General features: G+C 37.3%; 6 protein-coding genes and 1 pseudogene across 14 annotated transcripts; 1 reads left to right on the forward strand and 6 right to left on the reverse strand.

Annotated features, from left to right (window-relative positions):
* Nucleotides 1-919: 919 nt before the first annotated feature.
* Nucleotides 920-2,395, reverse strand: LOC116246797 (syntaxin-125-like). The gene has a single exon (XM_031618661.2). It carries the CDS (start codon nucleotides 2,059-2,061, stop codon nucleotides 1,117-1,119), a length of 945 nt encoding a protein of 314 aa, XP_031474521.1. The 5' UTR covers nucleotides 2,062-2,395; the 3' UTR covers nucleotides 920-1,116.
* A 12,694-nt stretch (nucleotides 2,396-15,089) lies between these two features.
* On the forward strand, nucleotides 15,090-32,491 carry LOC116246742 (uncharacterized). 8 transcript variants are annotated; one of them, XR_004170746.2, is made up of 11 exons: nucleotides 15,090-15,422; nucleotides 17,709-20,486; nucleotides 20,574-20,677; nucleotides 25,482-25,551; nucleotides 26,738-27,541; nucleotides 28,376-28,578; nucleotides 28,714-28,837; nucleotides 30,173-30,379; nucleotides 31,594-31,764; nucleotides 31,953-32,019; nucleotides 32,170-32,491. XR_004170746.2 is itself a non-coding variant. In XM_031618591.2 (10 exons), the coding sequence occupies exons 1-9, from the start codon at nucleotides 15,255-15,257 to the stop codon at nucleotides 31,735-31,737; spliced, it is 4,602 nt and encodes a 1,533-aa protein (XP_031474451.1). In that variant the 5' UTR covers nucleotides 15,090-15,254; the 3' UTR covers nucleotides 31,738-31,764; nucleotides 32,170-32,491. The 8 variants fall into 8 exon arrangements, 2 of the variants coding, with proteins under 2 accessions (XP_031474451.1, XP_049931815.1); XR_007572414.1 differs by adding an exon at nucleotides 16,617-16,697 and having other exon boundaries at nucleotides 15,287-15,422; nucleotides 31,594-32,019; XR_007572413.1 differs by adding an exon at nucleotides 16,617-16,692 and having other exon boundaries at nucleotides 15,287-15,422; nucleotides 31,594-32,019.
* A 7,858-nt stretch (nucleotides 32,492-40,349) lies between these two features.
* On the reverse strand, nucleotides 40,350-47,278 carry LOC116249333 (probable inositol transporter 2; annotated as a pseudogene).
* Nucleotides 47,279-54,946: 7,668 nt separating this feature from the next.
* Nucleotides 54,947-58,196, reverse strand: LOC116248710 (probable WRKY transcription factor 43). The gene is made up of 2 exons (XM_031621659.1): nucleotides 57,751-58,196; nucleotides 54,947-55,318 (listed from the first exon to the last, which is right to left on the reverse strand). Exons 1-2 carry the CDS (start codon nucleotides 58,143-58,145, stop codon nucleotides 55,141-55,143), a joined length of 573 nt encoding a protein of 190 aa, XP_031477519.1. The 5' UTR covers nucleotides 58,146-58,196; the 3' UTR covers nucleotides 54,947-55,140.
* Nucleotides 58,197-64,790: 6,594 nt separating this feature from the next.
* On the reverse strand, nucleotides 64,791-65,951 carry LOC116248613 (receptor-like protein 36). Its single transcript, XM_031621508.2, has one exon. It carries the CDS (start codon nucleotides 65,949-65,951, stop codon nucleotides 64,791-64,793), a length of 1,161 nt encoding a protein of 386 aa, XP_031477368.2.
* Nucleotides 65,952-66,894: 943 nt separating this feature from the next.
* LOC116247716 (uncharacterized) lies at nucleotides 66,895-81,967 on the reverse strand. Its single transcript, XM_031619985.2, has 10 exons — nucleotides 81,662-81,967; nucleotides 79,678-79,814; nucleotides 79,411-79,584; nucleotides 70,781-71,017; nucleotides 70,601-70,701; nucleotides 70,454-70,526; nucleotides 68,971-69,039; nucleotides 68,719-68,826; nucleotides 68,298-68,423; nucleotides 66,895-67,353 (listed from the first exon to the last, which is right to left on the reverse strand). The coding sequence occupies exons 1-10, from the start codon at nucleotides 81,933-81,935 to the stop codon at nucleotides 67,159-67,161; spliced, it is 1,494 nt and encodes a 497-aa protein (XP_031475845.1). The 5' UTR covers nucleotides 81,936-81,967; the 3' UTR covers nucleotides 66,895-67,158.
* Nucleotides 81,968-99,881: 17,914 nt separating this feature from the next.
* LOC116247715 (uncharacterized) lies at nucleotides 99,882-105,160 on the reverse strand. Of its 2 annotated transcripts, XM_031619984.2 has the most exons (3): nucleotides 104,905-105,044; nucleotides 103,675-103,720; nucleotides 99,882-101,502 (listed from the first exon to the last, which is right to left on the reverse strand). In XM_031619984.2, the coding sequence occupies exon 3, from the start codon at nucleotides 101,484-101,486 to the stop codon at nucleotides 99,948-99,950; it is 1,539 nt and encodes a 512-aa protein (XP_031475844.1). In that variant the 5' UTR covers nucleotides 101,487-101,502; nucleotides 103,675-103,720; nucleotides 104,905-105,044; the 3' UTR covers nucleotides 99,882-99,947. The 2 variants fall into 2 exon arrangements, with proteins under 2 accessions (XP_031475844.1, XP_031475843.1); XM_031619983.2 differs by lacking the exon at nucleotides 103,675-103,720 and having other exon boundaries at nucleotides 104,905-105,160.
* Nucleotides 105,161-144,179: the final 39,019 nt, after the last annotated feature.

Consider the following 144,179-nt stretch of genomic DNA (forward strand, 5'->3'; position numbering starts at 1 on the left):
GATATAATTCCCAATACACACTTTGACAACGTAGAGCCTCGTCGACAGCATAAAAAACGGACGTATATTAGTTATTCGATTTTATTAACTCAATTTTGGTTAGTGTCATGTTAAATTGGAAGTTACTTACTTCCCTGGGTTGTTCGACAATGAGGACAGCCCCTTCCTCCTTCTTAAATCTATTTTCAAAATTAGGATAGTTTTAAAGAATTTGTTACATTGTGTTTCATAAATCTGCATTGAAAATTAAGTTATATTCTCAAAATTGTTATTATAGTCATGTTACTATCCCATGTATCTAACCTAAAAATTGGTCCAATTCATTGCAATTTAAAAAAAAAAATCATGAATTTATACCATTTTTGGGGCAGATACATGGAAATGTTGCTGTTCCCAAACACCACCTAAGATAGCATTTGATTATAGCGGAGAAAAGGATAAGGTGCGGTTAAGATTGCAATAATCTCAAATCCAAGTTTATCAAATGCCCCCCTTAGTGATCACTTACAGAACAATGGGAGTTGTATATTTAATCTAAATTTGTGATGTATATAGGTTATTCTGAGCTAAATGGAAATCTTGAAGCTTAAAAGAAACCAGCCGCCTACCAGCTTAAGCCAATGTGCAGCCCTAAAAAGTAGGTTGAAGCCCCCAAATTAAGGCAGGTTGGGTGGAATTAGTGAAGGATCAGACTCTTTTCACAAAAACATTTAAAGAAAATTGAATTCATTTTCAGATACTAAAAAGTCAGGTTGGTATCATAATATTTTCAAAACATATAGGTCTTCCCATGAAAATTTCGCATAATTTACTTTGAAATGTGGGGAGATGGAAGGCGACTTCCCAACGACAACAACCAGTACGGGTTGACCTGCTTGGCTTTGAAAGACGAACCAATATACTATGTTTGGGAGGAAAGTGCTGGAAACAGTCATGGTGGAAGAAGAAGATGAAGAAATTTACATACTACACAAGAAAAAAATCACAAATCACAAGCACATAAACCAATCAATCCTCCAAAAAACAGAAAAAAATAACTCGTGATACCCAAAAAGGTGGAAAAGGAGAAACAGAGCAGCAGGGATTCAAGAACCCGCAATCGATCGTGGGCATGTCTCAATTCTTCTTGAGAAGGATGGGGAGAAGGATGATGAGGATGATGACGATGACGAGGAGTATGGCGATGCATGTCCACTTCCTGGTGCTCTTCTGGTAGACTCTGGCGGTCGTGAGGTGATCGGCGCCAGTGCGGACGAAGGAGCTCGCCCTGGCTACATGGCTCTCTATGTCGTTCAACTGCTCCCCCTGCGCCTCCACGAGCACCGCCATGTCCAGGAACACCTGGTGCAGCTCCAGCAGGTTCTTCTCGATGTCCCTAACGGCGTCCCGCCGCTCCTGAATCTCCGACATCGTGTCCATGATCTGCGCCCGCCCCTGCTCTTGGATCGCCCTCTGGAACATCGCCTCGCTCTCGCCGGTGGATATCAGCCGGTCGATGGCCTCCTCGTCGGCTTGATGCCCCGTCACCGTGAAGTACCTCCGCTCGATCGTCTCCTTGTACTCCCGGGACATGTCCCCCCTCATCTCCTGGAAGTCGTCCATGGTGTCCTTGAGCTTCTTCCGCAGCCCGTTGACGACCGACGTCCGGGTGCGGTCGGTGGAGCTGCCGGGGCCGCAGTCCGGCAGGCAGCGATTGGCGGCGTTCGCCCTGTCCAGCGCCTCCAATCGGATCTTGATGACCTTCGCCCTCTTCAGCGCCTCCGTCACGTCCGCCTCCATCTTCTTCCGGAGATCCTTCACCGCGTTCGCGCTGTAGGCCTTCTTGCTCTCCTCGTTCAGCTGCTGAAGCCGCCGGTGGACCTGCTCCACCGCCCGCAGCTCCTCCTTCACCCCCTCCACGTCTACGAAGAACTTGTCGAGGTTGACGGTGTCCTTTCCGGCGATGGGGGACATCTGCACCTCCCTCCCCTTCTTCGGGGGCGCCCTCCCCGACTCCAGATCCTCCCCTCGATCCCTGCCATTCGCCTGCCTTCTGAAGGAGCCTGTAAACAAGTCATTCATCTTTTCTGATCTCTTAATTCCCTTCTCCTCTTCCTACCCACAAAAAATTTCTCCTCTTCCTTTCCAATTCCAGTAACAGTGATGAAACAGAAAAACCAGAAGCAAATCTCTTCTCTTCCTCAGAAGGATTCTGCAGGAGAGAGAAAGAGATAGAGATGTTGTTGAATCGGAGGCGATACCCAGTTATTGAATTCCATTCACAGAAAGAGAGACAGATGATTGGATTCCTGGGTATGTCCAAATTTTGTTGACTTTGATTCAGCCAACCTTGTTTGAAGGGTTACGCTTCGCAAAACTCAGAGAAGAAACTTCCCGGCAGTAATCAGCAGCCACCAAGATTTCTTCCCATCTATTATTTTAGAAATTAGAAAAACTTTTCATTGGGAGCTTATCTTTTACTATAATTTCCCTTAGAGCTTTTATATTTTAGAATTTTCTGTTTCGAGGCCGCTTTAACAATTATTTTTATAAATCTCACAAGATTCCTCACAATCTGACCTATGAAATTAAACTTTTTTGAGTGTTATACTCAATATCTATAGCTATCAAGGGACTTTTACAAGTTAATAAAATCATACATAAGAAAGTTTGTTATTTAAAGATTCATTCTTTTTTTTTTTTCAATTGAGAACTAATTTTTGGTTCTCAAAAAAAAAAAAAAGAAAAAAAGAGGGAAGGGACTTTCCTTCTGGTTTACTTAACATTTTAAGCAAATGACAATAGTAAAATAGTCCCTTATTTGATAAATAAAAGTGTGGCTTCTATAAAAACTAGAGATATTAAACTACAATTTGAAATATGATAAAAAGGGTTAGCTCCTTTATATAAAATTTGTTTATTAATATTTGGCCTAGAATCGGTATAATTTATGGTTGGGTCTGGTTGCCCTATATCCAATTTAGATAGGGACGGAATTGACCAACGGCCGCTTACGTCATTTAAAGAAAAGTGAAACACGAAAACCAAATAAATCCAAGTCAGAATTCTCGAGTCCGGATCCAAAAACTCGATAAATCGTGACCTATTTACTAATTAATTGGACTTGATTTGGAACCAGACCCGTTTGAGACGTCACTGGACTACGCAATTGGCCATAGGCTAACAATCAGGGCCGTTGATTATCGAAATCCGACGGTCTGTATCAATGCACTGCGTCAAGAGGAAAAGCTGCGGTGTCTCCCTCGGGACCGAGTTACTTTAGGAAAATGAAATGAGAAAACGCGTTTTTCATTATTACGTTCCAAACGTGGCCCTTGTTTGCTTTGTCCGAGCGGCCTTCAGAGTTCAGACGTTCTAGATCTTGTTTGGGCGACAAACTCTAGGGTGTTTGATGAGGTTGGAATTTTAAAATGTTTAGAATTAAAATTCTGATTTTTTATGGAATGAGAATTGCGTTATCAAACAAAAAAAATTTGACTTTAAAAGTATAGGTTCATTTTTTCATCAAAATTCTGTAATTGTGATTTTATCTTGAGAGTGAAATTATTATTTTAGAATTTTTTTTTATCTCTCTTGAGAGTCATATCATAAAGGTTTAATTCAACAATTCTATAATTTTAATTCTTGTTTTGTCAAATACATAGTTTTTTAATTATGAAATCAAAATTTCAAACTATCAAATTCAAAAGGGAAATTAAAACAGAAATTTTCATGCTAATTCCACTTGAGATCTAATTTTGTTTCTAGAATTCAAGGTCATCAAACACTTCTTTGGAAAACAAGTTCTGCTAAGATTTTGGAAAATCACGATCTTAAAAGATCGCAGTGTCTTAGCATGCGGTATCAATGACTATGAAAAAAAAGAGAGGGAGAGAAGAAATTGCTGACCGGAACTTGTGTTCGTTGTGAACTTAGTCAGACAAGTTTCCTGATTTTGGTCGACTGAGATCTAGATTTTGACGAGAATTAGCGGTTGAGTTTTCTAGAGAGAGAGAGGAAAAGAGATGATGCCATTCACATCATGTGATAGGGGAACGCGTTTTAGTTGGAAATGTAAAAAGCGATGACGCCACATTTTTCTTTTGGAAGGGAAAAAGTAAAAAACAAAAAAGGAATATTTATCAAATGTAAAAATTAAGATAAAACTGTTATTAAACTATCAAATTCTAATCGGCTGACATGATGTGACGCAAAAAATTTTCTTTTTTATTAGATAAATTATGTATATTGTATCAATTAAATTATTTAACAAACTTTTTGGTCTGCTCTTATTTATGGCCAACTTCAGTTTTCATTTTCAATAATGAAAAATCTTGTCCCCGGACCTGATTTTTTAGCATAATTTTAACAAGGGTGTCGCTCTTTAATATTTTAGATACATACCTCACTATCTTAAAGAGGCACCCTTTTAAAATCGTCATAATTTGGTGAAGATTGCAAAAACTGTCAGAAAACGTGAAATGTACTTCTTTAAACATTGTCGTTTTGGTGGAAAATATTTTTTCAGTAGCCGCTTTTTTTTTTTTTTAAGTTTTGCTTAAGGTAAGGGCCATTCAGGCATATTGTTCATTAGCTAATAAGAGGCGAAAAACCATGGCCTGAAAGTCGTTTTGCCAAATATCCGGATATACGGGTCGTGCAATGTTACGTATTATTTTTATTTTTTATTAAATATATTTAAAATTTTAAATATCATGTTCTTGGTTCAATAAACACGATTTGATTATGTCCAGCGTTAACTGATTGTATAGAATTTATAGTAGCACAAAATGTCACACTATTATGATTGTATAACTATGTTTTATATAAAATTTAAATCAATACATCCCAAGTTTTGCGAACATAAACAATAAAACTTGTGTCACCTGTACAACAAGTAATAAAACAATTTTTATTCATTAAACTTACAATTCATATGATTTACCCAACAAAGTGTTACCAAGGATAGAAGACTCATGCTCTAGGACAGATGATTGATGAAAAATTTTCATGTAATATGGTTCTTCCTTCTCTTACTTCAAATCTAAAAATTCAAATGATGAGGTTAAGATGAATGGTTCTTATATTTATCTTCAGCATTACTCTATCAAGCTGTCTCCCATTGCAAAAAATTCCCCATTGTTGCCTCCTGTATGACTCTGGTTTGTGTCTCAGTTCTAGTGTGACTAATCATCCTCTTGGACGGGCTAATCGCTTCGGTAAGCTACTGCCATACCAACTAACTAATCCGACATGAGACGCTCCTCGGGCCAATGGAGGAGCTAGAAATCTTGGCTAAAGGGGTACGAATTCAAAAACTTTCATGCCTTAAAAGGGCACTAATATATATAAACAATCAAATACTTCAAGGTAGTAATTTGAAAATAAACATAATTTTGTGAGGCAAGCGTGGGCAACTGGCAACATTAGCTCAAATGTAGCTCCGACGAGATGCACCGAGCAGCAGCACCCGGAGAGGAAATTACCTCATGTAGATTCCTCCTTTAGTACTTGTGAGTATTGGGCTGACCTAGCCTGGCCGGATGCCTAGCCTTAGCTATTGTTCCCCTCCCAAGGGTAGGCTCTTAAAGCATCCGGCCATAGATTTTGCAATACATTTTCCATGTTTTAAGTTTTTTAACTTAGTTTTTTCTTTTGCAATTATAATGAAACCATAGAGAAGATGTTTAAACAAGCGATGATGAGGTGAATACTGCTGAAAATCATGGGAATGCCTAACAATAAGTTTTGATCCATGGTTTTTTTTTTTTATTCATTAAACATGGTAAGTTTTTTAGGATTATTATTTAAGACCCACGAAACATAGGTTAGAGGGGCAAGGTTCGAACTTTATTTTTTGTAAGAAGATTCTGAAATTTTATTTTCTGATTCTTAATCTCTGAAATTTTATTTGTGGCTATCAAATAGGTCTTGAAAGTTCCAAATATATTAAATTAATCACTTGCGAAAATTAGTCCTACATTTCAAGCATCACCAACAAAGAATGGGTGCACTCGAAAGATTTCCACACAACACAATTTGTTGAGTGTCTTATCAATCAATCTTTAATGCATTCTTCATGATGTTATATCATATGCTTTGCAACTTCAAACTGTGCAAATAATCTCTCAACCTTAGGGCTATATAAAAACAACAGAAAAATCCTTTATAGTGCCCTATGATTTTAATAGATGTACCGACCATCGTAATGCCTGCTTGATGTTTGTCTTCTGATAATGACACATCGCATATGTTATAGTTGTCTTTCTTTGCAGATTCTTTTTTGCTAATATATTTTAATTGAACAAACCGTGTTAAAAAGGTCTCTTTGCTTTTATTTTACTTTTTTTTTATTCCAATATGCATATTGTAGCTTATGTTAGAAAACATGGTACAATGTGCCACTGACCTCATGCACTCGCCTCCACATATATTGCTAACCCCATGCAATTTGTTTTTCCATCTTTCTTCTAGTCGTAGTATGTTCTTGAGTCAATTGGAAAGCTGTCTTCTTTTTACTTTCTTTTTCATTAGAATGTCAACAAATTTTGTCACTGCATACTATATTATGATGTTATGATGATTTCATGTTCCTGAAGATGCCACATAAGCATAACATGGAACATAGTTTGCTTATCGGTGGTAATTTCTCGCACCAATCAATATCATATGTTTGTGCAACTCATCAGTTGCATGCTATAGGTTCTTTTCTGGTTATATGTCATGTAGATCGTTATGAATGAGACGTGTAAATTTAATATTACTTTTGTGTAATTCACTCACTTAAAGTTGTTTTGGGATCCATCACAAGTAAGTACTGATATATATGAGATTTAGGACATTTACTTGCTGAATTGTAATTCTTCTAATGGCTTTATCTTGTAATTATATCTATAGAGATTCATTTAAATGATTATAATCACATGTAAGTATTCATATGAATGAAATTTTAGTCATTCATTTGATCAATTGTAGCTCATCTTATGAGTTTAACTTGTAATAAAATCGATAATGATTCATTTCAATTATTGCAATAGCAAGTAAATAGTGATGCAAATAAGATTTAAGTTTTCACTTGCTCAATTTACAAAAAAAAAAAAAAAATTAATAGTGATTCACTAGACCAAGAATATCATGTCATTCATGTTCAAGTAGAAACTTCTGGTTAGAACATATAAGGGATGAACTAAATATTGGCCGAACTCGACTGGCCGGGCTACACGGTACACCTATGCTGCATGGAGCAGGCTTCCTCAGCCAAGGCTGGCTGCGCTACGATGTGCAGCATTCTTCCATGGCCACCATGCAGAATCCCTCGAACACCTGTGCCGCTGATGTTGCTAGGATACCTTAGCCATGCTTGGTCGGCCTCGGAGACATGTATCCTCCTTGTGCCACCTTGACTTCAGCCATGGCTGGCCAGGCTACACCTTTTGACGCAGGGGGCCAGGCTGCCACAGTCAAGCTTGGCCAGCCTCGGAAACATGTATCCCCCCTCTGCCGCATTGAGTTTACACCTGTGCCGCCAGGGCTGGCTGCGTTTACACCTATGCTGCATGTTGCAGACTGCCTCAACCATGCTTAGCTGACCTCAGATACGAGTACCTATGTTGCAGCTATTAGTTCCCACTCTGTGAACCTGCAGATTAATTGTTCTAGTAAACCAATTTAAAGGCCTTGCTATTCAATTTGCAGTTACAGAACTAGCATTTTCTCAAACCTATTGTACCCAACCCAGGGATCTTCCTTAGCTATTCAGTTTCATTGACAAAGAATCCAATTGTCTCATTCATAAACACCATAAATGTGTAATGAGGACATGATGAAATCAAATTAATGCACAAATTTAGCTGAACTAGATAGACAGATGAAACCAATTTCAAAAGGAAAATAAACAAGTAAAATTTTATTAAGCTATCTTGGAAATAATTTGTGTAAAGATGCATTCATTTTCATCACTTCACTGTAGAGTTTAAAAAGGAAATAAGTACAACACCTGACACCTTGAAAATTTAGAGAACACCCAACTTTTCAATATGGCTTGTTTTTGGAGGGTGGAACTTACAACAATGAGAACTAGAAAATAGGGGAACTTTCTCAAGGAAAACGTCACATTTAGCTACTACCCACATTGAATCTCAAGAAACTCCACAATGAGATTTAGCTAGTGCCCAAATGGAAACCCCAAATGACATTTAAGAACGCCGAAATTGAAACCCTAAATATTTAACTAGCACCCAAATCAACACCCCATAATGGCGATTTAGCTAGCAGATAATGGATTCTTCAATCTTGCCCTAATGTTGATTTACAATCGTTAGGGTCCCCTGCCCAGTCAGCGTCAGCAAAACTCTCAACTTCCAGGTTGCCACTCTTCTAAATAGTATTCATTTTCAAGTGTTCTCTTCAAGTACCGCAAGATTTTTTTGAGCTGCTTCAAAATGAGGCTTCCTTGGCTGCTGCATAAATCTTCTCAATAAGTTTGTTGAGTGAAAGTTGTCTGGTCATGTTGCAGACAAGTAAATTAGTTTACCAATTAGTTTTGTTGGTCAAGGGTTCTCCTTAGTCAGATTTTAATCTCATATTGACTTCTATTGGTGTGTGAATGCTTCTGGTGTCTACTATACCTATTTCTTGTAGTAAGTCCAACATATAGTTTCTTTAGCAAATAAACACTCCATTGGTTGAGTGAGCCACTTTCATTTCGAGAAAGTAGTGCAGTCTCCCCAGGTCTTTTATATTGAAGTGTTTTGGTAGCATTTCCTTTGTCTTGTTAATATGCACTTCATGGTCTCCTGTCAATGCTATTATCTGCATACATTGTCATTATTATAATTTCATTTTTAGAAACATATACAAATATAGAGTGATCGACTTCACTAATCTTAAATCCTTCATCCATCAATCTGTTACTCAGTTTGGAATGCCAAGCTCTGGGAGACTGTTTTAGTGCATACATGGACCTTTTATTAGTTTGCAAACCATCGAGTGTTTTAACTTTATCTTTAAAGCTGGAGGCAGATCCATGAATATTTCATCATCTAAATCACCATTAAGAAATGTATTTTTCACATCTATTTGATGTAATTTCTACCTTTTTACTGTTACAATTGAAACTAACTTAGATAGCTCATTTTTGTAACTAGTGCGAAGGTTTCACGATAGTCTATTCTAGGTACTTGAGCGTATCTTTTTGCTATAAGTTTGGCTTTGGAGTTTTCTATCTCCTCTTGCTGTTATACTTTATCTTGTAGGTCCAATGATACCCTTACGTTTTTTTTTTTTATGATGTGGCTTTGACTAGTTCCCATGTATTATTCTTCTCTAATGCATTACTTCTTCCTTCATTGCTTTATACCATTCTTCACTTAATCCAGCATCACCGTAACTTTGTGGTTTTGTTTCTGCATATATCTTCAACAAAAAAAGATTGTTTTTGTCAAATACTCCTTGATATGTATAAAATTCATTCAAATATGTTGGTGTTCTTTGAACCCTTGCTGACCTTTTGAGCTAGGTGTGTTCTTGTGCATCTTTCCCTACAAGTTACCAATTCTTTCCCCCTCTTCATCAACTTGGACCCTATTGTCTTCCTAGCATATGTCATCTATCCCATTATTTACAATAGGAAGAGGAATGTTGAACTGCTCCCCATTGTTCAATACATCTGTTAGGCTGAGAGTAATATTGCTGATGCTCCACAAATCAAACATCTCTTGAGTAATGAAATCTTTTTTCTTTGGGGTCGAAGCATGTGTACCCTTTTTTCCATATTGATATCCCAAGAAAATACATTTGACTGCTCTAGCTTGGAGTTTATTTTTGAAGTGTTCTTGAATATGTACATAACATGTACATCCAAACACTTTAAAGTAACTCACACTAATGGGTTGTTTCTTAATAATTTCCAAGGGGCTTTTACTATCTAACCTCATACTAATGGTTTTATTCATAATCTGACATGCACATGTTACTGCTGCAGGCCAATATCTACACGGTGCATTCATTTGAAATATGATTGATCTGGCAATGTTCAAAATGTGTTTGTTTTTCCTTTCATTCACCCCATTATGTTGGGGTGTTCTAGGATATGTTGTTTGGTGTTTTATACCCTTCTGTCTCTTAAAGTCATCAAAGCTATTGTTCACATATTCTTTCACATTATTTGTCTTAAGGTATACATTAGATATTAGAATTCCTTGGATGATTTGAGTACATCACTCTTTTTATTTACCAAGTAAATCCAAGTACCTTCGGATCTGTCACCAACAAATGTTACAAAGTATTTATGACCTTTGTTTCCATCCACCAGGGCATTTCCCCACACATATGAGTGGATTAGGTGGAAACAATAACTGAAAACATGTTCAAAACTTGAAAAAGGAAGTCTAGATATTTTATCCTTAATGCAGGCCTCACAATTTTGAACATCATAGTTTACTTGTGGGAGCATATAGTTCTCAGAACTTTATTTAAGAGGTGTCCTATTCTATGGTGCCAAAGGACGGCATGTTTATTCTCATGTGATGTGACCAATGACTTTGGTCATGACATGGTGATTGTGAACAATTCGTTCTCTTTAGCTGCTTCACCAATCATCATCCGAATGTTGCTGTCTATGATTATCACCATTGCAAAAGATTACACAATAGTTTAAAAATTCCATTAAACTACTTACAAAAATCAAGTTGGCAAAGCATGCGGGAACAAACAGAACTTTCTGAAGCAAAAAATCATATGAAAGATAGACTAGTCTGCGTCCCATATCTGACACAAATGACCCATTAGCTACTTGAATGGAGAAATTCATGCTAGATTTAAAGTCTATCAATAATTCTTTATTATTCATCATGTGATTAGTGGCTTTGCTATCTAAAATCCATCTAACTGCATCATGATCAATATCTAAGAATTTAGTGAGAAGTAAAGTAGATTTACCTTTATCATCAGTTTTCAACTTGGTGTTGACGACCAGATTAGATTTGGTCACTTGCTTTAGAAGTTTGGCCAACTCTGTGATATCTTTGTCTCTGCTTTCCCTGTTATTCCTTTTCAATCCTCTAGGGGTTCAGTACATTCTTCCTTTGGTTGGCTTTTCGTGAAGGTTCTAGCACCTGTCATGGTGGTGACCTGGTTTTTTGCGCGTCTAGATTTGAGGTTAACAGTCAATGTTGTGCAAGCTCATCCCACTTGGCTTTCAACGAGCTGAGATAGAGATGAAACGGTTGGTCGCCCTTACTCAATTTGGTAATCTCTTGTTGAAGTTGATACACTCGAGCTAAGTTCTATCCCTCTTCATAGATTTCGGCCAAATAATCCCAAATCTCCTTCGCCGAGCCCAGGAATAGAAAGCCCTTTGCTATCAAAGGCTCCAACGAGTTCAAGAGCCAGAACATTACTATCCTGCCATTCTTCGTATGTTAGATCATCCTTAGAGGGAGCTTGAATCTTACTGTTTATATATCCAAGCATGTAGATTTCACCCAAATGACATAGTTTGCTATGTTGAGGGGTAATGTTGTGATCTTAAGTGTGGGATCTAACTCTTTCATGACGGTCTTAATTTTTTGCTTGCATATGTAGTGGCTGAAGGAATGCTTTCGCTCTTCAACATCGTAGCTGAGTTGAGATCGACAGGAGGAAGATTTTACACCGAACAATTGCTGATTTTCCTTCTTCATGGCTTTGATACCATGTTAGGTTTCAAACTTGTGAGAAGACGAGACGTAGACACTCCTACTCTAGGCTTTACATGAACACAACAAGGAAGAAGAAAGGTCGAGTGCGCAGCAAGATTTCAGACAGAGAAATAATTGTTCTATCTTGTCTTATTCAATTTATATTCTCGATAAAAAAAAATTCAGTTACTTCAAATTGGAATACAGCCGTATCGTATCTAGACCCTCCGGTATACTTTAATGCCCTTTTAACACTAGCAGAAAAAATAGTTCATGGAGAAAAGTCAACTCCTCCAGGACTGACCTTTTTTCCCACAAAGTTTAATTCCAAGAGGATTTTCCAAATGTGCCTCAAAGCATTTGTAGATGACAACACAGACCCAAACAATGTGTTCCATATAGCTTGGGTTGGAAGACCTCTAAGGTTGAATTGGCTCATCTTCTCTCAAGCTAGCAATTGTAGACATTTAACAAGTATGGGAACATAATGGGTCATTAGACAACCACGTTCACTTCATACATACAGACTGTGTGCTGTGAGAGGCTGAAGGGTTTCTCCATTCAAACCCCAATAGAGAAATCTACAACAAACTTTGGAATCAAACTTGGATCGATAGATGACCGGGTCAGCGAGTTGACTCAGCGACTCCGTCGGTTTAGGCCATAAACTTTGATAGTGTATTTTTCTATAATCTTATAGTGTAATCTACTGTCTCCCCACCTAACATAGAGCAACATGATATAATTGGTTATGATTTGACAACAACTAAACAATAAAAGATGTCATGAATCTAAAAACATTTAGCTTGTATTTATCTCTCTCTCTCTCTCTCTCTCTCTATATATATATATATATATATATATATATATATATATATATATATATATATATATATATATATATATATATATATATCATGTTTAGAAATTAATGGTGATAATACATTTACAAATTATTTGGCTACTATTCCTTTGATTAACTAATAAAAGCTTTCATGAAGGAAAAAAGCAAAAGATGGTTAAAAACCTAAGGATCAAAATTAATCTTTACACTTTAAAACACTTGTACAAAACTCAGGCAATTCCATCCGAGTCAGTGATCCATTGTGTCAGCCAATTCTTGGCCGAGTCGGCCGAGTTTTGGTGCTGTGCTGCTTGGGCCTTGACTTATGGCCCAATGACAGGACAAACCTGAGGCAACAGAGGTGATTCCGGAGTTGACTTGCTGAGTTAACCAACAATGATCGACAAATCCTCCAAAGAGCAACATTTTGGGTTGCAAGTGTTTTTTATTCTTGTTAAAAAAAGAACTTTTTAATTCTTGCAATTTTGTTCTGACAGGTTCCTTTTTACCTTCCCTCTTTCTTTTTCTTTGTTGGGTTCTGGAGCTTTTTCTTTTTTGGCCCTTAACCTTTACTTACAAAACAGATGGAGAACGATGGGATGGGAATGAAACACTAAAACGCCTAGGAACCAACTTATGTCAAGTGTCCATCTTAGAAATATGCTATGTTTGACTGCAACTTCTCAAAACAATCCAAAAAACAAAGACACTTCCAACTTGGTTAAAAAATTACCAGCCCCATTAAATACACCCAAAGTTCTGTTGTTACTATGTTATTATAGGATAAGCATTTACTCGCCCTGTCTATTGTGCATCATAGTTTGCACTCAAGAGCTAAGGTTCACTGCAAGGAAAAAATTGCATGCCTTTCGCGACTAAATATGTTTGAAGGAATGCTTCATTACTTTTTTTGCAAGCAAGAAAAACAAGGAACAGAGTTAACTCCACTTTGCCTACAAAACTTGTGTTCATAGTCACTTCCAGCCATTTAAACACGAACTAAGAGGATAAAGGCAGCAACGGAAGAGGCAGTAGCTCACAGTGCACAATAAAGATGGCAAGGTAGATGGTTTCTTGAGGGGGCGTGCTTGGAGCAATACATTGTTCTATGAATCTGCCTCAATCTGTATGACAGATTCATGAAACACTGGCACAATATTCTCATTTCTAGATGCCTCCTTAAATAACTAAATAAACAATGAGTCTCTGCATAGCAGCACCAGTCTTTGCCGGTGATGATAAAAAGAATGTCAAAACAATAGGCAACAAAGCTGAACTGTCTAGTATGCTGGGAGATTGATCACTTGCATCATCTATGGGAAGTCTAGCTTTTAAGAGCTATCACGGCATCAAGTGCACCTTTAGCTGTAAAAACAACAGGTTGTCGCTCTTCCGTTGTTGGTGTAGACAATTTTACAATAAGTAACTGCACATGCATGCAGTAATCTAGATAGGCATGTACAACGAGTTTAGTCAACTTGGGCAAGACTCAAACTCACATCTGTAAGCTCGATTTGAGCTCCACTCATTTAATAAGCGAGTCATACTCGAGCTTGCATCAAATCCATGTTATAAATGAGTCAGGTTCAAGTTATTCGAGCTCCAATCGTTTAACCCGACTCGGCTTGTTTAAACTTGACTTAGGCTCGTCTCTTCCTCATTTGTTAATTTTCAGGGGCATCTCAATACTTTTTTTTATGAATTTTAACACATTTTTATGGTTTTTGTCATTTTCATTATATATATATATATATGAATTAAGTGATATGAGCTTAAATTAGTCGAGCTGAAGGTCATGTTCAGTTTATTGAGACGAGGTAGAGCCGAACTCTAAGTTACTTGAGCTGACCTCGAGCTCAGCTTGCTCGTTGTACATTCCTAACTATGGATGATTGGTTTGAAAATTGTTGAATGTTTGCATAAACATGTAAATAGTGTGTCAAGAAACTACTCGCTTTAGCCACGGTTTTTACGGTCGCTAGCCACAGTTCCAACCGTGGTAGCCAACGACCATCATGCGCCTACATGGAGAGTGGATTTATAGTTTTGGTAGAATCTAATTTGGCTCTCATATAGATTTTTTTTTTTTTTTTGGGGCCTTCAGAGTTCGTTCTTCCACTTCCAAATCCAAGATAGACAAAGGAACACAATTAAGTGGCATTCTAATACAATATTATGCCCTTTTCCTTAAAACTAGGTGCCCTGAGCTCGCATCTGCCCAAATAGATCTAATGTTGGACCTGGATTCAAGTTTATCGGACCTTTCTTTCGTAAGGAAAAAACACAATTGGGTTTCACGCTTATTATTCATTACCTTTCTGTGGGCAGCTCCATAACCGTTGCCAGAACATGTATCCAAATCCAAACTTGGAATACTAGCACTCGATCTGGATCCTATGTAGACTTGGATCCAGAATTCAGGATGCATGTACCAAGTGAAATCCGATTCGAATTGCATTCGTACCTGCTTTTTCATCTGCACCAGCATTTGATCTGAATCGGACCTATCAAGGGATGTTCCCCGACTTCAAAGTATCCAGATCTAATTCGTTCAAATCCACACGCATCGGATCCACTTGCAGACAAGATCCACATGACCGCAAGCCCCCGCCCCCCTCCTTCGGTTGGCTCCCTCCCTCTTCCTCTCTCTCCGTCCTTCTCCCGTCTCTCACAGAGATCATAGATGAATCGAAGAGAATGGTTGATTTATTGGTGAAACTGTGAGGACATCTGTTTCTTCCGACGGATCGACGATGAAGTGCGACTCCGTGCAGTGCTTGTGGTCTCCTTCTCCGCCCAGCCACAACATCACGGCGACGGCTGTTTTGGAACGGAGCCGGTCTATATATACCGGCGGATCGGATGGCTCCATCATCTGGTGGAGGGTCTACTCCTCTCCTGCGAGTCCAGTTCCTAGGATGGTATGCTTCTGTTCTCTGCGCGTTCATCGTCATGGCTTGTTTTTTCGTTTCTCTTTGAATTTTGGCACCGGCTGTCGATTTCGGAGTCCAAATGTATGCTTGATTTGGTTCCTGGGTCACTCCATGTAGAATTTGAGAATTTTCGGATAATTATGCCCACCATCGTCACCGTGACTCGTTATTATGAGTTGGACTTTTGGGATGTGTATCTGTTCTGATAGTGTGCATGCAGGATAGCCCAATTCTCTAGGGAGGACTAAATGTTCTAAGTTAATTACTCATGCGTGGTTGTGAAAACTTCTATGTTTACAAATTTCATCCGCGTGCATTTCTGTGGAAGCGCCAAATGAACCAAATGAAGTGCTTATCCGGAGTGATAAAACTGGGCCAACAAACCAGTTCATATGTGCATCACAAAGAAAAAGCTTGCTTCCTGCACCTATGAAGTGCACCTTCATGCTTTAGAATCTGTATTCTGTAAGAAGGCATCAATTGGTTGGAATTGTGCTTACAGCCTTTGACACACACACTCTTTCACGCACATGCACACACACACACACACACACACAGAAACATGCGCATATACTCTTTCTCTCTCTAAGAAGTCTGTGATGGTTGAGGTTGTATTTCTAGGCTTAATGTTGTAATGTTAGGCTCTACTATACAGCATATCCATGTATCGGATCAGAGAACGGGCTTTGCTGTGGTGGACCTAAAATATCCAGTACAAGATACTTTAACATATATGACATTAAAGGATGTTCTGCACGCAACAATAAGTGTCCAATTTTGGTATTTTTTTTTAAAACTGAAATGTCCGTGCAGCATGTGTTGGTGTTTGTCTTGACAACTTGCCATAGGAATTAGGATTGCCTGTGTGTGAAAGTAAACCAAGTGACTATAAGAATCAGAATTTTCTGTTGTTAGGTGTGTAATTGTTCTGGTACATTTGGTCCCTTTATGTGTATATAGCGGATACACATATAAACAAAATATTTTGTTGTTTTTTATTTAGTATATTTGTGCCCTTATGTATATGCAAGGATTGCTTATGTATGCAAATTGAATGGTTGTGAAATTTTTGGTTCTTTGATTGTCATGCCTGCTTAATTTGGTCCATTTGTTGCCTCCTGGAACTAAAGTTGCACTTGCATGAAACTGATTATAAAAAAAAAAATTGGCTAATGGATGTAGGAAAATGAATGCGAAAAAACAGTGAGACGTATAGTGAAGAGAGAAGGATGGAAGCATGGATGGTCAAGCTAAATAAGTGAGGTTTATTCTTCTAATCTCTCTAGAAACTTTCAGGACCTTAGCTACTTGATATGATCCACAACTATCGTTTCAATTAGAGATTAACAAGAAATTGAACCTGAATTTTCAGATTTTTTGCAGCTATATCTGGAGATAACCAAGTCCCCAAGTGCAAAAAATAAAGCATGGAACTTGAAGATGGGGCTATGAGATATTTTTACTGAAAACAGCACTTTTCTAGTATAAGATGAGCTCATGATGGTGAATTTCCAAAACTAGTTTTCAAAAGGAACTTTTTATATCAGTTAAATTAAAATGTGCACCTTCGATATGTTCTTGCTGGAATTTTGTATATCAGAAATATACATTTTCAAATTGTGTATGGGAAACACAGAAGTTACATTTAATCTTCAGAAAGATAAAAGAGCACTGTGAATTATCAGAATTTTGTTTTTAATAACTGAACTACACTTCAAAGTCCAACATTTTTAGTTCCACATTGAATTCTCTTCAATTTTGAGCCGAACTCTGAGACATGATGATGAATCCAAATTCATAAGAAGTTAAAGATGGGATCTGTAGATCTTAAAATTTCAAATGGAAGAAGCCTAAATCTGCCATGATCTATGAGATCCAAAGTTACTGCCTTATCTTCAACAGCTTCTAATTTAAATGGATTTTTTTAATTATTATTGCTTGGGAATTTTCATCATTGTTGTTAATGTTTCACTGCTGCATTGCTGATTTCATAGGTCACATTAAAGGTTCAACCAGGAAATGAGGAAATGATTGTGGTTTTCATGTTGAGTAGAAGTGCAAATAGATTATGGACTGACAAATCATTAGTTTGCTGAAATTGGGTGAATATTTATTAGATGATGAAGGGCAATGTTAAATATTTTCTTTTTAAAGATTCTCCAGGAAAAATGCGGCTTCTTAAAGAAGATTGGCTTATGCAAATTTGTATTCTTTTTATTACAATTATTATATGCCTTCATGTCATCAGTCACCAACTAATTTGTTCTGTATCAGGATGTGAAACCCATGACAATGCTATGTGGTCACTCTGCAAGGATAGCTGATCTGGATATCTGTATTCCTATTGCAGACAATGCAAAGACTGATGGTGCATGTAAGAGAAAAACTATGTCAGCTGGTTCTGAAGCATTGATCAGTGTTTGTGTTGATGGAGTTTTATGCATTTGGAGTGGTGAGAGTGGACATTGCCGACGTAGAAGAAAATTACCCTCATGGACTGGAAGTCCGTTTGCCATGTCATCCTTGTACAAATCCAGACGGTATGTTTGCATTGGTTGCATGTCTGCTGAGACAATGCATTTATCAAGCTATCATTCAGTTGAGACTGATGAGGGAGGCATTGGACGTAGTACCAGTGAAGGGTTCACAGTGGAACGAGAAGTGAATTGTAGTCCTATTTTAAAGGGCACTGTTGTGATTATTGATGCATGTACTCTTAATATTATACATACTGTAATTCATGGATTTTTATCTATTGGCCCTGTGCAAGCAATGGTTGTGGCACCATCGGAAGAGAAAGAAAAACAGCTGGTAATTATGGCGGATGGGCTTGGAAGATTCCAATCACTTTCAGTACCATTGGATCATTGGACAGATCCAGAAGATGGAATAAGTGTTGACAATACTTCTTCCTCTGGCATGGAGCAGCATGCATTCCCAAAAATTGATAATGGGATAAATGGAGTATCTATTGCACCCCATGGAAAGGTTATTGCTTTAATTTTTAGTAGACAGTGCATGTTTAGGTCAACAACCAGTGGGCTCAATATTGGCGAAATATACTTGGGGTGCAGTTCCCTTTGTGATGAAGATTCTTCTAGTTTAGCATATCTCACTGGAGGGATGTTCTTCTCAGATGATAAGCCTGACTTTGATATAACAGTAGATGGGAAATTAGATGAAGGTTTTGCAGACAAGTTTGTGGTCTGGAACAATCGAGGTGCGGCAATGATGTATCACATATCATATTCCTTTCGAGCCTTCAATTTTGAGTGTTTATGTGAAGTACCTGCGGCTTCTTATCCAGCTGAACTAAGATTCCATGCTAGCTTCTGCCAACTGAATCAATATACAGTTCGTACTGCATCAATATGCTTTGATTTTGAGCAATCTTTGTTATGGACATCTCAAATAAGTATATGGTCTCCATGTCGACTGTCTGTAGATGAAACCTCCATTGCCTCTCATGCTAGCACTTTGGTCGGGGAAGGTGGTTTATGGGAGGATTGGTATCATAGCTCAGATGCATATGAAAAATATTTTGTTCGACACAGTGAAGATAGTGGTGGAATGCCAGAAGTAATGACCATCAATGATAATGAGATAAAGATTGAACAGCTAAGTGATTATACAAGAGTTATTCACATGAAGAAAGGAGAGATGGTTACATCTTCAATGGTACTCTCAGATGTCCCAATTGCACCATATGCTGTAGTTGATGGATTTTATAATGGGCAGATCAAAGTAACACTTTTTGACAACTACCTTAAGGAACTAAGATGTTCCAGTAGGTTTATAAAGTATGGAACCAACACGGATGTACCTCAAGCTCAAAGTACTCTTTTAGGCCATACAGGTGCTATACTTTGTCTGGCATTTCATCGTATGTCAACACCCACAGAACAAAATTTTGAGCAAGTGTTGATATCAGGTAGCATGGATTGTACAGTACGTTTATGGAATTTGGATACCGGCACTCCAATCTCAGTGTTTCACCATCATATAGGTCCTGTAAGGCAAATTATTCTTCCTCCATCTCGGACTTATCGCCCTTGGAGTGATTGCTTTATGTCTGTTGGAGATGATGGATGTGTTGCACTCATCTCCCTTGATACACTATGTGTGGAGAGAATGTTTCCTGGACATCCTGACTGTCCAAAGATGGTTGCATGGGATAGTGCTAGGGGCTACATTGCGAGCCTAATCATGAAGAATTCACTGCAATCTAAGCGACAGGAATTTTTGTACATCTGGGACGTTAAGACTGGTGCTAGAGAACGGATTATCAGGGGCCCTGCTTCACATGCAATGCTTGATAATTTCAGTAGGGGGGTTGGCGTAGGTTCCAATTGTAGGGATCATTTTGATAGTATGACCTCAGCATCTTCATTGTTTCTCAATATGATTGATGATAGAACTTTTTCTGTTAATCATAGGGACAGTGCTGCACCAGAAGAAAGTAGAGAACCTATCCTGTCGGAGTCCAATGGTTCTCTAGTACATGATTTTAGAGAAAAGTTGACCTTGTCAAAAATGCTAAGCACACTCAGCCAAGTCCCACTTGGAAATAAATGTACTCCTTCTGTTAAACACCCATTAATTCAACCAGTTCTTTGGGAAAATGAGAAACTAGTTAAGTCCTCATGTCCATGTCCTGGTGTTGCTGCTTTGGTATTTGATCTTCATAATCTTATGTCTCCTAGGCAAGGAAGTGGTATTATTAAAGAAAGTGACGACAAGCTGCCACTGAATGCTTGCAAAATTGAAGCAGAAAGCCAAAGCCAAGATGTTTATGCAGAAACTTCATCTGAAGTGAAAAACAGTTTGCCTCACATATTAGACAGATATGTCGGCACAGGGACTATGGAAAGATTCTTGCTTCGGTTCAGCATAGCCTTTCTTCATTTGTGGGGTATAGATGCACTGCTTGATCAGTCGCTGGTAGATGAAATGGACATTTACAGGCCAGAACAGTTTCTGGTAGCCCCTGGACTTTGTGGGGATAAGGGTTCACTGACTCTAGTCTTTCCTGGTCGACGGACAACTCTAGAGGTATATAATAGTCAGAATTGTTTCATTGAAGTTTTGCATGTTATTTGGTTCCTATTCTTTCCTCACTGTAGTTCTATGTGTTTTTAGTTTTGGAAGGCTTCCTCAGAGTTTGTTGCAATGAGATCTCTGATAATGGTCTCCCTTGCTCAGCGTATGTTGAGCTTATCTCATCCAACTTCAGATGCTAGCAGGTATTAGTTTTCTGCATCACATTGACATGCATTCTGGGTTATTGCTTCTTTCTTGGGTTTATCTGAAATATATGGAAAGAAACAATTGCAATAGTCTTTGGCATGTTTTCAATATTGTTGAGACAATGAATCTCAGAACCATTGTCATAGTCTTTGTTCTCAAGTTTTGCTGGCTAGGCTGCTCTCGGGTATTAATGGGGAAGTTTTATTTCTCAGAAAGGTTTTGGGAATTCAAAAATTAAAAAATACAAAAAATAATAGAAAAATGATTATAACTTGAGTTTTTGACTCATTTTCTTCCAAAATCATCAATCACAATTCAAAATAGTTAATAAATATTAAAAAGGACATAAAAAAATCTAAAACATATTATAAAACTTTTTCTGAAAAATGGGAAAAAACGTGAAAAAAGCAATAAGAATATGATATTTTCATTTTTGGTATTCAATCTTTTCATGTTTTTCTCATGTTCCTTGATTTCCCGTTATTTTACTCTTCTTTTTTTTTTACAAAAGAGAATGGTGACAGTGGACAGGACTGATGCATTTTATCTGCTTATGCCACAGCCTGTTTGGGCCAAATACTGATTTTTGGCTTTGAGGTCTATTATTTTCAGTTTTGGTCTATTGTTTGAAATTTGGAACAATGCACATTTATCCTTGCTAAAATCATAATGAAAAGGTATGCTATGTTTGAAAAGACACACCCACACATAATCGATATACATTTTTATGCTTTTCGGGGTGATGACGATGGGGTCGGTCCATGGATTTTCCTTCCTTTTGCCACATTTCCCTCAAAGAGTTGAAGGGAGATAGTGCATCAAGCTGTTCGCAAGGGCCAATTTGATTCTCTTCCCCAGGGATCCCATATGAGGTAACCCTAGGAGAGTCATGTTTCAATTAAATCAGTAAGCACATTCATGTTTTAATATCTTATTGATACTAAAAACATGATTTTGAAGATATATGCATATATTTTGTTTGAAAAGTTACAAGCATACATTTACATTTACCAATATACAGTTACACTTTGCATTTTGCTTAATTTTCAGTTTGCCAATTAAAGTTCTAAGTTCTGAGTCTAAGTCACATAGGTATAGGCATGGGGAAGTGGTATGGGTGCGAGGATTTTTGAACATTTGGTATGGGGGTACGGCAGAAAAAAATGTGCACAATTCTACAAAAAAATAAAATTAAAACAAAATTCGTACTATTTGGTTTAAAGTTTAAAACAGAACAATATTTATAGTTAAAAATATAAAATTTATATCTTACAAGTTACAAACCATATGCCTATAAACTAAGCACGAGGGCATTAGGGCAAACTGGCAGATTTTGAAGAAAGAACAAATTTTGAAGAAACAGCATATTAAATAGAAAATACGGCAGAGCCACAAAAGGCAGTTGCTAGACAGAAACATTGTTGACGCAGGGTAAAAATTGAACCCCAAAATCATCAAATACATGTAAAGCATAAATAAACAGAATAGGAAAAATACAGCAATGCAAAACCTAAATCATGAAGAAACGGCACTAGTAATAACAAAGGAAACACAAAAACAAAAAATAAAAAAGGAGAAACAACATACCAACAACAGAATCAAATGAAAAAAGGGAGAAACAGAACATGAAAAACAAAAAGGGGGAAACGCAAAAAACCCAAAAGACAGAGTCAAATGAAAAACAGAACAAGACAAACTTATGCTGCCGGGGATGCTGAAGACTTCTGCCATCCGTCGCTGGTCACCACTGGTCGTCGAAGCTCCCCACTACTGGCCATCTGCTTCCATGTACTGTTACGTTGATGCTAAAGAAGAAACCATGAGAGGCGCTGATGGAGGAAGTTGACGAAGGAAACAACTTGTGTAAGTTAAAAAGGTAAGGAAGTGTGGTTTGGATCGGTTCCAACCCGGAACTGATCGAAACATACCAAACCTCTACCGGCATACCTGTTTGCCGTACTGCCATCCTGGTATGCGTACGGGGGCATATTCCACATACCACAGTGGCTTAGTTCTTAGTGCACTTTGTGTCATCTCTCATTTCTTGCACATGAGATTTTAAGAAGCCCCATTTCAACCTGTCTTATCACTTGTTGCTTCTGTTTCCTAGTCTGCCAATTTCCTGTAAGAGTAACCATTAAACTAGTACAAATGGATAAGTCCTACGATTGGGTCTAGCCCAATGAAGCTTGACAATCCTATAAAAAACGAAAGCTATCAGAAAAATGGGAAATAAAAAAGAAATCAAGAAAAATAAATCAAGAAGAAAAAGAAAAGAATATTATGAAAACCATATACTAATCTACCTATAACCCATAAGAAATGTAATTTTGTGGCATTCTTTGAGCAAGAGGTACCCTTCTTGGTGGCAGGGTGAATCTTATAACCCATAGCTGATCAGATGTTAGTCAAGCCATTTTCAGCTAGCCTCTGGAATCATCCTTCGTGGATGGTGTGAGCTTGATCAAGTTGGCCCAATTAGCCAAAAAATGGGAAAAAATTTTCTTTTAATTTTAGGTTTCTATTTTTTGGGTCTTCAGTTGATTTCCTGGCCACCCAGTGATCAGGGGAATAAGCCATTTAGGTTGCTTTCAGGCATCCCCTGCATATTCATTTTGCAGTTAGGAGCTTGTTAGAGAATTGCCTGACTTATTTTTCTTCTTTTCTATATTTAAATTTTGTTGGCACTTTAGCCAATTTCTATTTTCTGCCTCTTAGCACATGGCCGAGCTGCGGTTGCTTGGCATGAGTGGCCTTGAGTCTGACCTGTCTCTCGGTTGGTTGCTAGCCACAAAACTGACTGGCATTTTTTACATTGTTTAGCTTGGCATTTTGTGCTGGACGCTGACCAGGAAATGTGCCAGTTGGTCACGAATATCAAGCTAGGAAACTGGCCGGAGACTTTCCCTTTTCTTTCTTCAAATTGGGGGTGCTCCAGCGGGTTTCCTGACCATACAGTGGCCAGAAAATGGCCTACTGCAGGAATTCTTTAATTTTTTGCTGAAAGTGATGAAGTGAGGCTCAACATTTAAGACATTCAACTGAAAACTCCGATTTTGTCATAGTTGGTTGCCAAAGAACTGTTCTATGAGAAAAGTTTAGCATTCTAAGGCCAGCTTTTGCCCTCCAGTCATCCAGAGAGGCCCTTACTGATTAATCCCCCTTTTTGAAGTATGTATTTATTTGTTAATGGTTGATAAAATTAGTAAGTTTACATGCTCTTTGTGCTCCAGTTTGATGCTTCTCGTGAAGTTCTTTTGCATTTTTTTATATGGTGTGTGCAATGGATTTAGCCCCTTTTGAGCTCTTGTGCTTGTATTTAAGCTTATGTGGTTATGTGGGGCTTATTGTATAAGCTTTGCGTTAAGATCTTTCTGGTTCTCATGATTGTATTTAAGCTGATAGTTGAGCTTTGTCACTTGGTTTTCATTGTTACACCTGAACCTTAAGTGATATACTTTGTTTGCTCAATTAGGTTTGATTACTGGCTAGTCAAAACATGATAGCCTAGATTCGTTTTCATCATGTGTGGTGCTTGCTTCCCTTTTTTTTTTTTAACCTAGATCATCCCATAATATTTGTATCCACATCGCATCATATATTGCTGTACCTTTCTTGGTAGGAGAAGTAGAATCACCGCAAAGTTTGATATTCCAGCTTGTTAGTTGGATCCATTTCATATCCCATTGTTGACTGAAAAAAATTATTTCATGCTTCTCATTTCCAATTCCATTTAGGGGCAAATATTCTGCCATTAATTCCAAAAAAGAGTTCATATTCCTGATTTTTCTCATATGGAATATAGGTCTTCTGACAGTCATCATGACATCAGGTTGTGAATTTTGAGAGGTCTCCATTTTCTCCTTGAAATTAGGAAATACTCGTTTACCTGAAGAAGAACAAGAAACATACAAGTGGTATAATTTTAATCTACTCCAATTTGAGTGTTCTTTTAACCTGAATTTGAAGTAAAATAGGCCTTTCTTTAGCTGTTCTTGGGAAAAAAACTTAGCCCATGTAAGGCAAATAATAGAAGGTTATTTTTTATTTCAAAATGTTTTGAAATTATGACCAAAAGAGTGGCTGCTAACTTGAACCAGTTTATTTCTTAAGAGAAGTCAATCCATGTGGACAGATAGAAGAAAATAGTGGTGAAAGAAGCAATTTTCCCCCTTTGTGCACATATCTGCTTTTCTTGTTTCAGTGAAGGTTAGGGATCTTTTCTTCCTTCAAATAAAACCTTTAACTTCAAATCCTAAAATTAAGGGTGTTCAAGATGAAGTGCAAAAGGTATTTCATGATATTCTTGGGAGACTCTAACTTTAGTAAAAAAATAAAACGTAGGAGGAGCTCGTATATCCTACTGCAATTTTTTCCATTATCATCTTGTTATAGAGCTCTAGCTGTGTAGAAGTGGACAAAGTGGAGCATGTCTAATATCTAGGTAATTTCATGTTTGTAATCTGCATGAGAACATGCTTTTGATAATGAAGAATGTAAATAAAAAAAGCTAGATGTTTGATGTGCATAAAAGCACAAGCTTACACATATTTCAGCTTGCATTACTGAGTCATGACCGTCAAACTTTTGAATTTTTATGCAATGATAGTAGGGATCTTATCTTCTAATATATTATTTTGATGTTTATGTGAACTCCTGGCTAAATAGGTTAACTATTTGATTGGCACATGTTCCTAAATTGGACCTACTAGTCTAGATTCCATTTTAATGTCAAATTGGGTCTTTCCTTTCTTGCATATTCTTTTACTTGACCAAAATTCCTTGTCTATTTATTTTCAGTGCTTTGGCAGCATTTTACACTCGTAATTTTGCAGAGAGAGTTCCAGATATAAAGCCACCTTTGCTTCAGGTTCCTAGTACCATCACATTGATGTCTGAATTAGGACTCTGCTGTTATGCTTTTCTTTGATCTTCTAGTATACATTATCTATAGTATCTCAAATTTCTAACATGGTTTTCACATTCATGGTAGTGCATGTTATTCTATGGATTCTGATAATTATTTACTCGCTTACGTTGGATTATTTTTGTCCTTCAAAATGTTAGGTTTTAATGTTCAAGCCAATGTACACAAACAAGCAAACTTTAGGTGGAAACAGGTGCAACATGCAACACCTGATTATATCAAACACAAGAAAAATTGAATCCATCTTCCATCCTGACATCCATGTATCATTTTGATGGCAATTGCATTATTATGTTTAACTGCTCATACTGAATGCCCTCTTCTCCTGTACTTTGTAGATTGTACTCAGTGTACTGGTTTATTAGACTATAGTTTATTAGCATGTTATGGTTGGAGTTGCACTGAATGTAGATGCAGTCAGATCTATTCTAATATGTCAGATTGGTCTTGTTATCCACTAAATGTGGCATTCATGATTAAGATAGGATTTGAATGTCTGGGTAATACCGTAAATTGTTTCATCAGATATTTGAGCACAAATGCCAGCCAGTTTTCATGGTAATACAGATGCCACACAAAGAAGATACAAGACAACAGTATTGGATAAACATCTGATGGAGGATCCTTTTCTAAAAATTAATTTAGATTCTTTAGAAAAATTGAAGTTTGGGACCACTTGCAGTCATAATTAGATTTATTTAAGCAAGGCTCAGGGCATTGTGTGTAGAGCTGGCGTACAGATTGTCTAGGTCTAATCAAGGATCACCGTTCTGAATTCTGATTTCGAAAGTAACTTCCAACTGTTATGGTGAAACCAGATTTTTTTTTTCTTTGGTTCAAATTTATAGCTTGTTTTCATTCCCTAGCCCAATCACTCTGGATAAAGCACTCTTTATGTCATTTTCTTTTCCCAAAACAAGTCAGTGACAGTATGTTGCTTTTCCATTATCTATTCCCCAGTGGGATCTTATTGGTGTAATATTTGTTTCAATTTCTTTCAACTGCATGGTAAAATGGTTAAGAAGCTGAATAATGTTGAATCTAGAAGTGCCATCTTAATTAAGCTTGCTACTGTAACTAGGGATTTTCCAATGTAACCTCAAGTTTTTAACTTGCAGTATGTGTACAGCTCTTGGCAAGTTTTTGGCAAGACCAATCTGAGCATGTACGCATGGCTGCCCGTTCTTTGTTTCATTGTGCTGCCTCACGGGCAATTCCAGTTCCACTTTGTGGTCAGAAAGCTTCTCTGAATTTGAGCGATATCAACTTTGTGCTTGACGAAGGTGAAGAATCAGGTACTAGTGTAGATGAAGCAACTTCAACTGTTGGCTTGAATATGGATGGAAGCTTGGCAACACAATATGATCAAACAGAGGATCCTTCAGTGCTTGCATGGCTTGAATCCTATGAACTCCATGGTTGGGTTTCTATAATTGGTGGTACAAACCAAGATGCAAGGGCGTCACACATTATAGTTGCTGCAGCACTAGCTGTCTGGTATCCTAGTCTAGTGAAATCAAGTCTTGCTGCATCAGTTGTTCATCAACTTGTGAAACTAGTGATGGTTGTAAGTGAAAAATATAGTGCAACTGCAGCAGAGCTCCTAGCAGAGGGAATGGATACTACATGGAAACCATGCATTGGTTCTGAACTATCTCGTTTGATTGGGGACTTATTTTTTCTGATTGAGTGCTTAAGTGGGACAGCTACTGCAACTGTGCAAAATCCAGTTGTAGCTGTAAATATTCGTGATACCTTAATTGGTATCCTTCTTCCAAGCTTAGCGATGGCTGACATCGTGAGTTTTCTTAGTGCAATTGAAGGCCAGACTTGGGCCACTTCCTCCGATTCACCTGTCCATGTCGTCTCACTTATGACTCTGATAAGAGTAGTTCGTGGTGCTCCAAAGCTCATGTCCCCACTGCTTGATAAGGTATGATTACTTAGTCCTTACAGGTCAGTTACGGACAGAAGACTGATGCTTATATGTTAATATCCACTGTTACTGTTAGTCATGTTTTCCATTCCATTACGTTTGGTATCTCCCTCTGATTTTTGTATCTAGATCAAAGAAAGATTGTCATATTTTTCTGATTTTAATTCCCAACCAATACCTAGCAGTACAGTAGATTATTCCAGATCTGTTTGGTGGACAAACCGGTCTCTGTAATCTGTTATCCTTAAATGTTTAAATCTGCTGTTTGATCATTTGATTACATCCAGAAGACATGGTCTGCATGAACTTCCAGAGTGTACAACATGAAAAAATGTTTATTTTGGGAGTTTCAAGTGTCTTCATTAAAATTTCTAACAAGAAAATCACTTGAAAATGGTTTTAAAGATGGAAAATTAAGCATGTCTATCCCGATTTGACTAGGTATTTGCAAGTAATGTGGAGGTTTCTCTAGAATATGATCCAAGGTGATGAAAATGGATACTTTGTGTGCATTAAAGCTACTCTCTCTCTCTCTCTGTGTGTGTGTGTGTAGTGTGGAGAAATTCTTGACATGTCAACAACTCCACATGTATTTTACCTGGATAAGAAGCGTTTTTTGATGAACTTAAGTTTATTAGGAACATAGTATTTGATCTGGGAACTGAGGGAATGCCGTTCCAACACAATGAGGTCATCATTGAATCCAGGTGTAACTGTTCGTGATGGTTCATTTTCCTGAATAGCAGGATTTTGTGGTTTAGATATTTATTTTATTAACTAGTATCTTTTTCCCTGTCCATTTAGCAGCACTGATGATTGTTAGGTATGCAGGTTGTGAATTTTATTCTGCTTACGATGGACCTTGGGAACTCTGTCATGCGGCAATCTTGCCTTCATAGCTCTATGGCAGCTCTTAAAGAAGTGGCACGTGTTTTTCCAATGGTTGCTCTGAATCAAGGAGCAACAAGGCTTGCAGTTGGAGATTTAATTGGAGATGTCCGTAAACTCACCATCGAAATATATGACTTGCAAAAGTATGTGACCTTGATTGCTTGCCTGTTCTTTTGACTTCTGTACAAGGGTTATGAAAAGTGTTGGTGATCATGGGTACATAAAGCTAGTAAGCAGTATCTTTTCTTGTTCTGACAGTTGGCAGCTTGTGTCTGCAGCGTTACAAAAATAAAGGTTCTGGATGCAAGTGGACCACCAGGACTTCCAAGTTTACTTGGCAGTGATTCAGACAAAACAATCACAGCAGGGATCTCTGTGCTGAGTTTTTCACCTGATGGTGAGGTAATTTGTCATATATTAGTTCACATGAGCACAACAAAGAAATCAATTGTTTTCTCCATATCCCGTTGTTGGCCTTCAGTGGTCCTTGGTTGATGTCCTGGCTACTCTCACGAACATTTGGACACCCTTGGTGATGTCTTTCAAGTTTGAACTGCTAGGTTCTCTATTTTCTAAATTTTAGTTTTCATTTTTCTTCTTCATATGGTGAACTTGTTTGGAAGTTCATCTTACTAACCTAAAAATGTAATCACATTGGGACATGATTCACAAAGAAGCTAACACGTAATGTAGGTTTACACTTCATACAAACCTGAGAAACAGGCTCTTAACACTTTCGAAGAGTAATCTCACTAATCACTTAAGTAACATGGAGTTACCGTGGATGTGGCTGGGCCACGGCAGTGGACAATTTGCTTTCTTTTTCATTGAATAATTGAGAGAATAACAGCTTGTCATTTGTTAATTATTGATTTTGTTGTTTGCAGGCAATTTTATCTCTTTTTATATATATCCTCACTGCACCTGCTCATGTTTTTTTCTTAATCAAAAGTGCCATGTCTACACCCTGCACTAGGGTGACATAACAATCATACGAAAATAAATCTGAAGGATAATATGCTAAATAACAAAGCAAAGGCATCACAAGCCTTGTTAGGCGACAAGGGTTCAACCCTTATATATGTACATAATTAGAAAGGGAGGAGCTAGCTGTTGGCCCTCTCAGATTCAGCCACTAAATTGCTGAACAAATAGAAAAACAGAGGAAGGAAAAAAAAAACAAGATACAGAAAACACACAAAAAAAAGATAGTACATGAGACAGTTGAGGTATATATATATATATATATATATATAATAACTTGATTACTTTAGGCTGTTAATGCATGTTGATTTATAAACCCAAATTTGTATGTGTGCATGTAATCATTTAATAAGGTCACCTTAAATTGTTTGAAATTGCATTTTCAGGTTAATTTTCAATAATTGATGCCTTTTCTGTCGTTAATTTAGTCCCATAAATTGATTCTGTTTTATGGATTCGAACAAGGGGTTTTCTGATCTTTTCTGCAAGATAAGGATGAATGCAGATTGAGGCAAGGACAGTAGCTGTTTGTGTCAATGTCACCCTTTCTCTAGAAAGTACAATAGTAACTGTCATTTTCCCCAAGGTTATTTTCTTTGGAAAACCTAAGGGTATAGCTCTTTAGGAATGGAGCATCTTTTTTGCTGACAGGTTGACTTGTAAGAAACAAACAGCTTTTGCTTTGAGATGTCCTGCATAAAATTGACTACTCAGAATTCTTGTCTTTGCTCATTGCTGAAAATTTTGCCGCAGGGATTGGTTGCTTTCTCTGAGCATGGACTGATGATTAGGTGGTGGTCCTTGGGAGCTGCATGGTGGGAGAAGCTAACTAGAAATACTGTTCCTGTACAATGTACAAAGCTCATTCTGATTCCTCCATGGGAGGCATTTTCTCCTAATTCTTCTCGGTCAAGCATAATGGCTAGCATTCATGGACTCTATAGCCCACGTCATCTACAGGTGGTTGCTCTATTTAAGCATGTTATTTATCTTCTGTTTATCAATGGCCTAGTTACTGTCAATCATTTCTGGAATCGGCACTTTTCTTTAATCTGAGCACTGACCATTATGATCTCCTAGATTCTTTCCAGCTCTCATGCTTGCCATGTCCTTTCAATTTTTGCAAGGTGAAAGTAGTTGCTAGTCTTTCACCGTACTTTCCTAGAGCACGTGTTTTGCATAGACTTGCTATGTCGTACTCATGTTGGCTTGTCCATGTAAAAAGGTCTGGTACTGGTTAGTGCTAACTTGCCATGGACATCTTTCCTCAAGCTTAGGCTGGCTTTTCTCTAATTTTTGCCTTCACTGATCATGGCGTTTTGATATATTCCCTTTTATTTTGCAAAAGAAGATCTGACTGGAACAATCTCCAAACTTTGTGTCTGTTTTTATTGTTATTGAAAGATGCTATTTTCTTTTGAAACAAAAAGGATTTCCCCCCAATCTTATCCGAGAAAAGAAATCTAACAAGGATATTTTTGTTTGCGTGGAGAAAATTTCCACACATCAGTGGGAAAAATTTTCCACTTCTTTCCTTTAAAATCTTGCTTCAAGTTTAGCCTTTCTTTTTTTTGGTTGTGTTAGCTGCTCGAACCAAGGAGGAATTAGTTGTCCTCTTGGAGTTGTTGATATTCATGGTTGTTTCTTGATTGATAGATTGGTTGGTCCTATGCAGTGATGCTTCCACTTGTATCATTTTGATCCAACAAGGATATTCAAGTTAGAGGAGGGAAAAAAGCACAAGTGACTTATCTGAGAGACTTGTGATGGGGCTGGCGATAATTTATTCTGCTTCCCATTCCTTGTCAAAATTTATCTGAACAAAGAAATCAGTCCATTTTATGTTTCAAAAGACATGTCTGGTAGGATCTAAAATTAAATTTCTCATCCCGACTACAGTAGTTGCATGGATTTACTCTCTGTTTCCGAGTTCAGCAATGGTGGATTGTACTTGTCAAACTAAAAACTTCTTTTTTAGTTTGGAGCATCATTGTTGATCGTAAGTACCATGTAGAAGATGAATAGGAATTACATTTTTGCTTTCACCAATGGTGGATTGTACTTGTCAAACTAAATCTTCTTTTTTGGGGTACAAAGAATTTGTTTTGCTAAAAATCATTTGTGTTAAATCAGACTTCTGACTTTGTTCAATGCCTTGGGTTTTCTCGCTACAGGACAAAACAAGGGGAGCTGCCGATGTTGACTGTTTAAAGGCTCTGGCTCAAAGTATTGATCTTTCTTATCGGCTGGAGTGGGAGGGTGATAGAAAAGTCGTACTCTTCCGGCATGGTCAATCATTAGGCTCTTTCCAGCTCTGACATGTTTCATGAATAAATCATTGAAAGGTCAAAATTTTTGTTTCACCCTCTGCTTCCATGTTATGTAAAGTCCTCTCTTTTCCATGCGATGTAAAGTTTAATGTGCATCTGGATTTTCTTTGGATACCAATACCATTGTATTGTCCCTCTTACTATAATGAAAATTCCAGCTTTGAAAGTCCTGAGGTATTGCACTTGGATTCTTTATGATGCAGGCTAACGTAAGTACCATTGTATTGTCCCTCTTACTGTAATGAACATTCCAGCTTTGAAAGTCCTGAGGTATTGGGCTTTGCTTTCACCAATGGTGGATTGTATTTGTCAAACTAAAATTTTTTTTGTGGGGTACAAAGATTTTTTTTTGCTAGAAATCATTTAAGTTTCAAATCAGACTTCTGATTTTGTTCAATGCCTTGGGTTTTCTCGTTGCAGGAGAAAACAAGGGGAGCTGCTGATGTTTACTGTTCAAAGGCTCTGGCTCAATGAATTGATGTTTTTTACTGGCTGGAGTGGGAAGGTGATAGAAAAGTCATGCTCTTCCGGCATGGTCAATCATTAAGCTCTTTCCAGCTCTGACATGTTTCACAAATAAATCATTAAAAGGTCAAAATTTTTGTTGCACCCTCTGCTTCCATGCTATGTAAAGTCCTCTCTTTTCCATGCTATGTAAAGTTTAATGTGCATCTGCATTTTCTTTGGATACCAATACCACTGTATTGTCCCTCTTACTATAATAAAAATTCCAGCTTTGAAAGTCCTGAGGTATTGCACATTCTTTATGATGCAGGCTAACGTTTACCTCAGGAATTTTTTTATCTTGAAATCAACTAGGCAGGTATATTCAAGATGACAAGAACATTACCAAGAGGAATGGGCTGTTACTTCCTCAAATAGGGAAATGGAGGAACTACTGCACGTACATACATATGTTTCTATTTCCCCCAGCTCTTTTGTGCCATCAGTATTGGTGAATATCCGTAATTCAATTCCTTTATTTCCCTATTCTCTGTTTCTTCATTCGCAAACTAGGTTCAGGTAGGTCTCTAGCAGAATGTGCCAAGGGACATGGTCACATGGATGTAGAGCTACGACACACGGATACGTGGGTTTAGCCCATGTACCCGTGTCTATACGCTGATACGGGAATTCAGATACGGGATACGAGGTGGATACGTTTTGGATCGGGTTTGGGTCAGACTCGGTCCGAACCAAAAAAAAAAAAACACGATTTTAAAAACACGGGGTGGATACGTTTTGCACCGACGAGCTCTCCTCTTCACCAGCGACGATTACCCAGCAGAGAAGTTCGGCAGCTATGGCGGGCGACGGTGACGATGTCCAGTGACCCACAGTGACATCCGGTGGTGTACGGTGGCAATCGGCGACAGACAGGTTTTTGTTTTTTGTTTTCTTTTCGATATTAAAAATTAGGGTTTCATTGATTTGGGTTTTTTTTTTTTCCATTTGGGGATGTTCTTTTTGAGTGTGTATGGCTGTGCTTGACATCGTTTTCGCATTTGCAAAAATTAATAGGATTTCACGCTAGTACTTCCCAGCAAAAGAGAAGTTCCATATCAGAAGAAGTTGAAAACATTAGTTTTGAGAACAGAGTAAAAGGTTTGTCTCTTTAGTCAAGGCTCTCCCAAGGAGAATCCCTCCAAAACGAAAGCAGAATAATGAGCAGTTTTTATTTGAGAGACAGTGAGATTGTAAGAGTGAACTATTAGTTTTATTTTAATGTTTTTTTTTTCATTTTATTATTTTTGAAAATATAAAATTTGCCGTATTCGTGTATCCAAAAAATTGAAAATTGCCATGTCTGCATTCCTGTACCCGTATCGTATCCGCACCTATATGACATAAACGTAGAGAAACTTCTTGGTTGCCATCAACTTGCTCTAACGACAATCCCTAGTCATGTGCATAAAGTTCCATCTGTTCTGCTTATATTCTCACACTGCACCACTAACATTGAGGATATGTGCAGGCAGCTGGTTACTGTCTCTGAACCAATTCGTTAGACTGGGTTCATCTGGAGAACCCATCGCTGCTTGCCAATGTTGTACATGCATCTCATGTGAGAGATCTGAACCATGTATTTGGGGAAAATGTGCTATTGGTAAGTGTGTATAGATTGGTTCTTGATCTGATAAGTCTAACCTCATGCTTTTCATATTTTATATATATATATATATATATATTTTTCTTGGTGCACTTTCTCTCTTTCTAGATCAGAACAGATTTCTCTTAGCAGCTAAACAGGAAAAGAAATGTTTTCTGGTAGTCAGACCTACATTCACTATAAAAAGGCCTTTCTCTCGTCAAAGTCAAGTCCAGTGAGTTTGAAGGGATGCATCCCTTTATTATCAGCAGTATTATCTGTTTCCGTTACAGAGAGGGATTTGAGTATAACAATATTATCAACATTTGGTGGTTGTTACGTTTGGTATATCCTTAACTTGAAACCATTCCAGCTGAACAGGCTTCTTGCGGTTGGGTGAAATCTCCTTTCTTCTCTGGGGACTTTTTTTTTTGTATCGAAAGGTGGCTGATTCATTGGAAACTAGAATTATTGTTCCATGAATTTGTTTCAATTTGTGGAGCAAATTCACGAGGCATTCACAAAGTGTTTCTACTGCTAAACTACCCCTTAGTGTTTGTAACCAAGCATAAGGTCTCATAAAAAGTTTTGTCGAGCTTGCAGACAAAGATGAGAAACGAATAGTGGTTCTTCGAACTGGCTTGTCATGACAAATGTATTCTTGAAGGTTGGAACTACAGGCTAAGAAAACTTTCAAGCATGGAATTCCAATTCAAGATCGTGTTTTTTTTGGGGAACAATGTTTATTATAGACATGAATTAGGAAACAACCACAATATTTAGTTTGGAAAGAACATTCAAGGAACATCACTTTTATGACACGAATGATGGTCGTAGAGGCCACAAGTAGAAACAGTTGAATGAACCATGAGTTAAAGCCCGATCCCTCTACAATTGTTTCTAACCTATAAAAGACTTGATTAGCTTGTTCTTGTCATTTGTCATTAGTGACTGTATTGTAGGTGTCTAGAACCAGATGCTTAGATTGGGTCTGTGTGTGTGTGTGTTTTAATTTACGACAGTAGCTGGCCTTTGATTCAGGCAAATGTTATTAACATTTGTATTCTATTCAACTCTAGCGTAGGCTGCTTGATATTTTTATTTTTGTATTGTTGTATTTTAAAACCTTTCATTAAACAATAAGGAGGAATGCATTATGTGGAATCCTTTGATCCAAATCTCACACCCTAAGTTCGACCCGATGCACTAAACAAAGTGTTTAAGTGCTCAAACCATGTTCTCAACTCTAGACAAGGTCAAAGTGAAACTATATTAAAAACAGGGTCTAGACAGTGTCTTTACTTCATCCGAACCCCGTACAACCTGTGCGAGGTTTGTGGGCATTTAGGGTCCAGACCAAGCGCTGCTTGGGCTGCGCTAAGATGGGTTAACTCCATTATGGTATGGTGTAGGTCCACACTTGGCGTACTCAAAACTTAAATTTGGACCAGAACACCTTAGCACTGTCAAACCCAAGGTTAGAACAACTATAGGCATACAGTGCGAAACAGGTGCATGTGTGACTCGAACTTCTTCTTTGGGGTCCTTCGACATGAATATGCAAATGAAAAAATTTACCTTGAAATGTCAATATGAAAATAAGCATTTTTTATGGACTATGTGGACAATTGCCCACACAGTACCCACACTTGCCTTTGTTCCTGGTTCGAACTACTCTGCCAAGTATAGAACTATGTCGTCAACTAGTCAACACATATACACAAATGAAAAAAAATTACCCACAAGTATCAATATGAAAACAAGCATTTTTTGTGGGTCTTTGCACGCAATTGCCCAAACAGTTTCTACACCTGCCTTGGCCCCTTTTTCAGACTACTTTATTAAGTTCAGAACTATGTCATAATCCGACCCAACACAAATATGCAAATGAAAAAAAAATGATCCTGAAGTATCAACATGAAAATAAGCATTTTTTGAGGGTTCGTGTAGGCAATTGCCCACACATGCCCACTCCTACTCTACCGCTGGTTCAAACTACTCTGTAAGTCCAAAACTATGCTGTGAAACCACTCCAACATGAATGTGCAAATGAAAAAATAATTACCCTGAAGTATCAATATGAAAATAAGCATTTTTTGTGGGTTTATGTGGACAATTACCAACACGTGCCCACACCTACCTCTGCCCCTAGTTCAGACTACTCTGCTAAATCGAGAGCTGTGTCGTGAAACCAATCTAACACCTTGTCAAACAAAGCATGGTTAATTCAAGGACGAATTGACCCACCATAGCACCAGCCACTAGTTTGATCACCTGCTGACCAAGATTTAACCTATTTGGCTGGTTCTACTAATCTTCACTTATCTTTAACATAAACTAAAACACAATAGTACTGTACTTAATTTAAACAGATGCAACAATAGTAGACAAGAGGCTCTATTCTAGCTGGCACCTACCTAGGCAATAACTGAAAACAAGAGATCCAAGCAATATCTATTGGCCAACTCCAGAGGCACAGCCAGCAGTTTTGGCTGAGCGGCACTAATTTAAACAATTTTAGACCCTTCGAATCACGAATGAATTGTAAGATGATCGACGAAAACCATACAATATAAATAAGTAAATGATTGAGGGACACCAATACATAAATAAGCACAAAGATGTAGCCAACTAATGTGTAAGAAAATAGATTGTTTAAATAAGCACATAGATGTAGGCAACTAATGTGTAAGAAAATAGATGGTTTAGGACTGCATTGGCGAATGCCACACATGCTCACATGTGCCTGCACCTCGGTCAACTAGCCTGTAGTGCGCTAGTGGTTCCTACGCGTCATTACCCAACTATTATTCAACCTAAACAAGCCAATTGACCCAACTATTATTCAACCTAAACAAGCCAAATACCCTAATGTATAACGCATAACATGACCAGCCTAACAAAGCAAGTAAAAAAATCAGCAAGGCTGGCCAGTGGCTACACATGGCCAGCCAGCAAAATACACTTTAAAACCAAAGAAAGCAAACACCCTATGGCAGCCGGTAGTTTCTATGCATTCAATTTGCAATACACCTAAAGTAAATCAACTAACTAAATGATCTGATTAAATACCACAACCAACGCCTATGCAACACAAGCGGTAAAAGCATAACAAAGGAAACAGACAACTCTGGCCGGTGGCTACCTATGACCAGCCGATATGGTTGTCACCTATGGGCCGATGCACTTACTCTAGTCTATACTTGAACCAAACATGCAGCTATTATATGAGCAAAAACAGAAATAAACATGCAAAGCCTTCACTAAATTCTGTATGAAATCTGAAATAAACCTACCTAAGGGCAGTGCAAACCTAAATAATCCAAACATTGGGGACAAGGAGAAAGAATACACTAACCAAGCAGTTCCAATGGAGTTTTCAAGGGCAAGAAAAAAGCAATCTCCTTTGGCAATTTGCTTCACAAATCTTGAGTTTGCTTCATTAATATAGGAAGAGGAGGCAGAAATACTAGATGAGAATAGGGGAAAATTAAGAATGGTAGAGGTAAACAGCAACTATTCCGATTACCTGAATAAAGGGGAGCAGGAAGGATTAGGAAGAGTTTAAAGATTTGGGGAGATCAAGACCAAAATGTGGGTGGTTGTTGGGTGTTTAAGCAACACGTTAGGGTTTAAAAATTTGAAAAAAATCCAAAAAAACATCTGAATGAATCAGGCTTATGGAAGATGAACTATAGATTGCATATGCTGAAAACAGAATTGAAGGAGAGGAAGAAATGCAGGAACGGCTGAGGCAAGGAGAAGTAACTGCGGCATAAATCTAATCTTCATATATATTAAAACATAATTACATTGAAACCAAAAATACACTAAATAATAAAATAAAATAACAAGGCTGACATTAATGAGGCCCCCAACTAATAATAAGACATCATGTGTTTTTATGTTTGGATATGGATATAGATCCAGATCAAAATGACCTCAAATCTTAACACCCTCCCTCAAGTTGTGCATGGTCTTTGATCATGTACAACTTGTTCTTCAATAACCAAATTGCTGACCTGTCAATCCTTTTGAAAATAAATCTACAACTTGATATTCTATTTTTACATGTCATGGTTCTATCTCTTTTAGTTTTACCTTCTGCCAAACAAAATGTTGATCTATCTCAATATGTTTTGTTCTACCATGTTAAACAAGATTAAAGACAATATTAATTGCACTCTAATTTTCACAAAATAGCATGGACCATAAAACATTTTCTCCTAGATCACCCAGTAGATTGTGCACCCACGTGACCTCAGCAATGTATGCTGCCATGGATCTATATTTAGCCTCTGTGTTGAAACAGTCGCTGTCTTTTGTTTTCGACTACTTCACAAAATAAGGTCTTTTCCAATGAATGTACAATAACCAAAAACTGGTTTTCTCTTATCTAGATCACTAGCCCAATTTGTGTCTACATTTATAATATGTTGAAGATCTTGACCAACATATTATTCTTTTGATAAACAAGTCTATCCACTATGGTGCCTTTTAAGTATTGCAGAATGCGTTTCATAGCCTCCATATGACCTTCGCTTAGAGAATGCATAAATTGAGATACTTAATTAACTTGATAAACAATATCAGGTCTAGTAAAGGTCATGTATTGTAATTACATACCAAACTCTGATATCCAATAGGGTCAGTATAAAGTCTTCCATCCTCAATGCTTAATCTTGGATGCAATATACTTGAAGTATTAACTGGCATACAGTAAGACATTTTTGCCTTTTCTAATAAATCCAGTGTATGTTTATGTTGTCTAAATGTTAGCTCTCATTTTTCTTGTTAACTTCTACACCTAGAAAATATCTTAGTTCTCTTAAGATTTTGATTTTGAAGGCCTGCATTAAATATCATTTTACTTCACAGACATGTTCCTCTGAACTTTTAGTCAACAGAATGCCATCCACATAAATAAGAAGAATAGTAATATTATTTTTTGATAAACAAAAAGAGAATGATCAAGAGGGCACCACTGAAAACCGTATCTGTTGATTTATAGAGAAAAACTGTTAAACCGAGAATGAGAAGCTTGTTTCATGACATACAAGGACTTTTCGAGTTTGCACACCCATGTGGTAGGATCCCTCCCAACATTTCTAGAAAACTGTTCCATATAAACCTTCATCTTTAAATCACATTGTAAGAAGACATTTTTGACATCCATACTGCGATTGCATCACCAGTCAACTGCTATAAATATAACAATGTAAATGGTACACATCTTCACTACAGGACTAAAAGTCTCATCATAATCCTCTCCATACTGTTATGTGAATCCTTGAGCCACAAGTCGAGCTTTGCATCTATACTTCGATTAGATTTATATTTTATAAACGCACTTTGAGCCAACCACATTCTTCTCTTTGGGTTGTAGAACCACTTCTCATGTATTACACTCATGGAGAGCTTCCATGTTTTAATTCATGCTTTTGTCCAATGTCGGGATTGAACAGCCTCATTAAGAAAGTAGACTCACTTTGTTTTGAAAAATGAGACATGAACGACTGAAATTCGAATGAAAAATTATCATATCTCACCTGTCGCTGAGTATGATGCTTGAGGTGAGCTTATCTATGGACTAAAATATTAGGAACCTCCTCGTTGCTCTTAAACTTACATCTCTATGTCTCCTGGTGTATGTATGTCCAATAAAACATTGGATGGGGGACACCTCTATACTCGTTTGAGAACTACCTTCTTGCTTACTAGCATCAGAGGTATGACAGGTTTCTCTATGCCCTTCACTAGCATTGATAAAAAGACCAGAGCTCTACCATAGATCATATACTTCCTTCTCATCAGTAGTCGATCCACAAGGTTCAAGATTCTGCTCAGCAAAAAGAACATTTTTGGATGTCCTGATGCATTTTGTGATTGGATCATAACATCTGTACCCCTTGTACTTATCTGTATATCTAAAAACTTGCGCATAGCTTCCTTATCAACCAAAAACATGTAACTCATCATAAGAGGGATGTTGCCCAAGGAAGACATAATATGATGACTTGTGTCTCAAAAGTGTGATGGAAAGATGATTTATAATGTGAACTGAAGTATGAAAAGTTTCTGTCTAAAGATCAATTAGCACTTTTTACAACATGCTTATGTTTTCTCTTTGTGACTCTATTTTGTTTGGAGTATATGGGTAAAAACTTTATTGACTTATACTATCCGTAGAAAAGTATAAAAATCATTTGATGTATACTTTCATCCACCATCACATTGCAAATGCACAAAATTACAAGAAAACTTGGTTCTAACCATAGAATAAAAGGCTTGAAAAATTGGAAGAACTTCATGCTTATGCTTCAAGAAATATATTCAAGTATATCAAGAATAGGAATCAATAAAATTATGTAATAATGACTTCCATATAGAGAAGAAATGGGAAGACCCCAAAATATCAAAACACATGATTTCAAATGGTTTGGAAACCCTTTTATTAATCACATAAAAATGAAGTACATGCTTCTTATAAAATTCACAATTGGAACACCTTTTATTTTCGAAAAAAGAAGGACAAACTAAATTTTGAAGATGATCGCTCACAAGTTTCACAATGAAACCCTCACTACAATGACCCAAACAATCACGTCAAACTAGTTTATTACAATAAGAAACTCAAGAGCCTCAACTGAACAAGAATGACTAAACGATGACTAAGAGGATGAAGACAATGATGCATACTATATAGATGTTCCCAATTGAAGGACAAGAGCAAAGGGTGTCTCCTTGAAGGTATACATGTTTCCTCGTCTTTCCTTCTCGTTCCTTAACATAAACAAAGGACATGTAAATTCAACAGAAGAATTCATATCGTCTACAAGTTTATGAACAAAAAAAATGTTGTTTAATGTTGGGAGCAAAAGAACATTAGGCAAACAAAGTGTAGATTTAGACATAGGAATACATGCATTTCCAATATGAGTGATGAAGTGATGAGCCCAATTTCTTGAAACTATACTACCTTTTTTAAAATAAAGAGATAAGTAAGATCATTTACCTTCATTGCTTATAACATGTGTAGCAACTTCAAAATCAATATACAACTCTCCTTGGACATTCTGTTTGGCTATTATTTTAAGGGTTGACCAACAATCTTCCTTCACATGCCCCCTTTCATTACATGGAAAACAAGTGGGCACTCTTCTTGCATTGCCTGCATTATAGGTACCTAGAATTGTGGGTGTGGAGAGAATGCCACGTCCTCCCTATCCAAAACGTCATCGGCCTCTCCCACCCGGATGCTCTCCATTACCATGTCCATATCTTGTGGAGGTCTCTATAGCAAGCACTGAATGTGAATTCTCAATGAAAGCATTGTTCCTTGCCCTTTGTTTGTATTTTCATGTTAAAGAAGTTTTGCTTGAAGGTCTTCAAAACTAGGTAGCTGAAGAAGAAACTGTAGAGCAGTAGTAAGCATGTCAAAGTCAAACCCTAAACCATTGATGATTTTTTGCACTATTTCTTTGTCTAAAATTACACTGCTAATAACAACCAACTAATTAGTAATTCCTTTTATGTGGCCTACGTATTCCATCACAGTCATGGAACCTTTCTTTAGATTCTAGAACTCATTCTTCAATAATAAAATTCGCACCTATGAGATCTGTGAATAAGTTTGAGTCAGGTGTCTATAGATCTGTTGTTGTGTAATTATCTGAGCGAGTATCCAACACCTTTTGGAAAAACGTGGATGTGATATAAGCAACACAATTGATCATGTTTTCTCCAAGCTTTATATTTTGGATTTTTTATGTTTTTGGAAGTTGTGACACACTTCCCATCCTTTGTTTTTTGCATAAGAAAACATGGTGGTACAAGAGTAAAACCATCAAAATGCTCATCAAGATCTTGGTTTCGTATAAAAGGGAGCATTTGTCTCTTTCATGTCAAGAAATTAGTATGAGTAAGTTTTCAGTAACAAGTTGCTTGATGAAGCTGGATGGTGGTTTGGAACTCGTAGAAAAGTCCACAATGAAAATGAGAAGAAGAGAAGCACGAAGTCAAGGATAAAAGCAAAACACACGATATGCATGAGCAAAAAAGAATAGAAGAATGAGAAGGCTCTCAATCAATTAGTAGTAATATAGGTAAAAAATGTTGCTTCGTTTCCTTTTTTTGGGGAAAAGGCTCAATGGAGCAGATGAGTAGAGTTCTGCCCAATGTTAGAAGAGCAGACGAGCAAAGTTCTGTCCATTGTCTAAAAATCAAAACCAGAATGCTTGTTGTTTTGATTTTTTTGATCTGCATGAAGTCAAAAATAAAAAATCCAGAACTGCTTAGCTTTTTCATTTTTTTTTGTTTTATATGTTACATATGGCAATTGATTTTGAGCAATGCTCATCATTAAAATACAACACTAGAAGATGACGTCCTTAGGGAGAGCAATAGAAGGTGACATTAATATGAAGTAATTTAGACAACATAGAAGATGACGTCCTTAGAGAGAGTAATAGAGAATGTTGTGCAAAAATATAAGAGACTAAGAAACCATACAAGAGTAGAAGAAAAACATTCAACAATATGACATTGAACAGATAGATACAGCAAAGGATAAATAGAGAACATCAAAATATGAATATGACGGCATAGAATGACAAAATTACAAACAACATAAATATAGTAGATAGTAGAGTAATAGGGTTTGGAAGAAGAAGAAACCTATAAGAGGAAAGGAGAATCAGCAATAGAAATCACTTCGTTGAATGGAGAGACATATTAGACTTCTTTGTGCTACCTTAGGTAAAGTCTCACAACCTAGTGCTTTGAGACCATGAAAGAATCAAGCATATGAAAGATGAACCACAAATTGCATATACTGAAAACATAGTTGAAGGAGAGGAAGAAGTACTGGAATGACTGAGGTAGAAATAAGTAGCCGCCACCTAATCCTAATCTTCATCTATATAAAACATAATTACTTTAGAACAAAAAATACAATAAATAATAAAACAAAATAGCAAGACTGCCATTAACAAGGCCATCTTTGCATCTGAATACAAATCCAGATCCAAACGACCTCACTTCTTACCACTGCCCAACATTCCTTCTTGTATAGAAACCTGATTCTCGATGCTTGAGACCAAAACCTCTTTTTTTGTTTAAAATTTTGAAGAAATCACCCCACTTTGGGGCCTCTCTTGGGTAAGTAAATACAATTTATCACCATATTTTAATTTAAACATGGGCATTGGATTTTTCTTAGACAAACTATGAACCAAAAATAATTTTGGATGTAATTTTCTCTAGAATTCATTTCGAATATCCTTAAGCTTCAATTTTACCCAAAACTATTAAAAAAATGGTGCTCCATTTAAGCAAGCAAAACAACTGAAACATGACCTATAGTCAGCCTGGGTTGGTCTGGTAGACAACTAGTCTCCAGTTTGTGTCTTAAAAACATCATTCTCTTGTGCTGTAAAAATGGCAGTCACTAGTATTCAGTTAAAGAGTACTGAGAGTGACACCAAAAATATTAAAAGTAGGTCTGATCCCTTGGTGAGAAGGGGAAAGGTAGGGGCTTAAACTCTTGTAAGGTGGTAGGATGAAATACTTCTCATGCTCATTCTATAACTATAAAGCACACAGTTACCATCTAAGAATATGCTTTATTCATATTTTACCACATTCTCATGCTAATAAGTGCATATACACATTCTCTTACATACGAGCAATATGCCATTTCTAATTAGTTGTGCAGTATCCTCATGGTGTAGCCTTTTAGCTTATGTGGTATAAGAGGACTAGGAAATTCTATGACACAAAATGGATGGTTATCCATAGTGTGATAAATTTTTTTCTAAGAATTATTATCACATTTTAATATTATAGGATCCTTGATCATTGGGAGATAGAAAAGAAGAAATTAGTATTTTGTCTAACATTTGCAGTACTTTCATATGAAGTAAATCAAATAGCTTTCAAAGATATTGCAGTTTCAGTGAGTTTCTAGTCATTGATTGGTCACTGTTTCTCTTTTCTCTATTAACCAACTCCTTTTGCCAAAATGAGAAAGGGTACTGAACAAAGTATTTTGGTGAGTCATAACCGTGTTCATGATGACACAATGAATTTAGCATATTTCTATATTCCCATACTTTTAACTAATACAAATTAATAAATGAATCAGGTTATAGTGATGCACACTACATTTGTATTAAGGAATAAAAAGGAATTATAAATGACATAAATGTTTGTCTATGCCTTTGATGGATGTTTCTAGAATGTAGAATGATTTCCAATAAAAGCAATGTTACTTGCACATGCACTTGTAGTATGAGCAAAGTTGCACGTTCTTGGTTATGTATGATCATGTCATCTACATCTATATATTCTTGGAATAAATTGTCTTGTTGTCTGTGCTACTTTCAGCATGCATTGGTTTTAGATGTAAATGGAAAGACTCTAGAGCTCTCTTACTTACTTCAGCCTTTGTGAGTGCAATAGAGATGAACTATGGTGATATTTAGTAACCATTGAACCTTATGTTTAATAAGTTATCTCTATTTTATATTGTTCCTCATGTATTGTTGTTTTTTTTTTTATGTAGTAAGACCAATGAATATTAAATCATGCAAGTTGATTGTCAATATCTATTGCATATTCCTTCATTTTTAGTTGTATGCAGGAATGCATTTTAACATGATTTCACATATATCATACCTTTGTAATTTAATACTTTGAATGTTAAACAACTTCTGGTCAAAATGCATACTCAATGTTCATCTTTGGGTCATTCTTTCAACAACCATTGACTGTTCGAGCCATGATGAAGTTGAAATTTTTTTAGATTATTTCATGGTTACATGTAACAAAGTCTTCAGGTGGAATTGGAGGAACTAGGAGAATACGGAGAAGGTAAGCTCTCACACACGACCTATATATGACAAGCTAAAACGACAAGTGTATTAATTGCATACCGGATGGTTTTGCTTTTACCATGAAGTGAATTTCTGTTGTACTGCTTGGATAGATTCAATCAATCTATTTGATTTGCAATGGTGTCAAGACTCATCATATGTTCTCTCTGATTTAATTTCCTCCTCTTGATCAAATTGCCACTTTAGTGACAACCATCACTTTATCAAGATAACCTAAATTTATTTACCTACCAATAGAACATACATTCTACAGTTAAAATACAACACCAGAGTTCACTTTTCATGTGCCCTTATTGATCTATATGTACAACATGATAAATTAACAGACCTCCGCTCTAACATCTTCTCCACCTCTTCAATTGGCTGCACTTTGATATCTGGAACACAAATCAGCACAAATATCAAAGCAATGACAAATAAACCCAAAGAGCGTAAAAGTTCATGCAGTTCCGATTGCTTGTGTCCATGACAAGAATGAGTATGCTACAATGAGATTAGAGACCCAATTTGCAGTAGCTGCAATTCCTCCGCAGATGCCTTGGAATCTCAATGCGTATATCTCTAAATCGACAATCCATGGAATAGTTCCCATCCCAGGGGAAAAGAAAATGATGTATGAAGCTAATCCAACTAGTGCCAACCATCCATACTTGCACACCCTCTTGTGTACCGTAGCCTCTTCTCTCCATGACACAAGTCTTTCACTGTGGCATTTGAAACTGAACATGCTCCAAGAAGTAGCAAAAAAAAAAAACAGATGAAGCCTTCTAAGTGGGAAGTTTACCTTGTTGATGTTAGCCGCACAGAAGCCACATTTTTCTTTCAAGCATTTCATGCAATCCCAACTAGGATCTGCATCGTAAGCTGTGCAAACATAGCTAGAAAGGAGTTTTGTTGCAACATTACTTACGTTTGGCGAATGAGTAGTAGCTTCATGAAAACAGCGGTCAGAACTCCAAGGGAGAGTATGACTCCCGATAAACTTATGATTAATAGCTTCTTCCTTCCTGTTCTATCAACAAAATAGAGGCTGACACTGAAGCCAAATGCGTTCAGTCCAGACGTAATGAGCGGCAACATAAGTGCTAGTTGATTTGATGCAAATCCTGCCAATTGGACAATTGTTGGACTATAATACATGACTGTGTTTACCCTACAAACTGCTGGAATATGTGAAGGACAACTCCAGCAATCAGTTCACGCCTTACTGTCTTGGTCTTTATGAGCTTCATGCAGCCATCTTTTCTGACATTTCTTTTTGTTTCCTTTCTTCATCAACTAATGTTGCCAAAGAACCGATCTCTGCTTGTACTTCACTGAAGGAGTATATCTTATCAGAATTGCTATTGATTCCTCCACTCTTCCCTGCATCGATTCAAAGCCAGATATTTGCAAGAGTGAGCTACCATTCACACGATGGGATAGATCTCTGCTATGCACATTAAGACTTCTATTGCAGTGGTAGATCAAGACCAAGAATTTGTGGCTTTAACTATATGTTTTTCTTGTTATTTTACTAAATGCTTCATTTTCTTTTGATTTTTCTTAATATTTTGGATTGTTTAATTACTGTAGTACCAATTGGTAGCCCAATACTTGGCATCTTTGACTGTAATAGATAAACCACTTCATTTTCGCAATCTCTAGTACTTTGGATTGTTCAAATGCTGTAACAAATTTTTCAAACTGGACATGAGGCCTTAAAATGATGGCTCAAACTGGACACCAAGAAGGCCTGCCACAGAGACAGGGAGAGAGAGGAGATGAGACACACACCTTTCTGTAGAGCCAACGGGGTGACTCGAGGAGAAGCAGCATCAAGACAAACTGAAGCAAAGCAGGAGCCGCAGCAACTCCAAGCATCCAACGCCATGTTCCTGGTGACTGTCAGGAATTTCCTTTCTTGTAAAAACAACTAATATTGATTCTGAATGCCTTAACAGTGACTCTAGAAGCGTTTTTTGAGTGTGTAAACTCGAGAATTTGTACTGAAAACCCAGACTATTACAGAAACTCAATTTTCCGTTTCCTCGGGCTAATTAACCGTAGAATTAGATAAAGGGGATAGGCCAAAAGATCGACGCATCCAGATTTGTTACCTTGGTGAAGGCTAAATTAATGAGATACGATAAGAACTGGCCTCCTGTGATCAAGAAGCCATTTGTGCGGACAAGTGCTCCTCGAATTCTTGTTGGGGATGCCTTCGAGATGTAAAAGGAGGAGGAGGGGCTTGATCACTTATCCTACCCCAAACATCTGGGGGGGAGGGGGTGTCGGTCATGGATGCCATTCTAACTCCGAGCCCCACGAAGACCCTGCCAATGATGAGGAGAGCAGGGTTTGGTGCAAACGCCATAACCACAGCTCCAACGAAGAAGAGGAAGTCCGCAACCAAGATCGTTGTTCGACGCCCAAATCGATCGTTTGCCCGTCCTCCAACTGCCACCCCGATTATGGCACCAGCAGCTGCCATGCTAAGTTGCTAACTATGCTTTCCTGCATTTTGTGTGTGTGTGTGTGTGTGTGAATTCAAATGAATAAAAGACTTCGTTGTTCGATTGTTGGGCCATCAATTAGACGAATGGTAATCATATGAATAACAATAGCCATTTTATGTTTTATTATTATACGAAAAGATAGGTAATTGAAATATCATTACACAATAAAAGATCAACAACATTAATAACTAGTCTTCCAACACTTACGTCTTCTGTCACACCTATCACATGAAAATCTTTCTTTATCCTGTAGTAAAGTCTACACTAGAATGATGTATGTAATTAAATATGTCTTGTTAAAATATTTATAATGTTTATAAATATGAAAACTGATTTAGATTTACAAATTATTAATTTTCATCCCCGATATACAATTGAATAGGTAAATTTTACCTGCACGTCACAATCCTAGAAAACCCATGTACTTTTCACCATAGATAGACATCTATTGTATAAGCACATTTCACTCTCTCTTATATTTCATACGGAGCATATAAAGAAGAAAGGTTACACTACTTGAACCAAGAAGAAGAGTACTTTTTCATATTCAGCAACAAACAAATAATCACCTACAAAACTGTATTCTTGTCCACCGATCTGAAGTCGTCTCGGATGTAAAGGAGCTTGACCGAAATGACACCTGCCAGCAACAATATTAAAATTTATTAAAGGAAAATTCTCTCTCTCTCTCTCTTTTCGTATATATATATATATATATGGCTGCTGTTGGATTTTTAGAGATCATTTGGTAATAGTGGATTAGTTTAGATTCATGGAATGCTAATAACAGAACCTTCTACAAATCTGCTCTAATCTGTAGAATAGGCTTACAAAATAATAATACACTCTTTTCATTACGAAATAGCCCCTTTCTTTCTAATTTCATGGTCCATCACTTTTTTTTGTTAGCATGGGATAATTGACGAAACTTACATATGGGAAAAGGGAAAAGAATATAAATCAGTCGGGAATAAAAGATGAAAAATTTTGGCCCAGATTAGGAACACAGTCCTCCTTGGTTATATATTTTTAAAATTTTTTATAGAAAAAAAAAATCCCCAGCTTTCTCCTTACTGCCAAATAAGAACCTCACTTTTAACATCACTGGTCGTGGAAAATGTGATTTTGTAGTTATTAATTTTGTTTTTTAAAAGCTTGTTTATCTTTCCACAAGAAGAAGAGTTGTTTGGATGGTGATATAAGTTTTATTCAAACAAATTAAAGTTAATTGACGCGTCAGTTTTTTTGTCTTTAGTAAGACATAATACTTCACACCTCTTTCGCACGATCCACAACCCTGGGCAGAAGAAGAATTTTTTGTTTAGGGGGGTGAAATTAATCGACCAAAAGCAAAGAAAGAAAACAAATGCAGTTTAAAAAATTGATTTGTCAAATGCATGTAGGATTTCTTTTATAAGAATTTAGGGCGGATTAATTTAAAGTGAGAATTTGGATAATGTGCATCTGATTAGGATCTGACGTGGCTCATTTGAAATTGTAAAGATGATATTTCTGCCATTTCTAACAAATGGAAAAAGTTAACCATTTCAAAAGATAAATTTTCTGATGTTTGGTGAATGAATACTTAGATATAAATTCCAACTTGAAAAGAAATAGAATAAAAAACTTAACTAGAATTGTTAGGGGCAGAATAAATTTATTTCTTAATCACGAATTGAAACATTTTTTATTTGGAACATTTCAAATTGAATGTATGTTCCATGGTCCAGGAGGTTCATAAATTTTCTTCTCAGTGGAAATTTATAAAGGCCAAATGAATGACATCGTTGGAGTTGAATAATGAGCCTTATATATATATATAAGGTCTAATTAATCTATGCTGGATGAATCCACGACACATATGAATCCATGTGTAAGATAACTTTATGCATGCCTAGTAAATGGCATGAGCGAGCTGCTTGTAATGAAATTACATAGTTGTTGGCGTTTGACACATGTTTCAAGCAAGGTTTGTATTGAAATTATTCGCGAAATCCCTTAATAGGGCCAAAACTCTTATGTTTCAGCTTGCATATTGGCACCCTCATTTTGAAATATAGAAAATTGGTACATCAAAGACTCAAAATGGAGATTGACTGCCTACCAGCACCCCCATGCAACCAGCACCCCCATGCAGCATAGGGAGTTGGCACATCGGGGTGATAAACGGATGCAAAGGCAACAGACGTTTCTCAAGTATCGATTGCTAGAGAGTCTTTTTTCATTCATCACGTTAAGCTCATCCACAAAGGTATGGGCTAATACATTATAATCAAACATTAAACTCTTTAAAACATTTTACGTTGAAAGGCACTAATATACAACAATATGTAAATTAGCAATTTTTTGTATGTACCTCTGCCGTCAGTGAAGGTTAATTTTCCAAGGGTAGTGTGTGTTGTTGCGTCAAAGAGTGAAAGCTGCGGCGGAATACTCCTCTTTGAGAGAATCTTCTACAGCACGGCTAAAGCCGTTGGCATAGCTCTGTAGTGATTATCCCACAACCATTGCTTGTATAGCTATAAAAGTGTGAGTTTCTTAGTTCTTATTTAGGGAGCACAAAAGCTTTCCTTTCATTAGGACGAGGGCAAGTTGGTAAAGAGATAAAGGGAAGACGGTGATACGAGCTTGTGTCTTCTTTTAGAAGTAAGGTTCTTCTTTGTCTCTAAAAGCCTAAAAAGTAATTAAGTTGGTCAATCTGTAAATACATTAAGCGCCTGTGCAGTTTTTGTCAAGCTAATGGTCAGTTGAGTGGAAAGTTCTCCTAATTACTTAAACAAGCCGGCATGCAAATACTTAAGGAGCAAAAAGCTATTGTGGAAGAAAAGGACCCACTGAAGCATGAGGTCGTTAATGGAAAAAGTAGTACACAAATGATGAGGTTTAGAAGGGATGACTTGATAAGTGGGGCATGGTGGTGTTCTATGAAAAAAGATTTAAAAAAAAAAAAAAAAAACGTTCCTTTTCCTAGGATCCAAAGCAACATCGGTACCTTGGAAATGCACTCATACTATAGGTTAATGACTGAATATTTGTGTCTCGATTTGCAAAATACCTTGACTCTAACCAGCAACCTGCCTACTAGCCGGAGACTCCATTGGCATGCCAACACCGCTCAGGTTTAGGCTAGAGCTGACGGTCATTGGTGTGTTGCACAATGCTGTAGAAGTGGTGTAGCCATTCTTTATTTTAAATGGGCATCTTTAAATATTTATCTTTATAAAGTGTCCTACCAAATATGAGTATTTTTAAACAAATGCCCCTCCAAACATGGCTCGGCCACTGTGTTGGCATCCAAAGCTCTGGTGCAATCTCTAGGCACCACATTAACATCATTGAAGGTTTTCACTGGAGCTACTTGTGCGTCAGTGTTGTTCCATTCTCCTGTTGTGTGCATGCAAACACCTGCCTTGATCAGGTATCAGGTAGCAGTGCACCAGTGAGTCTCACCTATAATTATCATGTTCAGATTGGCTTGACTTAAAATTCAACTTTTCTATACAATTTGTGTTCCATATTAGTTAAAGACTTAGTTTCCCAGATTCATATTATTCATATTAAAATTCATAAGTCTGTTGGAGTTATTGATTATTAGATTGATTCTGGCTTGTATTTTCATTTTCATCCATTTGCATCCTTTGTCGTGAATCTTTGAAGAACCAAATGGGCCAGTCATCAACTTTTGATGGAAAAGTAGCTAAGGACATGGGGTAGACACATGAATCATTCATTACCCACTTCTTTTTGCCTCCTTTTGTCTTTTCCTTTCGAACTTTTTTCGCAATTCCACTCCCCTTGTTGGATTTGGCCCGAGAAAATTGGTTCCATCCAACTTTGTTTGTTTTCTTTTGTTGGCCAACTCCTCTATATGGTCCTTGTTACCTCTCAGTCTCTTTGGTTGGACCATCTGGGTTTGGTAATGTTATTATCATGTTTTTATTCTCTCTCTATGAACAACTTTTCAATGAGACGTTAAAAATTCCAATCCATGCAACATACCAAACACGAAGAGGACAATCCCATCACCACCACCTCTCTTGTTAAAATAATCCCTCGACCTCTATCCCCCTCCCTCACCCTGGAAAACCAACGCATGTCATCTTGATACCTTATTTATGTTGGAACCGTAGCACCACAACACTTCAGCAGCTTCGGCTGTCGTCTCAGCATGTCACAAGCGAAAGCTCTAAGGTCTGCACACGAATGCCAAGAAGCAGCAGCGGCAGCTGAAAGAAAAGAAGAAGAAGAGGCAAAAAGCCAAGGCAAAGATTAACCAGTTTGCTTCTTATGGTGATTCCATCGGATGAAACCCTACATTGAGTAGTGCTGGGTTTAAATAACCAGCCCTCATAGGTTTTCCGCATGCCCAACTTGCGGTTACAGCCAGTGAAGGATTTTCGGAGAAACAGGTAATGTAAATATCAAATTTATTAAAAAAATCTTTTATTTGAGAAGTTTTCCGCATGCCCAACTCACGGTAACAACCAGTGAAGGATTTTCGGAGAAACAGGTAATGTAAATATCAAATTTATTAAAAAAATCTTTTATTTGAGAAATGTTTGCAAGTCAAGCTTGTATCTGCGAGTAGGAGTGCGAGTAGGAGCCCTCGCAGACGAGATAAAGGAATAGGGCTCATGGCAGCAGCGGAGCTCCATGTAGGCTGCATGCCAGCAACAAAATTTTTATTTATTTTTACATACTTTTATATAGATTTCTTATAATTATTTACTTCTTTATATATGTTGTGCCCCTTTAAAAATGAGAATTTTATAACAGTACCTCATAACAAAAAAATTCTGGCTCCGCTATTGGCTCATGGCCTCTAGCATGGAGGAATCCTTATGTCCTCCGCCTTGTCTTCTCGGCCGGCATCAGCGGCCTCCTCTTCGGCTACAACATGGGTATCTTTGTGTCTGATCTATCAAAGAATGCATACATGCATACACACACGAACTCTCTTTCTTCATTTACCATTATTTCAAATTAAAGATGTGGCTGCTCTCTGTTGCAAATTGGTTTTCATGAATAGAATTAATTTGAGGTAATTGTGAGCTTAATTGAGCATTCTGTAGCTGCTTCTCTCTAAAATCTCCTCCTGACTCAGTGCACCAACACTATCCTCTTGAGGATCACCTTTAGGCTTTATTTTTGAGTAATAGAGGTAAACTAGTAATTGAATTGAGATCATTGCTCTTGAACGTTAAAAAAATATGGTTGGCTAATGTGTTATAACGTGCACACCCTCTATGCATGCATAGGAGTGTGCAATGACTAAGATGCCCTCATTAAAGTGAAAAAGGTGGACTCTAATGATAAAATGAGAATTATGAAAATATTAAGACTAAAATGTAGATAGCTTTATCAAAATTTTCTAAAATTTCACTACCTCTGCCTTTTTGTTTTTGGTGGTGCATATTTGTTGCGTGCACACTTCTTTTCCTTGGTGCATATTTGTTGGTGATGTTAGACATCAGGTAAGGATAACAGAAACTTGGGGGTTATAAGAGGAAAGTGAATACTGTAAAAAACAAAGGGAACGAGACTTTGCGGCTCAACTAACAAGTTAGTACGATTTGGTTGTTCTGGAAGGACCATAGAGTCCTAAAAGTCCGAGGGCATAGCAAAAAAGAGTTTCCTCTGTGTTGTTAAAAAAGAGTAGTATACCCCAAAGAGGCGTTTGATGCCCTGAAAATATACTGTTCACTTGAAAATATAATTCAAATTTTAAAAATATTTCCAGCATAACAAACGCTGGATTTTTTTTTTTGGACCGTTACGGTCGATTCCGGAAACATAGGGCTTCCCCTCGTCTCGCCTCACATAGCTTCCCAGAGATCTCGTAAGGCAGCCACTGCTGCGCCCTTTTCGCACCCTCCCTTCCCTTCCTCGTGCGGTGGAGCGTCTTGCATAGGGCTTCACACACACCATCAGCTATGCCTGGTTCTGCTCCCTTTCCATCGTCATCCTCGTTCCTGCCAAGATCTAGACGATGGGCCTTCATTCCTTTTATTTATTTTTGAAGTTTTGTTTCAGCTATGTCTCTCTCGTTTCCATTGCACATACAGTAGTGGAGATATTCGTCTGTGTTTGTAGGGGGGAATTTGGTATGGTTTGTTGAAGTGATTCCATCTCGTTTGCTTGTTCAAACCCAAGATGAACCTTTCTTGCCTTTCATTACGGCCAAATCACTGATATTTCTTCCCTTCATGCTTAAGCATGAGCGCCATACTTCTTTTGCGGCCTGTGGGCTTTCAGTTAATTTACGAGTTAATTTAAGTGAAGCAAAACATCGTCATACTGGATTGGCTGACTGATGAAAGTCCGACCATCAGTTTTAATTCTTGTGGGTGCTAATCCTTTGGTCTTCAAACAATGGATGTACGACATTCTAATTGATTAGTATCTTACTTTTCATACAAGTCTTGAAGTAGATCTAGACCCCTAAGAACAAAGCGAAGGAGATATGGGCTTCGACCTTTTTGGATATCTCTCTTCCTTTTTCCCACATACAAACGGTCACGTTCCAGCTGAAATTGCTGAATTATATTTTCCAAAACTTTTATAAGGAGCCAAACAGTGTTTTTGAAATCTTTAAAAGCAGAATCAAAATTTTAAAAAATTATAAGAAAATACTTTTTTTTTTTAAATAATCTCGTGAGCACCATGGCCAGCACCGAAGCACGTCACAACGACAGCATGGAACTGCTGTGCGACGCAGCTCACATAGCCAGCACCGAAGCTGTTGCTGCTTTGATAAACGGCGACACCTTCACTAGAAGCTATCTTTGCTGTTGCTGCAAATATATTTGGAAAGTGGAGTCCACCAAAAAAAGCCAGAAATTTTGGATTGAATCGTGGCTCTATAACAATCACTATAATATGTACGTTCCATCCAACATAATAAACGGTTAAAAAAAAAGTTTAAAAAAAAAGGTGATAGATATTTTCATCAATATAACATTAGTTTATACATTTTTGTTTTTATTTTACTCTCAGTCTGCACATGACTATATGGGTGGATGACTTTACATAGGATCTATATATGAATCTGTGTGGGCAACTGCCCATACATGGCCAGATGTCATTTACGAAGCTCTGTCTTTTTCCATGAGAAACATTCAACCCCCACCCAACAACAATTTTGAAAAAAGAAAAAATTTATAATTTTGAAATTTTTTTAATTTCGTTAATGGTAAAAAAATATTAAAATATCTTTTAAACTTTTGATTTTCCTCCAAATTCAATTTCATCTGGGCTTCAAGATTTTGGTACGAGTCTAGATCAGATTGAGAAATTAATTTTCATCAAATGGGTGGGCATCATTTCCTAATAAAGAACCAATTTCTTCAGTTTATGGTTCCCTATATATTAGCATACTTAATCCCCACCGCCTTCCTTTTTGATCCAGTACTTAGTGCGAGTTCGACAACTTTACGAAGGATAAAAATCAGCAATACCAGCCAACAGTTAGTGAGTCGTAGATAACATTTAGTGACGCACAGACCACTAAATATTTGTTGTTTTCTAGTGTTTGTGGTAAAAATATATATGTTTTTTTTAAAAAAATTTACTGGAGTATTTGACCGCACTAAAGAATAACTTAATTAAGCTGAAAGAAGGAACGAAAATGTGTGAAATTAATGAAGTAACCCCTTGAGGGGGAGCACAAAAGAGTCATATCTTTTGTGATATATATATATATATATATATATATATATATATGCCACAAAAGCACATGCACATGAACAACCAAGCATTTAAAGTTTTTACATGCAACGCAACTCACGTGAAGTTAGGAGAGTTGCAATAACAGATACCAAACCAAACAACAAGGGGATCCTCCATGCATTTTGGGTTTCTTACATAACTTTTCCTCGAGCATCAAAGTCAGAACAGAAGTTGCAGTGGTTTAGAACCTGGAAAGAAACTGCATCTGCTTAAGGAGAGGGGTGAGGCTCTCCATGAGCTTCTCGCAAGGGTGGTTGTGTATTCCCTCATACGTCGTCACCACTATGCTCGTGTCCTTGGAGAGACGCTGCACCTGTTTCTTCACGTTGCAGGTGTGGTGGGTGCACCTGTAATAGCTCCTGCTCTCTCGCCCATCAACCAAGGGAAGAGATGACCCATCAGTGGCTACTTTTCTTTTATATATATATATATATATAAAGAGAGAGAGAGAGAGAGAGAGAGAGAGACATGGAGTGTCCAAGTAAAAACTAAAACAAGAACACAAAATGCAGATTAAATAACGACGCAGACTAAATAATAATGCTAAGATTTTTGAATGCTTTTAGAAGAACTGATTTGGCTGCTTAAAAGACGACGCAGATTAAATAATAATGCTAAATGAAGCATAATAAATTTCATATCTCCTAATTAAATTTATGTATTTCCGAACAGATATAGATTAAACTTTCTTTGCTTCGGTTTTGATACGTTATATATGATCACAAGTAGAGTACGGTGGCATCAGTTGTGCATTACACAAACTTTTCTTCTTTCCTAAGTTTGTTGCTTTCTCCCAATGCTTTCTCCCAACTGTTACAGGATGTCCATCCTTCCAACCAAATAAGTCACTAAAGTTGCATTAGCCACAGATTATGTGCTACTAACATATCTTGGCACAAGATAGTCATCCAACTCACTTATAAGGGCAATACGATCATTACACAGGTAGAACCACAAATTTTTTATTACAAAAGCTGTACTATAGTTTCCAAATTTTAACATAAGATGAAATATAAAATTTTCAAACTTTTTATATAAGTTAGACTAAAACTTTTAAAAATTACATATAAAATTTTGAATTTCTGAAAATATGAGGGAAGCCATGGTTCCTATGCCTCCACCCATCGATCCTCAACCATTAACCATGATGATGAGTGAGTCTGATTACCCAAGACAACCATAATCAATATTATATGTATATGTATATATATATGTATATATATAATTTCACTTAATTAAAATAATTATAAGTAGCAGTTTCTACCAATGCTTTTGATGAAAAGGGGACTGTGAAAGTGAAGAATATATATATATATATATATATATATATATATATATATATATATATATATATGATACACCCATATATGCTTTCGCTCTTGTGAAGCACGATGAAGTTTGTGAAGTCTTCCGTCATTTCTACTTGGTCTGAACTTCCTATTAATTGTTGCCTACAATAAAACATGTTGCAGCAATTGATAAAGCAATCCCTTTGTTCAGAGCACTGATAATATCTCTCAAGGCTCACAACGAAAGACGAAGCTGCATACATCTTAACATCAGAGGGACTGTCAATGATTTACAGAAGTCATGAAAGTATTATCCTCGTGAGAATGTACAATTTAAAGATTCCATATACTAATGATGTACAAGATTATAATACATATCTAATTCAATGGTTCAGATTTGGTTAACATTTTAATCTCTGAGCCTGGATTGTATTCTGATCATTCTTTGGTGTAGTCGATAGCTGAATTGGATTTGTTTCATACCTGAACTTCTGGATTATATCTGAGTTGGAGTTGGATATGGAAGGATATGGATGCAGATCCACAGAAACAAATCCCAAATCCACTCTCATGGACTGATGGACTCTACTTCGAATAAGTGTCTGAGGGGCAGTCATCTTTCCATATGATGCACGGGTTTACCCACTAGATAGATCTGGTGATCAACCCCGTCTATATACATGTGTGTATGTGGAAAAATGAATGGTAAATCTGGCTTTTAGAGTTATTAATCATCTAACCAGAGCCATAACATCCATCATACTTAACATCCATCACACATACACACACACACACACACACACACACACACACACATATATATATATATTTATTTATTTTATGTCCGATGTTACTTAATGGCTATAACTTAAAAATTTTGATACCGAAATCATCATGAACTATTGCTAATTAAAAAGCACCACGAACTGTAACATAAATGTTGCAAGTACTTATGTGGTAGGGGTTTTTAACGACAGAATTTAAAGTTTTAGTTGTCCAGCAATATCCAGCATCCGGCAAATTTGAACACCGCATATGTATATGTATCTTTAATCGTTTTAACGATTTTAGACCGTGCGGATGCAGTCATGGCCATTACCATCTTTCCAAACTTTGAAATGTATTCTTCGCTAAGTTCGTCTAATTAACGTGCAGGACCAGGCGATAACAGATCTTATAACCTATATATATTACAGTTTGCAAATCACAGAATTTTGAACTCTCACAAATCCATTTAGACATGCCTAAATTTGCCGATCATCTAAATATAGATCTATATTTAGTCTTCTACCACGATAATCACATCTACATGGTCAGAATTTAGGATCAGACACACTAGAAAGATGACTTGTTATGTTCCACGTACTCCTTTTTCAACCATGTATAAGATGGCGTTAGTTCATGATTCCATGAGCCGCAACGTTACCGATTACATTTATTAATGCAGAAAATACGACGTAGCAAATTATAACATATGATGCGATGTTGTTCAAGTTACGTACCTTGGATATGAGCTATTCTTTACAGTCTTCTGCCCATATTTTCTCCACCGGTAGCCATCATCCAGTATATCATTCGCACTCTTCGTTTGGAAAGCGAACCTTGGCTTACATGCCTTCCTCATCCTCCTGCTGCTGCTGCTGCCACCGCTGCCCTTATTGCCACCTTTCCCACCCTTATTCATGTCTTCACAAAAGTTGTTGGTGGTGGCGTCCAAATGCCCCTGAAACGTAGCTCCATTATCCTCCACAGTCACCGGATCGAGCCCAAGATGGCCGGCGAACAAGGAATTCCAGTCCGTAATCCCACTCCCGACATCGTCGGCATGTTGGTCGTAGAAGAGATCAAGCGGAGTCGGCAACGGGAAGCTGAATCCTTGTGGCGTCGCCGGCGGCATCAGTGACGGTGGCAGTGGCGGCAGAAGCGGCGACGGCGGTGGTAGCGACTCCATGGGTACTTGGAAGAAGTTGGATACAGGATGGGATGGAGGAATTTATATTGTGTCAAAAGAAAGAAGAAGGATAGAGAGGAGGAAAGGAAGAGAGGGATTAGGGTGAACGTACTCAACTGCACTTCAACAACTTCTGTTCAACTGCCCCGCTGAAATGTGAAGCACTTTAAGCAAAAATCTTCCCACTTTCGTCTGTTTTACTCATCACAGTTTCCCAATAAATTACTGTCTTTGGTTTCTTCTGTGGGAATGGATAGAACTGGTAACGTTTATGGAGAGCAAGTAAAGTATTTAATGAAAAGCCTGCATTCTTCCCCTTCGTGGAAGTTCACTCCCTTTTGCTTTTTACTAAGATGTAAGAAGTGAAGTTTTTACGTCAAACCAAGTTACCAACAGGAAAAAGCTTTCCGTAATAGTCCCCACTTTATCCGTCATTTTTTGACTTTCCTGTTCCTACTATCGGTTTTCTAAGTTGATGGCTCTCAATATCTGTGAGATTTGAATCGGATTATTTGATTGAACCGTGAATCAGATATATATAAAAAATAACCAATTAAGAAATTGAATCAGGTTCATATTTAAGAAATGACATCTTATCGGGCTCGAATTCAAATATACATAAATATCCAATCATATTCAAATTTTGATTGGGATTGGATTTAGCTTTAAATAACTATCTACATCCAATACTCTTACATTTTGAAAATTGGTTGGATTGGACCAAAATTAGGATTCTAATTCAGATATGAATGTAAAAATTAGATTCATATTGTGAAATCAGAGATATGACTTTTTTTTTGTTCAAATTGGAATGCGACTATACGGACATTCGAAAAAGCAGATAAGTTTAAGACTATGTAGTCTGATACATTGACATCCCTACCTTTTTTAAATAATTAACTAACACAAATTCATCTTTTTGATTAGGGACTGCTGAAATATTGACTAATAATAACTGCTAAACACCATTAACTTTAATATAAGGATATGATTTTGTTTAAAAAAAAAAAAGAAAAGAAGAAAAAGGCCACTAGCTAGCAAAAGGATGGTTCCTGGATAGCAGAGCAGGAAGAAATTAACTAACCATGCAAATATGTTTTTCATGCTAAAAAACATAAGAATCAACTTAAGGAACATGTTTTATTAATGTAATAGAATTCTATTAGAAGTTAAAGTTGAACAATCCAGAATTTTTTGGCATACAAAATTCTTCCATACTTGAGAAATGGAATTTTTAAATCAGCGCACAAGTTTTTTTAGCTTGAACCTGTGGGGCGTGCGATACATATGCTATCTACCAGAGTTTATTTTATGAAAATATATGAACCAAGATACTTGATCACAAGTTTTTTTTTGTTTTATTATTATAAGAACTAAGATAATCTCTTGCCACGCAGTATCTATCTGTGATCGGCGTGGTAAATGCTGGTAATGCTTCCATATCTGCTTGCTCACAGCTTCAGTGTGTTGATTCATGTGTATGATCATTATGTATCAGCCCATATTGCCCTATTTTCCCATTTTTTTAATTCTTAAAAATAATTTAAATTGACTGATAAAATAAAAATTATATAAACATGTATGGACCGTGCATCATATCGCAAAAGGACTTTCGCAATAGAACTGGTGGAAGTGAACAGAAGATATGGTTGTACCAAACATTAGAAAGGAAGAAAATGCCACTGATAAACCTAAATTGAATAAGATAAATTTGGGAAAGCAATATGGTGCTTAACAAGAAAGAAAATGTTTGCCAAATAAAAAAAAAAAAAAAGTTTAGCAATGTATATGGAGAATATAATTGTACGATCACTTGGTAAGCAGAAATTTCTTTGGGTGAGCAGAAGCCACCCCAACAAGGGTGAAGCCTTCATCCTTTCCAATAGCTTTTTATGATTGTTTAATTCGAGACTTGAATGGACCTGTGGTACACCCATCAACTAAAATATTACATTGTCATCATTTGCAATCCAAAAAAATCGCACCCATGAGAATGAAATTAACGACTGAGCTCTCTCCAGCCCCTCAATGGTTGAGCGAAAAAAAAAAAAAATCTGGAGGACAAATTTTCATATCTGAAAGGTACTCGCGTATATAAGAGTAAATATATTAAGATATTAATGTCAAAAGTAAATGAAAATTGAGGGCTGGTGTGGGCAACTGCCCACACCAGCCTACATGTAGTTCCACCACTACAGTCCCCAACGAAACCATAAATGCTATGCCCCTTGAAGGGGTAAGTAGCTATTTTATAATTGAAGATCATATTCAAGCCAATCAAATTTTCATTGAACTGAGCATACACACAATTGAGATCTTCATATACAAAAGTTAAGAAAATGCTCAGTCCATTCACCCAGAAACTTCTACGATATTTGATCTACCCATCAACAAAAAAATGCGCTTTAATTCATTGATTCTTAGGCATGCAGTCCAGTACTATGTGAAACATGTCCGAAAAATATATTGGTTTTAGTTTGGCAGATGGGCATTAAGCTGAAGATAGCATAATTCAGGCACCATTTTGTAATATAGTTCATAAAGCATGCGTCGTTTTGTAAAAACAATTGGCAGAGAACGGAGGCCACTCATCCCACCTGAATCGACGGTTGACGATTCGAGGAATCTATCCTGTCAGAGTCTATCGATCACCCACCTTGACTCTCTGTTGCTTTTTTAATTCTAGTTCCCTTGAAAAGCAAAAGGTGCATTTAACCGTTTTATCTAATCTCACGTCATTTTTTCTTGCTGCTTAATTAGTTGCAAGTACTTTGGGTATCAGATCGGATTCAGAATTTATCGGTGTTAAGACCCGATTGTAGATTTTACGAGCTAGATCTAATACAGAAAGATCTAGAAACAGACAGGAATTCAATACGAATGAAATTTTATACTTCACAAAACGCTTTTAACAACTTTATAATATCAAATCCAGTAATCGAACATATGATTTGGATAAGCATTCATCGCTGGCAGTCAAATCTTGTTTAGGACTCAGGTTAGATGTTTAATTAATGATTAAGCGTGAACTCAGTTACTTCGAAGAGGATCTGACCATTTGCGACCTGCTTCTAGGGATACACAAGAGCCGAGCCAACTTGGTCTCGACTCGAACTCACCTGTGTAAGCTTGACTTGAGCTCTGACTCATTTATTAAATGTTGAGCTCGAAGGTTGAAACTTGAGTTAATACATTAGTGAGGTTGAAGTTATGTGAACTGGATTCATTTAAACTGGGCTCATGTCTTCCTTGTTTGTTAATCTTCAGGAGTGTGTCGATAATTTTTTATGAGTTTTAATCATAGTCATAAATAACGTTTCAGAGTTTTAAACGGTGAGGTTTTTCGTGGTATAATATGATAAACTTGAAAAAAAAAGAAAAAAAAGGTAAATTTTTAAAAAAATAAAAAAACTAAAAATAAAGAAAAAATAAAATAAGTGAGAAACTAATAACACAAACATCAAAAGATAAGTAGATTTGCAACAAATAAAAAATGAAAAATAAAAAAAATGTTTGGCATTAAAAAAATAAAAAATATGAAAAAACACAAAAAAAATGTGACAAAAATTGGTAAAAATGTTTTTAATGTTTTTTTTTAAAAAAACCCGTTTTTTTAAGTTTTAAACACCAGTTTAGTTTATCACGTTTTTTCACTTTTTTTTTTTGAGAAAAACGTGATTTTTATGATTATAGTTTCAATACCTTTTTATGGATTTCATTTTCATGTAAAAAAAGAAATATACGAATCAAGTGACAGGAACTTAAACAAGTCGAGCCTGAGCTTAGACTCGTTTTACTAAGTTGAGCATGAGCTCGCTTCACAAAGCTCAACTCAAACTTGAATCTATCTCGAGCCAAGCAATATGTGATTCAAACCGAGCTCCTGCTGCTGTACATTCCTACCTTCTTGGTAGGCACCAACCAATGGACGGCTTGATCCATGGGCTGCTATTGGGAAAACGAGAAAGGAAAACGGTTTTCTTAAACAAGAAGAAAAAAATCAGACAGATCCGAATGCGGAGAGGATGCAAACTCGAGTGTGAATTGGATGATCAACAAGAGTCACTAATTTTATTGCTTGAGTAACAACACTAAACACAGACGTCATTGGTCAGCTGGAATTAAACGCTTATGGCCAGGATTGCTACACTTGACTAATTGGATATGAATATTATTCTTTTTGTTTTTGTCGTCAGATTTGAATGTATAAATGCAAAACCAAGTTTGATTTTTTTTTTTTTCGTATAATAGTAATTGGGGTATCCATAGCAGTATGTTCGTGTTGATGCGTTGTGGAGGAAAATCTGATCTATATCGAGTTCAAGGTTGAGAATACAAAGAGTGATTGATAAGAAACAACAATGTGTTCTTGGAATACATTGTCAAAGAATGCCATGTTTTTAGTTTAAAATTATTATGTGAGTATGGACATCATTTTTAGACGAACGTAATATTCTTGAAACATATTTTCTAGAACTATGTTTTCTAAGAGCAGATTAATGTTTTAAACGCCTTCTAACCAGTGGGGGAAATTATAGAAGGGGCACTCTTCACAGATTGTCATACAAAAAATGGCACTCATCAACATATAACAAATATTTAAGTATATTAATTTGAAAATAAAGAAACCTTGAGGGGCTGGTGTGGCCCATATGTAGCACCGTCTTCTAACATAATTTTTTCATTCAAACTAGCTAGAATGTATTTTGTTAGGGGAGAGAGAGAGGGAGAGAGAGAGAGAGAGAGATAGATGAAAAGAACTTTATTAAACGAAAGCACATCCAAGAGATGGATGAGAGGACACCAGAAAAATAATAAAGAAAAGGTACATAAATGAAAGTAAAAGTCACAGTGTCAATTTGCAATGGGCCTTAAGAACTGCCAAAATCTCCTAATCAAGAATATGCAACAGACCATAAAAACCATAGGTAATGCCACATAATAAAACATCATATTCCGGGTAGTCCGTGTTTGCCATTTGGCTCTTCTTGGTTATATGGGCCATACTCATGCATGAATTTCTTGTGCTAACATGATTAATGATTAAAATACCCTTATTTCACACTAAAAAAACTTTTTGTAAAATAAAAAAAGAAAATGAGAAAAATAAAAAGAATATAAAGGATATTTCTTTTAACAAATTACCAAAATATCGTTCATTCCTTTACTGTGTACCGTGTGCATGGCGCATGAAATTTTTTCTCCTCTGGCCAAGACCATTGCAGCAGAAGAGGAGTTGCGTGTCAAGGTCGATCACTCAAGTGCGGAAGATCTTAAGCCAAGCATTGAATAAATGAGAGCGTAAGAGGTTGAGAAAACTGCTACGAACCAGATGAACCGCAGCTAGGAGATGATATTTCTGCCGCAGAAACTGAGCACAAGCACTACCCACGGAGTATACAATATGCCATCGTTTGAGAACTAGGCCAATGCCTTGCAGGCATAAGTCTGGGACTGCAAGGCCACCCATATTATAGGGAAGACAAATTGAATGCCATGCAACACGATGTCTTTTTAAAAGAATCAGTTAGCGGATCGTTCCAAAAGAAATGAGCTAGATAGACATTGATGGTATTGACGACTTTGACAGGCATGAGAACAAGCAGTTGCGGAGCACTGATTCACAGGTTTTATAGGATACTTATATGTGTAACAAAGTAAATATTAAACGATGTTAATGTAAAAATAAAAAGAAAATATGGACAGTTGCCTATATCTGAAAACAAGGGACATAAAATGCATGTGAATAATGGACAAAACATGTTTGATGAGGGTGAGACGACCAGCCATGGTGAGATTAAGACGTCCCTTGGCCTTGTCTATATAAGTTCTCCAGTCAGCAGACGTAATGGGTCGAAGCTTGAACCTGTTTGGAAATGGAACAGGTTGAACCCATTTCTCTTATGCGTATAAGAAAATTAGATTTTGACAGCGGCCAAACTTACAACCCTAACTACCTTCTCTTGAATCGCATCTCCAAGAGATAACGTGTCTGCCAAAGGTTAAACATTTGTTAAAAAGTAGGAGCATCAATGATGGTTTATAGCATAGTAGCGTTTCATGGTACTTTCAACAACAAAGTATGATTTTTTTAACAATTAATTTTTGTTTTTTAACCATTTAGCAACTATCTGGCCATCAGCAGACTTAATCCTTCTCTACATGTTGGTGTATTTAAGAGCTGGAATCCTCTAGCCATTTGTTAACCTCTTTATGCTTTAATGGGCTGCATGTATTTGAGGTAGATGGTCGGAAAAATCTATGTTTTGTATGATATATAGAGTCACACAGCTCATTCATGAGAGGCGTTAAATCTATCATGATGATGAATGGTTGAAAAGAAAAACAATCATGCATCAGTTAGTACTTTTTTTTCTTTATTTTTCTTCAACTATCCATCATAATATAGATCAAACGGCTTTTTAAGAGTGAGTTTAATGATGCTAAATGACTAGAGCAACCATATATATATATATATATACTTTATTAATACTATTACAAATTGTGATGACAAAGAAAAAGACAGACAAGATACTCAGCTTTGATCAAGCCACAATATATATCCCTTTTTCTTCTTATGTTGTTTTTGCTTCAATCCTTACTGTTGTATCTACTGCACTGATACCGAGTCCTTTGACCCCCTCGACACAGGGACAGCCCTGAGGGGCACCTCAAACAGTTGCTGGCCAGGCTTCCCTTCATCCTCAATGCTTCTTTTCGAACAAGTGACTTGGGCACATCACCAACCAAGTAATTGTCATTCAAAAACAACCTTCTCCAAGACCTTCCCACCATGGCTCCATACCGTTCCGGGATCCTCCCCCTTAGCCTGTTGTGGCTCAGGTCGATTTCCCTCAGCCCACCGATCGTTACCAGCATCGCCGGCAGATGGCTTCCGATGTGGTTCCAACTAGTATTGATCGACTCCAATGTGGTTGCTCTGCCTGTGAAATTGTACACCTGTAGCCCGGCGAGCGCGTTGCCGGAGACATCTATGCGCCGGATGCTCGGCAGCTCGAGCAACCAATTAGCCACTTGACCACCAAAATGGTTCCGGCTGAGGTCTAAGATCTCCAGACGAGGCAAGCTCAGCGTTTTTGGCAAGTGGCCGGACAGCAGGTTATGGTGAAGCGACAGTTGTCGCAGATTCGCCGGTAGCTGCGGCACGCTGCCGCGAAACTGGTTTTGGCTGAGGTCTAAGGACGACAACTGCCATAGGCCTGATAGGTTTGGAATTTCGCCGTGAAACTTGTTCTTCGACAGGCCCAAGCGGGATAGGCGCCTGAGCCCGGCCAGGCCCGCCGGGATGGTGCCCACAAGGACGTTGTTCGAGACATCAAGCGATTCAAGATTGTGCAGATTTAGGATCCCTCCGGGAAGCTCGCCGGTGAAGAAGTTTGCCGAGAGCGCGAGCACGTTGAGTTTCCTAAGCTGCACGATGCTGTCCGGGATCGGCCCCCGTAAGTTGTTGTTGCTTAAGCTCAACACGACGAGGTCGGTCAGGTTTCCGATGGACGGCGGCAGCAAACCATCGTATCCGGCGGGGTCGAGATTCAAAGCGGTGACGCGACTCCGTGAATTATCGTCGGAAATTCGACACAGGATGCCTTGGAAGAAGCCTTCCATGTTCTCACAGGGGTCGTGTTTGAAGTTCCATGTGGAGAGGAATGAGGATGGACGGATGGTGCTTGGATCGATTGATTGTTTTAGGATGGAGAGCTCATTGGTGTCGCTCTCTAAGGTTTTGGGCATCACCAGATCTGGTAAAAACAGCAGACTAAGGAAGATGGAAGAGAGAAGTAAGGAGTTTGAGAGTAGAGACATCTTCTAATTCTTTCCACTGGATCGTTCATAGATGAATGGAACTTCGTTCTTTTCTCACTTTGGAGAAGTTCAGACTACGACTATTTATCCAGCACAATTCCTTCTTCACCTACTCATATTTAAAGTCTTGGTGTGATGAGTCCAGCTTTGAAGTTCACAACAGAAGAGAACTCTTTAGATTGTTTATTGGTATCACGAAGAAAGAATGGGGGTTGCTTTGTATCAAGGTAGGAAAGGTGTGTTAGTTCCAAACAAAGATGGTGAACGAATACTCTCTATTATCATAACAAATTCTGGTGAGTACATGGATTGACACAGTGCCTGAAGTACCGACCTTTCCAAAACAAAACTTTCACCCACAGAAAAGCTCGGCCTCAATATTAGAGGTTGTTTTTTGTGATTTACCGTCAAAGTTAGCAGCCTTTCTGAAAAATTATTTATCGTCAAAATTTACAATTTCAGCTTCCTCAAATATTTGGTCAGTTTATGTAGTGATCCACCTTTTACAGCACGAAAACTAACTGCCTACCAAGCTCCAACATTGCACCAACCCCTGAAAGACATTTTATGTACTCCTTGAATGCAATAATAAAGGCTTGTGGTTCTTAACTTCAACGATCGATGTGAGTCGTTATCAGAAAAGTAAAACTATTTTGCAAAGACCGGCGGTAGATTTGCTAAGTTGCGCAGACAATTTGAAAAAAAAAAAAACCTGGATGTTATTTTATTAACATGCCCTCGACTAGAAGAAAAAGGACTGGATTCGTAATCGTGTGGTGCAGTAGAACGAAGACGACATATTGTACTGTGACTCGGTTAAAAGTGACCCGATCTCATTTCCTCACCACGTCAATATAGTAACATTGGAAACTTAATGGAACTTTCAATTATCATAGAAGAAGCTTTACGTTAACTTTGAAGGGTCCAACAAGTACTGGAAGTTTTTTTTTCTTTTTTTCCGACCTTTTGTGGTACGATGGAAAATTTTATACTGACATCAATTTTGACCCCAACGAGGACATGGTAGCTGGAACTGGCTGGCCAGTGAAAGGCTAGTCATCAATTCAAATACAATAAAGTGATTAACGTTGATAAGCTTAAAAACACATAGGCTCAGCATTTAATGACATGCTTCTCAGAACAAAGGCCTCTTTCCTTTCAACATGCCCATTAAATGATCAAATACTTGGCTGCCACTATCACGTAGACCAGAATGCATATACTCATTAGTTATCCACAGTCTGATGCCCGCAATTTGAGAAGCAGTATCCATGGCCAATTTGAAGTTCACATACATGTCTTCATAATAAACAGCAGCAGCAACTGGCACCTGCAAAACGCAGACCACATTCGATTTTTTTTACCAATTTTTAAAAGCTCTTTCTGCCGAAACAAGTAGATGTTTCACTGAACGGGTACACCCTGCATCATTACATATAGTGGATCGGAAGACTGTTCTCCCAGTTAAGAACTTACAGATAACAAATACATATAGTGCATCGGAAGACTGTTCTCCCAGTTAAGAACTTACAGATAACAAACATTCGACGAAGAAAGGAGGATCCTTGCAGAATGCTTGGTCTGCTAGTAAAGTTCAGGGGTGAACCCAGGTGCAGCCACTTCTTGCAAAAGGCAAAAGCTATGTTGCAAGGGTGTGCAGACACCAGTGCCAAGTATTCTCACAAAAACAAAGACATGGTCATACACACTCAAACACACACATGCATGTGAACACACACACACTCATGCATATATATATATATATATAATATAAAGAGAGAGAGAGAGAGCAACAAGAAGATTTTAAGCAAATAAACAGATATATTCATTGTTTATACTCGTAAAATATAGATTATTATACAAAAAACCAAAATATACTAAAAAAATACACAAATTTAGACAGCGGTGTTTAAGCTATGTCCCATACCCACACCTGTATCCAGGCGTGAGGGTACGAGTATGGAGCTTTCTCAGGAGCGTCTGTGTGACAGAGGATAAAAGCCTAAAGCCCCATCTGCACTCTGCTCCTCCACAGAACCTTAGTTACAGGAAATAAAAGGGCATAACCACCAGATGTCCAAAAAACAAGTGTATGTCTCAGAATCTTAAAGAACGAGTGCTAAAAGGGCATAACCACCAGATGTCCAAAAAACAAGTGTATGTCTCAGAATCTTAAAGAACGAGTGCTAATTTGTAGGTAATCCAAAATTTGTTAAGCTATTAATTTAGGTTAAGCGATAGCATGAGCGTCCTCAAAGTTGGGGAGCAGCAGACCTTATTATTTTTCAATGTGTCTATGTCATACAATGAAGGCCAATCCTCCTTCTCAGCAAGCAAATGAGCAGCTTCTTTTAGAGGACGCAATGCATGAATTTCATCGAACATCCACGGAAATATCATCTGAAAAGATAATGGAAAAGAAAAATACATCAAGGCTGAACAAGATCCATAAAGATAGTCAACAGGGCTTCCAATGATGCTAGAGGGTCAGTTTTGGAGAATGATCAATATCACGGTATTCCCATAGTAATTAGTTAAACCTATTTTCAATTGCTTTTATTTTTTTGTGTTTCAAAGGGCTCAACAATATATTCAAGGGACAATGTATTTCAAAAATAAAGCCTGATGAACATCATTGTGAGAAAATCAGTTTTATAGTAGTTTAAGTGCCTCCTTGACTGTATCTTACACATACCTCTCCAGTGAACAGTATGGGCCGCTTTTCTCTTGCTGACAGTACCGCATTGAATCTGGCCTCAAACTCATCCCTCACCCTTTGAGCAGACCATCGTGATGAAGCTCCCTATGAAAGTGATATATTAGTTACTTAAAGAATGCCCTAGGAGACACAACATTTAGCTGCTTTAACCGTTAGATTATTGCCTCACAAAAAACCAATATCAATTACAGTTACGTGTACAACCAAAGCAAGGAATAGAAATCTTACTTGGCAATATATAGCCTCATGCAGTATAGCATACAGTGGGTTTCTATCAAAACTCATCCAGTCTTCGAACTGTAGAAGAAGCATTCCCAGCTTAACAAAATTAGGGCACTCATGAACAGTACGATGGATAATGGTGTCATGCAATTACCTTATTCTAATTCATAAATGAGAAAAAAGAAGAAGAAAAAACTATCCTCTCAAGAAGAAATGAGAACAATTATAGCAACAATAACCTAGAAAATGTCAATTCTCATCGGACAATGCTTCCAAAAAAAGTGCCATAATAAAGTGCATTTTCACTTTCACATCTTTGCTTAAACATGGTTGGAAAAATGAGTCAACTGGTTGCATGGTGGATAAAGCCAGCTTGGTGAATTTCGAGTTAAAGAAAATGGTAAAACTCAGTTTACAGTTAATACAAAAATCATCCAATTCTTTTCTGGAAAACTCGACCTACTTAGTCAGATCATCCTTGAATTCAGTCAAGTCACAGTACAAGAGAACATTAAAAAAAAAACTTGTAAAAAATTAAATTGCAACCTTGAATGCCAAATCTCTCTCTCTCTCTCTCTCCCTCCCTCTCTCTCTCTCTATATATATATATATATACCCCCCCCCCCCCCCCCCAACCCCATCCCATTTCCTTCTGTCGGAGGGTGGTGGAGAAGGGACTGCATGAGTTGCTGTTGCTGTGAGATACAATAAAACATGGTTGATTAGAACCCATTCCTTGAGTCTGGTTTCATTCTCCATAAGATTCTAGGGTTCTCATCTCAGCCCCTGGGGACTGATGCATCAATGGAGGAGAGTATGCAGAGGCATACATCATCAATTTAAACTTTAAAGAGCTGAGGTTCAAGCAGGGACCGATCTACGGCTGCGTCCTTCTGCTCCTCCTCAGTGGTAAAATCATGCATCTAAGTACTTGGCCCAGTTTTGTTAAACATGGAAAAATCTTTGCTCGACCAAGTAGTTGAATTGAGTCAACTGGTTGACAAGTTTGGGTGGCCTAACCCAGGTCTGAGTTTTGAAAACCCAACCACGATGGCAGTTTGTCTGATCCTGTAAATAGATGCAATAGGTGAACTTAAGGATATTAGAAAAATAAACTGAACAACAGTAACGAAGTAGACTAAAATTACTGGGGAAGCTTAATTAAATCTAAACTTTTCACAAGTTCACATTGTTCTAGAAAGCAGCCCATCTTGAAATTGGTAATAGAAATTTGTCATTTCTTTTCAGAAAATCTACTTATGGTGGTTTTAGATCTACCTAGCAAAGATACTCCATTGGCATGGACACTTACATACTACAGAATTTTTAAACAAATGATAGCGCTTTGTTTTCCTTTAGGCCATGTTGATCTGACAGAGTTGCAGATATGTTTATTTCTTCTAAAGGCAAGTGAAAGTGCAAATGCAGTTACAGGATTGACAAAGGGGAAAGCAGAGCAAAGTACAATAGTGGATTTTGAATTCCTTACCGCCTTCAGGAAGAAGTAACTGATGCGCTTTGGAGCCCCTTTCAGTAGAGCAGGATCCCAAACCCTCTCAAACCTGTAAAACGACTGGATCAATCTAAAACCAGTAACTGTTTTCTGGAAACAGCCAGTAAAGCACTTATATCTCACATGTAATGCAAGCGTTCAAAACCAGTACTAGAACCTAATGCTGAAAGACCAAGGCTTTGCAGTCCTCTAGCAGTTAATAACCCCCCAGATGGAAGAGGAACCTATGAAGATAAAACAAACATTCCTTAGAACTTTTGGGTACCCTAAAAAGGCTAGTATGCAGAAAGGAGGAATTCTTACCGCACCACCTTCAGATTCTTCCAAATAAATAACTACTTCACGGACAATGTCAATATCTTCAGGAAATCTCTGGTAATATTTCTCATTTTGATGGATTATCTGTTCAAAGCAGGCTCTGTAGACAGTATCTGCAGTGCAGCCTCTACCAATTGGAGGAAGCCCACCAGTTAAAAGGACTGATTTCAAGCCTTCTGGAGCAAAACTCAGATATGTAACAGCACAGAAGCCACCAAAACTCTATAACCCTCATGATCAAAGACAAGATATAAGTTTCTAATCAAGCTTGCAACAACTGATTATTAAACTACAACTTAATTGTACATGAGCGTATACGTACTTGACAAATAGAAGCATCCACACAATCATTCAGAGCAACAGCAGAAAAATTTTGGAAAACCAAGCAGTGTACTTTTTCTCACTGCAGACATTAGTTCAAGGATGAACATGTAGAATAAACTAAAAGTTCTTTCCCAACAGTTACTTTAGTCTAGTACAAACATCTGCAGGTGCCACCTCCTCAAGCTTATAGACAATATTCCGTAGTTCTCAGTCATGTCTGAAGACTTGTTAGCTTGTGTGGAGAAAATCACATTTTAATTTTCATCCGACAAAATGCATATGACAAATGGAATCATTGATAAAAACAATCAGAGTAACAACATAAAAGTTTTTAAGACCTTTGGTGCATTTGTTCCGTCGCATGCATGAGTGCAAGGATGGACATACAGGATAACCTCTAACTTCTTTTCTCTCCATGGTGGGAACATTAGTTCAATCCATAGTCACAAATAACGTCTCGGAGTTTTAAACGGCAAGGTTTTTCTCGGGTATAATTGTTAGCGTATGGGGATCGGGTCTGTTCAGACCCGATCCATTCTCCTTATATCCACACGCCTAAAGTTACTAGGCGGTGGCTCTCTTGTAATTTTTTATCTTTTTATGTACAAATCTGTTGTACCCTATTAGGGTTATTCTTTTATTAAAAGATTAAGGAACGCAGGGCTAAGCTAAGCCGGCTGCTCCCTTTCCTCCATCGTCTTCTTTCATCCTCTCTTCTCAACATATCTGTTTTGCATACGGAGAGACAAGTACTTTGTGAAGATTCTTACATGGTATCAGAGCCAGGTTGCATCGTCCTCCGGTGAGTGATTTCAGTTTGATGTGATTAGCCCTAATCTGCCCTAAATTCTTTCTTTTCTGGCGTGATCATCCCTTTTTTCAGTTTCTGCCCTAAATCTTGCGTGATTTGCCCTAATTGATTTGCCCTAATCGTTGTGCCCTAATCTTCTCATCGTTTTGCCCTAATTTTTGTCGTTGCCCTAAATCAATTATGGATCAGCCGACCCCCTCTCTTCTATCTTCCAGCTTTCTCTCCCAACTTATTTCACAAAAGCTGAATCATAGTAACTATTTGACTTGGAAACGTCAAATAGTCCCTTTTATCAAAAGTCATAGACTCTACGGGCATATCGATGGGACCACTCCAGCACCTCCTATGTATATTGACCGTGAAGTGAAGAAAACCGTAGTGGGAGATCAAGCTGCTGGGGCTGCGGCTATGAGTGAAATCAGATTTGAATATGAAACCATTACTGAAAATAATCCTGAGTATGAAGCTTGGCTGGCTCACGACCAGTCTCTTGTTGCCTATATTACTTCTACTTTGTCAAAGGAAGTATTAGGAGGTATTGATGATGATTTAACAGCCCTAGAGTTGTGGTCTACCCTTGCCACCACGTATTCTCAAGTATCCGAAGCACGTTTTCTGCAGTTAAGAAGGCAATTTCAGGACATCAAGCGTGGGACGCGTACTGTTTTGGAATATTTGAATGAAATTAAAAATGTAAGTGATCAACTTGCTGCCATTGGACATCCCGTCAGCGACAAGGACAAAGTGCAACAAGCCTTGAGTGGATTGGGAACAGATTTTGATATTTTTTGCACAGCCTTGGAAGTCCTACCTATTCTTCCATCTTTCGAAGATCTCAAGGCTAAGTTATTTCAACACGAAGCTAGTCGTGTTCAGCGACAGAATTTGATTCCTTCCAACAGTCACAATGTACTGATCACAGGGACACATGCATTGCAAGGGAATCGCACTCGTACTTGGATTCCTCAGGCAGGAATGGGAAGAGGGATTCTCCCAACACCACAGGGCATGAATACTACATCTGCCACATCTAGAAGGGTTCCGACTTGTTTCTATTGCAACAAGAGGGGGCATGTAAAGTCAGAATGTTGGCACAACCCGCAGAACAAAAATAATCAGATTAGACGTGAGAACAAGGCAGCAGCAGGGTCAGCTTCATCATCATCTGGATCTAATGTTTCAGCAGACGTACAACAACTCCTCATGACAGCCCTGTCTAAGCTTCATTTGAAACAAAACGAGCGAGGAGAATGGTATGTGGACTCTGGAGCAGCAGCCCATGTTACTGGTGATGCAGGTAATCTCTCTAGTGCTCTCTCTTATTTAGATAAAGGCTCAGTTGTCACGGGAGATGGTTCCCATCACACAATATCACACATTGGAAATGTACAAATTTCTATGGGCTCTTCTTCGATTCCATTAAAGAATGTTCTTGTTGTTCCAAGTGTCAAGAAAAATATTATTTCAGTGTCCAAGCTTATTGATGATATTCAATCCTCTGTTGAATTCACACCCTCTTCTGTTTATGTCAAGGATGCTCGAACCAAGAAGACATTCGCTGAGGGCACTCGCAAAGGAGATATGTATGTCCTTGAAGGAGCTCCACAGATGTCAAAATCTCACCCTTCCGATTCATGTTTTCCGAGTCATAGTGAAGTCAATGTCACAGAGTATAATAAACCATCCATTTGGCATGGTCGGTTAGCTCATTGTAGTCAATCTTTTGTTCGAAGTCTTGTTGCAGACGGGCTCTTAGATAAGTCTAGTCTGAGTTCTGTCAGTGAGTCCAGCATGTGCTCGAGTTGTCATATCTGTAAGAGCCATGCCCTTCCTTTTCAATTAATAAATAAAAGAGCTCCAAAGGTTTTTGACACCATATATTCTGATGTTTGGGGGCCTGCTCCAGTTCCTTCTTCTTCTGGGAGTAGATACTATGTCATTTTTGTTGACTCATATTCCCGATATACTTGGATCCATTTCATGAAACACAAATCAGAAGTTTTTCGCCTATTCACTCAATTTCATGCCTTAGTTCAAAATAAATATTCCAGTAATATTGTGCATTTTCAATGTGATGGTGGTGGTGAATTTATTTCTAATGAATTTACTGAGTACTTACTAGATAATGGGATCACTAGACAAATTTCATGTCCGCATACACCTCAGCAAAACGGAATTGCTGAAAGGAAACATAGGCATATTGTTGAAAGTGCACTTAGCATGATGCATGAAACAGACTTACCTATGACATTGTGGACCGAGGCTTTCCATACGACTGTACATGTTATAAATCGATTGCCATTGGCTTTGCTTGATGGAAAATCACCATTTTTTCTTTTACACCAAGAGCAGCCACGTTATGAGGAGTTGCGTGTTTTTGGATGTGTGTGCTATGTGCATGTTGATGTTTCCTTGCGAAACAAATTTCAAGATCGTGCTGTTTTATGTAGATTTATAGGGTATGTTGAAAATTACAAGGGTTATAGGTGTTACAATCCTAAAACTGGGCGTGTACATATTTCACGGCATGTTGTATTTGATGAGAACAGGTTACAGGATCCCAAGGCTACTTCTGTGACACTCAAGGACAAAAATGAAGTTTATGATACTTGGCTTCATGCTGAAATCTTAAGACAAGGGGCAGCAATGTTGACTGAGCACAATGAGCAAGTTGTTAATGAGCCCGAGACATCTGTAAGTAGTTCCTTGAGCAGCACTACTTCCTTGGACAGCATGCCTTCATCTTCTCAGCCCAGTGAGCCACCTATGCATAATCGGTTCTCAGGCCTGGTGTATTCTAGGCGATCAGTTCCTACTGCAGTTCCACGCCAATCACAACGCGTGCGACATCCTATTGATAGATGGGTGAGCTATAACAGTTTTTCTTTGGATTTTCAGCTGTTTATGACAGAAGTCAGCAAAAAGGTGGAACCAACATCTTATCACAATGCGAGTAAGGAAAAATGTTGGGTTGAAGCTATGAATGAGGAAATGGCAGCTTTGCATGAATGTCAGACTTGGCAGATTGTCCCTCGTCCAGCTGATAAGAATGTTGTGGGATCCAAATGGGTTTATAAACTGAAATATAAACCAGATGGTAGCATTGATCGGTATAAAGCACGACTTGTGGCGCGCGGTTTCACTCAGCAATATGGGGAAGATTATGATGAAACATTCAGTCCAGTCATCAAGATGGGAACAATCCGTGTCATTATTTCTCTTGCAGTCTCGTATGGATGGCCTCTCTATCAGTTAGATGTCAAAAATGCTTTTCTTCATGGAATTCTTAAGGAAGAGGTATACATGGAGCAACCTCCCGGCTACACTACTCATGATTCTCAAAAATGGGTTTGCAAATTACACAAGTCTCTATATGGGTTGAAGCAAGCTTCTAGGTCATGGTTTGATCGTTTTTCTCATCACATACAACAAATTGGTTTTCTCCGAAGCTCTCTCGATCACTCTTTGTTTATCTATCGCACTGGAGAAGCTATCACCTGGTTACTTATCTATGTTGATGATATTGTTATAACTGGGAATTCTTCTTCACATATATCTTATGTTAAATGTATGTTGAAGCAAGAGTTCAAGATGAAGGATCTGGGAGAATTACGATATTTTTTGAGTGTCGAACTTGACAGGACAAATGATAGTTTGACTCTTACACAGCACAAGTATACCCTTGATGTTTTGGATAGGGCAGGTATGACTAATTGCAAACCCATCACTACCCCCAGTGTTCTGAATACTAAATTGACTGCATCTGATGGAACTGCTGCATATTCCAATCCCACATTCTATCGCAGCATTGTTGGTATGTTACAATACCTTACCTTTACTCGCCCAGACATAGTATATGCTGTAAATCAGATTTCTCAGTTCATGCATGCACCCACTGAAGGACATATGGATGCTGCTAAGCGGATCCTACGGTATCTCAAAGTTACTCTTGGAGATGGACTAGTCTACACCAAATGTTCCAATGTTTCTCTTGGACATAGCATATATACATATACTGATGCCGACTGGGCAGGCGATCCCGATGACCGACGATCAGTTTCAGGTTTCTGTCTCTTTCTTGATTCTAATCTCATTTGTTGGAGCAGTAAGAAGCAGCGTGCTGTTGCACGATCTAGCATTGAGGCAGAATATAGAGCAATGGCTGCAGGGACGGCTGAAGCGTCATGGTTACGTCATTTACTTGGAGAGCTCAATCTTCCTATTGTTCGGTCATCATTACTATGTGACAATCAAAGTGCGATAAAAATTGCTTTCAATCCCATTTTGCATAATCGCACCAAACATATAGAGATTGATCAACATTTCATTCGACAGAAGGTTGAAGAAGCCGAGATCTTGCCTACTTATATATCTACCAATGAACAGATAGCTGATCTTTTTACCAAAGGTCTCACAGGGCAGCATTTTTGGGATTTGAAGAACAAGTTGTGCATGATCAAATCTCATGCACAACTTGAGGGGAGCTGTTAGCGTATGGGGATCGGGTCTGTTCAGACCCGATCCATTCTCCTTATATCCACACGCCTAAAGTTACTAGGCGGTGGCTCTCTATGTACAAATCTGTTGTACCCTATTAGGGTTATTCTTTTATTAAAAGATTAAGGAACGCAGGGCTAAGCTAAGCCGGCTGCTCCCTTTCCTCCATCGTCTTCTTTCATCCTCTCTTCTCAACATATCTGTTTTGCATACGGAGAGACAAGTACTTTGTGAAGATTCTTACAATAATATGGTGAACTTGAAAAAAATAGGAAAAAAAGGAAAAAAAATACAGTAAACTTTTAAAAGTTCCATAGTCACAAAAAACGCGTTTTTTTTAATAAAGCACAATAAATTAACTAGCTGTTTAAAACTTAAAAAAAAATGTGTTTTTTGGAAAAAATGTTAAAGACGAAAAAACATGCTTTTAACCCGTTTTTTTCAGTTTTTTCAGTTTTTTTTAATGTCAAACAGTTTTTTTTTTCATTTTTTTATTTTTTATTTGTTGCAAATCTACTTATCTTCTGATGTTTGTGTTATTAGTTTCTTACTTATTTTATTTTCTCCTCATTTTTAGTTTTTTAAAAGTTACTTCAATCTAATACTGACCTTGTAGATATTGGTCTCCTGAAGCTCATAGGTGAATCAAAATTTCATTTTTAACAAATGTCATTTAATAATGTTTCTTGCAATTTATGCTAAATTACTAAAAAACTAGGTTCATCAACCTATGATACCCATTAAAACAGATTTCAGCACCTCATACAGGAGCAAGGATATAAGTGCTTCTTCCTTTGCTTCCTTACAAGATTTTCTGGTATCAGAACCATAGCACGAAAGGCAAAATTTCTTGAGCTGAGATCAGAACACTCATCTTCACTGCTTCATTCCTTTGCATTTTCCTTTCCTTGTTTTTCTTCTCTTTTTTTTTTTTTGGTTGACCAAATCATTTATTTTACCTTAACTCATTTTATCTTTGATCCTCTTCCCTGATATTCCCTAGTTCCCTTTCCTTTCTGCTTTTATAGAACTTATTGTTGCAAGTTCATCTCACTCACAGATGTACATGATATGTATGATCAGCACTTCTTTTGGCAAAACGTTCTGAAAGAGAAAGCATCATAATATTCACAAACTTAATTACTTACAATGCTATCATGGCAACATTGTTATATTTTTGTTACATTCACACTTTTGCGATACTATCATGGTAATGTTGTTATATTTTTGTAACACATACATTTTAAATATGTTTTCTTTCTTTCTTCATTACTTTCAGATTCCAAGAACATTACGACTTTAGTTTACATGGCAGTTAAACATATTCCTTTCTTATTCTATTAAAATGTTTACTTTTTAACATTTAATTTTCTAATGATTTTCCACAAGAACTTCTATTTGTGAATCAAATTGCTTATTTTCTCTTGTTACTGACAATCCATGTTATTAGAGCAGAGGAAAGCATACAACTTCCATGTTTTTCTCAAATGTTTCTTAAAATATATCTTCGGTGGCTGAGCAGTCAGTCAACTAGAGCAAAAGTCAGTAGGCCCAGTTTTACAGATTTCTAAATCTCAACTGTGTTTCTGTAATTTAAGCTTTGTTTGCAACTCCACATAGTGCTTTCTCTGCCTAACGTGCTTTCTATTCAATTAATTGTGCTCTTTGGCTTTTTTTCTCCCCATTCTGCCTTGCCTAAAAGAGAAAGTTCATGAGGGAAAGAAGGGTCCAGCATCAAACCTAACTTGTCTAACTGCCCTCTCTCTTCTCTTCCACCTGCAGCCTCTCACCCTGCCCTTGCCCATGAGTGCGAGGAACTACTATTGATCAGGTATGTCCAAGCAAAACCCTTTTTCCCTCTCTACCTCTGTTGATGTGGTCTATTGGCTGCTAGTTTTCATCTCCAATAATACTCAGTTTCTTTTTTTCATGTTATATGCAACCATTGCACGGACTTTCATGGCATTACATATTGCAATTGCTAAAATTAATGAACTACTGATAAACTGTTCAAAATTTTATACTCAGTCGCCACTTTGAACAGGCAGGGCAAAGAATTCACCCTCATTTCCTACTTCCATTCAGTAGCTTTAGCTAAACAATCAAATACTAAACAAAAGTTTGGGAATAATTTTCTTAATAAATCAAACACGAAAATTTTCTGAAAACAACTAAAGATTGCTGTATGCATATAAAGCATAATAAAACTTACAAATTACGTTTCAGTGTTTTAGACGGCAAGGTTTTTCTTAGGTATAATACAGTGAACTTGAAAAAAAGGGAAAAATATGGTAAATTTACAAAAATTTTAAAAACCAAAACTGAGGGAAAAATAAAATAAATGAGAAACGAATAACATAAACATAAAAAATTGAGTAGATTTACAACAAATAAAAAATAGAAAATGAAAAAAATGCAAAAAATGTGTTTTTTCGTTTTTAACGTTTTTTTTAAACAAATGCATTTTTTTAGTTTTAAACTGAAATTTTATTTATCGCATTTTTTTGGCGTTTTTTGTGACATTGATATAAAGTTTTGCTTTTGGTCATGTTTCTTACTTAGGATTTAGGATTTTTTTTTTAAAAATTTTTAAATTTCCTGTTCATGTTAATTTTTTTTTTTTTCATTTTATCATTTCAAGAATTGAGCAATTCACCATACCCCCGTACCCACAATTTTCAAAAATGATGTACCCAAACCTGTACTGCCATACCCGAGCCTGTATCTTACCCGAACCCATGCGACATAACTGTGGGAAAAGTGGAAGCATTTTCAAAAAACTTGGGTGAGAGGACACAGCCATGCGTGTGTCTCTATATGTGTATACTGCATCCATGCCCAGTCATGTCGACAGCTCTACAGTGCCTTTTTAGGCATGTATGTGACACAGCAAGAAAATAATTAATGACAAAGTTAATCTGCATAAATCAGAAGCAAACATGTTTTCGACCACTGGAATTAAAATGCACGTGAGGTATCACACCTGGCCCAGTACTGTCCAAGGTTCAGCATTTGGTACAAGATGCACACGAACAAATTCAGCATCTCTTACTATATTGTCTGCACGAAAATGTTGTAAGAAGTCCGCTTTCTGGGAAGCAGACTTTATTTGAGATAACGAAGACACTGTAAGTGGAGTTGATAAGCCTGTTCCTCGCTGTGAGAGAAGAATAGTTTCATTAAACATTAACTCACAAAATCATTCTCAGAACAGTATATAAGGTAAGGACGGAAGGTTTTGTCATCATGCCTGATCAAGCAATATGACACGGTATTCTTCACAAGCTTTCTTCAGCCAACCACTAGCTTCAGTTGGCCGTGGACATTCAAAGCCCGGTCCACCTTGAAGATATAATAAATGTGGCAGCGGTTGCTCTTCTTTACCAACTTCAGGAACGATTTTTATCAGATGGAAGGTCAATCAACTTGAAATATGGCGATGGAAGCAAGCAAGTATTTTAAGATGTGCATTTGTGCACAGTGAACACACATACGTGACACCACAATGGTTCCTAATTAACCCCACCAGGTCAAGTAACTTGGAATGTTCTTAGTCAAAAGTTAAAATGCAAATATTTCACGCTTCATGTCAAGGCACATAAATCATGGAAGAGAAGAAAATCAACTTTTTGAAGTTTGGTTTTTATCTGAACCTGCAAAATTTGCTTAGCACTGTAGCATACAAAATAGTTCAGTAGCTTTTTCACTGTGAGTGGGCTGGGGAGGACCCCTTCCATTAATTAGAGCAAGATAAAGAATGAAAGAACAAAAAATTACCCTACAAATCGAGGTGAAACCAAAAAAGAACAAATCAGAAATATACACTTCTTGACATAGGGCAGGCAAATAGCAAGTGATCATGATCTTCGGCCGCTTTGCACATCCTGCTTGTAATGCAAGAGAAACTCCTAATTGTTGCAACCGCTTTTCTGTTAAAAGTCTCCCAAAACTCCCAATAAAAGAGAAGCAATTAGCTTTGGAACGCATCTGGGAATCCAGATGTTCTTACACCAGCTAATCGACCCTTTAACTCTAATCACTTGCCAAACCTGAGCTCTGGAAGAGATCGCACACCCAGTCCCATTCCACACCAAAACATCCAAGTATCCAACTCAATGTTAGATACACCCTCAGAGCATCCAATACTATTGAGTTGTCAAACTGTAAAGTATTGTCGTTACAGGATCTGTTCAGAGCTTGCTCAATTGAAAGGCCTCTATCATTTTCCATCTAACAATAACTTTCAGTATCGATTTGATCAATTAGACTAACATCTCTCCAAGGGTCAACCCAAAATTTAGCAAGAGACCCATCTCTAATTGACCAACAGATCTTGAAACTAATTTTTTTCCAGGCCCTTATTATGCTTTTCCTGGTAGGGGACATATTCTTCTTTATTCTTTATTTCCACATGCTACATGACTAGATATTTCTGGCTACAGAAACTCGCTCATTGATTAGTTTCAGTTAAAACATTGCAGACTAGGAAACAAAGACAAGCCTTGTAACCTCAGTAATTTTTTGTAAACCCACCCCTCCTAAAAATAGTTCAGTAGTTACTCATAGCCACAATGACAGGAAATTCATCACCGTCGTGTTACAATCTGGTGAGGCGATAGTGTGCCAAATCTCCAATTTGGGCAGCAGGAGAGAAAAAAAAACAAAAACAAAAGACTAGAGTTGCCTCTATAAGCAGCATTTATGCATTAACTCAAGAGGGTACTTCTACGTTATGAGATCCCGGAACAACCAAGATCACAAGCGACGCATTTCATCCCCCTCTTATCCTGACCAGCTTCAGGACGAAGAAGAAGTCAAGTTCAGTGACGAATGCCGAAAAGGGTACCTACTAAATCGATGATGGAACTAATTTACGGACGAAAATAAACCCCAAAGTTAGTAAACGAATGAACCAATGAATTAGTAATGGTCCATGCAGTATAAGTAATAAACAAAAAGACCAAGCAGAACAATCCACCAGATACGTCCTGTAGGGAGATTGATACCTGCGACATTCACGCGACTACGACAAACAGAAGTACGACCATTTCGTGGTGATGGTCAGTTGATCACCCCTTAAAAAAAGATCGACAGTGCTACGAGTCCCAGAAGGATTAAATCCAAATGCCAATCAAATTATCAAAATTAACAAGCTCAGAAAAGTAATTTCAGTACACATCACCGGGAGGAAGGGGAATAATCGACTCCATTAGGAGCTACGAGGAGATAGGTACCTGCAACCACCTCTCGGGCGAAGACGAATATCCTGGTAGAGCTATCCGAGGAGGTGTAATCGAAAGGGACGGAGAACCAATGGTCACGAAGGCGAAGGTCGGGCACAGAATACCACCTTCCATGAGTATGCTCGCCCTTGTCGCTCATACTCGCAACGTTTCTGCCGCCAAGGGAGGAAATGGCTGTGGAAGGTCTTCGTATGAGGAGGCGAGAAGCGGGAGAATAAGCGAGACGATGAAGACGGACGGCCACGCCCAAGATCAGTACTGCCATCGCAATGTATACCCTGGTGATACGTATACTCGGCTAGTCCCCCTACTGTTTTGATTCTATCGCCGTCTTTTTGGAAAAATAAAAAATATATATTACAAGAAATTTATACAACAAATGATCTCTCAAATTTTTAAAAGCCAACCAAATATCATTTAATTTACAATTACTCATTTTAATCAAAATTATTTTCTTTTGCTTTATTAAGATAATTTTGATTAAGCGCCTAAATTTGACAGATTACTCTTTACTTTAATGGTTTATGTTTTCAGAAAAGTTGTTACCTTAAAATGATTCTATTCTCTATTTGCCTTTTTTGTTGATGTACTTCGAAAAAAAAAAATTAACTTGGAACTCATGTGACATTTTTTGAGACAGGGAGCCGTTGGAATTATTTGTAGCTGAATCTTTTATTAAAAAGGTGGATCTCCCGCTTTCGAGTAAGAACCGATGAGGATCTGTTGAAAGAATGAAACTTCTTGTTTATGAAGACTAGTTTGGTTTGAAATGGAAGACCCCATTATAATAAACTTATTTTCACTTTGTAGTTTATTTTTCTATTATTTAATCCTTTTCCTCAACCGATGTACTTTTTTCTCAGTAATTCATCCGGCCGTATTCTAGTATTATACATATGAAATTAAGTGTCCTATAAATTTTTTTACTTTTACCCAATGCCATGTTCTTCTATTATTGCGATCTTCTTGCTGTTTTAGTATTATATGCACTTGAGTTTTACTTAATTATATGTTTTTTTCCTTCATTTACAATTTTAAGATTTTTTTCGTATTTCATCGAATAGCATCAAAAATTTCCTGAAATTATTGTTCTACGCCATCAAATAGGTATACGACTAGCACCTGAAACAATGTTCCCATTCCACTTTGAAAAGACGTTTTATGGTCTTGAATTTTCATTTAAAACTAAAATTCTACGAATAAAACTTCACATTGAATTAGAATTGGAATGAAAATTACACTTCAAGTTTCTTTTTGTGTTTTGATAGTTTGAAAATAACATGTTTGATAAGATATGAATTAAAATTTTAGAATAATTAAATTAAAGCCATAAAGAGAGATGAAAACATTTTAAATTTTTAGAATCATAATTCTACCCCTTAAGGTTGAAACCTAAATTCCTAATTTCAGAATTTTGATTGAAGAATGAACCCATAATTCCATAATCAAAATTCTTTGTTTGGTAACAGCATTCTCATTTCATCAAAAATAAGAATTTTAATTTTAGAATTCCACAATTTCAACCTCACTAAGCATCTCTTTATATGGAATTTTTATTTCAAAAATAGTATTCCATCAGACAGGCCTTTTTGTATTCTTGTTTCATATATAGTAATACTCTCTTCCTTATCGTATTACAAGTATTATTTATTTATAATTCGAGTTAAAAAGCAAACAAGTTATGTTAAGCCAACGTGGTATTTCATTTTGAGGTTTGGTCCAATAAAGTTTACAAATGTGCATCCGGCAACAGTTAATTTTTTTAGAAAGTTGGAGGTACGGCTGCACAACGAGCCAGCAAGTTTGAGCTTGACTCGAACTCACTCTTTAAAACAAGACTCGTTTATAAACAAGTTGAGCTCAAGTTCAAATGTATGCTTGAAATGTTAAATTCTAATGAGAAAATAATTAAATAAATAGCAACTAAACGAGTTTAAAATAAAAGACATGCTTAACACAAACGAGTTAAATGAGTTGAGTTTGAATTTGACGTTGTATCATCGAGTCAAGTTCTGGCTTTGCTCTATCAAACTTGACTCGAGTTTGAATCGAGTTCAAGCTAGAGTTTTCTGAGCCAAGTCAAACATGAGCTGACTCAACTTGAGCTCGGCTCGACTCATGCGCAAGCCCTAGTTAGAGGCATGTTTCATCCTTTCTCTGTATTAGTTTGTCATAGAACATGCTCCAAAGTGCCATTTTTGCTTTTCAAAATGAAGGTATCATAGCTGTAAATAAAGTTCCCAAATGGCTGTTGATTGGCGTTTTTTAGTAGCACCTCCTTCATTTTAGATAACTTTTTAAAGACATGAGCATTTTTTCTTATTCTAATATTTTTTTTGACAAACAGCATTTTTTTTTTTAAAAAAAAAAGTAAGCTGGGGGTAAGTTTGGCTCTATTTATCATTGAAGTATAAACCAAGGCCTGATTTTGCTAAACCAAGGCCTGATTTTGCATCCCGAGCCCACCTTTTTCAGATGTGTACCCAAAAGCCCGTCGGTTAGTACCCGGTCCAATGCCTACGAGGTCCGTTCTAGATTCAGGACATCTATAGGTACAGATCTTAACATGTTGCTTCGGCTTATAATTAAATTCAGTTGATACGAGAAGTTGGTCCATCATAGAGTTAATAAAAGGCCAGGACTCTCTATAGAACTTGTGTCCATCCTCCAATCCTCTTTCTGTCGAAGCGTAGAAACGTCTCCTGTTTGTAGAAACCATCCACTGGAGTCATTGATCAAAATTTATGAATGAATCTATCAACATCAAATTGGATTCATCGATACTTAGGTGGCTACCACATTCCCAAATTGGTCTAGGCTTACTTGGTTCAGTCAGTTGACGCAACTGCAGAACTGAACTTTCCAGGCGTGAATGAGAATTTTCTATTCTCAATCTGCATTTCTCATCTTCCATATATATTCCATATGTACTACCATGATCCAGCGGATCACAACCCCTCTCCTACCTGTTTTGGTTTCAACCTAAAAAAAGGCTAAGAATCGAAACAACCAATCACTTTAATAACCCTATTTGTAAGCCCTTGAAGACCTCTCACAATGTTTAATACAGAAATAAATTTTTGATGTGTTACACTTAATCTAATCTGTTTAATGGGATGTGATCAAAACACAAAACAAGTACCAACATCCAGCTCCCAAAACCCAAAAAAAAAAAGCACAAATATTATATGGATCTAATGGATCAATATCATTTGTTAATGTACTCCCATATTATTCCCTTGGTTGAAGAAGATTTGAGTCCATGACCCTGAAGGATAAGCTTCATCATGAACCGCTTTTTTCAACCATTTTCCCTCATTACTTGACTGTTTGTATCATTGTCATCATCAGCAGGCTGTTGTAATCATCATCGGCATGCTTTTTTCAAACACTAAATGCAAGCACTGCTTCATCCTCTCGCCCAAAGTAGAGGCTTCCATGTGACTTTAACTTAAAACATGTAGAACAAGTGGGTGCCATCTTATTATCATGTTATGTTTTGTCACCACTTAAGTGAGAAAGCTAGCTTATATCAATTTTATGCGAACCAAAACAGCTACAATTAGTGTACTCCTAGGCTATTAGTCTCTAAAAAAACAAGAGAAAACTAGAAAACTCAAGAAACTTCAATATTCAATGGAGCTGCTGGAAAAGAATTTGCTGAACAAGATTTTACACATGCCAACCTGACCATGATTCAATATAGATAATAAGATGTAATTCAAATATTACAAGACAACTATAAAAATGCAAATCCAAATATGACAAGAAACAAATACAGTGGATCACAAGTCAATTATGAAGATCCAAAACCATTTTGGAGCATCACTCTCTTTGACATCTGACCTAAAATAAAAATGTCTTAGATGGTTTCATTTGTGCCCTTCTAAGAAAGTTGGAATTTGTTTGGTAATAAAATATGTTATTCCTTCAATGGTTTCAAGAGTTAATTGGAGTTATCTTATATTGTTAAGGAAGTGAAATAACACCTCTTAGGCAATGAAATTTGTTCCCAGACCACCACAATTAGTTCCATGCTCTCCTATAATCATTTGCTAATCAGCTTCGGTTGAGAATTTTATAAATTAACTGGTTGGTTTTTCTATTAAGAATTCTAGATGAAAATTGAATGGGTTTTAAATATTTAGCCATCCGGCAACATTTGGTGGTTCATTGATTTCAATTCCTCATGATTCTAGGTAGTGCCCTTGTTAATTGCAAAAATGGGAATTCTAATAACTTGACACTTCAATCCACCGATTGGAAACTTTTCATGCAGGTTAATCACATCTATAACAAGGTCCGTGTCTTCATTATCTTTAGAGGAAATTGAAATCACCAATCTCTATAAAGCTTGAGTAAGTAGGTGGAGTATTTCATCCTACAGAAGAGAGCCGAAATTCTCATCAAACCCATCGTCCTCATAAAGTAAGGAACTTGCTTTAGATGCCTTAGGATGTCACCTTGTTGTACTTCAACTTGCATGTTAATGGTCTGTCATTTACAACATAACAAACTGGATGCCCCATAAAATAGGTTGATGGTCTACCAAACCTTATCTCAACCATTGCATGAACTCATTCAAAGACAATAAGAAAGAAATTTCAGTAATTTGGGGACACAAGAAAATTAGTGTTCAGGCACAGATGCAAAAGGATGGTGAGGGTGGTTATCATCAAATTTCTGATTGTGGAGCATTCGTTAATAAGTCTGAGATGCTGGCATCAAAATCTGACTTAATCAAAACTAGGAGAAAAATTTTAGGGAGGAATGAATCAACCTATGAAAATTCAAAGGGGGATGTTCGTCTATCAAGGATAAAGGGAAAGGGAAAGAAACAAATTTTGGCAAACATTACAAAGTGAAATCGTTTGTTTGTAAGGAATCTTGTTCGAAAGGAATTTTGATCAAGGAATAAAAAGATCTTGTTACTCCAATCCATGGTCCTATACCTGGTTCGAAAAATGCAGAAAGAAAAAACTTCATACCGATTCCCTTCATTGGTTCCTTGAAGAAGGTAGAACAATTCCCAAATCCTCCTCCACCTGGTTTTTCTAAAGTTTTGGAAAATGCATGCCCATCTGAGAAAACAATGGACTGTGATGAAAGTCATCATGGGAGACTCAATAAATGTCTCGGAGGTAATGACCCCTTCTTGCTAGTGTTGTTTATGAATTTTATATCGTCGAATATTCGTGGACTTGTTAGAATGAGATCCCAAAAAGAATTAAGTCATTACTTTCAGAATTACCATACTAGGATTTGCATTTTTGTAGATTCAATGTTGAATCTACAAAACTTTGAGAAGTGGTCTAGAAGGCATTCTAAATATGCATTTTGTCCATTTTTTGACAAAGAGGTATGACACACATAATTCTTTGTTGGGATCCTAGAGAGATAAGAGTTTCAAATATTATTTTTGATAGATTTTGGATTTCAGTTGAATGTTCTTCTTGCAGCTTTAATTTTGATTTTGTGTTGTTTGGTGTATATCTTAGTACTAATCATGTGGGAGAACTTTGTCATTTTGGCAAATGTCCAAGTTATATGGGAAAGAAGTTCCTTGTATTGTAATGGGAGATTTTAAGTGTATGTGGGACTGGTCTTATTCCTCACCTTGTTTCCTGTAGGGAATGCTTATATATATAATTGTAATCTATATGCTTTAGGAGATAGGAAGCAGGTTGTGACATGGTCAAACGATAGCCTAGATAAGGCTTTAGTATGCTGCTGACTATATTGGATTCTTGTTAATCAGCAATGGAGAGATCTGCAATTGTGTTCATTGAACATGAACACCCTAAATAGAAACGTTTCTAACCACAGACTTTGTTGACATCTTTGAATTGTATTCATGATAAACCTTTTGGTAGAGGATATTCCCAATTCTTCAGTGCTGGTTGTTTGATAGATGAATATGAATAAATTGTAAAAGAAAGTTGGCAGAATCGAACTTATGGTTGTGCGATGATCAAGTTGTTACAAAAGTTAGAAGCAACTCATAAGAGCCTCTCTATGTGAAATTTTCGATGTTATGAAAATCTTTCACAAAGAGTTAACATCTTGCATAATAAATTATCCTAGATTCAATTTGATAAAGATGGTGGAAAAAGATATGATACAGGGTTGGAATAGATGTTGAGAAAAATGCTAAACTAGACATTAAGTGAGGAAGAGCTCTTCTGGAAACAAAAGTGCAGAACCAAATGGCTGCTTGACAGAGATAAAAATACAACATTTTGTCATGGTATTGTAAAAAGCAGTCAAAGTAAAACAAAGATGACAGATTTGAAGGCTTGGGAAGTGTTCACACAACATGTAAAACATATTTTCAAGAGTTCTTCATGGGCAATATGGGTAGATCTAAGAAGTTATGTAACCTGGAGGGGCCAGTGGTGAATAGGATTGAGAATCAAGGATTATTAGCACCAATTTAGTGAAGAAGTGAAGACTATCATCTTCAGCATGAAAAATGGGAAGGCCCCTGGGCCTGATGGTTTTATTGTGAAAATTTTCAAGAACTTATGGAATAATGTCCGCGAGGACGTATCTGTAGTTGTTAAGCTTTTTTTAATGACAGACAAATTGGTAAAGAAGGTCAATAGATCACATCTTCTTGTAATTCCCAAAGCAACAGATGTTGTGCATATTAAAAATCATAGACCTATTGTCTTGTGTAATGTCATTTACAAAGCCATTGCTAAGGTAATAGTGTTATGCATAAAGAATATTATTGCTAAAATTGTTGGTATCGACCAACAAAACACACAATCCAAGAATGACTGATTGTGGTGCATGAGATGGTTAGCGATCTAGAAAACTGTAAAAGCCCATCTTTTCTATTAAAATTGGACATAGCAAAAGCTTATGATAAAGTAAGATGGTGTTTTCTAAAGTTAGCATTGGAAATTCTAGGATTTAATGAATTTTGGATATATTGCATTATGGTTTGTCTATCCTCTGCATCATTTGCTATGGTATTAAATGGAAGAGAATGATCTTTTTTTTTAGAGCAGTTGTGGATTGAGACAGAGGGATCCAATGTCCCCATATATTTTCATTATCATAATTGAAGTTCTTGCTAGAAGTCTCCACTAGGAGCAAAATATGAAGCATATCAAATTGCCAAAATCTTTAAGCACTAAGGTCAATTCTCCTGGAATGTTTTCTCCTGGAATATTTTATAAAGATGATATCATGCTCGTCTGCAATGCTGATATGTCATCTATAATATACATAAGAGATGTGCTAAGTGAATTTGGTGAGAAATCAGGCCTATGGGTTAATCTTACAAAGTCACACATTATTCCTTTCCATGTTCCCTATGATATTTGTAACTCTATTGTGGTTTTGCTTGGGTAGGAGTGTGCCCAATTTCCCATTTCATATCTTGGACGGCCGCTTTTCTCGGCAATATCAAGATTTCTTACTATAAACCCTTGGTTCTAAAGATGGAATAGAAGCTTACTGGCTGGAAGAGCAGAGTTTTATCATATGCTGGTCATGTCTGCCTTGTAAGGCATGTGAATTTTCACATAATTAGATATCGGATGATGTTGCTTTGTCAATAATTTAAAAAAAAATTAAAATTTGCACAAAAAGCTTGTCGAATTAAAAAAAAAATCAAATTTTGAGTTTTGGCTCCAAACTCTCTATAAATACACCCCAAATCTCTATAAATACACTCTAAATCACTCTCAATTTCTCTCCTCTTCTCCTCTGTTCTTTTTTTCTTCTTCTTCAACGTTGGGTGCAAGCTTCTTTTTCAACCTCCATTATTCAAGGAAGCAAAAGCTCTGAGCACTAGGAGATCTCTTGGGGAACATCCTCAAAATCTTTGAGGCTCATTTGAGACACTTTAGGGTCATCCAGGGAAGAAGATTCATCTTCTCAAGTGTTATAATTCGATGTATATAGTCATCTTTCCATATTTTTCTTTTCTTTCCCCTTCGTCATCTTCTCAAGGCCATGCAATAGAGAACTAAAAATCTTCCCTCGGAGTCAAAATCTACCCTTGAGTGAACTGGAATGCAAAAAGCAAGGTGAAACAAAATTTCATTTTTCATTCTAAGATCGGAATATGTTTCTTTTTTTTTCTCTTTGCTCATCGAATGTGTGCATTGTTTATATTTGAAATGATTTTCATGCATAGTTGATTGATTTTCTAATTAATATGTGAATGAGCGGTAAGAGCGAGTGTTGGGTTCAGATTTTTTTGTTATTATGTTAATTTTTTAGGTCATGATTTGTCTAACCTGAAAAACCCTTAACATTCTTACGTTTAGTATTTCTCTTAATCACCTAATTATGGATCCAAAAGAGAACTTTATTACGTTATTAACTTTTTATTTCATGTATACTTGATTTTCTCCTATGCCCAATGGTGTGAGAAATAGGTTTCCTTATAATAGATGAAATAATTATTGTTTTTCATGCTTATATAAAAAGTATTTTGAATCTTGTTTTCAGAAGAATTTCAAAAGAAAAAACTATCTTCAATGATGCCTTCGAAATATAGCCTAGGTTAATATATATATATATATATTTATCTCTCTCTCTCTCTCTCTTTGATTTAAAACATTTTTTTATAAACTTTCATATATATATATATATATATATATAATAATTTCCTCCCCCTGTTTCTTTTTTCCTCTTCCAATCATCCAAATATCTCTTTTTTAAGACCTAAATTTTTTTAATTTTGATTTATAGATTTTATTAAGAACCGAATGTTAGTAATGACCAAATGTTGGGAACCATACTTGATGGTCAACAACAGCATCCCACTTTCCAAAACCTTTTCTTTTTTTTCACAAGAATATTTATAACAAAATGATAAAAGGTTACACATAAGTATAAGAAATCTAGATGTATGTGATGGTAAAAATACTTTTAAATGAATGTTATGGTCGGGATGAATGATTTATTTTCAAGAATACATAATCAATGCATTCATGTATTAGCAATCACTTTGGAATTTATGAATGTTCACAAATGTTTCCGTAGAGAATTTAGGTTAGATGAGATGGAGTTCTAGCTACATAGTCGCCGAATAAGTGCAATATCTAAAAACTACTTAAGGTTTTAAGAAACAGTAATTGATTTCAAAAGAAATATTTCAAAATATCTACATCAGTTTTCAAAGTTTTTTTCGCAATGATTTATTGATTCAAAAGTCTCCCAAACCACAATGGACTATTCTCTCAAATGATATTTCAAAAATTTTTTTGTGCAAAAATTTTTGAAATATCAATCTTCAAAACTATTTCGAAGCATCATACCCCATTTAGGATGAAGAAGATATTTAAGTAAAAATGAAATGCATCAAACATAAAGATAGCCCTTAGATTAGTTACTCCCGGAGTGCTGGGAATGACCAATTTTGTACCAATGGGCGAGTCCCTTTCTCTCTTTTTTCAAAATAGAACTTTATTTTCTGAAGCACTCAAAAACCAAAATAAATTTTGAGATGCAAATAGTTTGCCATAACGGTTCATCATGTTGTCTTGCTTATATGTGAAAATGCACTGAGTAAACAAAGAAGCAAGGAAATTCTCTATTGGAGGTCCTTGACATAGTGAAAATGTTTGGGTATTCAAAAGAATAAAAGGACTAAAAATAAAAAAAAACATTAAAGATAAAAGGTGACAACAAGTACAACTTCCGTCATGGAAAAGACAAATTAAAAGTATGTTTTAACTCATTAACCCAATAAATTGCATGGTAAATTCATCTAGGCAAAGGCATGCTTGCCTAAACATCATCTAAATGGATTATTAGTAGCACTAGGCATAAGTCTGGTGATGGCGCGCCAAGCCTGCCCTTTTCATTAGCAAAACTCCTGCCCACTATTAGTTATTGGGTTGGTCTGGTCCATCCACAACCCAAACCCAGGTTATTATAAGTCATGGCTTGGCCCAGCGGCTGTCACTAGAGTCAACTAGAGTGCCTTCTCTTGGTGGACCCAACCATAGAGAGTGTTTATCTGCTGCGACATACAATATGCAAACACACACACACACATATACACACACACATCAGTGGGAGGAAGGGACGGAGGGAAATTTTGTAGAAAAAGAAAGAGAAAAACAGCTACCAAAGCAGCCCTTTCCCTCTTTACTTGGATATAACTGTTGTAGTGCCATGGCACCCCAAAAGAGAGTGATTTCGGAAAAAGGGGGAAATTAGAGCGGTTGTAGGACCAACTCTTGTCCCTCTTTGTAAGCCATGTTAGGCACAGTTCTGCAGCCCCCCAAGGGAGAGAGGGAGTAAGTGAGAGCCAGCAGCCAAGGGTTTCAAGAGAGAAGATCTTAGCAATTGCATCGGGTTTCAAAACAAAGAAAGAGAAACATTTAAGAAAAAAGAAAGAATGGGGCTGCTAGATCGGTTCCAATCCCTCTCTGTAAAGAAAGAGGGAGTACTTTGGCCCGTTCAGTGTCAATGCTAGATAGTTTACGAATGGTGATTAAGAGAAGGAGTGCGAAGCTGGTTATATACATTGCAAAGTGTATGAATTTTTCGTGTGTCATTTTATTCATGACAAAAAAATGCCTATGACTAATACAAAAAGAAAATTTTTGTAGGGACAAAAAGGAAGATTTTGGATTCGATAAAGGTAAAATTTGTCAGTCCGTAGATGAATATTGTTATGTCCAATATATCCCTCTAAGTGGCAAAAAAATGTCTTCATTTTTTTGTCCCGCTTATAGTGTTGTCTCATATTTCTGTCATTGTCTCTTACTTTTGTTGTTATCTCATACTATATTATCTCATACTCCTATCGTTATCTCATACCCCTCCCTGTCATTATCTTAGACATTGCAGGTATGAGATAATGACAGATGCTACAGGTATGAGATAATGATTGAGGTATGAGATAACAACATGAATATGATAATAACATGGGTATGAGACATTATGAGTTCATGATAATGACAAGGGGCATTATATAATGAGTATGAGATAACAACATAGATATGACAACGATATGAGTCTGAGATAATGACATGGATATAATAATAGTAGGTAAGAGATAATAACATGGGTATGAAGTAATGACAGAGGTACCAGATAATGATGGAGGTATGAGACAATGACATGATTAAAAATATTCATTGTGCACATGTAATGTTTGGGCAATAGAGTAAATATGCATATTGGTAGTAAGGTCCACATTCAAGGTATGCTTGTTGGGTACACAGAGCGGCATACAGAACTTCATCAACAAATAAGAGGAAAAAAATAAGGCTATATATAACATAGAGGGATTGGGCCACACTATGTTAAAGAGGGGATCACTTCCAAGCTGAGCCAGAAGTAGTAAATTTGGGCCCATGGGTTGCATTGGTGACTTGGGCATGGGTCGATGCCCACCCTCAATAAGAATGAGTTGGCATATTATGATGGTCTCCCTCTTTCCCTCTCTCTCCCTCTCTCTCTCTCTCTCTCATATGTATAGACAAAAAATAACATAATGCAAAGGAAGCTCCCTTGATCTTGTTGCATACGATTAGCCAGCCTTGCAACGGCAAAAGGATTCAATGTCCCCCCATGTTATAGTTCCCTACAGTCTGAACCCTGTGCCGCGTTAGGTTATTCTCTTTTCTTTTAAATTTGGGGTGGCAGAGAGAAAAAACTGCGGTTGTAAGGTCCTAGTTTATGACTGGGTAGCCATATGATGAGTATAGGTATGCTCAATAGGAGAAGGAGTTGAGCAAGCATCCTCTGTAGAGAGAACATGGTCTATCAAATGAAGTATGTGTTGGTTCATGACAAGAAGGAGAACAAAAAGTCTCGGTGGAAATGCTAGGTGGGGTTGACGCTGGTAATGGGAGGAATATAGGAATGGTTAAGTCTGGGATAGGACTGGCTGGGGCTTAAGAAGCATTAAATGTGCAAAAATCTTTCCTACTAAACTCTACATGACAACTATTGAACATCCAAAGAAGATTCTTGCACAGTGACATGAGGAACAATAGAAGCCAATTCATTGACTTGAATACTCCCTTTCTCTCATCTATGTCCCATGAGTACTCCCTTTCTCTCAGCTTCATGACATTAAACCCACTATGTTCAATCCAGAATCCCACCGCTCACCAAGGAGACATTATAGTAGAAGAATTTAATGCACTTTTATGGAGCCACACTTGGACTCTTTTTCCCCCATCTACAGCTTATAATGTCATTGGAAACAAATGGGTCTTTTGAATAAAGCGCAAGACAGATAGGTCCATTGAACATTGTAAGGTGTGTCCAGTGGGTAAGGGCTTCATATAAGAGGCTAGCATTGACTACTTTGACACCATCAATCCTATTGTCAAACCTACCATAGTTTGTGTTATGCTTATCGTTGCTCTCTCTTTCTGATGTCATATACATCAACTTGATGTGCATAATATTTCATTCAAGAAGATGAAGATGTTTACATGAATCAACCTCAAGCTTTTGTAGATCCTCAACATCTATATTATGTCTGCAAAATTACTAAACCTTATACAATCTAAAACAAGCTCCTCAGATATGGTATCGACATTTGAGTTCATGTTTATTATCCTTGGGTCTCACGACTTCTTGGCTTGATACTTCTTTCTTTACGTGTTATTGCAAGCAACATGTTATTTTCATTCTCATCTGGATGACATTTTGATCATGGATAGCTCTAAGGCTCATATCCAGAATCTTATTCAGCATCTTGGTTGGGAATTTTTTCTTAAAGATCTTGGTTCTCTGCATTACTTCTCTGCCATTGAAGTAGACTTTACCAATAAAGGCATTCATGGAAACCAAAAACAATATGTATATGATCTTGTATAACGTTTTCCATAGCAACGTCAAATGGGTTCCCGTGCCCCTAGCTACGGATATCTTGTTATCTGAACATAACGGGAAACTGCTCTCTAATCCTACTATGTGCTGGCAGGTGGTTAGTGACTTGCAGTATTTGACACTTAATCAACTTAAATTGGCTTATATATAGCTAATAAGGCGTGTCAATTTATGCAGTGTCCAATTGCTCATTGGACGAACTACTTAATTAGACAACTGTTAACCACAATCCATGTTATATCAAAGGTAATATGGAATATGGGTTTTCATATCTACTTCATTCCACATTATAGACTACACTGATGTTGATTGGACAGACAATCCTAATGACTGAAAGCCAACAGGTGACTTTGATAATTTTTTGGGAAATTCTCTCATCACTTGGTCTACCAAGAAACAAACTACTATTTCCTTCTCCAACACTGGAGTATAATACAGGTCATTGTTGCTGCCACAATGGAGAACATCTCACCCATACATTTTTTGGAAGAAGTACACCTTCATCATTGTCACCTATCTCAACTTCCATGTGACAATGTTAGTGCGACATATCTTGCTACCAACCCTTTTTAGCACCAATAGACCAAACATATTGAAATTGATATCCATTTTCTTTTGCAATCAAGTACAAAATTGGTGCCTTTCAGTTCATCACATTTGCTATGAAGATCAACTGACAGATATAATGACTAAAGCTCTTCCTTGAGCTTAATTTTTGGTCTTTGCCAAACTCAACTACTTATCCAGGCCATTGGGTTTGAGGGTAGATGTAAAATAACGATGAATCTACAGAATCAGCAAGACTAGCAAGTCCATATCATGCTCAATTGAGTATTTAGGCAAGTTCAACAAATTAACATCTCAACACAATAAATTAGGGGTATCAGAGATAAACTGTGTAAACAAATCCAATGTAACAAACAAAAGTTTATCACTCCTAACCAGGAAACTGTAGCCATTGATTTACCTTGAGAAATTATTTAGTGGCACTCCTATCTCGTGTTAATCGTTAAGAGATAAAGAAAAGATCATGGATGCAAACCTTTGTTGAACTAGGTTAAAATTTCTTCGTCTTTGTGTGTGTATAATCACGCCAAATTTTTCCAAAAAGAATGCCCTCTTTTATTAAAAACACAAAACCCAATTTTTGGATCTAAATTGGTCCAAATCCAAATTAGAACAAAAAACCCAAGTTCAAATCCAAATCAAGCATTTGAGACCCATTTGTCCTTTCTTTTTTATAAAGAACCTCCTTTTAGAGGGTAATTTTGGTCTTTTTGGTAAACAAGACCCATTTGCCCCTCATTTTTTACAAAAAACCTCCTTTTAGAGGGCAATTTTAGTCTTTTTGGGTGGACAAGACCAATTTGCCCTTCTTTTTGACAAAAAAATCTCCTTTTAGAGGGTGATTTTAGTCTTTTTGGGTGGATAAGACCAATTTACCATTTCTTTTGACAAAAAGTCTCATTTTAGAGGGTGATTTTAGTCTTTTTCGGTAGACAAGACCAATTTGCCCTTTCTTTTGACAAAAAATCTCCTTTTATAGGGTGATTTTAGTCTTTTTGGGTAGATAAAACCAATTTGCCATTTCTTTTGACAAAAAGTCTCCTGTGATTTAGTTTTTTTGGGTGGACAAGACCCATTTGCCCCTCCTTTTTGACAAAAAACCTCCTTTTAGAGTAATTTTAGTCTTTTTGGGTGGACAAGACCAATTTGCCCTTCCTTTTGACAACAAAAACTCATTTTAGAGGGTGATTTTAGTCTTTTGGGTGGACAAGACCAATTTACCATTTCTTTTGACAAAAATCTCCTTTTAGAAGGTCATTTTAGTCTTTTTAGGTCAAAAAATTTAAATTTAGGATTTTGGCTCTAAAATCCTCTATAAATACCCCCCACTTCCCCCTCTTGGGTAAGATTGGCCATTGGGAGAAACCCTAGTGTATTTTCACTTGAAGACTTATAGTTTCTCTTGAGATCTCTCTCTCTCCCTCTTTTTCTTTCCACTCCTCTCCAACTTGGAGCAAGCCACAACCCTCTTGGAGGCATCATCTTGGAGCTTCACTCAAGGGGATCTTCAATATAGGGTGTTTATTTTTCCAAAAGTTATTCTCACTAGAGGTATGTAATCAATATCTCATTTCTTTTTTTCTTCATTTTTCTTTCTTCTTCATCTCCCCATGGCCAAAGGAGATAACACTCAATCTCTTCTTAAAGACAAGAGGCTATGCTCAAGTGCACCGGGAGCATGGAAAGATGAGATAATCATTTATTTCATAGTTATATTATGTCCTCCTTCCTAGTTGAATCTTTCTCTTCCTATCGTCCTCTCTCTCTCTCTCTCTCCTTCATTGAATATTGTCCATGTATCACCCATGCATAGTTGTTTGGTTTTCTGTCTATATGTGAATGTATGGTGGGAATGAGAGTGTGGTTTGGGGATTCTTTATCTTCATATTGATTTTTGAGGTTGAGACTTGTCCAACCCGGGGAAACCCTCACGAATATGTACATGTTAATATGCATTTGCATGACATTTCACATTAGTTTCATTTTAATCATCCCACTAGGAACCCTAATGAGCATCTTATTGTATGATTTGTTTTTCTTCCATACCCAACGGTGGAAGAAATATATCTCTTGTGGCAAACCAAATCATAACATTCTATGTTTTTATATAAATCATATTTTTCAAAACATTTTCAAAAGAAATCTCCCTAATGCGGCCTTGGAGACTTAGCATAGGCTCTTGCATGAGTCCAAGCTCCCTTCCGGCCTATATCAAAATTTGAAGTCGACTATTTTCAAATCATTCCTTGATTTTCATATTCATGACAACGTATGCATGCACATGAATATATTTCTTTGTTATTTCTCTTTCTATGATTTAACATACTTTTATAAACTCTTGTATACATACATATAAATATATATATGTACGTGTATTCCGTTTTAAAATCTCTCTTTCTCTTTCTAAAATGATCTTCTCTTCTCTACTTAATATAAACATCATTTTCATAAGCTTTCATATATGTATACAAATATATATCTTTCTTTTTCAAAACATGTGATTTTATGATTTTCAAGATCTTTTTCTTTCTGTATATCCCTCTTTGAATGTAGTCCTTCATCTTTTTCATTCTTCTAATATCTTACCATTTAAGATTTTAATTTTTCATTTACCGACTTTATTAAGACAACTCAAGTAATGACCTAATATTGGATTCATGCTTGATGGTCTACAATCTCAATCCATTTTCAAAAACTTTTCTTTATTATATATGATAACTATGAAAACAAAAATCTTAGATGTATGTTATGGTAGGAATGCCTTAGATGAATGTTGTGGTAGGAATGAGTCATTTTTCTTTCATTCATCTTAGGAGTGATGCATCCATGCATTCACTTCCACTCAATATCACAAATGAGCACAAACACATCTCTAAAAGAATTTAAGCAAGATGAAATGAAGCTCTAATTAGGTGGTAACCGAATTAGTGCAAAATCTCAAACCTACTTAAAGTCTTAAGAGAACACTAAAATGACTTCAAAATGATTCTCCAAGCTTTTCAAATGATATTTAAAAGATTTCTCAACTCTAGTTTTCATCAAAATGTTTCACATTTTCAAGCAATTGTTCAAGAACCTTTTCAAAAGTTTGAAACATCAAACTTCAAATATTCTTCTACACCGCATATAGAAAAGATGTTTAAGCCAAAATGAAATGCATCAATAATAAACATAGCCCTTGGATTGATTACCCCCGGTAAAGGTGCCGGGAACGGTTGATCCTCGTACCGACGGGCGAGTCCCTTTCTCTTTTATTTTCAAATAAAAATCTCATATTTCTCGGGCACTCCAAAACCAACCAAAAATTTTGGGATGCAAACAGTGTGCATGCTCTTTTAGTGACTAGAAAAAGTCGTTGACAACCACCAAAACTAAAGCGTATGCTTGAAGAGGCATACAAGAAATATTTTCACGATACTAGCTGTGGCCATGACCCGTCCTTATTATGTGCAATGGCAAGAGTACTTGCGGACAAGAGATTCAATGATCAAGATTGATGTCCATTAGCCATAGTTGTGGATAGTGAGCCCTTTTTCTTGTTGGGACTAGTTTAAACTTTGTTAATGTGACTAGTCTTAAGTCTTTCCTTTCCAAGGTAAATCAAAAATATGTGTGGACCTTGTTAGAAAGTTTCGGAATGATGATTTTGCCCTTAACATATAACCTTTCTCTTCCCTCAATTAGTATATGGTATTTTTTGTTTTTCAAAATCAAATTGCCTATATACATGATAGTTGCAATATTGTGAAATTTTACAACCTGATGAAGGATGGCTGCAAACTTGTTAGGATGGTAGAGCTGAAATATTGTTGCAAAGACAAGCTGGATGGTGCAGCAAAAACCAGAAGTGATGATGATTATGAGACCAAGAGCAGCGAAGGGTCAGGCTAGAGAGAGAATGTTGATGGACAAGGATTTCAACTGCGAAAACCTAGTCCAACCAAATGTGTGTGTGCATGTGTGTGTGTGAGAGAGAGAGACTTTTATTATGAGAGAATAAGCCCTCAATTATGATAGAGGGGCAGGGTTAAGTCCCAATGGCAGGGAGCAACCTCTTTACATTACCAACGACCTTGTGTTTGTTGGTGATGCTGGGTTTTGCTGCAATAAATTCATCATGATCTGTTTGCCTATTTTAAATATTTCTTAGTGAATTCATTTTTTGGCAAATTAGTCGACTAGCATATGATTGGTTAATTATAGTTGTTATAATAACATCCTGTCATGAAAAGAATGGAGCCACATATTATACACACTCTAAGATCACTGGAGGCCTATTTTGCTTTAGGCGTCAAGTGAAGGACACATTGCCTCGCAGAAATAAACGACAACATAGAGAGTTTAAAGAAAAGCATCAAAATTAACATTATGTTACCATTAGATGGGGATAGAAAAAAATATGTTGTGGATTTTTTGTTTTGGTTAGCATATGTACTTCGAGAAAGATAAAAAAGAAGCTTCTTAAGTTTGCCAGCTTTTATTGGATGCATATATGTTTGGAATGCATGAACCAAAACTCATTAATTAGTTGGCTTTGGTGGACTAAATCTATCAGTACATTTGAAAGCTCAATGACATGGAGAGATAGTTTGTTGAATGTCTTTTTGCTGTAATATCGATGATGCACAACATGGTGCATAAGTTAGATTAAAGAATCGAAGGAGAAAAAAGAGGATAGTGTCCATGAATTGATTACTTATTCAATCTAGCTGTCAGTGCATTTGAAAGCTCAACGACATAGAGGCTAGTTTGTTGAATGCCTCTGTTGTAATGTCGATGATGCACAGTGCACTGCGTAAGTTAGATTAAAGATTTGAAGGAGAAAAAAGAGTATAGTGTATGTGACTTGATTATTCGTTAAAAAAAAATACAATAAAGTGGAACTTTAGATATCACACACAACTATAGAATGAAGATGAGAATCAGCTGCTCCACTAATCACAGCACCTCCATCTCTTGCATTTAGAAGATAAGAGAGAGGATTTTGAGTCATAACCTCTCCTGGAATCAACACCGGAATTCCAGGAGGGAAGGTGCATATAAGCTCCCCACATGTCTCACCAAGGCTTTCATCAACATTAATCCTCCTTTTGTTTGCAAAGAAGGCCTCCCTTGGACTCAGTTTTATGCTAATCTCTCCAAAAGGTAAACACTCATAATGGTTGATCATGGCTTGGTCTGGGTTGTCTAGTCCATGCATAGCAGCCATATCCTTTATGCCATGCACAACCCTTTGAACATGCTCTCTGCACGTGCCTAAGCTGACTGCAAATGTTAATGATTTCTGTGATCGCAATTCGGGGATGATGTCATATTCCTCACGCAGGATCTTATACGCATCATATCCAGGGACTCCTAGTTTCCATGTATCAATTGTCACATGCAATGGATCCTTCTTGGGCATGCCTTCAAAATCAGCTGACTCCAACACTGATGCATTGGGTATCGATGTTTGAACTTCATCTGCCAATTGGTGAGCCAAAAGGATTGCTGTATCGAAAATGGTATACGGGTTCTTACTAAGCTGTGCTCTTGTAGCATCTAGAGAGGCAAGAAGCAGGTAACTGGGACTGGTGCTCTGAAGGGTCTGTAGGCATCTGGATATTCTCTCCCTGTCTACCATGCTACCTGATAAGTGCAACATTGATGACTGTGAAAATGAGCACAGAACCTTGTGGGTGGATTGGATGACAAGATCTGCCCCTTGCTCTAGTGCAGTGCTCGGAAGTCGGCAGTCGAACTTGAAATGAGCACCATGAGCTTCATCAATGATCACTGGAATCTGTTGCTTGTGACATAGATCAATGATCTTCTCCAGATCACTGCATATCCCATGGTAGGTGGGGGATGTGATCAAAACTGCAGCTGGTTCTTTGCCTTCCTCATGCAATTCATCAATTGCCTTCACCACCTGATCCAGTTTGATCCAATCGGCAATTCCCCACGAGGTGTTGTACTCTGGAATCATGTACTTAGGCAAAGCACCTGATAAAACCATGCCAGATATTGCTGATGTATGGGAATTCCTGGTCAGAATGAGTGTATCCCCTGGCGAACATGTCGACATGATTGACGCTTCCACTCCACATGTTGTTCCTCCAACAAGAAACCATGTCTCTGTTGCTCCAAACAGTTCTGCAGCTTTCTTCTGAGCATCAAGGATCGCACCCTTGGGAGAAAAGAAATTATCCAGCTCAGCTAGGTCATGGTGGAAAGGTCCCTTGCCAATAAGTTGTTCCAGCAGAGGTGGTGCGGCCATGCCCCTATTATGGCCTGGAAATGTAAATCCAGCTGCATTCCTTTCGGCATATGCCTTCAATGCACTAACAAAAGGAGCAGTACTTTTGTCTTCCTCAACTGGCGGAAACTGAGAGCTTTTACTGTCAAAACTGTGACTCACTTGCTTGCTAGGGCATTTTACCATTAGATCGGAGACCCTCCTGCATGTATATGTGAAATTCACCTTATCAGCATGCTTAGAATCTAAAACATGACCACAATGTTATCTCCAACAAAGTTGAGTCTGAAGATTCCAGGAGATATGATCTTGTTCCAAATTATGATTTGTTTATCTATTTGAAAATATGGGACATCAAAGTTCCATACACAGGATGTCTCATGATTTACCCAGAATGCTAAGATAATCTGGAATTGCATGTAAATCTCAAACTACAAGTCCACCCACAGTAGCTTTTAAATCCTTTCACATGGTAGAATTCATGAGAAAAAAAGAAATTTTGGATCACCTTGATTTTAATTTGTGTTGGATGCATCTTTCTTTGATTAATCATATAAAATTGGTACTTGCATGCTATAAAAAAATCCTATTTGTCATATTTTTTCAAACTTTCAGGGCTAATTCATATGGAAAATGACAGATGTTGTTTGGCAACACTAACACTTTCTCGGTGTCCCATGAACCTGCCCTATAAAATGGGGTAGATTCAATATCGAACCCCATTACAATTGTTGCATAAATTTGCTTTATTTTGTTGGGGCAGATTCATGAGACAGTAACAATATGTTATTGTGACCAAACGACCGTATAAGGATTGCATCTGCATGGTTTCAATAAAATGTTTGCTGGGGGCTAGGTCTCTGACCTTTATTAACAAAAAGTTTAGCAGCATATACATTAAAAATTAGCAGCATATACATAAAAAATTGATCCCAACCGAGACCTTTTAATTATGAGCATTTCATTTAATCAAAAGACTAAAGTAGTGAGATTTCAAGGGCCATACCAACCCCTCTTCCCAGTACAACCTATTATAATTTTCAAAAATATTAATTTCACCTTCATAAACGTTTAAAAGGAAAACTGTGCTCATTAAAAAAAATAGAAAGCCTTAAACAATCTTTGAAAAAATATTGAACCATGCGGTCCCCCCTCCCCAAGAAAAAGAAAAAAAATCTTGGCTCCACCCCTGCAGTTATCATCAATAGTTTTGCGGTTTCTCATGCCTATGACAGTCATCTGGTCACTTTTGACCTGTGGACTGAGATTGCCGGTCACACATATTGATAAAAATACAAATTCATTGTTCAAAGTAACCCAAATCATTTCAAAAAACACTATAAACCATTGTTGTATGTAGGGATGTCAATATATCTGATTTGAATTGGATATTTGGCCAAACCGTTCCGAAAAAATTAGATATGGAACAAAATTTAACATGCAATTAAGAAATCAGATTGAATTTGAATTTGGATTTAAACATACATAAATATCGATTAGATTTGGATAAGGATTCAGATCGGATTTATTTTTAAATAAATATCCTATATTTAATGCTCTTAAGTTTTGCAAATAGACCCAAATTTGGTTTAAAAAACATATTCGGATTTGGATATGAATGTAAAAATCAGATTCAAATTGGATTCGGATTGTGAAACTGAATTTTAGATTCTAATATGATTTTTTATTGTTAATATTCAAATCCGAATTTGAACCGAACATATGAATATCCGAAAAAACCATTTCGGCTAAATGTATATATGATTCAAATCTGATCCATTGATATCCCTAGTTTGCCATAAAACCACTACTAATGCTCCTATAACAACTGTCTGTTAATGACAAATTTTTAATTTCTAGGCATCTAGCCATATCCAACCAATCATATCAATATCTCAACAAAAACATGCATTTTTCAAGTAAAAAAAATCTTTCACAAGGGACTATTTTTTAGGAGGCATACCAACTTTGAATTTCAGTTAGTAATTAGATTTGAATTATTTTGTCAGTTTCCACTGGTCACATCTAGACTTGTATGCAGCTACTTGAAATGTCTAGTCAGAGTCATCCATGTTTCTGTCCACTTCACACCATCAAACACAACCTGAAAGACTAGAAACGTGATTTTTTTTTTCAGATTTTGTTTTGGAAAGATATAGGTAAACTCCATATTGGTTCTTATTTCTACAAAAATTTGAAAGACATATTAAAAAGTCATTACAAATTAAAACATAAAATAAAGCATAACGAAAAGAAAATTAGGCTTCAAAGTGAAAATTAATTTCCTTTAGTTCAATATGGAACCACGTAAATGCTTTTTAGGCAGTAGCAAAATTAAGTGATCAACCCATTAACAGAAGGGGGAGATGCGCACCTTGGCCTCTTCTATCGAGCATGAAACAATTAGATGGAAAGAACACCTGGAACAAGTAAAAGTAAATTACTGGGTTTTAGGATACATATCTCTCTCTCCACTCTCTCTCTCTCTCTCTCTCTTAGGATACATATCTCTCTCTCCTCTCTCTCTCTTTTTATATATATATATATATATATATATATATATATATATATATATATATATATATATATATATATATATATATATACACCTTACTTTTTACTTTCATAATGTTTTTAATAATAAAAAATAATAAACGGCTCTTATAACATCAAAATCTTAATAGTAGAAAAGATCAATTTTTTTTATCAAAATAACTTTGAACTAAAATGTGATTTATATAAGATTGTATTTATAAACACATTAAGAGGTTCATATTTTGTTTAAAACACTTTTTAACAGAAATTTTAGAGGGCTGGCTTTTATCCTTACCCAAGTGGTCTGATATTTACCAATTACTGTATCTCTCTCTTTTTCTCTCTCTCTCTACATGCATACGTATATGCCTACCTTGCCTTCAATCAACTTTTTCTTAGTAATAATTTTACTTGGTCAATCTCCATTCAACTGTTTACTTAGTAGGGATAATTGTGAAACATGAACAATCTTATATATATATATATATATATATATATATATATATATATATATATATCTATATATATATATATATATATATATATATATATATATATATACCAGACACCTAGGTTGGGAATAAAAACCACAGCCTTTGATTTTGATTTTTATAATGTTTATTTTTTTGCAATCTAACCTTATTGATAGGATCTTCATGAAGGGGTTGATGCAAAACATAGACTAAGTTGATTATTTGTTAGACTTTAATGAAGTTTTTATAAAAATAAAAAATGAACGCACCCCATGGCATGATAATAAAAAAATCAACATTTTTCCTCAAAATAACTTTAAGCACGTTATATCAAAATAGTCTTTATAAATATATTAAGATGTCTATATTGTATTTAAAATAGTTTTTGAACAAATAAATCAATGGCTCTTGTTTTTTATTCTTGACGTAGGTGACGTAGGTGTCTGATTTTTACCTATATATATATATATATATATATATATATATATATATATATATATATATATATATATATATATATAGAGAGAGAGAGAGAGAGAGAGAGAGAGAGAGAGAGAGAGAGAGAGAGAGAGAGAGAAGCATAGTAGCTAGCAAACCTTTGAAGAGCTGGGCCATTGGTGGTATGAGAACTTTTGCGGTTTGATTTTGTTGAGAAGGGGTGCAGCGAAGGCAAGGGTTGGGAGACACCCGAAGATTGACGGTTTCTTCTGGAAGGAGGTGGCGCGAGGTGAACCGGAGGCAGAAAGAGAGTATGAAGGAGAAGAGCCATATCCCTTTGCTTGTGATAATTAATCTACCCCTCCTCACGCTCCTTTCTTCTTCACGACTTCTGCTCTTCAACACGTTGATTTAAAGGGTTTCAGCATAGACCAGTGTGGAACATGAGTATGTTCGGCAGGCACTCGATATAAAAAAAAAAAAAAAACAAAACAAATAAGGGAACACAAAAGCTACCTTTCTCTTTTTCCCCTTTTATCTTCGGGGCTTTTTACAAAACAATATCGTTGTGCACTTTTGTCAACCTAACCAGCCGAACACTTGGTTCACTTCATTGACTCTAATACTACGAAAGATCTAAGACTACGAAAGACATTGAATACGAACCTGCTTTGTTCTAGACTGCAGCTAAAAGTTTCAGAGGGAGGTCAGTATTATTTAAATTTTAGATTTTTAAAAGCCAGTAATATATAATTGAAGAAAAAAATCTCAAGTTATCAAGGAAGAAAGAAACATTTTTTTGTGGGTCTATGTAATACATGGGGACGACAAAATATCCAATTTGGATTGGATATCTGACTGAACCATTCCAAAAAAAAAAAAAAATCAGATGTAGAAAAAATTTTAATATCCGACTAAGAAATTGGATCAGAATAGATTTAAGAAATAGCATCCAATCAGATTCGAATATACATAAATATCCAATAGAATTCGGATATGGATTTTAAGCAGATATCATATATTTAATTCTCTTATATTTTGAAAGTAGGCCAAATTCCGTACAAAGTTCGTATTCAGATATAAATGTTAAAATCGGATTCTGATTGGATTTGGGCTGTAAAATTGGATTTTCGATTCAGATTCAGATACAACTCTTCATTGTTTCTTTTCAAATATGAATATGTAAATATCCGAAAAGGCAGATATAGCTAAGCTTATATTTGTTTCAAATACGATCTGTTGACATCTTTATAGGTAAGTGGTTGCTTGCTAACGTGGTTGGACCACAAATTATTGTCCTGAAATGATGGCCAGCAAGTAAGGGATCCAAATTGGGCCGGCGCTGCCAAATGAGAAGTTAGGCTCAGGCTCAGCAGTAGCACATGACTGCAGTCCGGGCTCGGCCTGGCTGCCTACTTGGTGCCCATCTTCTTAAGATCATAACCTATGTGCCCACAAGAAGAAAATTTTAAATCAGAGCACTTGTATTTAAATATATAACTTATACGCACCCAAAGTCTGGTTTTTTTTCATCTAACCCCCTACATAGCATGCAAACAAGTTGGTCAATTAAAGAAATTGAAACTTAAAAAGAAGCTTATACTATGTCCTCCCCATGTTAGTCTTCAAGGCTTCCATAATTGCAAAAGTTCTGAACCTGCCCCATTGAACTAATTACATGGCTTGGTATTGATTCAAGAGTCTCATTTTTCTGAACCCCAAGAAACCAAATTAACATGACAATGTTCTTCTTACTGCCAAAATAATATTAAACTTTAAGAAAAATCTTATAAAGGAGAATAATGTCTTGACACTTCCCATCCAAGATTGGGGTACCTGTCCTTTCACTTTGTGAATCAAATCCAGAAAAATATTTTTTCTTCCTATTTCTGTTATACGTTTGATAAACAATTTCTTGATGATGCATGTCGGGTAGGTAAATGTCATAAATGTCCATTTTCATTGACAAGACAATAAAAGCCTCCCCTAGACTGATTTAAAATGTCTGGGGATCAACCCGAGTCTAAAATGCAAGTGAGTTTAAGTTTTATGTAGTTTTTATTGTTGCTTACTCATAATATAATTAGATATCACTTTAAAAGAAGGCCTTTACCGATGGAAGAATAACATCAGTGGCTACACTTTGTTCGTGCGACTGAAAACGAAACTTTTATTACATGTTTTGCCCGTCAGCTTTTATGTCACTAATTCAGTAAAGGCTGTTGCAGCTGCAAAGGCTATACCTGTGGTGTCTGCGCCGTTATGAATCCTGATCTAGGGATCTATATCGATGCCTCTTTCCATCGCTATAAAAAAAATTCCCTAATGTGGTGAACTTTGCTACGGCAAACATTGTTGATTATTTTTAAAAAAGAAAACAAAATTGCAGCAAATTTTATATGTTAAAGCATGCATATCGAAATTTTGAAGTTGATACAATTGAAATTATCAGCGTAAAAGTCACTAAAAAAAATGGACGAATTACAAGTGAACAATAAATGTTCATTAGTGAAACATGAGCACACATCGGTAAACATTTTTTCAACGTCTAAGGTGATCATTGGTGATGACAATGAAGACAGTGTCAGTAAAAAACCATCACCGAAATCTCGGTACCAAGGGTCGGTGTAGAGATCACCACCGATGCGCTTCAGCACGTAGGTAAACATAGATTATTATCGATGTCCAAGAGCTTCTGATGTTAGTAAAACTTTGTACCGACATACAAGTGGTCGTCTTATGCCGGACATTGTAATACTTTCACCAACGTTTCCTAAACGTCACTATTAATCTTCAACGATCCAATTTCATGCGTTGGTGAAAGTATTTCCATTTTTTTTCTTGTGCATGTATGACATATTTCAAAAATAAAAAATACATATACAAATAATTAACCTGCTTACATGTTCCATGTATCAAATGAAACAAATGAAACAATTAAATGTTCATAAACCAAACAAATATATATAACAAATGTTCGAACTTGTATTACAACACAACCGATTAACCACAGTTCAAAGTCACATAAACATGATAAAAAATTGCTCCCACAGTAATGTCATTGCCAAGGTGGAAATCATGCAAAGTTTGGTGGTGTTGGCATGTTTATAATGAACATTAAGAAAAGATATTAGGATTATCAAAAATAAAGTTTAACAAATAGAACTCATTACATAAAATGAAATGTTACTTAACCTGTTTCAATAAAGTTTCACTAACCTGAAATTCTTGAAATTGCTGCCGAGATTCAAGAAATTGAGACTCAAGTACTGAAGCTTTATCCTTCAATAATTTATTTTCTTCACGTAGGGTATGTATGACACTCGAATTAAAGAACAAACTGAAAAGGATTGACACCAAGCCGTATCATCCGTATGTCGTTTGTCCCATCACCTGAGAGTAGACGCCATTATTTCTTGCTGTATTTTGTGTCCCATCGCCCAAAGTAGACGTCATTATCTCTTGAACTTTTACTAATGTGAAAGTTCACATCACCAATGACTATTTTTTAAATTCAAAGAAAAAATGTGCTGGAAACTAAAAATTAAATGTTCCACCTCCTCGAAAAACATGATCACAAGAACCCTTGATCTTGTTCATTGCATGATCACAACAACCCAAGGTGGTACACTTCCAGCTAGACCCAAGGCTGCCACTAAATATCATATCCCAGCTGCGCGCTGTTGCCCTCACATGGGGATATAGTGTGCCAACCTCACTCCAACAAGCCCTACAAGATCAGTAGTTCTAGAATTTGTTGGTCTGGCATAGAAAACAGTCTAATGCACCAGTCTTTCAATTTGCTTCAGGATTTCTCATTTAGTTTAGCAAAATATTTCTTGCAGAATTGCTCAACCTTCTTGGTTCAAGGTACATACAAGACACACAAACTTCACTCGGTGCTATTGGAACTTGATTTACATTGGAACTATCTTAAGTTTTAAGAGTGGTGCTCCTTTTGCATGTGGAGGGAAACAAAAGCATCATTCAAAAAGAAATAGTTAGTCCATTGGATACCATAGATACAAAAATAGTAGACACACATGCTTTTCTAAACTGAGGAGATTTTTTGATACTCTTCACAATTAGCAAGAAAAGACATGGAGAGAGATGATCGCCTTGTCTCAAACCTTTTTTCAAGCCTAAACATTTTGGAAGGACCCTTATCAATGAATGACATGATAACACAAAGTGAAAGTTGTGGGTAGGTACAATAATTTCTGGGACTAACCACTAATGAGATTTTAAGAAAGTTCAATTTTTTAAATAAAGTGAAAATTTTTAAATAAAGTGAATTTTTTTACTATGAAATTTGGTGACTGCTAAGGATAGTGATGAATCAATGGAATCGGGCAAAGTTATTAGCAAGTCTATGTCATACACAGTTGAGGATTGAGGCAAGTCTAGCAGATTAATGTCATAGCACAATAAAATAGGATGAAAGAGTGATAGCCATGACAATTCAGTTGGAGATAATTATGTAAACAAATCCAATGTAGAAAACAAAAGTTTTCTCCTCTACATGAGGAAACTGTAGCCATTGATATACCTTGAGAATTGTTTAGTGGCACTCTCCTATCTCGTGTTAATCATTGAGGGATAGAGAGAGGATGGTGGATGTAAACCTTTGGCCAAACCATGCTGAAACTTCTTTTTCTCTCGACAATGTAGAAATGGGTGCTGATCAGAGGACGTCTGAACGGGATACCGAGCTGGGACGTCTAGATGGAAGTTGACCAGGAAGACGCCCAGGCTAAAAGCTGAGCAGAGAATGCTTGGGATCAACTTCAGCTAGGACGCCTCGACTGAGGCTGGGCTAGGACGTCTGGACTGAGGCTGCGCCTAGGCTGAAAGCTGAGCAGAGGACATTTGGGAGGGGACTCAGCTAAGACGTCAGGACGCGCCCAGGCTGGGACGAATTCCTCATTTGCTTGGAGACTAGTCCAGCCTTGATCAGTGTGTTGAGGTGGTTCTTTCCCTTAAAATTTTGAAAGTTTTTGGGAAGGGAAAGAAGCACACTCACTTTGGGCGGTCTTCTTGGTTAATTGAAATGGAAGAGGATCAGCTCAGTTGGGGCTGATCTATTAAGGTTGTTTTAAGAGCCATTTCTAGGATTTCCAAAGTTTAAACTTCGGTTTTCATCTCTAGAAAGAGTCAACTTTTAAATTGGTTTCAAAATTATTCAAGATAATTTTGAAAATTAGGAAGTCCTTTCTTCAGGCGAGTGATCTCTAGATTGCCTTGATCACCATTATTTTTCCTTGGTTGGGTCTTCCTAAAATAATTATGAGGAAAGAAAATAGAGGGAGCTAGTTACGCCGAACTATCTTCTCTCTAATTACTGGACTTTGTTTTCAAATAAAATCAAGGGAGAATTTAAATTCTCTTCAGTTATTCTTTTTAGATGGATTTTAACCCACTAACAAGAATTTTGATTTAACTGTGAAAATTCTTAGATTGCACGACATGGTAGGAGAATCAAATTCTTTGAGAAATTTTGAATTTGGTGGGGCCTACCTAGCTTGTAAGCAATAGGTGAGTTCAATCAAAGCCCATTGATTTATTCTGGAGTATAGACTTTTCTTAATTCTGGTCCAAAATCTTGTAATTGGACTTGAGTTAACCTTAATTTAAGCTTTGCATTTTTGTCTTGGGAATTATGGCAAATTCTTAGATTGGGCGACATGGTAAGAGAATCAAATTCTCTGAGAAATTTTGAATTTGGTGGGGCCTACCTAGCATGTAAGCAATAGGTGAGTTCAATCAAAGTCCATTGATTAATTCTGGAGTATAGACTTTTCTTAATTCTGGTCCAAAATCATGTAATTGGACTTGAGTTAACCTTAATTTAAGCTTTGCATTTTTTTCTTGGGAATATAAACAAGAGAACATGGTGAATCTTTGTGGCAAATTTTCCATTATTTGAGAGGATGTCATAGGGGAAGGATACTCTTCAACTATAAAAAGACATCCTACCAATAAAACATGCTCGTAAGGAAGTACTAATTTGTTCAAAATTCAAAAGTTAATTTCTTACAAAGTGAGAATTTGTGACCTAATTTCCTTATGAAACCTAGCTACAATTTGAATGGGAACATGATTGCTCTTTCTTAGGTTAATTTTTTTCAACTTATACAAGAGACACACTTTCAAAAGCTTTGAATTAAGTGAGGGAACGTCACGTAGCGTCGCATCACATTGCATCGCATCACGTTGCGTCACATCATCTCACGTCATGTCACGTCACGTCACAAGCAATATGGGCTATGTCTTGTTTAAAAACAATGCTGATGCAGAGAAGGAGGGAGGGAGGGAGGGAGGGGGACGGGTGTGTGTGTGTGTGAGAGAGAGAAAGAGAGAGAGAGAGAGAGACTTCCCTTCTCAATGAGGGAAAGAGAAGAGGCTACCCAAAATTACTAATGACACCAACAGGATGTTGGACACAAGAAGACAAGAAGCCACAAACCAGTGGTGAAACTGAAAGAAAATATGCAAGACTAAGATTTTTTAAGTGGTTCGGAGTAAAATCCTACGTCCACTTTCTCTCACACCTATTAGGCAATAGATGTGAGGTCCTCTTAATGTAAGAATTTATACATGATTTGTTGAAGAGATTGTTAAACAATCCTTCCTTGATTTTTTGTTTCTATAATCCTTTCTTTCTCTTTTGATAAAGGGACGTTGCCACTTTTCTTGCCTAGATTCTTGCCATTGTGATCTTGATTGATTTCTCCAGATTTAACAAGTATAGTTGCCTTTTTGTTGGATTTGTCATGATCTTCATGATTTTCTTCAATCGCCTTGTGATCTTGATTGATTTCTTCCAATCTAGCGAGTACAGTTGCCTTGTTGCTGGATTTGTCATGATTTGTTGAACTGGCATGATCTCCACAATTTCCTTCATCCGGTGGACAGCTGTAACTATCAGCAGTTTGTGCGTTAACATCCCCCTTCAATCTCGAGCGTAGGTTGTAGCGAAGACCGAGATTGTGGCCTAGAGCTATCAACCGATGATGAGGAAGAGGCTTTGTAAACATATCAGCTAGCTGATGCGTGGTCGAAATATATTGAGTAACTAATGATCCAAGAGCCACCTTTTCTCGTACGAAATGAAAATCAAGCTCAATATGCTTCATCCGAGAGTGATGTGCCGTTTTGATGGTGGATTGCAGGGCGGACAGATTGTCACATAACAACAAGGGAGATTGAGAAAGAAACATTCCAAGATCTCAAAGAATAAATGTGATCCAAGTGAGCTCTGCTGCTGTCGTTGCAAGGGCACGGTATTTAGCTTCACAAGAAGATCTTGCAACACTTTGTTGTTTTTTGGATGCCCAAGAAATACAATTGGGGCCTAGAAAAGTGCAGTACCCAGTGGTAGAACGACGAGTGGAGGGGCAGCCGGCCCAATCTGCATCAGAATAAGCTCGGATTGATAATTTTCTGGGCTTAAAGAATTGCATTCCAAGAGAGATAGTGCCCTGAATATAGCGAAGAATGCGTTTCAGCAGTTGAAAATGTCGCAGGGAAGGAGCGTGCATAAACTGTGACACATTATTAACAGCATAAGTGATGTCTGGTCGGGTGAAAGTAAGATATTGCAGTACAACGTAGCATTGGGATATGCTTCTTCTTCTACAGTGCTGTTGTTATAAACATTAGTAACTATTGGCGTAACAGTTGATCAGCATGATTGCATCTGAGCACGTTCTAGGATGTCCATAGCATAGCGTTGCTGATTGAGAAATAGGCCGAAAGCAGTGCGTTGGACTTGAATGCCTAAGAAGTAATGTAAGTCCCCAAGATCTGTCATAGCAAAAGTACGAGATACTTCATTTGAAAGGATGCAAGAAAAGTTGGACTGCTGCCGGTGAGAATGATATCATCCACATATAAGAGAAGAATGGTTACAGTCGATTGTTGGAGTCTCACAAATAACGATGGATCTGCAGAGCTGGCTTGAAAATTGTGAGGGAATAAAAATTGAGCAAAGCGATCATACCAAGCTCGCGGGGCCTATTTGAGACCATATAGAGCACGATTTAATTTGCAAACATGGTGAGGAAACTGAGCATCTTGGAAACCTGGAGGCTGCTCAATAAAAACAGTTTCAGTCAAATATCGATTCAGAAATGCATTTTTGACATCAAGTTGTTTAAGAGGCCAGCCATTCATAAGAGCAACAGAAAGTATGATCCGAATAGTTGCTGGTTTAACAACTGGTGAGAAGGTTTCAAGAAAATCCACGCCTTCAATTTGAGTATAGCACTGTGCCACCAGCCTTGCTTTAAGTCTGTCAATGTGGCCTTCACTATTCAATTTTGTTTTGTAAACCCATCGGCTACCAATAATATGCATGGAGGGGTCACGAGGTACCAAGGTCCAAGTATCATTTGCAATCAAAGCTGCCATTTCATCTTCCATAGCACGCCTCCAGTCGGGATGTTTAAGGGCAATGGAGAAATGTTTAGGTTCAGCAGGAGCAAGGGTAGTTAATATGTATTTGGGATTGGGTTTGACAATACCATGTTGAGAACGTGTGACCATAGGGTGAGACGGTCTGGTCATGGTATTAGGTAAGGCATTAGATGGGATAGGAGAAGGAGGACTAGGTGGCGATGGTGAAGGAGGAGGTGGCGAGCTAGGTAGCGATGGTGAAGGAAGAGGTGGCGAGCTAGGTGGCGATGGTGAAGTAAGAACCGGCAACTCTGGTGATGGCGGAGGTAAGGGAGAAATGGCTGGTGATGATAGAGTAGAGGTAGAAAGGGAAGGTTCAGGTTCACTATTGTGAAGTCTGGCAACATCATGAGGATTCACTTCAATGAGAGCGGGCTGATTAGATTGAATAGCGACCGGAGAGAATGACACAAGATCATGAGCAAAATTGTAATTCAGTTGTGTGCTAGCCAAACCTTGATTGAAGGGAAAACATTGTTCATCAAACACTACGTGTCTTGAAATATAGACCCGATTTGTCAAGGGATAAAGGCAGCGATAACCTTTGTGTTGGTCACTATATTCTATGAAGACACATGGTAAGGATTTGGGTTCAAATTTGTGTTTATTGTAGCTTTTGATGTAGGGAAGACATCTACATCCAAAAGTCCTTAGGCAAGAATAGTCGGGAGGTTTATGAAATAAGCTTTCATATGGACTTAGCATTTGGAGTGTGGATGTCGGCAACCGATTTATGAGCCACACAGCAGTAGTGAAGGCTTCCACCCAATGTTTTGCTGGAACATTACTATGGAATAGTAGAGTTAATCCAAGTTCAGTAACTGACCTGTGTTTTCGTTCCACCAACCCATTCTGTTCAGGTGTTTTTAGACAGGCCTTGAGATGTTTGATTCCACATTCTCTTAGATAGGAGAGAAAAGCATTGCTATTAAATTCACCACCTTCATCACTTTGAAAAATTTTAACAGATCTTCCAAATTGCGTACTCACCATCTTATGAAACTCCATAAACTTGGCAAAAAAATCAGACTTAGATTTTAATGGGTAGATCCAAGAATAGCGAGAATGATGATCAACAAAAAGCGCATAATATCGAAACTTTTGACATGAATCAACCGGTGCTGGTCCCCAAAGATCACAATGAATTTTTTCAAAGGGTTCATAATATTCATCATCTAATGGAAGAAACAGCAAGCGTGTTGCTTTGCCCAATTGACAACTTTGACAAATAGAAAACATAGTCATTTTTGCTGCTAAATTTATTCTACCCTTGGATGACAAAAAAACAATGATCTTAGCTGATGGATGCCCGAGCCGACTGTGCCAAATCTCTAAAGTTGCTGTCCTGAAATGATCAGAAAAAAATACTGCCTTTTGTCTGGTCTTGAGCGCATACAAATCTCCCTTTCTAGCTCCCTTGGCAATCGTCTGATTGGTTTCCTTGTCCTTAATCACAAAAGAATCAGATGTAAACTCAAAGACATAGGGCATAGATGAGGTAAGCTGACTCACGGAAATAAGTTTTTTCTTTATAGCAGGAACAACGAGCACATTATCAAGAGGAAGAGTCGTATTTCCAAGATCAAGATTAGTAGAACCAATATGAGTTATTAGTAAATGCTGCCCATTTCCAACCATAACTGAATCAGTTCCATGATATTTAATGAGATGATTGAGAGTACCTGGATCATCTGTAACATGAGAAGTTGCGCCAGTGTCCGGATACCAGTCTGCATTATTAGGATCAGCAACTTGAACAGTGGAAAAAATTTGTGGAAGATCTTTGGGTTGATACGCCTGATTGAATCTGTGGTAGCATTTGAATGCCGTGTGATTACTCAGTCCACAAATTTGACACGCTGTTTTAACTGAAGGCTGAGTGGTACTTTGATCGGCGTTGGTTGGAGTATTGGTGGGACGAGATTGAGAAGCAGGTGGAAAACCACGTCCTCGCGAGTTGAAGCGAGGGTTGCTATTTTTCCTGGTATACTGAGCACGTCCTCTGTAGTTGTGAGAATAGGAGGGTTGAGCTGGAACTTGCTGGCTTATGAACGCAGCATTTGGATTAAGTTGAAATCCATGGATGTTTTTCATGTTGTCATGGCTTTCAAGTAGAGAGACAACATCAATATATGCAGGAATAGGAGGCCGAAGTAACGACGTCATAAACGATTCATAACCTGCTCCAAGCCCATTTATGAGCCAATAAACTTTGTCTTGATCCGACAGAGGTTTCCCAATGGCTGCCAATTCATCACATATGGTTTTGAAACCTGTTGCATACTCAGTAACCGTTTTTTCTTGCTTTTGAAACGTCTGCAATTTTCTGTTTAACAGAAATTCTCGGTCTTTGGATTCTCTAGCAAAGACCTTTAAAAGAGCAGTCCAGACTTCTTCAGACTTTTTGGAGTCTGACCACAAGACCTAGCACTTCTTCAGAGAGTGATCCAGTGATCCACCCTCTAAGGAGTCGGTCTGATTTTTTCCAGGCAAGAAATTCTGGATTTGGGACAGGACGGGCCTCACCATTTTCAACAGTTTCAATGGTGGAGGTTGGTTTGGAGACTTGTCCTTCTATAAATCCCATCATGTCTTGGCTTTCAATGAGTCCAAGCATTTGGGTCTTCCAAAGCAAGTAATTCTTGTGGGAGAGTTTGATAGAGACAAAATTTGCAACATTAACGTTGGAAGGATATGGATACTTAGCTGCCATGATAAGCGAAGGAGATGCTCCGATCGAAGAGGATGCACTGGAAGCCATGGAGAAAACGAAAATCCTCACGGAGATAGCTCTGATACCATGAAAGAAAAGATGCAAGACTAAGATTTTTTAAGTGGTTCGAAGTAAAATCCTACGTCCATTGTCTCTCACACCTATTAGGCGATAGATATGAGGTTCCCTTAATGTGAGAATTTATACATGATTTGTTGAAGAGATTGTTAAACAATCCTTCCTTGATTTTTTTGTTTCTATAATCCTTTCTTTCTCTTTTGATAAAGGGACGTTGCCACTTTTCTTGCCTAGATTCTTGCCTTTGTGATCTTGATTGATTTCTCCATATTTAACAAGTATAGTTGCCTTTTTGCTGGATTTGTCACGATCTTCATGATTTTCTTCAATCGCCTTGTGATCTTGATTGATTTCTTCCAATCTAGCGAGTACAGTTGCCTTGTTGCTGGATTTGTCATGATTTGTTGAACTGGCATGATCTCCACAATTTCCTTCATCCGGTGGACAGCTGTAACTACCAGCAGTTTGTGCGTTAACAGAAACATCAAGCTAAATAGAAGACAAAAACTGCCACACACCCACGGCAAAACATCAAGCTAAATAGAAGACAAAAACAAAAAGCATGACCATACATACTTGCAGTGAAACAAAAAATTGAAACCCTTAACCAGAATTCTAATCATCCTCAAGCACAAGCAATGCAACATGAAAGCATTTTAAACCCAGCTCCAAAGTTAACACACGATCGCCACCAAAGACCACCTTATTTCTTAAGAGCCACAGCTGCATGACCATGTGAGGGTGAGATCCTCAACAAATTCACAACATGCCAGCAACAAATTCGCCAGATCCACAGCAAATGCCTCCAAAGTATCATTCGACAAGGGTACAACTCCACTAGCAAAACCTGACACTTGCATGCTAACGGATCCAAATTGAGAGAAACTACTACTTGTCCTGAGCGTTCAATTCACACATGTTCCAACATCTGATCTTCAAATCAGGTGGTGAGTATGACTCTTGGTTTGCAGACTCAGCCTTGAGAAAAATAGGCACAAACCAAATAATTTTACTTCACAATAGAAGCCAATGGCTCACAACAACGTGTAAATAAGCACTTCTATATCATGCACTAGCAAAGCAAAATACTTCTTCCACCCGAGCTCCAAAAATAAAACCCTTATCATCCAAGGAATCTCACGAATATATATATTTTGATGCATAATTAAACAAGCAAAAAAAATATAATCTCTAGCAAGATAAGAGAGACACCAATTTTAACATGAAAAACCTCTCAAAATGAGAGGTAAAAACCACAGGGCTGAGAGCAACCCAACAACAAATCTACTATGTAATATAGAAATGGCTACAAGAGGGCAATATATAATGCCTACACTCCAAAAGCTCAAGAATCACCAAAATAGAAAAGCAATGATGCAAATGAAGAGGAGGAAGTGGAAAAATAACACCTAATTGATAGTAATGACCTTCCCCAACAAAAAACCCTCTTTCTTTTGCCATAATATTCAATAATCAAAGAGAAAAATAATGGAAGAAAAACCCAAATAGTAATGGAATCTTTTCCCTTCACAACCTCTGTGTCTTGCTTGTTAGAATATCTCTAATGACTTCAAGAACCAATGGAGAACAAGAACTCTCCCTTTCTTTCTTTGTCTCTCCTCAAGAACAACTCACAAAAAAAAGAGGAAAGCCCAAAAGCCCTACCCTCACAAAAAAATTGGTCATCTTTCTCTTTCAGCCCTCTTTTTAAAAAAAATCAGTTTTAGTCCACCACATTTATGGAAAACTTTTCTTTTCATTTTTGTCAAGTACAGGTGCTTTTCGTTTTATTCTAATAAGGGCTGGTTTTTACACTATGGATTTTGCGTTAGTTACCCCATTTCATAGCATTCGACTGGACTACCAGTCTCTTGCTTTGTTGGCTTCTCTAATATATCTGAGTTGGTTCTGGATTTTGTATAACATTTTATCACTAAATTGGTTATATGCAGTTCATTTACAGGCACCTGACAGTCTTCTCTTCCTGAACATTCAGATATTGTCATCTTATATTTTCTGTTGTCCTCGAATCCTTCACATGGAGGTGATCCAATCCAACACATTCCCTCGTCACCGACTATGTGGAGGATCTCACCAAACTGGTGAGAGAACAATACACTTCAAGCTCTGAACAAGGCAATTCTTTAGTCTTCATATCAGTATCATTGTTATCTGTTTGAATTTTCTCAAGTGCAAGTTATTTTGTTTCTAACATATCATGTATGCAATGATACCTTACATCAATGTGTTTCGATTTTGCATGAAAGGTAGAATTCTTGCCAAGATGAAGCACAATCTGACTGTTACAAAACAAAACATACTTTTCTTGAGCAAAACCTAGTTCCAGCATAAACATTTTCATCCATAACAAATTCTTTAGTAGCATCTGTCACTGCAATAAACTCTATATCTCTAGTAGAAAGTGCTAGAGACTTTTGAAGTCTAGATTGTCATGACACTGCACCACCAGCTGAAGTGACCAAGTAACCAGATATGGACTTTCTATAATCAACATCACCTGCCATATCTAAACTTGTGTGACCTATCAAAGTAGGTTTCTATCCACCAAATCATAGACAAATATTACTACTGCATCAAAGATATCTCAAATTCTATTTCACAATATTCCAATGCTTTTTATCAGGATCGGAAAGAAACGTACTGACAACCCCAACAACACGAACAATATCTGACCTCATATACATCATAGCATACATTAAACTACCAACAACTGAAGCATATGGAATCTTATACATGTCTTCTTTCTCTTCATTTGTGGAAGGACTCTGCTGATACTCAGCTTAAACTATGCGTCAAGTGGGGTACTCACTGTTTTAGCCTTGTCCATATTGAATCTTTAAAGCACATTTTCAATGTACTTTTCTTGTGACAGCCACAACTTCTTTGCTTTTCTATCACGAACAATCTTCATGCCCAAAATCTGATTTGCACGTCTCAAATCTATCATGGCAAATTCTTTCTTCAAGTTAGCAATTATCGAAGTATTCTTACCAACAATGAGCATGTCACCAACATGAAGAAACAAGATAACAATGTCATTATTTGAACATTTTTCAACAAAATCACAATAATTTGAAGTAGTCTTCTTGTAACCATGCTCTCTAATAAAAGATGAACTTTTTATTCTATTGTCTAGGAGCTTGCTTTTAAACCATACAAGCTCTTTCTCAATTTACAAACATAGTCTTCTTTTTCTTCCTTTTAAAACCCTTCAGGTTGTATTATTTATTTTTCTTCTTCAAGATCACCATGAAGAAATGCTATCTTAACATCCATCTGTTCAACTTTTAGATTTAAATTTTCTGCCAAACTTATGACAAGTTTAATGGAAGACATGTTAACACCAGGTAAAAATATTTCTTCAAAATCAACACCTTTCTTTTGAGAAAAACCTTTCACAACCAACCCAGCTTTATATTGTAGGTGAGAAGAGTTTTTATCATGTTTTACATTAAAATCCCAACCATTCTTCAAAGCCCTTTTACCTTTAGGCAACTGCACAAGCTTAAAGGTATCATTGCCATATAAGATTGCATCTCGTCTTCCATGACTTTAATCCATTTCTATTTTTGCACATCTTGCATAGTTTCTATATAGCTCCCACGTTCTCCACCATTTGTCAAACAATCATACTCATGTATAGGTTACCAAGTAGATGGTTTTCTTTCTCTAGTGGATCCATGAAGTGACACTATATTTGAAGAAGAATAAACTTCAAACTGTCTACTATCGTGAACATCATTGGTCAACATTATGCTGTGAATCTTCAACATCCTCATGTGTGTCATCTTCAACCAAACTTGAGAATCATTACAAAAGAACATGATCCATATAAACTGTCTTGCCTGTACATTGAGATGTCTTATCAATTGTTTTATCAATATCTTCACTATTCTAATTCTCAACAAAAAACTACATCTCTGCTTTTAACAAGTTTCTTTTTAATAAGATCATATAATTTGTACCCAAAAGTCATCTTCACCATACTGATGTGCTTTTGCTTCCAACTTAGATCTTTCATCTTTGGAAACATGTATAAATGCTTTGCATCCAAAAACACATAAATGACTCTATGACACATTTACTCGACCAAAGTCTATTTGGTACATCACCATTCAAAGAAACATGAGGAGACAAATTAACTATATGTATAACATTGTATAAAATTTTACCCCAGAAAGAATTAGGCAATTGTGCCTCAGATGACATCCATCTCACTCTTTTAGTAAGAGTTCTATTCATTCTTTTAGCTACACTATTCAACTAAACAGTCTTAAGAGGGGTCTTTTGATGCCTTATGTCATACATCCTGCAGTACTCATCCAAGGAAACCAAATACTCACCTCCATTGTAAAATTACTTGAATGTGTCAAGTACTTGGTCTTTCGTCTTCAAAATATAGATCCACACCTTTCTTGAATGATAATCAATGGAAGTGACAAAATAAAGTGCCCAACAATGTGTACTAATCTTTAGTAGACCACAAACATCTGAGTGAATAAGCTCTAACAATTTCTTCTTCCTTGAAGATGGATGATTTTTAAATGATTTTTTTTTTGCTTCTCAACCAAGCAATGAGTACATCCTTCTAGCTTTTCTTTCTTCGTCCCAAGAAGTAGATTCATTTAATCAAACAATCAATACGTTTCTCACTCATATGATTCAACCTCTTGAGCCACAATTTAGTAGATTTTCATTCTCTGTTACATGCGCTACATTTTTGTAGTTGATGCCTGCATAACATACAAGCTGTTACACATCTTGCCTCAAGCCATAATAGGTGAGCATCTAGTGAGCTTCTACTGTCGATCACTGAAGATGCTACATAAGCTATTGTCATCAAGCTTTTCAGCTGAAATCAAATTCAAGCGTATGTCTAGGACATATTTGACATCCTTGAGCTTCAACACGGTTCCATTGTTGGTCTGTAAATTTATATCACCAACATCAACAACCTATGACAAACCATCATTACTCATTCTCAATACTTCATAATCATCAAAAGTATAAGTAACAAAGAATTCTTTATTTGAAGTAACATGAAAAGATGAATAACACACACATTTGCCAGTTTCTAGAGATAAGCTATTTTAGCATTTTTGTTGGGGAACATAGCCCAATAACACACACATTTGAGACTTCAAGGCAAGTATATGTGGTTTTTAGGCTTAGAGATGGAGATAATGTAAGCTTCCAAAAGCTTTAGCAAAATTAAAGGTGATCTCCAAATTGGTGGAAGATTAGGTTTACAGATGGGGAAAATGTCAACCTTTATTGGAAACATTAGTAAAGGTCGAATGTTTAATTTTTAGTTTCCCACACATTTTTTATTTGAATTTAAACAAAATAGTCACTAGTGACATGAACTTTCATATTATTAAAGGTTCAATTTTTCAATTCCATCCTGCTCTCTCCTTCCCGCCTATATTTTAGGCGCAGAAATTTTTTTGTTGTATTAATAAAGGTGTCATCTTTTTTTTTTTTTAAAGGGAAGCATTTCCTCTCTCTCCTAACACTCCCTTTCTCCCTTCCTCCCCCTCTAATATCACAACAAAAAACAAAACATGGGTCAATAAAAATTAATTTTTACTAACATTTTCAATTGAATGTTGGTAAAGTGAAAGCATTACTGTACTGACGGGAAGTGGATCCTCGTAAGTAAAACATCTTGCCTTTAAAAAGTTATAGCTAGAAACCTATACTGGTGAATGTTTCACCGATATAGGTCCAGAGTGAAAACTATCGCTGTACAAGTCAATCCTTACTGGCGTTTTGAGGAGAATGGCAATAAAAATGTGTACTTGTACATATGGGCAACCATCTGCGTTATTGAAAGTTCATTGCTTTTTTTGTGAAGAAACTTATAGTATGAAACATTCACCGGTATAGGTCCTACATGCCAACCATTAGCGAGGTGGCCCTTCAACGTCAGCAAGGATGTGTTTCTATATTGGCGACTGCGAGTCCGCGTCACTGGGAAGCCATTGTTTTATAAACCCTATAGAGGTGCACCGGTATAGATCTAAACCACTCATACACCTAAACCATTACAGAAGTTCCCATTAAAGCATGAGTAAAGATGTGGATCTAAACGGGCAGGCATAGATCTCACCTTTCATGATTCTTTCACTTACACAAGTATCTATCTCTCTATTATTCATTTGCATGGCTGTTTATGTGCAATCCAATAAATTTCGAAAATTGAAGAGGCATCAAAAGGAGTGAGTTTGGTGAACATTTTTGCATTTGCACATTAATTTTTGTATTATTGTTATTAGCTTAATTCTTTAAAAGTTTAAGGGGGCATTGGGATGACACCCTCTTAAAACCTGGTTATGAGGAAACCAGGTTTTGTGAAAACTTTGGCTTTCTAAACCAGTTTTCAATACCTGGTCTGTCTGTTTGGATGATAATATCCAAACCAGACTTTAACTCTTTAAACCTGGTTTTGTTTGGATGACAAAAACGTGCAGTTTATTGATGAAGCCTCCAGAAATCATTTTCAGCTCAACATTGAAGGCAGTTAATTATAGCTGAACAAATACAACCATTATGCATTAAACAAATACAGTGGATTATAGAATTAGTACTCTCATGAATATTAAACTTGAGATAAATAGACCAAGGTTGCAACCATGGCATTTGATAACGTCTGACAACAGGAAACAAAGTACCTTGCACTAAGTTATCAGAATTACCTCCTTGAAATTTTCTACTGACAAGACCATGTTAAGCAGAACACCACCAAATAAAAGCATGTTATGCAACAACATTTACTGCTACAACCAGCTTCACTAAAAGAAAATCATATTTTTGAAACATCGAAACAATTTCCATAAATAACAAGCAGTGTTTATGAGTAAGCATGTCTAGTTATGACCATGTAAGGTAAAAGTTTGGAGCCTAGATCATCCATTTAGAACTTAAGACATCCATCCAAGCTAGTTCAACTTCATTCTTGGTGAGTAGTCAAGAACAGTCTTGGCTCCAGTTGGCTGACATAGGAGTGATCAAACCAGTGAGTAAAATAATTTTTCAAGTAGCCAGCCCCTTTAAAATAATTCAATAAAGCTCAGAAAGGATTTTCATTTGTCAGATTGGCCTCAATTCTCGCCAATGCAAGAAAAAGAACATATATTAATCTATTTACTCTATTGTACCTAGCGTTTCCACATGCAACAAAGAGATGAAGGGCTTCCATTATTTTGAATTACAATAGCAGAAGCTATAGGATAAATGAACTCAAGTGGGGTTGGGCGACTAGGAACCCAACTCAAGCTGGTACATTGTCAGAGATAGGATCAAACCTTTGTGACATGGGTACGTGGGTGCGGCTGGGTATGGCTGCACTTTAAAACATTTAAAATTATATTTTCAAACTTAATTTTTTTCTCTAATTTTGATTTTTCCCTTTTTTTATATTTCCCTTCCACTAAGATTCTATATTTTCCTCTCATTTTCTTTAATTTTGTTTGTGTTTTGTTTGAGACTTTCTTATGAGATTATAAGTGTGAACTATCAATGTTTTTCTTTTCATTTTATCACTTTTGAGAATATAAAATTTGCCGTACTCGCGTACACAATTTTCAAAATTGCCGTATCTGAACCCGTACTGCCAATACCAAACCCATACCATACCCGCACCCATGTAACATAGATGAAACTTCATTGAAGCTCTTGAGCTTAAAAGCATATTTTGGTGGTTAATAACTGTTTACCAAGACCATTGACTTTGTATGTTCTTATGATTCTAAGCCTTCTTACAGTGCTTGAGAACATGCTGTACAAAATAGAGGAAACAATAGGATCAACAAATGATGATTAAAAGTGAAGTTGCTAAATTGAATTGGAATTGCTAAATTGAATTGGAGTATGTATCTTGGATTTCAGTTCATTCACTCCCATGGTACAACTCCATCTGGCTTCCAGTCTCCTTCCTTGTCTTCACAGGCAAGGACAAACTCTGAGTTGCCAGCTAGGAGTTTTAAATAGTTTCTTCCACCAATCACTCATTGCTCATTCCTCAAAGCAAAAACATCAACGAACAGAAAAAAATACAACACCATCAAGTGGTTAGAAACATTTCAACTTAGACACATACAACAAAAGTGTTCATGCGGAAGCTAGTGGGAGATCTTTCAACATCGATACAGGAAGTCAAACACCAAATCTTCCTGTCAAAACTAACAGACGTTTCCTCATCTGCAGGAATAAAGATAAGAGAGGGAATGAAAAAAGCACACACAAGGGAAAGAAAATCGATCCACACTACAGAACTCAGTTGATTTAGTTCAGTGACTAAAAGCAACAAGCAAATAGGTTGAAAAAGATATGCATGATCAAAAACAAAAGAGGGCAGCCAAGGCAACGTCAGATTCATTTTGTGTCCCTTTGGGCCAACTAAGCCGTGCAAAAAAGTGAAAAATATGACATTAAACACAATGGGGCCATCAATTATATACTAAAAGCCAAAAGCTCCCAACACAGTTGATGGTCACATTTAAAGAACATACCAAACCAGCATGGATTTTTCATCTTCCTGCCAATGGGAGCTCCATCACGTTAACTTTTAACAAACATGGATTTTCCATGCCCTGGTGCTACTTTCTTCTGTCCACTCTTGGATTTACTTATACCAACAAAGCCGTAACCTTGAGTCATATTGTTGTTAGCATCATCTACAAATGGAACTCTGCTTGGGTTTACCAGCCTGTTCAATCCGTAATCTCTGATAAGAGGCCAGCCCACCGCTAGGTTGCTATTTATCGTCAAAAAGAAATAAAATGAGTGACAAGAATACATATTTCTCCGAAGCAACCCACACAATCAAAATTGCACTCAAAGCAAGGAGGAACATGCATCAGAAAGAAGAAAAAACAACGAAGTATAAAATTTCCATAACCAGGAAGGATCTAAAGGCAAGGATGAAATACAAAATAGAAAAAGGATAACAATTAAAGTGTTACCCACCACCAAGAGCATGCACAAAGGGTAACTCTATTGAAATGAGAAAAAACATGCCAAATAAATAAATAAATCAATCAAGTGAGATGGAACCCAGGTTTGTTGAGAAAAACTATTATATATCCACTTGTTGAGAAGACCCATGCTTGATTTTCAACATAATTCCATATGTTGAGAAAAATTATTATATGTTCACTTTTAAAATCTTTAGTGGCATTTCAGATCATCTTACACTTGAAAACCCATGCTTGATTTTCTAGAAAATCTCAAATGATTAACCTTGTTTCTCATTCTGTTCTAGTACGTCCGTAAGAAGGGCCTCCAGCCAACAGACAGCTAAGCTGGTCAGGCCGCACCAAGTCGACCCAATAACATATTTTTAAATTTATTTTCTTATACATATAATTTTGTATGATTCGTTATAGTCAATTATATTTATATATTAAAAATATATTTTTTATTCAAATCCAGCTAGGTCAAGTCAAGTCTCGGGCTTCAGTTGTGGACAGTCAGACTGAGCCCATACTGCAGTCACGGGCTGTAGCTCGGCCTGAACCGGTTTTGTCGTTGGGTAGAAGTTGTAAATTAGTCTTTTTATGGGCCTACCAAAAATGTTTGTTTCTATGTTGATTTTTTTTTCATTTAAATATTTCTGCCCTTTAAAAATCTAAAATTTAGATACTACTGACGTCCCCAGAAATTTTTAGCGGCATCCCAATGACAAAATAAGAGCAAAAAAAAATTAGAACGACTAGAATAAACATTTCCTTCTTTAAAACACCACCATTGCCCCTTCCTCTTTGCCCCGGTGCTGCAACTCGGCTCAGGACAAAGCAGGTTAGTCTCAAAGAACCTTTGTATTAATCTCTTTCCAAGTTTCTTTCCAAGTTTTAGACCTTTCGTAGTTTTAGAGTCAATGAACTGAACCACAGCGTTCGGTAAGGTCTTCGGTAAGTTTAAAAAAGTACACATTAATATTGTTTTGTGAAAAACCCCTGAAGGTAAAACGAACGTGCACCCTCATTTTCCACACCGGTCCATCCAGAAATTCTCTAAGAATAGAAATCATGGAGAAGAGAGAAACTGTCTTTATCACAAGCTGAGTGATATGGCTTGTCCCCTTCATACTCTCTTTCTTCCCCCGCTTCACCGCGTGACACTGCCTCGGAGGAGAAACTGTCAATCTTCCACTGTCCCTCAACCGGCCTCTCCTTTGCTTCAGCCCTTCTCAACCAAATCAAGCTGCAAAACTGTTCCGTCCAACAAAGGTTTGGTAGCTGCTCTGCGTCTCTCGCTCTCTCGCTCTCTCTCTCTCTCTATATATATATATAAGCCTGTCCACCTTTAACAAACCCTAGTACTAAGTAAACACCTGAATGGAGATTGGCCAAATTGAATTATTACCAAGAAAAAAGCCAATCGAAGGCAAGATAGTCATGAGAGAGAGAGAGAGAGAGAGAGAGAGAGAGAGCAATTGGTAAATAACAGGCCACTGGGTAAGGGATAAAAACCAGACCTCTTAAATTTGTTTTAAAAAGTGTAAGTGCTTTAAACAAAATATGAATCACTTAATGTGTTTATAAACACTAATTTATATAAAATACTGTTTTCATTCCTTCAGGAGGCATTTGATGGTCCGAATTTTAATCCATCTCAAACCTGAACTGGAATGAAAATGTTTCATTCTAATTCTGGTTTGTTTCTTTGTTTAATAGCCAGAAACTTCGTTTCCAGCACTTTGGCAGGGAAAATTTTGATTCCAGATTCAAATTCCGACCCTTATAGTTGAATTTTGATTTAGGAATTTTGATTTAGGAATTGAGGTTTAATTCTGGAATTAAATATCAAGGTTTATTTCAATCATTTATGTTTGGTCAAAATTAAGAATTTTGATTCTAACATTCCTCAAATTCCAGGCCATCAAACGCCCCTAAGGGCACCTCTGTATCAATTTCTTTTGTAAGATTAAGTAGTTGAAGGGGCGCACCCAGTGAGGTAATTATGACAGTAAGATAATTGAAAGGACATTGATTAACCCTTCAGTGAATGTGTGAAGTGGAGCTTTTGTGGGCAGAAACATAGATGAATGACTAGACATTTCAATTAATCTTGATGTGATCAGTGCAATCTGACAAAATAATGATAAATAATGATCAGATCTAACGACAAATTTGGTGTACGATGCAAAAAAACATAGAGTTCCTGGAGAAAAATGCATGTTTTTGTTGAGATATTGATATGATTGGAAAAAAATATCTTATATATATATATATATATATATATATATATACATATACATATATATATATATATATATATATATATATATGTATATATATGTTGGATATGGCTAGATGACTATAAATGAAAAATTTGTCGTTAAAAAAACAGTAGTCATAGGAGCATTAGTAATGGTTTAAATGGTACAAAGTTGGTTCATAGTGCTTTTTAGCAATAATTTATAGTACTTTTAGCCGTTAATCTGTAAATTTTTAGCCATTGCCAATATTCATCATCCAACATATTTGAATCCTCTTATATATATAACCATGTAAGACTGAATTACTTGGAAGGACTTTGCCCATAAAAGTGTCGTAGCCACACAATAGTTGTAATGAAACTTTGTGCCAAGTTTCCTCTATTCCCACAGTTGGATACATAATCAGGAAAGAAATGGACCGTAAATTAATGCACGAATATGATGTACCAAAAAATCTAAAGTTATCAGTAAAATAGGTAACAAAGCTATTTGTCACATTCACTTGTCACTAGTTCTACTTTCGACATCCTGTATAAGGAGAATTCAAATTACCGGATACCATATGTTGCCAGATGGTTAAAAATTTAAAAATTCATCTGTCCAAGTATCATAAGCCGGTACTAAAAGCACCATGAAATGTCGCTGCACCATAAATTGTCGTTAATGGTCTTGTAACAACTGTTTTTAGCCACATGACAAGAATAGGAATCTGGTATATTTGGTTTCTCTTATACTTATGTTTAACTAAAAGCACTATGAATTGTTGTTGCACCATAAGCTATCCTTAATGCTCTAGCAACAACTATGTTTAGTTATGTGACAATATTGGGCATCCGGCTTATTTGGATTCTCTTATCCACGTGTTCATGAAATATGTGTGTGTGTGTGTGTGTGTGTGCGGGTGCGGATGAGAATACTCAATTATGTATGAAGACCCAAAGATCTTCGGACAAAAAATTGATTCTACCGATTATGAACCGAAAATGCTAGCCGCAATTTGTATAAAGACCCAAAGATCAGATAGGTTCGAGTTTTTGATCTCATTTATGGAGTATAGGAAAGAGCAGGCGTTCTTTTTGCAATATAAACTGTAGTCTGTTGACCTAGAGGCCAAACATAACGTAAGATCTATAGTTTTCCCAAGTTTGTTAGACTAACAGAAGCAGTGATCTGACTTTAGGAGTCATGTGGGTGGGGGTCGAATTTAAACTTGAGTTAAAATTTACAAATTTCTGGTTCTAAATTGAGGGAATATAGTTGAACCAAGAAATGTAAGTGCAGGCTTAATAATAAAAAATGCCTATCTAAAACTTCGAGGGACTAAGATAAAATGGAAACTCTGTGTTTAATGGTTGAAGTGATGGGGTGACAATCGTCTCCCATCTTTCTGTAATGCATGCAACTGATAAGTCACTTAATATGAATGGCCACTTGCTGACATGTTCGGCTCCTCCTTTGGCAATTTGATGGCACGTATAAATTACCTCCTCTTCCCTTAACCCCTAGGTCCAGAGCTGCTTCAGAACTTGGGCTGAAAGAGGGACACTTATCAACTACACTGAAGAATCCACCCTTTTCACTCTAGAAGAGTAGCACCCATGGGTTCACCTCCTCCATTCACCATCACCCTTTTCCATGCAGCCTCCAGTCCACCGGAGGCTGCAGACGTGACGGCAGCCTCAGTACACCAATCAAAAGTGACCAGATGACTGTTAGAAGGCCAAACTTTCTGTCCCCACATAAGTTGTGTTGGGAGGGGGGTGGTATTGCCCTTGAAATCTCACTATTTTACCCTTCTGATTAAGTGAAATGTTCTTAGTTAAAAGATTTGGGTTGGGATCGATTTTTGATTTACATGCTGCTAAAGTTTTTGTTAATAAAGGTCGGAGACATACCCTCCAGCAAACATTGCATTGGAATCCTTTAAAATGGTCAGAGAGCTGCTTTATAGGTTCATTTGGAAACAATGACATACTTTTACTGTCTAGTGAATCAAACCAAAAAAATAGAGCACATTTACGAAACACTTGTAACGGTGTTTGATGAATCTACCTCATTTTTTTAGAACAGGTTCATGGAACACTAACAGAATGTTAGTATTGCAAAACAGCTTCTATATTTTGCCACATGAATCAAACGTGAAAGTTTGAAAAAATATGACAACTAGGATTTTATGGCATGAAAGTGCAATTTTATTTATATGATTAATCAAAGAAAGATGCATCTACCACAAATTGAGACAAGGTGATCCAATTTTTTTTGTTATGAATTCTGCCATATGAAAGTATTTAACAGCTACCATACGTGGACTTGTAACTTGAGAATTGCGTTCAATTATAAATTATCTTAGCATGCTGGATAAATTGTGAGAGATCTTGTCTGTGGAACTTTGATGTCCCGTATTTGCAAATAGCTAAACTAATCATAGTTTGGAGCAAGTTCATATCTCCTGGTATCAACTCAACTTTTGTTTTGGAGATAACTTTGTGTTACTGTGCTAGATTGTTAGCTTGTTGATAAGGAAAAGTTTCACATATGCAGAAGGGCCTCAATTCTAATGGTAAAAGCTCAAGCAACAAGGGAGTGTCAGTTTTGATGGTAAAATTTCAGTTTTTGCCAATTCAGGAAGATAAAAGTACTGTTGGAACTTTGCTAGAATCAAAGATAGCGCACAAACGAAATATGCAGAAATCGAAAGAGACATTCATGATTCATGTGTTTCATAAAGGGCGGAAGAAGAACCTGTAGAGGCGACCGCCAGCATTCGTGGGAAGAACGGCTACAGTCCCATAGAGTCATTCCCCAGCAGAGGTAGCGGCGGCGGCGGCGGCGGCAATGGGTTTCTCTCCTCAGCCATAACAGCCCAGTGATGGGGACAGGCAATTCACGTATGGCTAAGGGGACCGATTACCCAGACGGTAAAAACTTGATGTATCTCACACCATCACAAGACACGAGTATTTATACTTAGGTTCTGAAACGGATATGGACCCGTATCGACGCAGGACTATCCAGATGGGGAAATCCCAACAATCTCCCACTAGTCCAAGTCGATATGAAGGGTAAACAAAATGAATGGATTCGCCGTAAAATCCATTCCAAGGTCCCACCTTGTTGTCTTACAAAACTTCTCAACAAACAAATGAGAATACAAAATAAATAGACAACAAACTTAATGAGAATCAACAAACTGTATGTGATCACATTCATAAATGTTTGCATAATAGTGTGTTTACATTGAACTACACAAACCCATCCTCTTAACATGTTCAAAGAACATACCAGATGTTAGCGCTTTAGTAAAAGGATCTGCAACCATATCTGTAGTTCCAATGTGTTGAATACACACTAGTTGATTCTCTGTTCTTTCTTTAACAACAAAATACTTAAGTTCTATATGCTTACAAGAAGTAGTACTTTTGTTGTTGTTGGAAAAAGACACTGCAGCTTCATTATCACAGTGAACCTTAAGTGGTCTATCAATAGAATCCACTATCTTGAGCTGTGAAATGAAATTATTTATCCAAATTGCCTGTGATGTAGTCTCATATAATGCAATGAATTCTGCTTCCATGGTGTCAGCAGCAATCACAGTCTGCTTTTTGCTCCCCCATGAGATGGCACCTCCTGATAGAAGGAAAACAAAACTAGTAGCAGACTTTCTACTATCGGTACATCCTCCAAGATCGACATCAGAATAGCCAATCACTTCTAAATGGTCCACCTTGCGATATGTCAACATGTAATCTTTTGTCCCTTGCAAGTACCGCATGACTCTCTTTACGGCCTTCCAATGTGCCATGCCTAGATTAGATTAAAATCTACCAAGCATGCCAACAACAAAGGAAATGTCAGGCCTAGTACAAATCTGCGCATACTGCAAGCTGCCAACCGCAGATGCATATGGAATGTTGATCATTTGTGCCTTTTCAAATTCGTCCTTTGGACAATCATTTAGGCTCAATTTATCCCCTTTAGCTATGGGTGCCGAAATAGGAGAACAATTCTCCATCCCATATCTTTTAAGAACTTTATTGATGTATGCTGATTGGGAGAGACTTAAAACACATTTAGATCTGTCTCGATGAATCTCAATGCCGAGAACAAATGAAGCTTCACCCATGTCCTTCATCTCAAAATGAGATGCGAGAAAATGTTTGGTTTCTGTTAGCAATTGAAGATCATTTGAAGCAAGCAAAATGTCATCCACATATAAAGTCAAAATTATGAACTTACTCCCATATGTCTTAAGATACACACATCGATCAATGATGTTTTTTGTAAACCCAAAAGTCGTAATTACTTCGAAAAACTTAATGTACCATTGACGTGAGGCCTGTTTAAGTCCATAAATCGCTTTATTAAGCTTGCAAACCAAATGATCTTTACCACTCTTAGAAAACCCTTGATGTTGATCCATATATACCTCTTCATCCAAATCACCATTCAAGAAAGCCGTTTTCACATCTATCTGATGTAGCTCTAAGTCAAAATGAGCTACAAGTGCAAGGACAATCCTCATTGACTCTTTAGCAGAGACAGGTGAATATGTCTCATTATAGTCAATGCCCTCCATTTGTGTGAATCCTTTAGCAACCAATCTTGCCTTGTATCTCTCTATGTTGCCTTTAGAGTCCCTCTTGGTCTTATAGACCCATTTACACCCTACGGGTTTTACTCCTTCAGGCAACGACACAAGGCTCCATGTCTGGTTTTTAGCCATAGAGTCATGCTCTTCTTTCATGGCATTAATCCAGTGCCTGTATTGTTTGCTTTCTATGGCTTTATTGAATGTGAAAGGATCATCATCAACATCTATGAAATCACTAGGCTCTTGTAGGTATACCACATAATCTGATGATATGGCAGATCTCCTTGCTCTTGCAGATCTACGAACATGTAATTGATCATTTTCAATTTGTATGTCTACATCCTGTTCATGTTCATCAGTATGATCTACATGTAATTCATCTGGATTTGATGCATTGCCTGTATGATTTACATTCATGTCATCCTGGGAGACAACGTAATCATACACATTTATATTCTCTTTATCAGGTCTACTTTCAGTATCCTGTATTTCCTCAAAATTGAGGTTTTGTAATGCATCTAACCCAAATGAGCCATCTTCCAGGAACTTAGTCTTGTCTGTTTCCATAATATGTGGTGTATGAGATGGACAATAAAACCTATAGCCTTTCGATCTTTCTGGATAACCAATAAAGAAACCACTGGTTGTTCTAGGATCAAAGGCTTTTATGTAGGGGTTATACAGTTTAGCTTCAGCAGGACATCCCCATATGTGCATATAAGAAAGAGAAGGTTTCCTACTTGTCCATAACTCGTAAGGAGTTGTAGGAACAGCTTTAGTAGGAACCCTATTTTGGATATGCACTGTGTCCTGAGAGCTTCACCCCACAAGGTTAGAGGAAGAGTAGAGTAATTTAACATAGCTCGAACCATTTCTTTAAGCGTACGATTTCTCCTTTCAGCCACACCATTTTGGTAGGCATTGCCTGGCATGGTGTATTGAGGCACAATGCCTTCTTCCTTTAAAAATCGCGCTAATGGTCTCTCCCTTTGTCTCATCTCAGTAAACCTACCATAATATTCACCACCTCTATCTGATCTGACTATCTTGATAACCTCACCGGTTTGTTTCTCTACTTCTTTCTTATATTCTTTGAAAACTTGACACACATCAGATTTTTCAAAGATTAAGTAGAGATACAAATACCGAGGATAGTCATCTATAAAGGTGGCAAAATACTTTTCGCCTGTGTAACAAGGAGGGAAAGGTCCACAAACATCTGTGTGAACAATTCCTAATCTTTCAGTACATCGCTCGGCACCTTCTTTATATATGTTAGTTTGCTTTGCCTTTATGCAATCTACACATATGTCGTTATCTGTAAAATCAAAAGATCGTAAGATCCCTTCATTTATGAGTCTCCTTATTCTCTTTTTAGAGATATGACCCAAACGGCGGTGCCATAGCATGTATGAATCATCCTTTATGGTACTACGCTTATTACCACTTATACAATGACTAAAAACTAACAATTCAGGAGATTGGATCTTCACATTCAGCTTGTATAAACCATCACACAAAATAGCAGAACCAATTTCAACAAGATCTTTATAAATGAACATCTTTGAATTCTCAAACTTTAAACAAAAATCAAATTTGTCCAGACTTGATACAGAAATTAAGTTTCTACTATATGATGGAACAAGGAAAACATCATGAAGATTCAAAACAAAGCCACTATCAAGCCTAATCTGGCATTCTCCTACAGCCTTCACATGTGAGCGCATTTTATTTCCTGAGAAAATACTCATCTCATGTAGTGTTGGTTCCCTTTTGCTCAGAAAGTCCTGTAAATTATTGGCAATATACACAGTAGCACTAGAGTCAATCCACCAGCTATTAATAGGAACATGTAACATATTACTTTTAAGTGAAACAAATGACATGTTACATTTCTTCTCTAACCAATTCTTGTACTTGATGCAGTCTGACTTCTTATGCCCCTTTTTCTTGCAAAAGAAACACTTTATAGGAGCTAAGTTAGTCTGCGCAGTTTGAGAAGCAGGTTGACTTGATGACTTCTTCTTGGCACTCCTTTTCATTAAACTTTTCTTTATGCCAACTTTACCAGCCCCAGAGTGAGAAACTATATGTGCACTTTGCAACTTCTCACCTTTCATTCTTTCCTCCTCTTCAACACACTTATACATCAATTTTTGAATGTCCATTCAGTATTATGTGTGTTGTAACTGATCTGAAAAGGAGTGTATTCAGCTGGTAAAGAGGTCAAAGTAAAGAATACCAAGAAAGATTAAAAAATAGTCAACTTCATGTCATTCAATTGAGAAGCAATGTTCCTCATTTCTAACATATGCTGGCGAATGTTACCCCCTCTTTGATATTTCATAGATATTAACTTTGACATTAGGGTACTAGCTCTGGCTTTATGAGAGCTGACAAACTGAGCCTCAACTGCATCCAAGAACTCTCTCACCGATCTACAAGGTGGGATAGCACCATGTATGTTCTTAGCGACTCTTGATTGCAAAAACAACAAACTTAGTCGGTTAGAACGCTCCCACTTGTCAAAATACACTATTTCATTATGTGTACTTTCTGGTATAAGAGGTGGTGGCTCAGGTCGCCTCAAAGCCATATCCAGATCCATATACCCCAATGTAAACACAACATTTTCTTTCCATTCAGCATAATTTGAATCATCAAGTAAAGGGATAGAATTTGAGCCATTAAAATAAATAGATCCAGGCACTGCAGATGACAAAAGACATCTATAAGTTGACATGCATTATATGAGACAAACCATATGGAATAGTAAACCAAATAAAAGGCTCTTTATGTCTACTATTTCCAAGTCAAATACCCGGGGTCATTAGGATACTACTTTGGTAATATACCTAATACGCACATGTATTCCGTCTTAACTTTATCTAGTAAAACTAGGAAATGTAAATCCAAACTATAGTTAAGCATAACACTTTTGGGTGTAAAATGACAGAACTATGTAAGGATCTATTTTCTTATTTTACTCTACTTATTCTCCTGAACATAACACACTACCTTTGGGTAATTATGCTACTTCAAATGATAATAAATACAACATGAAACACTAATGTGCCTTTAAATCATGCGTAGTCACTTTGGTGAGGTATAACATGATTTAACTAATCATAGGCTCCTTACATTAACGTTATCGTACAACTTTATGATCATGCAATAAAAATTAACTTTAGCATAATCCTAAACAAAACAAGATACAAGAATATAATATGTCATAATAACACATTTAAAATGAAATACACGAATCACATGAATCATTTCTGCATAATCAACTTAATGCTATCTAAATTATTCATTAAAGCTCCATAAAACATAATGAATCGATCCGTATCGATCTAAAATGATCAAACCAATCCATTAATCACCTTAAATGGGCATACAACCACATATACCGGCTCCCTCTAGCTTAGAACCGGCCCGTATCAGTCCTAAATGGACCGAACCGGTGGAAAACTAGATGAACCGGTCCCAAAAGGGAAAGAACCGGTTGAAGAATGGTTAAAACCGTGTTAAAAACAATTGTATTGCTCAAAAATGCTCCGAATCGTTTCAGAATGGGAAGAACCGGTCTTATAATCTGAGAACCAGTCCAGAACCGGTCTGAAAACCGGATGAACCGGTCCGGAACTGGTCGAACCGGTTCTCTGAGACCCCGACTCGGTGCAATTAAAACTGAATCGGTTCTATTTAACAAATCAGGTGGTATGGATCCAGGTCGACAGGACCCGACCCGATCCAAAATGAAGTCGAGCGGCAACGAAAATGTTTTTTTTTTTTTTTAAATCTTTATGAATCCGTGTCGGGTCAACATGACCCGACCCGGGTCTGACCCACCCCACCTTCCGCCCGACCGGCTCCCACTCGACCTAGCATGCGGTTGCAAAAGAAAAAAAATGAAACGCCTCCCACCGTCGACGGCAAAGGGCGTTTCAATCGGCCCTCCCACCGTTCATGAGGGGGCTTCCGGCTGTCGCAGGGTGCCGAACGACACTAGGCGACACCGCCGGCCATTCCCTGTGGCTGGTGGGTGAGGACGCCCTCGTCCCTCTCCATTTGGGCTGTGAACAGAAAAGGGGAGGGGCGGTCCAGCGAGCTACACTTCCGCCGCCTGACGGAAGGCAGCCGGACGACGCACAAAAACCGAACGGTCCTCAGTCCCGACTCCCGCCGCCTGGATAGCGGCCGGACGTCACAGGGCTCCGATCGATCCAAGCCTAATGCCCTCTTCCCATTTCCCCTTTTCTCTGAAGAGATGACAGACCACCATGCTCAACCGTTTCCGCCGGATGAAAGAAAAACAACTAGAAAAACAACTAGAAACGAATGCCCGACGGCACTCAATCTGGTTGAACCCAAAGAACGTCCGGCGATGGCCAAACCCACCGGTGGTCTCCCTTCCCCAACCTTGCCCTATTCTCTTTGTGTGAAAACAGAATGCAAAGGGAAACGCGCAGAGGAATCGTGGTGTGGGCCCATAACCCATTGTTGGAACAAAGATAGCGCACAAACGAAATATGCAGAAATCGAAAGAGACATTCATGATTCATGTGTTTCATAAAGGGCAGAAGAAGAACCTGTAGAGGCGACCGCCGACTGTGGAAGAACGGCTACAGTCCCCATAGAGTCGTTCCCCAGCGGCGGTGGCGGCAATGGGTTTCTCTCCTCAGCCATAGCAGCCCAGTGTTGGGGACAGACAATTCACGTATGGCTAAGGGGACCGATTACCCAGACGGTAAAAACATGATGTGTCTCACACCATCACAAATCACGAGTATTTATACTTAGGGTCCGAAACGGATACGGACCCGTATCGACGCAAGATTATCCAGATGGGGAAATCCCAACAAGTACTGCTCCTTTTTGTTAGTGCATGGAAGGCATATGCCGTGAGGAATGGAGCTGGATTTACATTTCCAAGCCACAGTAGGGGCATGGCCGCACCACCTATCCTGGAACAATAGAGACATGGTTTCTTGCTGGAGGAACATGTGGAGTGGAAGCGTCGATCATGTGGGCATGTTTACTGGGGGATACGCTCATTCTTCCCAGGAATGCCCATATATCAGCAATATCTGGCACAGTTTGTTTAGGTGCTTTGCCTAAGTACATGATGTTGGATCTTCCTATCAAGGAGAAGAGGAGACCACGTTCATCAATTACGACATTCTTGGAAAGAGATGAGGAGATTGTGACGATCCGGGACAGAGATTTTTGGAGATATCTCTTTCAACCTTTTCTAGCTTATTGCTAACGTTTCTCTCCCTCTCATCTTTGGCTGATAGTAAGTTGCTGCTATAAATATCTCTCTTGTATCTCCGATTGATTTAAGTTCTGAATAAAAGAACTCCTCTCTTCTCTCGTGTCGTGGACGTAGGCTAATATGTCGAACCACGTATTTTTCTGTGTGCTATGATTGATTATGAATGTGGTGTAACAATCACAAAAATTCCAACATTGTATCAAAGCCCATCTGAAAAAGGGATTCTGGTGATTTCCTGCATTTCCGACCACCTGAAAAAGGGATTCCTGTGATTTCCTACAATCCCTGTAATGCTCATATGAGCAACTGGAGTTGAATCCGAGCATAATCGTGCAAAAATTGAGGACGACTGTGCTGCTACCAAAAAACAGGGGAAGATCCGGTGAGAGTCGGCCGCTACAGCGCCTATTTCATTCAAAGTGGGAATTATTACGCAACGGTATGATTTCTGATTATACTCATACTTGAATTGCCTAGTTTTTGGTCGATTATCTGTGAACGCCAAATTTCTGCCGGAGCTGTGCCAAGAAAAACGCTGAACAGGAAAAGATGCAGTCTGTTCACAGTGGAAAAACTCTACCGACGCTACCAAATATGGCCATTGTAGATGTCGAGCAAGAGTTCAATGGAAACCTATGCATATGAGGATTTATTCTAAGTTTTTTTCAGAAGTTGTGAAGCTGTCTGTAAGGAGCATCTGATTATTCAAGCTCCGCTAGTCTTCAGGAGGCTGTCCTGCGACTCTGTTCACAGGGACAGAACCTTCTAGTTTTTCTTTCCCGGTGATTGGAAGGATCTTGACGACCTTCCCGCTCCTCACGACGCTAGCCAGATCGACTAGCCGATTCCTCGGTGAAAGGCGTCGTATAGGCGAGCTTCAGATTAAAAATCTGATTTTGGGGCAGCTAGCGATAGTTCAGACCTGAATCTCATCGTACGCATTATAATTCTTCTCAAATTGTTTTTCCTACCATGGCGACAACTCACTCTATTGGAGATCCACCAAACAGTTGCAAGAGTGGGAACCATGACCAAGGTACGATAAAGATTACTACTATTTTTTTGAATGAAACAAATTATCTGAGTTGGGTAGAAGCAGTTCATTTATTCTTGAGCAGGCGTTCAAAGATTGGCTATATTAATGGAAAAATCACAGCTCCTCTTCCATCTGATCCCAAATTCGATGAGTGGCAATCAGAGAATGACATGGTTATGTCATAGATGATGAATTCCAAGGAACCATCAATTGCAAATCTGTTTCTATAGCAGGAAACGGCCAAAGGCGTATGGGATACTTTGAAAGAAATGTATGGCCAACAGAACAATTTAGCTCGGGTGTATCAAATACAACTTGAATTACAAATCTGCAGAAAGAAGGAGAACAAACTCATCTCTACTTAAATCAGTTGCGTTGTCTCTATGATGAACTACTACAATATCGACCGACCGCTTCTGATCCGGAGGTTTACAGGCAAGATTTGAGGAAGCCAAGGTGTTAAAAGTAGTCGTAGGACTCAGAGCTGACTACGGAAGCCTTAGAAGTCAGATTTTCATGACTAAGCCACTGCCAAAGTTTAATTAAGTATGTCAAGCCATCCAAAGGGAGGACGTACGCAAAAAAGTTATGAATGTCACATCCAAAGACGAGATTAATGAAGAATGGGTCTTCCTAACGAAGGTAAACAAGAAGGAATGGCATACTTCACTCGACCTGAAAAACCCACGCATAAGGTGGAGCATAGAAACCAGACAAATGCATATACTAGAAAGTGCATCAAGTTGAGATGTTCACATTGCAAGAAAGTTGGTCATGCTTGTGAGAAGTGTTGGGAACTTGTCGGCAAGCCCACCAAGGAGAAAATAGTCTCTTCAAATCAGTCAGATCTTGCACATTTTGTTAGCAAGGATGACTTAGAAATTTTTTTCAGCAATTCTCCAAAACCAACCTCGTCTCAAATCAACCAGTTGGATCATCTACTGAAGGTAATAACCATGCTTTATTTACTCAAGCAAAGTCTCCTTTATGGGTTATCGATTCTAGGGCAACTGATCATATGACCAACGATCCTCTTAAGTTAGTCGATCTTGATAGAGGAAATAAAAAACCAGTGTTTACTGCTGATGGTACCACTATAGTTGTCACTGGGATTGGAAAAATCACTTTTTTTAAAAATAATAAGACATCTAGTGTTTCCAAGAATCTCTACCAATTTAATGTCTTTTAGCAAAATAACCAAAGATTATAACTGTGTGGCTATTTTCTCTCCAAATGATGTAATTTTTCAAGACTTGCAAACGAGGAAAGTAATTAGTAGGGGTCGAGAGTAAGATGGTCTATACGTGATGGAGAACTATGGAGTGAGTTTTTTTACTCGTATAAGTATGAAGAATAAAGAGTACCTCACATGGCATGCTAGACTTGGTCATATTGCCAATCAAAGCTTGAAGTTGGTCCCTCATCTCACTCTAGAAGAACATTCTTGTGATGCATGGGAGTTCTCTAAGTCTACCAGGCTACCGTTTCATACCTCCACTAAAAGGTCCACCAAGATATTTGAGTTGGTTCACTTTGGGGACCTGCTCCTTTGGAATCATATAATGGTTATAGGTACTATGTGTCATTTATTGATGATAAAACTCGTATGTCATGGATTTTCTTTCTTAGAAATAAGAGTGAAGTGCTTGCTGTTTTTGAAGAGTTCTATTATATGGTACTGACTCAGTATGAGACCAAAATTAAAAATTTTAGGTCTGACAATTGGGGGTTATATGTGAATGATTCCTTTCGCAATTTCACGAGAAAAAATGGTATACAACCTCAATACACATGTGCAGGCACTCCACAACAAAATGGAGTTGCAAAGAGAAAAAATCGTCAGGTATTAAATATTGCTAGACCTATCATGATACATATGCATGTTCCCCAAAATTTTTGGTCTGATGCTATTGGTACAGCTTGTTATCTTGCCAACCGAATACCAAACTCAAGTGTTGAAAATAAAATTCCTTTGGAACTCCTACTGCAAAGGCCTATTTCTATACGACATCTTAAAGTGCTTGGGTGTAAATGCTTCATTCATATTCAGGAAAAAATTTTGAAATAAACTTGAGAAACAGGCAATGAAGTGTATTTTTTTGTGGTAAATCAGCAAAAAAAAGGGCTACAAATGTTATGAGCCGGTTTCGAAAAAATTGTTTGTGACCCAGGGATGTCAAATTCTTTGAACATGAGTCATTATATGAGAAACCAAATCAGGGGGAGGCACACGTCCATGGAGATGGAATCATGGCATACAATGAGAACATTGTTCTTCCCTTAGTGGATGTTTTTACCTCGGCTTCCAAATCTACTACTGAAAACCAGCCTTCACCCAACAATTCTATCCTTGAACCTATCCAAACCAATGAACCTAACCAATAAAATCAACTTCTTCGCCGTTTCACTCATCCTACTAGACTTAGTGATTTTTATACATATCTATCAACCAACGATCATCATGCTATAGATAAGTACCTGCCATTCGAGACCATGTCTAAACCCTATCGATCCTATATCTTAAACACTTATACTCACCTAGAACCCAAAACCTATGAAGAGGCTAACAAACATCCACAATGGAAACAAGCCATGATGGAAGAACTTTCAGCATTAGATAAAAATCAGACTTGGGATTTGGTTCCTCTGTCGAAGGAAAAAAAAAAACTGTGGGATGGAAGTGGGTTTATAAAATAAAATATCACAGTGATGGCACCATAGAATGGTATAAGGCTCGTTTGGTTGCAAAAGGTTTTACTCAAACTGAAGGGATTGATCACAATGAAATGTTTGCTCCTGTTGCTAAGATGAACACAATTAGAACTCTTAAATCTGTGGCTTCAAACAAATGATGGAACCTAACTCAACTAGATGTTAAGAATGCTTTTCTACATGGGAAACTTGATGAGGAGGTCTACATGAAAGTACCGCTGGGAATATCCAATGAAAAAGGGTACGTATGCAAACTGAAAAAGCAGTATATGGTCTGAAACAATCTCCAAGAGCATGGTTTTCTCGACTAAGTGATGCTCTTGTTAATATTGGTTTTAAGAGAAGTGCTGCAGATTATACTATGTTTACATGTATTCGAGATTCAAAAATAACTATTCTACTTGTGTATGTAGATGACGTCATTATGACAGGTGACAATGAGGAGCTTATGATTCATGTAAAAAAATACCTCAACAAACAATTTGAGATCAAAGATCTTGGAAAGTTGAGGTACTTCTTGGGGATAGAGGTTGCTCATTCAGACAAGGGCATGTTTCTATGTCAAAGAAAGTATACTTTAGATCTTATAAAAGAGACAAAGCATTTGGGTGCCAAAACTGCAGACACTCCACTTGAATAAAATTGCAAGTTAAGAAAGGATGAAGGAACATAAGTAAAGAACATCCAAAACTCTTAGAAACTTGTTGGTAAACTTATATATTTGAAAGTAACCAGGACAAACATTACTCATGCTGTCAGTACTATAAGCCAGTATATGCATAAGCTAAGATCCACACATGTATGCTACAAATAAAATACTAAAATACTAAAAGGGATCCCCAGGAAAGGGTATTTTGATGAAACATGATCAGCCTATTGATGTGGTAGGCTACTCTGATGCTGATTGGGCTGGCAACCCAAATGATAGAAGGTCTACTTTTAGATTTTGCACGTTTGTTGGTGGCAACTTAGTTACATGGAAGAGCAAGAAACAATCCGTTGTAGCCCGATCGAGTGTCGAAGCAGAGTATAGAGCTATGGCAACATGTACTTGTGAATTGGTATGGGTGAAAGCTATTATAAAAGACAAGAATATTGAAGTAAAAGAGCCAATGAAACTTATGTGTGATAATATGGCAGCTATGTACATTGGAGCAAATCCTGTCTATCATGAACGCACAAAGCATATTGAAGTTGACTGACACTTCATTAGAGAAAAAATTCAAGATGGAACAATTTAGACGCCACATGTTAAGAGTGAATACCAATTGGAAGATATTTTTACTAAGTCTCTTGTGAAGGAACGACATAGATATATTGTTAACAAGTAGGGGTAGATTGATATCTACGCACGAACTTGAGGGGGAGAATGTTGGATCTTCCTATCAAGGAGAAGAGGACATCACGTTCATCAATTATCTTGGAAAGAGATGAGGAGATTGTGATGATCCTGAGAGATTTTTGGAGATATCCCTTTCAATCTTTTCTGGCTTATCCCTAACGTTTCTCTCCCTCTTATCTTTAGCCGATTGTAAATTGCTGCTATAAATATCTCTCTTGCATCTCCAATTGATTTAAGTTCTGAATAAAAGGGCTCCTCTCTTCTCTCGTGGATGTAGGCTAATATGCCGAACCACGTATTTTTTTGTGTGCTATGATTGATTATGAATGTGGTGTAACAATCACCAAAATTCCAACACATGATTCCTGAGTACAACTCCTCGTGGCAATTGCCGATCGGATCAAACTGCATCAGATTGTTAAGGCAATTGATGAATTGAATGAGGAACGCAAAGAACCAGCTGCACTTTGGATAACCTCACCCACCTACCAAGGGATATGCAGTGATCTGGAGAAGATCATTGATCTATGTCATGAGTGATAGATTTCAGTGATTATTGATGAAGCTCATGGTGCTCATTCAATTCGGCTGCTGACTTCCACACACTGCACTAGAGCAAGGGGCAGACCTTGTCATCCATTCCATCCAAAAGGTTCTGTGCTCACTTTCACTGTCATCAATGTTGCACTTATCAGGTAGCATGGTAGACATGGAGAGAATATCCAGATGCCTACAGACCCTTCAGAGCACCAGTCACAGCTACCTGCTTCTTGCCTCTCTAGACGCTACAAAAGCAAAGCTTAGTAAGAAACCAGACACCATTTTCGAAACACCAATCCATTTGGCTCACGAATTGGCAGTTGAAGTTCAAATATTGATAGCCAATGCATCAGTGTTGCAATCAGCTGACGTTGAAGGCATGGCCAAGAAGGATCCATTGCATGTGACAATTGATACATGGAAAGTAGGAGTCCCCGTATATGATGCGTATTAGATCCTAAGTGCGGAATGTGACATCATTCCCAAATTGCCATTGTAGAAACCACTAACATTTGTACTCAGCTTAGGCACATGCAGAGAACATGTTCAAAGGGTTGTGCATGGCATAAAGGAAATGGCTGCTATGCATGGATTAGGCAACTCAGACTGAGCCATGATCAACGATTATAAGTATGCACCTTTTGGAGAGATCAGCATAAAATTGAGAAAAGCCCTTCGTGAGATATGTGGGGAGCCCATATGAACCTTCCCTTGCTCCTGGGATCCCAGTGTTGATTCCAGGAGAGGTTATAACTGAAAGTGCTCTCTCTTATCTTCTAAATGCAAGAGATGAAGGTGTTGTGATTAGTGGAGCACCTGGCTCTCATCTCCAATGTATACTTGTGTGTGATATCTGAAGTTACATTTTATTGTACATTTGTTTTGAACGAGTAATCAAGTCACGTACACGATCATCTTTTTTCTATTTCAAATCTTTAATCTAACTTACAAAGTGCACTATGCATCATCGATATTACAGCAGAGACATTCAACAAAATAGCCCCCTATGTCATTGAGCTTTATAATGTACTTATAGATTTAGTCCACCAAGAGCCAGCTAGTTAATGAGTTTTGGTTCATAACATGCATCCAAGAAAAACATAGTCAAGGTGCAGGGGTCCAATGGCCTCCTATTTCATCGAAGCTGACAAACTTAAGAGGCCTCTTTATCATCTGTCTCAAGGCATATATGCTAACCAAAAGAAAAAAAAAACAAAAGTGCCATGACATATTCTTTTTTATCCCGGTTTAATAGTAACCTAATGTGTGACACACTTTTCTTTAAACTTGTTTATTAATATTTGTCTACTTCTGCACAGCAACGTGACTAGCTCCTTCACCCTGATGCCTAAAGCAAACAAGTCTTCCATCTTATTTTCTCTTAGAGCATGTATAATAAGTGGCTTCCTTCTCATCAAGACACAATATTATTATAACAACC

This window comes from Nymphaea colorata, chromosome 2 (genome assembly GCF_008831285.2).
Source record: "Nymphaea colorata isolate Beijing-Zhang1983 chromosome 2, ASM883128v2, whole genome shotgun sequence".
Classification (NCBI taxonomy): Eukaryota; Viridiplantae; Streptophyta; class Magnoliopsida; order Nymphaeales; family Nymphaeaceae; genus Nymphaea; species Nymphaea colorata.

Coding starts and splice junctions, on each gene's coding strand:
- LOC116248613 (XM_031621508.2), bottom strand. CDS start 65,951: ATGCCCAAAACCTTAGAGAGCGACACCAATGAGCTCTCCATCCTAAAA.
- LOC116248710 (XM_031621659.1), bottom strand. CDS start 58,145: ATGCCGCCGGCGACGCCACAAGGATTCAGCTTCCCGTTGCCGACTCCG. Junction 55,319..57,750: donor AAGAATAGCTCATATCCAAG/GTACGTAACTTG, acceptor GCGAGAGAGCAG/GAGCTATTACAGGTGCACCC.
- LOC116247715 (XM_031619983.2), bottom strand. CDS start 105,077: ATGGCTCTTCTCCTTCATACTCTCTTTCTGCCTCCGGTTCACCTCGCG. Junction 101,503..104,904: donor AATGGCCCAGCTCTTCAAAG/GTTTGCTAGCTA, acceptor ATATACATGCAG/GAGGGTCTCCGATCTAATGG.
- LOC116246797 (XM_031618661.2), bottom strand. CDS start 2,061: ATGAATGACTTGTTTACAGGCTCCTTCAGAAGGCAGGCGAATGGCAGG.
- LOC116247716 (XM_031619985.2), bottom strand. CDS start 81,935: ATGGCAGTACTGATCTTGGGCGTGGCCGTCCGTCTTCATCGTCTCGCT. Junction 79,815..81,661: donor CGCCCGAGAGGTGGTTGCAG/GTACCTATCTCC, acceptor TCGTTCCTGAAG/TTGGTAAAGAAGAGCAACCG. Junction 71,018..79,410: donor CTTGGACAGTACTGGGCCAG/GTGTGATACCTC, acceptor TGAGGGTTATAG/AGTTTTGGTGGCTTCTGTGC.
- LOC116246742 (XM_031618591.2), top strand. CDS start 15,255: ATGAAGTGCGACTCCGTGCAGTGCTTGTGGTCTCCTTCTCCGCCCAGC. Junction 15,423..17,708: donor CGAGTCCAGTTCCTAGGATG/GTATGCTTCTGT, acceptor GTTCTGTATCAG/GATGTGAAACCCATGACAAT. Junction 20,487..20,573: donor GTCGACGGACAACTCTAGAG/GTATATAATAGT, acceptor ATGTGTTTTTAG/TTTTGGAAGGCTTCCTCAGA.